General features: G+C 41.7%; 3 protein-coding genes, 4 long non-coding RNA genes, 11 other non-coding genes and 1 pseudogene across 18 annotated transcripts; 13 read left to right on the top strand and 6 right to left on the bottom strand.

Moving 5' to 3' along the window:
* Positions 1–750: 750 nt before the first annotated feature.
* trnag-ucc lies at positions 751–822 on the top strand. Its single transcript has one exon. It is a non-coding gene; the product is annotated as a tRNA-Gly (tRNA).
* Positions 823–916: 94 nt separating this feature from the next.
* trnas-aga lies at positions 917–998 on the top strand. Its single transcript has one exon. It is a non-coding gene; the product is annotated as a tRNA-Ser (tRNA).
* Positions 999–1,817: 819 nt separating this feature from the next.
* trnag-ucc lies at positions 1,818–1,889 on the top strand. Its single transcript has one exon. It is a non-coding gene; the product is annotated as a tRNA-Gly (tRNA).
* A 93-nt stretch (positions 1,890–1,982) lies between these two features.
* trnas-aga lies at positions 1,983–2,064 on the top strand. Its single transcript has one exon. It is a non-coding gene; the product is annotated as a tRNA-Ser (tRNA).
* Positions 2,065–2,911: 847 nt separating this feature from the next.
* Positions 2,912–2,993, top strand: trnas-uga. The gene has a single exon. It is a non-coding gene; the product is annotated as a tRNA-Ser (tRNA).
* Positions 2,994–3,972: 979 nt separating this feature from the next.
* Positions 3,973–4,054, top strand: trnas-aga. Its single transcript has one exon. It is a non-coding gene; the product is annotated as a tRNA-Ser (tRNA).
* A 1,497-nt stretch (positions 4,055–5,551) lies between these two features.
* Positions 5,552–5,633, top strand: trnas-aga. Its single transcript has one exon. It is a non-coding gene; the product is annotated as a tRNA-Ser (tRNA).
* A 670-nt stretch (positions 5,634–6,303) lies between these two features.
* Positions 6,304–6,375, top strand: trnag-ucc. The gene has a single exon. It is a non-coding gene; the product is annotated as a tRNA-Gly (tRNA).
* Positions 6,376–7,892: 1,517 nt separating this feature from the next.
* Positions 7,893–7,964, top strand: trnag-ucc. Its single transcript has one exon. It is a non-coding gene; the product is annotated as a tRNA-Gly (tRNA).
* A 2,204-nt stretch (positions 7,965–10,168) lies between these two features.
* trnas-aga lies at positions 10,169–10,250 on the top strand. Its single transcript has one exon. It is a non-coding gene; the product is annotated as a tRNA-Ser (tRNA).
* Positions 10,251–11,231: 981 nt separating this feature from the next.
* Positions 11,232–11,313, top strand: trnas-uga. Its single transcript has one exon. It is a non-coding gene; the product is annotated as a tRNA-Ser (tRNA).
* A 15,790-nt stretch (positions 11,314–27,103) lies between these two features.
* Positions 27,104–29,565, bottom strand: LOC118293191. The gene is made up of 5 exons (XM_035621615.1): positions 29,403–29,565; positions 28,371–29,149; positions 27,709–28,151; positions 27,377–27,555; positions 27,104–27,261 (listed from the first exon to the last, which is right to left on the bottom strand). Exons 1-5 carry the CDS (start codon positions 29,563–29,565, stop codon positions 27,104–27,106), a joined length of 1,722 nt encoding a protein of 573 aa, XP_035477508.1.
* A 7,981-nt stretch (positions 29,566–37,546) lies between these two features.
* Positions 37,547–38,730, bottom strand: LOC118290598 (ribonuclease inhibitor-like). The gene is made up of 3 exons (XM_035618380.1): positions 38,669–38,730; positions 37,905–38,021; positions 37,547–37,814 (listed from the first exon to the last, which is right to left on the bottom strand). Exons 1-3 carry the CDS (start codon positions 38,728–38,730, stop codon positions 37,583–37,585), a joined length of 411 nt encoding a protein of 136 aa, XP_035474273.1. The 3' UTR covers positions 37,547–37,582.
* Positions 38,731–43,662: 4,932 nt separating this feature from the next.
* Positions 43,663–79,071, bottom strand: ncapd3 (non-SMC condensin II complex, subunit D3). The gene is made up of 35 exons (XM_047328699.1): positions 78,918–79,071; positions 76,179–76,333; positions 73,071–73,233; positions 71,040–71,206; positions 70,674–70,838; positions 70,537–70,598; positions 70,361–70,448; positions 69,098–69,231; positions 68,394–68,466; positions 68,145–68,270; positions 65,793–66,045; positions 65,484–65,522; positions 62,201–62,293; positions 61,973–62,046; positions 61,680–61,814; positions 61,356–61,576; positions 59,958–60,149; positions 59,756–59,853; positions 59,541–59,650; positions 58,779–58,886; positions 58,491–58,605; positions 56,607–56,702; positions 56,217–56,455; positions 54,878–54,957; positions 54,274–54,411; positions 54,015–54,148; positions 53,677–53,885; positions 52,641–52,751; positions 51,590–51,757; positions 50,995–51,107; positions 50,599–50,657; positions 49,812–49,856; positions 46,802–46,864; positions 45,533–45,581; positions 43,663–44,079 (listed from the first exon to the last, which is right to left on the bottom strand). Exons 1-35 carry the CDS (start codon positions 78,967–78,969, stop codon positions 44,022–44,024), a joined length of 4,185 nt encoding a protein of 1,394 aa, XP_047184655.1. The 5' UTR covers positions 78,970–79,071; the 3' UTR covers positions 43,663–44,021.
* An 11,285-nt stretch (positions 79,072–90,356) lies between these two features.
* On the bottom strand, positions 90,357–90,827 carry LOC118283714. The gene is made up of 3 exons (XR_004784648.2): positions 90,725–90,827; positions 90,584–90,649; positions 90,357–90,450 (listed from the first exon to the last, which is right to left on the bottom strand). It is a non-coding gene; the product is annotated as an uncharacterized LOC118283714 (long non-coding RNA).
* Positions 90,828–92,632: 1,805 nt separating this feature from the next.
* Positions 92,633–94,173, top strand: LOC118290599 (annotated as a pseudogene).
* Positions 94,174–94,613: 440 nt separating this feature from the next.
* Positions 94,614–95,994, bottom strand: LOC124849597. Its single transcript, XR_007030109.1, has 3 exons — positions 95,523–95,994; positions 95,170–95,430; positions 94,614–94,733 (listed from the first exon to the last, which is right to left on the bottom strand). It is a non-coding gene; the product is annotated as an uncharacterized LOC124849597 (long non-coding RNA).
* An 18,981-nt stretch (positions 95,995–114,975) lies between these two features.
* LOC124849593 lies at positions 114,976–118,101 on the top strand. The gene is made up of 3 exons (XR_007030101.1): positions 114,976–115,823; positions 117,090–117,253; positions 117,571–118,101. It is a non-coding gene; the product is annotated as an uncharacterized LOC124849593 (long non-coding RNA).
* A 15,669-nt stretch (positions 118,102–133,770) lies between these two features.
* LOC118283715 lies at positions 133,771–135,985 on the bottom strand. The gene is made up of 3 exons (XR_004784649.1): positions 135,629–135,985; positions 134,287–134,504; positions 133,771–134,141 (listed from the first exon to the last, which is right to left on the bottom strand). It is a non-coding gene; the product is annotated as an uncharacterized LOC118283715 (long non-coding RNA).
* Between the last annotated feature and the right edge of the window lie 8,194 nt (positions 135,986–144,179).

Genomic DNA, 144,179 nt, shown 5'->3' with positions numbered 1-144,179 from the left:
CTTGCAACAAAAAGTTATTACCAGGGGGAAAAGTGAAATTCCAAGTCCTATGTATCAAGGACAAAGGTATTTGCTGTCTCCTGTCCTTTGTAGTATCAAGCGCTACGTAATGGACTAAAGATCCCTAAAGGTCTCCCCGCACAGGTTAAAATCCTGCCAACAATGGTAGGTTGGGTTTCATGTTTCAAGGACAAAGATATTTGCTCTGTCTCTTGTCCCTTGTCATATCAAGCTACGTAATGGACTTAAGTCCTGCACAGGTTAAAATCCTACCCAAAAAAGTTTGAGAATTTAGAACCAACCAGGCCCACGTTGGAGCCAACAAGACAATCCTGCAGTACAGCAAGATTTTGTGATGTTTTGAGAGTATAGAGACCGACCAACCCATCGTTAGAGCCAACAAGAGAAAACCAAAGTACAACCATGGCAACAGAAAGTAATACCAGGTGGAAAATTGTAATGATAAGTCCTGTGTTTCAAAGACAGATTCAGACAAAGCTATTTGCTCTATCGCCATGTCCTTTGTCACAACAAGCCCTGTGTGCTTGTACTCAAAGGTTATGTAGAGACATTTGTGAATTTGAACGCATTATTTTCAAGTGTTACAATACTTTGTGTTAAACTGCCTCTTCTACTCTGCTCTCCTCGTGGACCACCATCTTGTTTTCTTTGGGCACTCTTTTCATGGGATCCTCCTACATTATATCCCATAATCCACCTGCTGCATCAGCCATGTTTTTGAATTTAGTGGCGATGGTGGTATAGTGGTGAGCATAGCTGCCTTCCAAGCAGTTGACCCGGGTTCGATTCCCGGCCATCGCAGTTATAGTTTGGACCCACCTTTTGATTTTAATGCCACAAAAGCATATAGGGTTGACTTACCGTCATCCTAATTCTGATGAGTGTGTCTGATGTGGTTGTCGTGGCCGAGTGGTTAAGGCGATGGACTAGAAATCCATTGGGGTCTCCCCGCGCAGGTTCGAATCCTGCCGATAACGTCAGGCTGCTTTTCGTGTGACATGTGGTTTCAGACCTTACACATTCTCTAAGACAACATTGCAGTACAATCCTTGCAACAAAAAGTTATTACCAGGGAAAAGTGAAATTCCAAGTCCTATGTATCAAGGACAAAGGTATTTGCTGTCTCCTGTCCTTTGTAATATCAAGTGCTACGTAATGGACTAAAGATCCCTAAAGGTCTCCCTGCACAGGCTAAAATCCTGCCAACAATGGTAGGTTGGTTTTCATGTTTCAAGGACAAAGACATTTGCTCTGTCTCTTGTCCCTTGTCATATCAAGCTACGTAATGGACTTAAGTCCTGCACAGGTTAAAATCCTACCCAAAAAAATTTGAGAATTTAGAACCAACCAGGCCCACGTTGGAGCCAACAACACAATCCTGCAGTACAGCAAGATTTTGTGATGTTTTGAGAGTATAGAGACCGACCAACCCATCGTTAGAGCCAACAAGAGAAAACCAAAGTACAACCATGGCAACAGAAAGTAATACCAGGTGGAAAATTGTAATTATAAGTCCTGTGTTTCAAAGACAGATTCAGACAAAGCTATTTGCTCTATCGCCATGTCCTTTGTCACAACAAGCCCTGTGTGCTTGTACTCAAAGGTTATGTAGAGACATTTGTGAATTTGAACGCATTATTTTCAAGTGTTACAATACTTTGTGTTAAACTGCCTCTTCTACTCTGCTCTCCTCGTGGACCACCATCTTGTTTTCTTTGGGCACTCTTTTCATGGGATCCTCCTACATTATATCCCATAATCCACCTGATGCATCAGCCATGTTTTTGAATTTAGTGGCGTTGGTGGTATAGTGGTGAGCATAGCTGCCTTCCAAGCAGTTGACCCGGGTTCGATTCCCGGCCATCGCAGTTATAGTTTGGACCCACCTTATGATTTTAATGCCACAAAAGCATATAGGGTTGACTTACCGTCATCCTAATTCTGATGAGTTTGCTGATGTGGTTGTCGTGGCCGAGTGGTTAAGGCGATGGACTAGAAATCCATTGGGGTCTCCCCGCGCAGGTTCGAATCCTGCCGATAACGTTAGGCTGCTTTTCGTGTGACATGTGGTTTCAGAAGTTCCACACGGTCCAAGACAACATTACAATCCTTTCAACAAAAAGATATTGCCAGGGGGAAAAGTGAAATTCCAAGTCCTATGTATTGAGGAAAAAGGTATTTGCTGTCTCCTGTCCTTTGTAATAACAAGCGCTACGTAATGGACTAAAGATCCCTAAAGGTCTCCCCGCACAGGTTAAAATCCTACCCAAAAAAATTTGAGAATTTAGAACCAACCAGGCCCACGTTGGAGCCAACAAGACAATCCTGCTGTACAGCGATGTTTTGAGAGTATAGAGACCGACCAACCCATCGTTAGAGCCAACAAGAGAAAACCAAAGTACAACCATGGCAACAGAAAGTAATACCAGGTGGAAAATTGTAATTATAAGTCCTGTGTTTCAAAGACAGATTCAGACAAAGCTATTTGCTCTATCGCCATGTCCTTTGTCACAACAAGCCCTGTGTGCTTGTACTCAAAGGTTATGTAGAGACATTTATGAATTTGAACGCATTATTTTCATGTGTTACAATACTTTGTGTTAAACTGCCTCTTCTACTCTGCTCTCCTCGTGGACCACCATCTTGTTTTCTTTGGGCACTCTTTTCATGGGATCCTCCTACATTATATCCCATAATCCACCTGATGCATCAGCCATGTATTTGAATTTAGTGGCGATGGTGGTATAGTGGTGAGCATAGCTGCTTTCCAAGCAGTTGACCCGGGTTCAATTCGCAGGTATCGTTGAGACCCACCTTTTGATTTTAATGCCACAAAAGCATATAGGGTTGACTTACCGCCGTGCTAATTCTGATGAGCAGGTCTGATGTGGTTGTCGTGGCCGAGTGGTTAAGGCGATGGACTTGAAATCCATTGGGGTCTCCCCGCGCAGGTTCGAATCCTGCCGATAACGTCAGGCTGCTTTTCGTGTGACATGTGGTTTCAGACCTTACACATTCTCTAAGACAACATTGCAGTACAATCCTTGCAACAAAAAGTTATTACCAGGGGGAAAAGTGAAATTCCAAGTCCTATGTATCAAGGACAAAGGTATTTGCTGTCTCCTGTCCTTTGTAATAGCAAGCGCTACGTAATGGACTAAAGATCCCTAAAGGTCTCCCCGCACAGGTTAAAATCCTGCCAACAATGGTAGGTTGGTTTTCATGTTTCAAGGACAAAGATATTTGCTCTGTCTCTTGTCCCTTGTCATATCAAGCTATGTAATGGACTTAAGTCCTGCACAGGTTAAAATCCTACCCAAAAAAATTTGAGAATTTAAAACCAACCAGGCCCACGTTGGAGCCAACAAGACAATCCTGCAGTACAGCAAGGTTTTGTGATGTTTTGAGAGTATAGAGACCGACCAACCCATCGTTAGAGCCAACAAGAGAATACCGAAGTACAACCCTGGCAACAGAAAGTAATACCAGGGAGAAAATTGTAAAGATAAGTCCTGTGTTTCAAAGACAGATTTAGACAAAGGTATTTGCTCTATCGCCATGTCCTTTGTCACAACAAGCCCTGTGTGCTTGTACTCAACGGTTATGTAGAGACATTTATGAATTTGAACGCATTCTTTTCATGTGTTACAATACTTTGTGTTAAACTGCCTCTTCTACTCTGCTATCCTCGTGGACCACCATCTTGTTTCCTTTGGGCACTCTTTTCATGGGATTCTCCTTCATTATATTCCATAATCCACCTGCTCCATCAGCCATGTATTTTGAATTAAGTGGCGATGGTGGTATAGTGGTGAGCATAGCTGCTTTCCAAGCAGTTGACCCGGGTTCAATTCGCAGGTATCGTTGAGACCCACCTTTTGATTTTAATGCCACAAAAGCATATAGGGTTGACTTACCGTCGTGCTAATTCTGATGAGTGTGTCTGATGTGGTTGTCGTGGCCGAGTGGTTAAGGCGATGGACTAGAAATCCATTGGGGTCTCCCCGCTCAGTTTCGAATCCTGCCGATAACGTCAGGCTGCTTTTCGTGTGACATGTGGTTTCAGAAGTTCCACACGGTCCAAGACAACATTACAATCCTTGCAACAAAAAGTTATTACCAGGGGGAAAAGTGAAATTCCAAGTCCTATGTATCAAGGACAAAGGTATTTGCTGTCTCCTGTCCTTTGTAGTATCAAGCGCTACGTAATGGACTAAAGATCCCTAAAGGTCTCCCCGCACAGGTTAAAATCCTGCCAACAATGGTAGGTTGGGTTTCATGTTTCAAGGACAAAGATATTTGCTCTGTCTCTTGTCCCTTGTCATATCAAGCTACGTAATGGACTTAAGTCCTGCACAGGTTAAAATCCTACCCAAAAAAGTTTGAGAATTTAGAACCAACCAGGCCCACGTTGGAGCCAACAAGACAATCCTGCAGTACAGCAAGATTTTGTGATGTTTTGAGAGTATAGAGACCGACCAACCCATCGTTAGAGCCAACAAGAGAAAACCAAAGTACAACCATGGCAACAGAAAGTAATACCAGGTGGAAAATTGTAATGATAAGTCCTGTGTTTCAAAGACAGATTCAGACAAAGCTATTTGCTCTATCAGCATGTCCTTTGTCACAACAAGCCCTGTGTGCTTGTACTCAAAGGTTATGTAGAGACATTCATGAATATGAACGCATTATTAAACGTCACAACATTGAAGTACAATAGTTGCAACAAAAACTTATTACCAGCGGGAAAAGTGAATTTCCAAGTCCTATGTTTCGAGGACAAAGGTATTTGCTGTCTCCTGTCCTTTGTAATATCAAGCTCTACGTTACGAGCTACGTAATGGACTAGAGATCCCTAAAGGTCTCCCCAACAATGGTAGGTTGCTTTTCATGTTCTTGATTGTTTGAGAATTTAGAACCAACCAGGCCCACGTTGGAGCCAACAAGACAATTCTGTTGAGGTCACTAGGTTTTGTGATGTTTTGAGAGTATAGAGACCGACCAACCCATCGTTAGAGCCAACAAGAGAATACCGAAGTACAACCCTGGCAACAGAAAGTAATACCAGGGAGAAAATTGTAAAGATAAGTCCTGTGTTTCAAAGACAGATTTAGACAAAGGTATTTGCTCTATCGCCATGTCCTTTGTCACAACAAGCCCTGTGTTCTTGTACTCAACGGTTATGTAGAGACATTTATGAATTTGAACGCATTCTTTTCATGTGTTACAATACTTTGTGTTAAACTGCCTCTTCAACTCTGTTCTCCTCGTGGACCACCATCTTGTTTCCTTTGGGCACTCTTTTCATGGGATTCTCCTTCATTATATCCCATAATCCACCTACTCCATCAGCCATGTATTTTGAACTAAGTGGCGATGGTGGTATAATGGTGAGCATAGCTGCTTTCCAAGCAGTTGACCCGGGTTCAATTCGCAGGTATCGTTGGGACCCACCTTTTGATTTTAATGCCACAAAAGCATATAGGGTTGACTTACCGTCCTGCTAATTCTGATGAGTGTGTCTGATGTGGTTGTCGTGGCCGAGTGGTTAAGGCGATGGACTAGATATCCATTGGGGTCCCCCCGCACAGGTTCGAATCCTGCCGATAACGTATGGCTGCTTTTCGTGTGACATGTGGTTTCAGAACTTACACACGGTCCAAGACAACATTGCGGTACAATCCTTGCAACAAAAAGTTATTACCAGGGGAAAAGTGAAATTCCAAGTCCTATGTATCGAGGACAAAGGTATTTGCTGTCTCCTGTCCTTTGTAATATCAAGCTCTACGTTACGAGCTACGTAATGGACTAGAGATCCCTAAAGGTCTCCCCAACAATGGTAGGTTGCTTTTCATGTTCTTGATTGTTTGAGAATTTAGAACCAACCTGGCCCACGTTGGAGCCAACAAGACAATCCTGCATTACAACAAGGTTTTGTCATGTTTTGAGAGTATAGAGACCGACCAACCCATCGTTAGAGCCAACAAGAGAATACCGAAGTACAACCCTGGCAACAGAAAGTAATACCAGGGAGAAAATTGTAAAGATAAGTCCTGTGTTTCAAAGACAGATTTAGACAAAGGTATTTGCTCTATCGCCATGTCCTTTGTCACAACAAGCCCTGTGTGCTTGTACTCAAAGGTTATGTAGAGACATTTATGAATTTACTGCCTCTTCTACTGGACCACCATCTTGTTTTCTTTGGGCACTCTTTTCATGGGATCCTCCTACATTATATCCCATAATCCACCTGCTGCATCAGCCATGTATTTGAATTTAGTGGCGATGGTGGTATAGTGGTGAGCATAGCTGCCTTCCAAGCAGTTGACCCGGGTTCGCTTCCCGGCCATCGCAGTTATAGTTTGGACCCACCTTTTGATTATAATGCCAAAAAAGCACATAGTGCCGTGCTAAATCTGATGACGAAGTGGGTCTGACGTGGCCGTTGTGGCCGAGTGGTCAAGGCGATTGACTAGAAATCCATCCCCCAGCTGGTTTGAATCCTGTTGATAACATCAGGCTGCTTTTCACGTGACATTTGGTTTCAGAACTTACACATGGTCCAAGACTACATTGAAATACAATAGTTACAACAAAAAGTTATTACCAGGGGGAAAAGTGAAATTCCAGGTCCTTTGTATCGAGGACAAAGGTATTTGCTGTCTCCTGTCCTTTGTAATATCAAGCTCTATGTTACAAGCTACGTAATGGACTAAAGATCCCTAAAGGTCTCCCCGCACAGGTTAAAATCCTGCCAACAATGGTAGGTTGGTTTTCATGTTTCAAGGACAAAGATATTTGCTCTGTCTCTTGTCCCTTGTCATATCAAGCTCTACGTTACAAGCTACATAATGGACTAAAGTCCTGCACAGGTTAAAATCCTACCCAAAAAAAATTGAGAATTTAGAACTACCAGGTCCATGTTGGAGACAACAAGACAATCCTGCAGTACAACAAGGTTTTGTGATGTTTTGAGAGTATAGAGACCGACCAACCAATCGTTAGAGCCAACAAGAGAATACCGAAGTACAACCCTGGCAACAGAAAGTAATACCAGGTGGAAAATTGTAATTATAAGTCCTGTGTTTCAAAGACCGATTTAGACAAAGCTATTTGCTCTATTGCCATGTCCTTTGTCACAACATGCCCTGTGTGCTTGTACTCAAAGGTTATGTAGAGACATTTATGAATTTGAACGGATTATTAAACGTCACAACATTGAAGTACAATAGTTGCAACAAAAACTTATTACCAGCGGGAAAAGTGAATTTCCAAGTCCTATGTTTCGAGGACAAAGGTATTTGCTGTCTCCTGTCCTTTGTAATATCAAGCTCTACGTTACGAGCTACGTAATGGACTAGAGATCCCTAAAGGTCTCCTCAACAATGGTAGGTTGCTTTTCATGTTCTTGATTGTTTGAGAATTTAGAACCAACCAGGCCCACGTTGGAGCCAACAAGACAATTCTGTTGAGGTCACTAGGTTTTGTGATGTTTTGAGAGTATAGAGACCGACCAACCCATCGTTAGAGCCAACAAGAGAATACCAAAGTACAACCATGGCAACAGAAAGTAATACCAGGTGGAAAATTGTAATTATAAGTCCTGTGTTTCAAACACAGATTCAGACAAAGCTATTTGCTCTATCGCCATGTCCTTTGTCACAACAAGCCCTGTGTGCTTGTACTCAAAGGTTATGTAGAGACATTTATGAATTTGAACGCATTATTTTCATGTGTTACAATACTCTGTGTTAAACTGCCTCTTCTACTGGACCACAATCTTGTTTTCTTTGGGCACTCTTTTCATGGGATCCTCCTACATTATATCCCATAATCAACCTGCTGCATCAGCCATGTATTTGAATTTAGTGGCGATGGTGGTATAGTGGTGAGCATAGCTGCCTTCCAAGCAGTTGACCCGGGTTCGCTTCCCGGCCATCGCAGTTATAGTTTGGACCCATCTTTTGATTATAATGCCAAAAAAGCACATAGTGCCGTGCTAAATCTGATGACGAAGTGGGTCTGACGTGGCCGTTGTGGCCGAGTGGTCAAGGCGATTGACTAGAAATCCATCCCCCAGCTGGTTTGAATCCTGTTGATAACATCAGGCTGCTTTTCACGTGACATTTGGTTTCAGAACTTACACATGGTCCAAGACTACATTGAAATACAATAGTTACAACAAAAAGTTATTACCAGGGGGAAAAGTGAAATTCCAGGTCCTTTGTATCGAGGACAAAGGTATTTGCTGTCTCCTGTCCTTTGTAATATCAAGCTCTATGTTACAAGCTACGTAATGGACTAAAGATCCCTAAAGGTCTCCCCGCACAGGTTAAAATCCTGCCAACAATGGTAGGTTGGTTTTCATGTTTCAAGGACAAAGATATTTGCTCTGTCTCTTGTCCCTTGTCATATCAAGCTCTACGTTACAAGCTACATAATGGACTAAAGTCCTGCACAGGTTAAAATCCTACCCAAAAAAAATTGAGAATTTAGAACTACCAGGTCCATGTTGGAGACAACAAGACAATCCTGCAGTACAACAAGGTTTTGTGATGTTTTGAGAGTATAGAGACCGACCAACCAATCGTTAGAGCCAACAAGAGAATACCGAAGTACAACCCTGGCAACAGAAAGTAATACCAGGTGGAAAATTGTAATTATAAGTCCTGTGTTTCAAAGACCGATTTAGACAAAGCTATTTGCTCTATCGCCATGTCCTTTGTCACAACATGCCCTGTGTGCTTGTACTCAAAGGTTATGTAGAGACATTTATGAATTTGAACGGATTATTAAACGTCACAACATTGAAGTACAATAGTTGCAACAAAAACTTATTACCAGCGGGAAAAGTGAATTTCCAAGTCCTATGTTTCGAGGACAAAGGTATTTGCTGTCTCCTGTCCTTTGTAATATCAAGCTCTACGTTACGAGCTACGTAATGGACTAGAGATCCCTAAAGGTCTCCTCAACAATGGTAGGTTGCTTTTCATGTTCTTGATTGTTTGAGAATTTAGAACCAACCAGGCCCACGTTGGAGCCAACAAGACAATTCTGCTGAGGTCACTAGGTTTTGTGATGTTTTGAGAGTATAGAGACCGACCAACCCATCATTAGAGCCAACAAGAGAATACCAAAGTACAACCATGGCAACAGAAAGTAATACCAGGTGGAAAATTGTAATTATAAGTCCTGTGTTTCAAAGACCGATTTAGACAAAGCTATTTGCTCTATCGCCATGTCCTTTGTCACAACATGCCCTGTGTGCTTGTACTCAAAGGTTATGTAGAGACATTTATGAATTTGAACGGATTATTAAACGTCACAACATTGAAGTACAATAGTTGCAACAAAAACTTATTACCAGCGGGAAAAGTGAATTTCCAAGTCCTATGTTTCGAGGACAAAGGTATTTGCTGTCTCCTGTCCTTTGTAATATCAAGCTCTACGTTACGAGCTACGTAATGGACTAGAGATCCCTAAAGGTCTCCTCAACAATGGTAGGTTGCTTTTCATGTTCTTGATTGTTTGAGAATTTAGAACCAACCAGGCCCACGTTGGAGCCAACAAGACAATTCTGCTGAGGTCACTAGGTTTTGTGATGATTTGAGAGTATAGAGACCGACCAACCCATCATTAGAGCCAACAAGAGAATACCAAAGTACAACCATGGCAACAGAAAGTAATACCAGGTGGAAAATTGTAATTATAAGTCCTGTGTTTCAAAGACAGATTCAGACAAAGCTATTTGCTCTATCGCCATGTCCTTTGTCACAACAAGCCCTGTGTGCTTGTACTCAAAGGTTATGTAGAGACATTTGTGAATTTGAACGCATTATTTTCAAGTGTTACAATACTTAGTGTTAAACTACCTCTTCTACTCTGCTCTCCTCGTGGACCACCATCTTGTTTTCTTTGGGCACTCTTTTCATGGGATCCTCCTACATTATATCCCTCAATTCACCTGCTGCATCAGCCATGTATTTGGTGGCGATGGTGGTATAGTGGTGAGCATAGCTGCCTTCCAAGCAGTTGACCCGGGTTCGATTCGCAGGTATCGTTGGGACCCACCATTTGATTTTAATGCCACAAAAGCATATAGGGTTGACTTACCGTCGTGCTAATTCTGATGAGTGTTTCTGATGTGGTTGTTGTGGCCGAGTGGTTAAGGCGATGGACTAGATATCCATTGGGGTCCCCCCGCTCAGGTTCAAATCCTGCCGATAACGTCAGGCTGCTTTTTTCGTGTGACATTTGGTTTCAGACCTTACACATGCTCCAAGATAACATTGCAGTACAATCCTTGCAACAAAAAGTTATTACCAGGGGGAAAAGTGAAATTCCAAGTCATATGTATCGAGGACTGTCTCCTGTCCTTTGTAATATCAAGCTCTACGTAACAAGCGACGTAATGGACAAAAGATCCCTAAAGGTCTCCCCGCACAGGTTAAAATCCTGCCAACAATGGTAGGTTGGTTTTCATGTTTCAAGGACAAAGATATTTGCTCCGTCTCTTGTCCCTTGTCATATCAAGCTACGTAATGGACTTAAGTCCTGCACAGGTTAAAATCCTACCCGAAAAAATTTGAGAATTTAGAACCAACCTGGCCCACGTTGGAGCCAACAAGACAATCCTGCAGTACAGCAAGATTTTGTGATGTTTTGAGAGTATAGAGACCGACCAACCCATCGTTCGAGCCAACAAAAGAATACCAAAGTACAACCATGGCAACAGAAAGTAATATCAGGTGGAAAATTGTAATTATAAGTCCTGTGTTTCAAAGACAGATTCAGACAAAGCTATTTGCTCTATCGCCATGTCCTTTATCACAACAAGCCCTGTGTGCTTGTACTCAAAGGTTATGTAGAGACATTTATGAATTTGAACGCATTCTTTTCATGTGTTACAATACTTTGTGTTAAACTGTCTCTTCTACTCTGTTCTCCTCGTGGACCACCATCTTGTTTCCTTTGGGCACTCTTTTCATGGGATTCTCCTTCATTATATCCCATAATCCACCTGCTCCATCAGCCATGTATTTTGAATTAAGTGGCGATGGTGGTATAGTGGTGAGCATAGCTGCTTTCCAAGCAGTTGACCCAGGTTCAATTCGCAGGTATCGTTGGGACCCACCTTTTGATTTTAATGCCACAAAAGCATATAGGGTTGACTTACCGTAGTGCTAATTCTGATGAGTGTGTCTGATGTGGTTGTCGTGGCCGATTGGTTAAAGCGATGGACCTGAAATCCATTGGGGTCTCCCCGCGCAGGTTTGAATCCTGCCGATAACGTCAGGCTGCTTTTCGTGTGACATGTGGTTTCAGAGACACACGGTCCAAGACAACATTGCAGTACAAGTTCTGAAACTTGCAACAAAAATTTATTACCAGGGGGAAAAGTTAAATTCCAAGTCCTATGTATCGAGGACAAAGGTATTTGCTGTCTCCTGTCCTTTGTAATATCAAGCTCTACGTTACGAGCTACGTAATTGTCTAAAGATCCCTAAAGGTCTCCCCAACAATGGTAGGTTGCTTTTCATGTTCTTGATTGTTTGAGAATTTAGAACCAACCAGGACCACGTTGGAGCCAACAAGACAATTCTGCTGAGGTCACTAGGTTTTGTGATGTTTTGAGAGTATAGAGACCGACCAACCCATCATTAGAGCCAACAAGAGAATACCGAAGTACAACCCTGGCAACAGAAAGTAATACCAGGTGGAAAATTGTAATGATAAGTCCTGTGTTTCAAAGACAGATTCAGACAATGCTATTTGCTCTATCTCCATGTCCTTTGTCACAACAAGCCCTGTGTGCTTGTACTCAAAGGTTATGTAGAGACATTTGTGAATTTGAACGCATTATTTTCAAGTGTTACAATACTTTGTGTTAAACTGCCTCTTCTACTATGCTATCCTCGTGGACCACCATCTTGTTTTCTTTGGGTACTCTTTTCATGGCATCCTCCTTCATTATGTCCCATAATCCACCTGCTCCATCAGCCATGTATTTTTGAATTCAGTGGCGATGGTGGTATAGGACTAGAAATCCATTGGGGTCTCCCCGCGCAGGTTTCGAATCCAGCCGATAACGTCAGGTTGCTTTTCATGTGCCTTGTTTTTTGAGGATTTACACACGGGCCAACACAACAGTGCTGTACAGTCCTTGCCGCAAAAACGTATTACCAGGGGGAAAAGTCAATTGCTAAGTCTTATGTTTCATAGACAAAGGTGTTTGCTCTGTTTCTTGTCCTTTGTCATATCAAGCTCTACGTTACAAGTTACGAAATGGATGAGAGAACCATTGGGGTCTCCCCGTGCAGTTTAAAATCCTGCCAACAACAGTAGGTAACTTTCATGCACTTGATGGTTTGGTAATTTAGAGACCAACCAACGTCGCATTAAAATCCTTGCAAAAGAAAAGGTATTACCAAGTGGAAAGGTGAAATGATAAGCCCGCATCGAAGCCAAGACAATGGCACAGTATTACCCAAGAAGCCAAAAGGTACTACCGGGTGGAAGGATAAAGGATAAAATCATAAGTCTTTTGTTTCTAATGGTGCGTTCCCACTGGACGCAATGCGAGTTTTGACACAACTTTGTTCACAAGCAACATTTGTGCATCTTCCTTCCACTTTCTCCGACAAACCACAAAAGCAGACAAAGACATGCACGCAGGAAAACATGAAATGTTAAAGGAAAAAAAGGCAGACTGGAATGAATGGGAAAGCCACACGCGCACACACACGTAAACATTAACTGTTGAAGGAAAAAGAGGCAGAAGGGAGTGCTCCTGGGGAAGTTACACAAAGTGGTTGTGTTTATTGGGGCTACAGCTAGTGACTGACTTCCTCGTTCACTTTTTCCTGAGCCCCTTCCCCCAGTCACGATACAAATATCAACCCGGTTGGGCTGCACACACACAGAGACAGAAGTGATCCCCCATTCTTGATACATTGACAGGACGTCTGACGACAGTGACGGAGGGAGGATCTCAAGGCTCATTGAGCTATCGCGTTACCAATATGTCGCCTGAGTTCAAATATTTAAACTCAAGCGACGGACGCCCCACGAATTTGCCTGATTGTCAAAGCGCATATTACACCATTTGTGTGGCCCTACTCAGTTCTGCAAAATGTATGTTTATTTGCGTCTTTGCATTGACTTTGTATGTAATCTACCATACAAAGTCAATGCACCAGCGCGGTGTGAATGCAATTGAAGACAGTGTTACACACAGGTATTTGCTCCGTCGCCTTGTCCTTTGTCATATCAAGTTCTACGTTACAAGCTATGAAATGGACTATAGATCTGTTGCGGTCTCTCCACGCAGGTTAAAATCCTGCCAATAACAGTAGGTTGCTTTTGATGTGCCCAATGGTTTGAGAATTTAGAGACCATCCAACCCCGCGGTGGAGCCAACACAATGTCGCAGTAAAATCCTTGCAAGAAAAATATATTACCAGGTTGAAAGGTGAAATGATAAGCCTGCGTTGGAGCCAAGACAATATCACAGTGCAACCCTTGCAACAAACAGCTATTACCAAATGGAAATGTGAAATGAAAAGTGTTTTGAATTGCTTGTCGGGATGGAGTAGGGATCGGCATGTAGTAAATTCCAAGATTGAGGGATTGCATCAATTCCGTTAATGTCTTAAGCAGAAGTATTTATTATATTTCCTTGTTAAATAAGATTTGGTTTAGGTGATCACCTAATCAGTACCTCATAAAGTAGAATGAGGTGTGCTTGTGTTGGAATTCAACAGACACTGGAATGGAATGGCTGTCATACATGTAGGGATGCTGATTTCAGAAAATATTTGCAGTGGTCTCTTAATTTATTCTAGAGCTGTATATGGCTTCTTCATTCCAGTCCCCACAAACCTACAGTATGTAATGGATAATAAGAGAAAAAATGTGAAAAGGCAGAGATCATATGGAAAAGGGTCAATATAGAGGACTCTGTGGTAGATAAGTACTGGAATAGGGTAGACAGTATCTGTAGAAATAATTTTCATATTGGATGATTGAGTGCCAGTGCTGGAAGCAGTGTTGCCGATTTAATTTTGATCCAAAACCAAGGCCAGACACCAGCATTGATACCATCTACAATAATTTACATTATTAAAAGAAAATACTATTACCACTAAGGTAAATGCTTTGGGCAAGAACACAACCACAGCAAAGAAGCAGAGGAGCCAGAATGTGATTTAATGTGAAACTGATTTTATTAGTTTACTATTGACACTGATTTTTTGGTACAATGCTTAAAGCAAGACTTAGAACCCTATTGAAATGGAATAATTGATAGAGTGAATGCTGATTCAGGAAGACGGAAACCGTGGATGTCTTAAGCAGAAGTATTTATATAAGACCTCAATATTGAGGAGACTTCGGGTTCGCTACACAGATCAACAGGTTCACAGTATGGCGTGCCAAGATAGCAATATCGTTATCTCCCCGCGACTATGACACAGCGAGAGAGACTTCAGCTGCTCTCTAATTGTTTCGGCTTGCCATAGATAAGATGACCTTGCTTGGTGCCTGAGAGGACTCATCTTAAAATTTTTCATTACTCAGTTGAGGATAGATGAAAATTCCACGACAGTTCCTCCCTGTTATTTACATGTTCAACACACAAACATTAATAAAGATAAGGACCAGGACAGGTGTCATTCATGAAACACCAAGCACTTAAAAGAAAAGACAACAAAATTGCAAACAGAAGTCAAAATGCATTGAGCTCAGTTAATTTGGAACCCCCCTCAACGCACAAGCGTCCAGGCTCCATGACAGCACCCCCAAGGTGTGAATGTCCTTCCGACCATAGCCAGGCATCAAGGGGGCAATCAAATCAAACCTCTCTGCTAATCAGAGTAAAAGACTGTGACCGCCAATGATACTTCTGAAGTTTTCTATAAATATGATACATCATATACAGGGATACAATGAAACATCAACAGAATACAGATGGCATACATGGTTCAAAATGTTGTGCATGAGCACCGTGCGTATATGAGACCTGCATGTCATCGCAGAAGTCTGAGTGACTGCATGGTCTTCTGAGACAAAGACGCCAAACAAAGAAAGGAGCGCCAAGACACCTGGACCCCTGCATCTCCCACGTAGGGGCGTGATTTGGACACAGCCCAACTCGCATCCCTCATTGGTAGAGACCCGCACAGCACTGCGAGGGCTCCCGTGACGTCGCAAACTCTATAATAGAATGCGATGCCAACCACTCATAGCACTCGGGTACAAGACCCGCTTTGATCAGGTGGGTTCCTCTGTCCTACAAAGGAGGTAACCACTTCTAACTTAGACTTCGTCCGCCGGAACGAATACTCTGGAAACCAGAAGAAGTGATCGTGCACGCAGCTGAACCAGGCCCCAGGATTTACGACTTCACTGGACGAACCGGAATCCGCCTTCTTTTTCCTCTTAAGAGGAAGTCCTGGACTTCTTCATGTACACCTTGCTGTACCTGGTATAAGAGAAAGGAGGTCAACTTAGTGAAATGTTCATATTACCTTACATTGAACAGTACCTTTCATTTAATTTCCTGCCGTCATCCGGACCTTAGTCTGGGAGCAGGGAGAAAGTTTCTCTAGGGCCAAAGCTCTGCATTGCTCCGCGACCTGCCCTTTTGGACCTGCCCCCTCGGGACCTGCCCCCCTCGGAACCTCCCCCTCATGCCCGACAGCGTGATAAAAACAAACGGAGACTTCTTAATGGAACTTGAGGCGTTGCGGCATTTTTTATTGCACACAGTCTGCAACATGCACATGAGCTGCTACTACAAGCCTCTAGCCACGCACACCGGGCATTCTCACACCACACCGCCCCCCACACACACACGTAACGCTACATCCCGTTCAGAGCAGATATAGATAAACAATCAAAAGACATTTGCTCACAGCTACAGTGACGAAACCCGGCGAAGACACAGGCAGCTTTAGCTGTAGATACACACAAGCTAACGTAGCATTAGCTTACTCACCTAGTGTCCTCCAGCGAAGCTAACTTGGCCCTTGCTAAGACTCACACAAAAGCTTTCTTACAGTAACATTGGTTACACACTTCAAGAAAATTAAAAACTTTCACCCAAAACGGAGCATGTAATTACCTTTCCCCTCTTCTTCTTCCGAAGTTGACGCTAGAGGTGAAGAGACACACCGATGTTTAATCTGTTCACTCCTCCTCGTAGTATCCAACCTCTTTTAGTCCGTAGCCGTCTCTACTGCTCTGTCTCTACTGCTCTGTCCGTTGTTGTAGGCACTCTCTCTGCCGTTCTTCTTTTTAGTTACAGTAATGACAGACAAATGACTGGGCAAGATTAGTCAAGGCCTTTCCGGGTTTTGTGTGGCAGCAGTGAGAAGTGAAGTCAACATCGACAGAGGCATGTAATGCCCTTACAGAGGCCAAAGTTCAACAACAGAGAGTTGAGAGACACTGGATTGTTTTTAAGAACAAGAGACACTGGAATATGTGTCTAAAAGACTGTTTGAAGCTGAGCTGAGAAAGAAAAAGAGACACTGGCCGTATGTCTACAGTATCTGCCCTCCCCTGCAGAAGGCCTTTCGTGATCTAAGGCGACCCCTCACCTCAGCACCGACTTTGGGTCTCTCAGAATATCATCAGCTTCCACCTGCATGAGAAGCGTGTCACTTTATTGCCCTGTTGCATAATACTCGTATTGGTTTCTGCCTGTGGTCTTGTCATGACGAACTGTCTCAGAGATGTAACCACTGTTTCTACCATAATTGTTAAATTTCAGCCAATGTGCTTGGTCATGACAGTGTTGTTTATGTTGTTTATGCAGGGCTGCACATCAGACTGAGTAAAAATTCTGATCTGATTTTGTAAACTGATGGATTTGTGAATGAACAAACACCTGGATGCGCTGTAGTGAATGACTGGGAAGTTATGGAAGCAATTCAACGTCTACAGGCACGTCAACAAGCAGCAGAATTATATGCTCTCATTAAAGGGCCTGCATCCTGGCTATGAAGTTAAAGTTCCTTCCGTCATGTCTTGGCACATGTTCTCACACGGTCCGACACATGTAGGAAAAGGGGGAATGAATTAGGTAATTAGGTAAAAATGATTTACACCAGGCATCACAAAAATGTCACATACGGTATTGAATACATAAAGAAGAAAAGAAAAGAAAGTTCAGTGAAAGACCACTTAAACCCTCCATCAGATTAAAGCAGTAACTTATTACTATCAACAAGCAGTAATTTATTATTATTAGAAATAAAAATATCACATTCTTATTGCCATTTAAATAGTTATTTTTGATTGTTGTTGTTAATAATGTTTGTATTAATATACTTCTATAAGTATAAAAATAGATTTATGCATATGCCAAACTGTCAAGGCTATGAATGAAAGTGAGAATGAGAGAATGAACTTCTCATGAGTCCTAACAGAGAGTATTACCCGAAAAATTCACACTTCTCTGGACTGATGAGTAGATGAGTATATGAGTGTATGATATTGTATGTATATTGCATGTTAACAAAACTAGCAAACTAACAAACTAACATAATGCTAAAAAGTTCTCATTTACATCTCCTCCACGGACTCCTGGAAACATTGTGGGGGTCTCATGTTTCATCTTATATTTTTAACCAGATAAATGTGTGTTAATCAAATCACAACAATCTCTGGAGAATGTGTCCTTGTCTCCCTGTCCCTGTGTTCATCATCAAGCAAAAGAGAAAAGCTGCTTAGATTGGATCTTGAACCTGAGACTATAATAATAATAATAATAATAATAATAATAATAATGACACAGAATAAAAATCATTCACATCTGAGTTAAAATCAGACTAATGACTGTTGAGACAGATCTGTCCACAGGAGACACTTATACAGACACTGAGGCGTTAAAGGTCCAGAAGCCGAACCCAGGATACAGAGGTTGAGTGAATTGGGTTCTGAAGGTGAAGAGGTGGATCAGTGAGTCAGAGGAGACACTGTAGAAGGACAGAGTCCGAGCAGGACAGTCCACAAACACTCCTACTCTGTAGATGGAGGACAAGGCAAGGGGCGACGAGGGCGAGGAGCTGGATGTCTCTCTGTCTCTGTGCCTGAAAGAGTATCCACCTTCAAAGCAGTTCAGACTCCAGGACTGAGCGTTTCTTCCAAACAATCAGTTGCTGCCGCTCCCGGTCTTCCCGATCCCTCTGTACGTCACCGCCACGTCCACGTCTCCTCTCCACTCCGATTCCCAGTAGCAGTGACCAGTCAGGGCGTTTCTACACATTATCTGAGACCAGCCGTCAAATCTGTCCCGATGACAAGGATACGACTGATTCTCTCTCACACACGTCACCGTCGTGTCATGACAGTCTTTTGAGAGTTTTTTGTTCACTGTGTTTGTGTGAAGATTCATCCTCCACATCAGGAGGATACATCTGTTCCTCACAGAGAAGGCGACGCAGGTATTGGTGCAGGCTCTTGTCATCTCACGCCTGGACTACTGCAACTCCCTACTAGCTGGCCTGCTGACATGTGCCATCTGACCTCTGCAGCTCATCCAGAATGCAGCAGCCTGATTGGTCTTCAACGTTCCCCAGTTCTCCCACACTACACCGCTCCTCCGCACCTTGCCCTGGCTCTTGGTGGTGGCTACAATCCCATTAAAGCCACTGGTACTCTCCTACCGTGCTGCGAATGGCTCAGGTCCTTCCTACATCGAGAACATGGTCAAAGCTTTCACCCCAGCCTGTCCACTCCACTCTGCTACTGCCAAATGGCTTGGTCCACCCTCACTGCGAAGGGTGGGCAGCCAGCGCTGAACTAAATCCCGTTTGTTTACTGTCCTGATTCCAAATTGTTGGAACAAGCCCCATTGAAATCAGTACACTTTCTATCGCAGACTGAAAACTCTATCTTTCCGGACTGCACCTTAGTCCGTGGATCATTAAAACAGAAAAAAAAGTGAAAACTGACACAAGAGATGGACCTTAAAGCAGACGTCCAAGCAGAGATAATATAGTTTCAGAGGTTTAATAGAAGAACAAGAAATAAGGCTGGCAGAAGATAAAGTCAGACCAGAGAGAGCAGTCAGAGAAAGTGAACCATTCCAAAAGGGGAGCAGGCAGTGGGCAGGGAGAGAGAGACAAATCTGAGGATCAATAGGGAACAACCAAAGTGGGCCAAGGGGCTAAGCGGGAATGTCCAGGACATTCCAGGGGCAAGGCAGGGACAGAGCGAAGTCAGCTGGTCACAGGCAGCTCATTGCAGATCAGGGAGAGATGTTTGCCGGAACACGGAGGATCAGGAACAGATATTGGCTGGACCGCCAATGGTCGATCAAGATCATAAGTTGGCCTTACCATAGACGGACAATAAGGATCTACAGTTGGCCAGGACCGCAAATGGAAGATTACGATCAGGAGTTGGATGCATTGCTGATGGCGGAGCAGTATCAGTAGTTGGTCGGACCACAGACTGAGGATCAGGATCGATAGTTGCCCTGAACGCAGATGGAGGATCAGAAGGTGAAAGGAGACTTGTGGCTAGCTGCTGGGTAGTGGAAGCTAAGGGTCACTGCATTGATGGGCAGCTTGGAAGATCAATGTCTCTGTCAACCATGCTTCCTTCGGGGGGCCTAACACCATCCCAGGAATATCTGGGAACCTCAGCATGGCAAGCAACCTAAAATGGGACTGCTCAAATTCTTTCAGCTCTGGGTCAGAGAAACATATCAGCTAATGTGCAAACAGGCCTAAGAGCTGTTGGTCCTAGCTGCCAGGTAAAATGACTGGAAACAAGGAAAGGCTGAGGATGCTGAATGCAGTTCGGTCATTGTGCAGTTGGAACAGCAGGGCAGTGTTGGCAACTTAGCGACTTTGTCGCTATATTTAGCGAGTATTCAGACCCCTCGAGGGACTCTTTTTCAAAAAGCGACTTGTGACAAATCAAGCGACTTTTTCTGGAGTTATTGGAGACTTTTGGAGACTATGACATGAAAGCATGTATCGTTTTTACTCTTCTTAACGAGCAGCAGGTGCTGCCATGGGTCCTTCCCCCGTCGCGAAGCACTCACAGGCGGCGCAGCAGTCACTCCCAGCTGCAGTCAGAGCAGGAGATGACGTTCACCCCTCCACGTCCAGACTGCAAATGAACCGCTCATGCTCGAAGCCGCCGCTGGCTGATCCCGGCCGTGTTTACAGTCAGGGTGGGACTGTGACATTGAAAAGAAAAAAGAATCAACAGAAAAAAGTTTATTTGTAGTGCTAAACATATTCAGGGTGTTTTTTACTCCCTTTTTGTCTCTCCCACAACGTTATTCCTCCTCCTACAGCGGCTGTTACAATTACATGCACATGGTCAATTATGCAAATTAGGCGACGACTTCTAGCGACTTTTAGGACAGCCAATAGCTACTTTCCTCACTGAGGAGTTGGCAAAACAGCAGCAGCGTACTTGCTGTCAGCTGACGAATGGATCCATGAAGACAAGCTAAGATGCAGTCGAGAATGGAAAGCATTTCTTTACAATACTTGATATGATATATATATCTATATATATCTATATATATATAGATACACATCAAGCCACATCAAAATCACTGCCATTGAAATGTACTGAGTTTTATTGAGAGGTGTTTCCACTATTTCATTCATGTGGAATGGACAGCCAACACTCAAACACTGATCACATAAAAAGGCATATAAAGACTGCTGTCATTTTAGCTTTATCTAAGTGTACCTCATAAACTGACAGGTACAGAAATTTGGTATGTTAATAATGTAATAATATTGAAATAGATTAGCCTACATTCCACAAACATACCTGTTGTTTGTCTTTTTGCAACTCAAACAGGCCTCGTACAATTAGGCAAACAAACATTATCTGTGTCACATACATCAGTAGTCATTTATAACGAACAGTAATTTTACTCTTTGACTCACAACCTGAGCGATTACGCTACTTATCAAGCAATGAAAGACAGAAATACAGTATCTCAGGAAATTTTATTCTGGTAGATATCAACAATTCATATCAGACAATTCATATAGTTAAATATATTAAGTAGTTGAATGACTATGTATAAAATACTAAAAACACAACTAAGTAAAGAATAAAACAACGTAGAATAAACAACACTAAAATCCTCTAAAAACGTCACGTGTAAAGGTTTCCATCCTGCACAGAGCGATTCATTTCCTCAGACCAGAAGAGATGGAGGAGGTGGAGGAGGCCGGCTGCTCGCTTTGCTGGTCAGTGCTGCTATACTGTGTCTGTAATGTCAAGAGCACATTTCTAGATGTTTACATTGACAAACCAGGATCAGTCATGATGCGCTGGTCCTCCGCAGCTCAGCCAGTTACCAACAGGTGCTGCATCCACCAGCTGGTACTTTCTGTTGGGAAATGGAGGATATCTGTGACTGCATTGTTGTTCATAGGTTGGGGCTAATTCGGTTATCAGCAATAATTCCTAATTATCAAAGATAATCTTGAATTATTAATATCAATACAGCTTATTAATCAATGTTAATAGCAACGGGGCACCACCTGGAAACCGGGACCAATAACCAAATAGTCAATTTAGTCTCAAGAATTAAGGGTATTTATGGAGTGAACTGACGGTGTGAATCGAATCACTGATTCTGTCAACCAGCCTTTATCACAATGTTTATGCAAATAGCACAAAACAGCTTCTCTTTAAAGCAGCATTTATTACATTTATTTATGTACAATCAATACTACTTTATCATTAAACCTCTATCATATGCTAATATACGTATCCTTTTTCATCATATGATCAGACACAACAAGCAAGAGTGTGTGTGTGTGTGTGTGTGTGTGTGTGTGTGGGCGTGCGTCGGAGCTGGCCCTAGGCATAGGCTTTATAGGCAAATGCTAAGGGCGCCGTTATCCATGGGGGGCGCCGCAAACATAAAGTTCATGTTATGGCCCCGACTTGTCTGTCAGTGGGCGTGGTCTTCCTCAGTTCCTCGCTGGGCTGCACACCTGTTCCTGATCAAGCTCCTTATCTCTGCATTAAAGCTGTGACTCGACGTCAGGTTGTTTTGTCTCGACCGTGGTGAAACACTTGGACAGTTTCTTCTATGACTTTGCTTAGATCTTGCTGGGAGATTGTTCCGAAGCTGATTTTACCTTCTCTGATCGTTTTGCTCAGTTTCTGAGGCAGGCAGTGCCAGGTATGAGTCCTGGAACTTAGCCCTATTCTTAACAGTTCTCAAAACTTTCTTGAATTATTTATTTTGCATAATAAATACAACAATTTCTTCTTAGATGTTGTACAATGTTTAATTTCTTCCATTGCAAGTGGTGATTAGTTCTGGACAAATAATGAGATGGGGGCGCCGATCAAAAATCTCGCCTAGGGTGCCAACATTGCCGAGGCCGCCAACATTGCCAAGGCCGGCACTGCCGTGTGTGCACAGGCGCATGTGCCTGCACAGCAAGTGCACGTAATAAAGGGAGGAGTAACAAGATGGCAGACGTGGCTTGGGAAGTCACATGGCGCCAGAGAAAGGTGGGGCGTGAGTCAAGTGGCGGTTACCTTTAAACATGTGTCCCCCGGTTTAGGATGGACGACGGTCGACTTGGGTGAAAGCCTGGGGGTTCAGATCTTTCCTTCTGCAGGGATGAATAAACAGAGTGTTCTGTCGCAACGTCTCTGTCTCGGTACTGGCGCTGTGTGTGTTTTCAGTCACAGTAATCACGGTGGACGAAATCTAATTGAAGAAGTTGTTACTTCCTTTGTTGGGCAGAGAAATCACCTGATCAGGGTGAGTCATCTTGAACATCGAAGCGATGATTGACTGGCTTTGTGTTCTATTTATAGTGTCCGTGGCGTCACGGGACCCTTGGCAGTGCCGTGTTAGTTTCTACCAATGAGGGACGAGAGTTGGGCTGTGTCCAAATCACACCCCTAGGTGGGAGATGTGGGTCCCTGCGGGCATCCAAAAGTCTTCGCACTCGTTTCTTTGTTAGGCCTCTGCCATTCCAGAAGACCATGCTTTCAATCAGGCTTATGAGATGACATGCAGACCGCAGTTAATTTACCCTCTCTGCTTACGTACAAGAGCAGCCTCCGGTTGTCATCGTGACACCAAACCTCCAGCCTGTAGAAAGTCAGAATACCCTCTGTCTCAGTAACAGACACACAAGACAAAGCAGATTATTACTTTGGTGACTTTGAAATACATTTAATATGTGAATCTTAATTAACGTGCCAAGTTGAAGCCCGGTACAACAGGCACCATTCAGAAACCAGAAGCATCATTGAGCTCACCTTTGGTATCCTGAAAACCTACATCCTCTCGTGGGCCCAGGATATCCGGCCTCTGTTCACCCCGAAGTGATTGGTGCCTGCTGCATCTTCCGCAACACTAGTCTGGCAGCAGGTGATATCCTGGAGGAGGAGGAGGAGGAAGAGGGGGATGAAAGCCTGGACCCACAATGCAAAGGCTGATGAGAGGGACCTGGTCCAGAAATGGTGTCCGGTGTAGGTTTGCTGCCCAGAGGGACTGCCTGCATTCTGGGTGAACATGTCTATATGTAGAAAGTTACACTTTCCAGATGTCATCATGTTCTCGAGGAGTTTACAACATAGTTTAGATGACAAAGATACATAGATGCATTGATAGACCAGATGAACACAAATTTAAACATTTTAGATCACATGCAAGGCAAAGGTTTTATATTTTTATTTACTTTTATAATCTCTGATGCTGTATGACCTTTTATGTATCCATGTTCAACCAGCTGGAGCTATGTAGATAGATACAATTATTATTGTAACTTATATAATGTATGTAAATATGTTTTATATGTTCATTACTTTTAATGTTCTTTTTCTTGATCTAACTAATTTAAATTTAACTCCGTTGTAAATGAAATGTATTACACTGTAAAATACAAAACTTTGGGATTTATTTTGTTTTGTTGCAAATATACGAGAATGAATGAACCAGGTGATTCTTATAAGAATTAATAACCTGGTTAAATAAGAATATGAACAGTATTTACTTACAACTTACAAGTGTGTCAGACAGAGACAGGCAAAGCTCTGCTCTCTCCCTCTCCTCCTCTAACCTCCCCATCTCCACAGCTTCTCTAATTAAATAAACATCTAAAACTATGAATGTTAAATTCGCCCTCAGCCAAAGTTATTGGAACAAATAGTACCTTTAAGCTCTGAGACCAGCGATTGTGTCATGATGGTATCATGGCAGCCCTCCTCTCCCCCTTTTTGTGTCATTGTTTGTTTTCCCCTGTGTGTTATCCTGCATGTTTCTCCCCCGCTCGGTGTCTGTCTGTGTGTTGGTGGGCGTGGCTTCTCCCTGCAGGTGGCGACAGGTGGAGATCATCACCAATCATTCCCCCTCAGTATAAGAAGACCGGTCTGAGATCCACTCGTCGCCAGATCGTTCAGTCACCAAGAGCGGTATCGTTATTGTGATCCTGGCTCCAGTTACCTCTGTCATTTTCCCTGTGTCCTTAGCTTGTGTAGCTAACCCTTCCTTGACTTATAATTTTTTACTTCTAAATTCAGAAAAAACTGAGGTCATTATACTCGGCACTAAACACCTCAGAGAAACATTATCTGATCATATAGTTACTTTGGATGGCATTACCTTGGCCTCCATTTCTACTGTGAGAAACCTTGGAGTTACCTTTGACCAGGACATGTCCTTTGACTCACACATAAAACAAGTCTCTAGGACAGCCTTCTTTCACCTGCGCAATATCAAGAACATTAGAAACATCCTATCTCAAAAGGATGCTGAAAAACTAGTCCATGCATTTGTTACTTCTAGACTGGACTAGTGTAATTCATTGCTGCTAGGATGCCCCAATAAGTCTGTGAAAAGCCTCCAGCTAATCCAAAATGCCGCAGCACGAGTTCTGACAGGAACTAGAAAAAGAGATCATATTTCTCCAGTGTTAGAATCTCTGCATTGGCTTCCTGTAAAATTCAGAATAAAATTCAAAAGCCTGCTCCTAACCTACAAAGCCCTTAATAATCAAGATCAAGATCATATCTTACAGAGCTCCTAGTTTCATATTATCCGAATAGATCACTTCGCTCTGTAAATGCAGGATTACTTGTGGTTCTCAGAGTCTGTAAAAGTAGAATGGGAGGCAGAGCCTTCAGCCACCAGGCTCCTCTCCTCTGGAACCAGCTCCCAGTTTGTGTCAGGGATGCATACCCTGTCTACATTTAAAGTTAAACTTAAAACCTTCCTTTTTGATAAAGCTTATAGTTAGAACTGCTCAGGTGGTTATTAACCATTTCTTTATTATACTGTTATAGGCCTAGACTGCTGGGGGAACTTATATCATGAGCATCTTTCTCCCTCTCCCGTTCTCTCCTTCCCCCTCTTTCACTCTCTTTATATCTCTCTCCTTCTCCCACTTTTTTCAATCTCTCTCTCTCTCTCTCTCTGCCCCCATGTATCTACATTACATGTCACTAACTCGGTTTTCTCTCTCCCCTAGTAGATCTGACCCCAGAGCTGCAGGACCCAAACCTTATTATTATTATTACTATTATTATTATTAATAACATCATTGTATTTATAAGTATCAGTTTTCACTAATTATAAGTATCAATCTTGTAGAAATTAAAGCAACTGTTATACTACCCCCCCATCCCCCGATATGTTTACAGTACATGTCACTAACCCTGTTTGTGTTTTCTATCTCTCCTAGTGTATCTCTGACCCCAGAGCTGCAGGACCCAAACCCGTCATTATTATTGTTATTATTAATATTAATATTAATATCATCACTAATAATAACAACAACATAATTGTATTTTTTAATTATAAGTATCAGTCTGGTAGAGATTACAGCGGCGGTTGTACAACTGTCCTCTCTCTCTCTTCTCTCCTACTGTCTCTCCTCCCACCCTCTTTCTGCCCACCTCTCCTCTCTTCCCCATTTCTCTCCTCACCCCAACCGGTCGAGACAGATGACCGCCCACAACTGAGTCTGGTTCTGTCAGAGATTTCTTCCTGTTAAAAGGGAGTTTTTTCTCTCCATCGTTGCCAAGTGCTTTGCTCATTGTGGGATTTGTTGGGTTTTCCCTGTAATACTGTAATATTGACCTCACTATGTAAAGTGCCTTGAGACAATGTATGTTGTGATATGGCGCTATACAAATAAAATTGAATTGAATTGAATTGTGTTCATTTATTATAGTTTTCCCTCGTTGCTTGCCTCAACCAGAATGCCTGCCTGCCTACCTGCCTGCCTGCCTGCTTGCCTCCACAGTGTTGGATTTGTTTGTTCCCTCGGAGAACGCCATCGCCACGTGGAGGAACGCCACGTATCGTACTGGGACTGTGGGATTCACTCTGCACGCTCTGGGGAGCTCACCACCACCCACCTCTCACCACTGAGACCCCGGACGAGCCACCCCCGCCCCCTGTGCACCTTGCACTGTATATTAGATTACACATTAGATCACGTTATATTTTATCCTGTGTTGTGTCTTGCATTTGGGTCCAGTTCCACCGTGTATCGTTCGTGACAGATCGATCATTACATTTACCCAAAATGGAAAAATAGCTCATGTTTAACCGCGACAGAGCCAGAGGGATCTTCTCTAAGGATTTGCCGAGATGAGGCTGTTCTTGGCGGGCAGTATAAGCGCTGACCTCCCAGTCATCTGGATGGTCAGTGAGGCCGCTTAACAACTCAGAAACTGTTGGAGCAAATGTTTAAATAGGCTCTTACTTGATAAATCGACCACAGAAATGTAGTTAAAACAATTATATTCTCTCCTCAAAAATCTTTAGACCGCATTTCGGGACGCACAAACAGATTTATTTAAAAAGTTTTAACCTACATTTGAGACTTTTCTCCGTCGCTGCCACTGGTTGTCGCGATATGCATTCTGGGATACTTGGCTTTCCCAAGAACACAAGTCTACTCCGATGCATCCTCGGTAAAGGGGACGGGGCTAGAACAACATCCGTTCTTTGTATGTAAACAGTACTTTGGCCGCGACTGATGACGTTTCACAAGTACACGAGAACGCAAGTAAAGAGAAGAACAGAGATTGATTGTCTTGCGCTGTTACGTCATTGTAGAGCTCTGTGCAGTGCTGTCGCCTGCTCACTCACTCTGTAACCCGCTCTCTCATTCGCAATAATTCCATTCCCATACGTTCCCATTCCAGTAATACTGACCACGGCGGGAACCCTACCATAGACCATCCACAAAACACAGGGAGAGCGGACTTCAAGCATGCGATAACAAACATGTCAACAAGCATATATAACTTCTAATAGCTTTTAATTCATGCTTTATGGAACTCAGAACAGGTGAATTTTGGTGGTCCATACACCCTCCACCTGTGACAGCAGAAACTGTGTGGCGGACAGGTCTGTTTTCGAGATCCATTTGTGAAGGAACTGGGGAACTGCAATTAATCTGCTTTTCATATGAACATCCAGCAGACAGAAGCTTCACTCCTGAATCCTGCAGGTCATTGTCACTCAGGTCCAGGTCTCTAAGTCTGGACGACTCGGAGCTGAGGACTGAGGACAGAGCTTCACAGCTTTGCAATGAAGGTTACAGCCACGCAACCTGGAAAGGGAGAAGTGATGATCCGAAGTTAATAATTTTTTTCCATTTGTCCTCTTCAAATTCTGTCATATTAATATTCATATATTTATCCACCTACAGAGCTATGTTGGAGGCTTTGACCACCGGAAGAAGCCTCAGAAGAGCCTCCTCTGAAGCAGAGTATTTCTTCAGGTCAAACACGTCCAGATCTTTTCCTGATGACAGTAAGATGAAGACCAGAGCCGACCATTGAGCAGGAGACAGATTCTCTGTGGACAGACGTCCTGAACTCAGGAACTGTTGGATCTCCTCCACCAGAGAACGATCGTCCAGTTCATTCAGACAGTGGAACAAGTTGATGCTTTTCTCTGGAGACAGATTCTTACTGATCTTATTCTTGATGTACTTGACTGTTTTCTGATTGGTCTGTGAGCTACTTCTTGTGTGTGTTAACAGGCCTCGTAGGAGAGTCTGATTGGTCTGCAGGGAAAGACCCAGGGGGAAGCGGAGGAACAAGTCCAGGTGTCCATTTGGACTCTGTATGGCCTCGTCCACAGCATTCTGATGGAGATGCGTGAGGTTTTTTTTTAAAGAATTTTAACCACCATGTTGCGTCTGACATCAGATTGACTCCAGACTTGATGAAGGTGTGATGGACATGAAGAGCAGCCAGTCAGATCTGTGTGAACACTCCTGAGTACAGGTCTGATTCATAGAAGATCAGGTTTCCTCTCTGCAGCTGCTCAAAAGCCAGTTTTCCGAGATACTCGATCATCTTACTGCTCTCCAGTGTTGATCTGCCTCAGAACCCCCATGATACTTGACGTTCTTCAGTTTGGACTGAACCACCAGGAAGTGGATGTACATCTCACTCAAGGTCTTGGGCAGCTCTCCTCCCTCTCTGGTTTTCAACATGTTATGCAAAACTGTAGCAGTGATCCAGCAGAAGACTGGGATGTGGCACATGACGTGGAGGTTTTGTGAAGTCTGGATATGGGAGATGATCCTGCCGGCCTTCTCCTCATCATCTCTGAACCTCTTCCTGAAGATGAAAATGACCTGGAACTTTCCAAACTTGCAGATTCCTGCGTCTTTGGTTTCAGCAAAGAAGTGATGGATGAGTTCCACCAAGCTGAACTTTTTCTCTCTCAGCACATTCAGCTCTCTGAAAGTGTATGGAAACATGAACTTGACGTCCTGGTTGGCTTTGTCTTCAGCCCAGTCCAGAGTGAACTTCTGTGTTAAGACCGTTTTCCCGATGCCAGCCACTCCCTTCGTCATCACTCTTCTGATTGGTTGATCTCTTCCAGGTGAGGCTCTAAAGATGTCTTCACATTTGATTGGTGTTTCTAATGTTCCTGGTTTGCAGGAAGCTCTTTCAATCTGTCTGACTTCATTTTCCATGTTGAGCTGTTCCACTACTTCCATCATGATGTAAAGCTCAGTGTAGATCTCATGTAGAGGACTTGAACTTCCTGCTTTTGTAATTTTCTTGTGTAGAAATTTAAACCTCTCCTCTAGGTTGGATTGGAGTTCATGTTGGCAAACAGTAAGAATATCTGAATGAATAAAAATCACACAAAACAAGTGAGAGGATGCCACAGTGAATGAGTTATCAGGAAAAAAAAATCCAGATAATTATGCACATTTCTAACTTAAGTAAACCTGACCCAGAGATATTGTTTATACAATACTGCAATATATAAAAGCTATCCAGATTATTGCCTAAGCCCCGTCCAAGATGAGAATGTTGCAGTTTAGCATTTAAGGGAAATCTTTACCTGGGGTTATTTAACCACAGCCCATGTTCACCTGCTGCTGAGCTTTTCATGAAAGGCTTTTCCAGCAGGAACTTGGTGGTGAGTTCCTTTGTCACATCTGGTTCCAGTTTAAAGACTCTGAAATCATTCTGGATCTGAACCGTCAGCTGGGTCTTATAAAGTGACTCCACCAGGAATATAGCTTTTCTAGTCATATAGACCACTCAAAGCTCTTTACAGGAAACATTCACATTCACCCATTCACACACATTCATACAGCGCTGCTATTTACCGCACATTTTTTTGTCACATTCATACACTGTTGGAGGAGCCATCAGAGGCAAGTTAGGGTTAAGTGTCTACCCTGAAGGACACAAGGGTGGACATTTGTGGACTTTATCGAAGGACAATTATCTCGTTAACAAGAGAGATACAATCCCTTCCTCGTGATGAACACATTTTTTTTGAGAAATCTATAATGATCCTGTGAAGCAAGTTTGTAATTGAAATTAATGACAAAATTAGTTTGTGGCAGCCACCGCTCAACTAAATCCCATCTGTTTTCAGTCCTGGTTCCTAAATGGTGGAATGAGCTACCCATTGACATCAGTACAGCAGAATCCCTTCAATGATTCAATGCTTTGGCTATTTTATAAAGGTTCATGTACTTATAAGTCGCTTTGGACAAAGGCTTCTGCTAAATTAATGTCATGTAATGTAAGGTGTGTTGTAGCTTAAGTGTCAATGAAAGTGACAAAAACCTCTTCCAAACAATTCCTCTTGTTTTGAAGGTCAAAATTAAAAAAGGATGAAGTCTTCCTGTTTTTAAATGTGATTATAAAGGATAAGATGCAGATATACTGTAATGCTGAAGTGTTGATGTTGTGGGAGTTAGAATAGTTTTATTTTTAGGGGCATTATCATTCACTGAACATTCAATTTGATTTGTATTACTTCAAAACCCTTCTTTCTTATTTACAACATATTTCAGTGCAGGCATCAGGAATCTTCTCTGTCAGGATGACCTGTGAGGTTCCTCAGGGATCTGTCCTTGGACCTCTCTTGTTCATACAATCCATGTTTCCCCTCGGGCATGTTATTCACAAGCAAAGTGTGAATTTTCATTTGTATGCAGATGAAACCAAACTGTGTTTCTTTTTTAACCTCAATGACTCTGATCACATTCATTTTCTCAGTGACTGGTTCCTGGCATTAAATATTGGATGGTTAAAATGTTTCTGTAGTTGAATATTAGCCTGACAGTGGTAAACACTACTGGCCCAGAAACAGACAAAGCTAACACCTTCAAGCATCTGATCTCTCTGTCCCAATTTTTTTTAATATTAAATAATGATGTTAATTAATGTTAACATTACCTCGGGACACCACCCTGCAAAAGAAGGGAAGTGATAGCCAATTTAGTTTTATTTGATTTACAATATACTCCCTATCAATTTGGAATTCTGATTAATAATTTCATTGATAATTACAACCAAAGATCACCGGTAGTTAGCAGAGTTTGAAAGACTACCGGTCAGTGGTTGGCAATACTCAGTCTTCTGCAATATCAAATAGACCACACTGCATATTTATTTCTAATCTAACACATGTAAATATATACAGATCTGAGGGTGTGGGCATGTGTGTCTGTGTGACTGTTTGACTACAGAGTCTCGATGGCTGTCGAGGTCAACAGTCTGAGAAGTACTACAAACGGTGGTGAACAAAGAAATTATAAAATGACTGCATCAAAAATGTCGCTTGACCAAAAGTGTCAGTACAATGATAAGCAACCTCTGGAGCTCTTGTGTTTTGAGTTCCTCTTAACTCTTAGTTCTGGGATATAACGCTTCTGTTTTTGGAGTATTTATCCCTGCGCAGCTGGTGGACATGGCGGTCACGCTCAGTATCCCTAGGGCTGGTAGCATGCTGTAGCTGTATCTCAGTCTCTTTTTCCTACTTAGGCTGAAATGCATGGCAGTAACAACGAGATAAATGCTGGCTTAAATAAAAGGGAAAAGGAAGCACATGAATTAATAGACAATTCTGACAGCATTCACTTTCTAGAGTGAACCTACGTTTGTATTGGGCAAAAATGTTTATATTTAATATTGCAAATATATAAGTAAAAAACATTTGTATTTAATATTGAACATACATGAATAATTATGTGTCATTGTTACCGTGTCCAACTTCACACGGGGCACAATTTGTTTGCTTGACATTGGTCATAGTACCCACACAGTGACCGATGGCAAACAGTCGCCTTAAATACAGTTAGTCATAAGGGTTTTCAGACATGAACTTCTGACAATGTTCGCAGAATTGCGCTTGCCTCTCACATGTGACAAATGCAGCAGGAGATTATCCGAGTAATACTGCAGCCAAGACACAAGGGGGCGGGGCTTATGACCTATACTGCAGCCAGACACCAGGGGGCGATCATGATGATTTGGCCTCCTGTCGTCCATCTTTATTTACAGACACTGTTCCAAACATGTGAAATGTAAAAGTAAATGTGGTTCTGAAGGTGTGGAGGTGAATCAGTGAGTCAGCGGAGACACTGCAGAAGGACAAAGTCCCAGCAGGACAGTCCACATACACTCCTACTCTGCGTGACATGGAGGACAAGGATGAGGTGATGGATGTTTCTCTGTTATCTTGAAACACAGAGTAACCATCATCATCGAAGCATCATAGACTCCAGGACTGATCATTTGACATTCTTGCTCTCACAGAGACCTCAACGCAACACAAAAACAACAACAACCAACAACGCCTCGACCCCTGCGGCCCTCTCCTTAGCCTACTCCTTCACCCACACACCTCGACCAGCTGGCAGAGGGGGAGGCACTGGTTTGCTACTTTCTCCTGAATGGAAATTCTCTCTTTACCCGCTTCCGCACTTTATACCTTCGGCCTTTGAACTTCATGCTGTTTCTGTAACTCACCCAGTGAAATTAAACATCATTGTACTCTACCGCACACCAGGCCCTCTTGGGGATTTCTTGGAGGAATTGGACGTCCTCTTGTCTATCATCCCGGAAGATGGCCCCCCCACTTCCAGACAGAGAAGTTAACATCTCAGCTGTTAGTCTTTTTATCCTCCTTTGCTCTTTCACTCCTGCCTCCTGACTCTGCCACAGACACTCTTCTCTCTACCTTGTCCTCTTCCCTGGACTCCATCTGTCCTCTGACCTCTCAACCCATCCAGCTCTGTGGTTGTCTGACTCTGTGCAGTCTCACAGAACCTCCCTGCAAGCACCTGAAGATCATCTTGCCTATAAATCTCTTCTTTCCTCTTTCTCTGCTTCCTTATCTGCTGCTAAAAGCTCTTTCTTTGAATCTAAAATTCAGTCTTCCTTCTCCAACCCCAAGAAACTTTTTTCCATTTTCTCTACCCTCCTCGATTCAATTAAATTCAATTCAATTTTATTTGTATAGCGCCATATCACAACATACATTGTCTCAAGGCACTTTACATAGTGAGGTCAATATTACAGTATTACAGGGAAAACCCAACAAATCCCACAATGAGCAAAGCACTTGGCGACGGTGGAGAGAAAAAACTCCCTTTTAACAGGAAGAAATCTCTGACAGAACCAGACTCAGTTGTGGGCGGTCATCTGTCTCGACCGGTTGGGGTGAGGAGAGAGAGGAGGAAGAGAGGAGAGGTGGGCAGAAAGAGGGTGAGAGGAGAGACAGTAGGAGAGAAGAGAGAGAGAGGACAGTTGTACAACCGCCGCTGTAATCTCTACCAGACTGATACTTATAATTAAAAAATACAATTATATATTAATTATATATTGATATTAATATTAATATTAATAATAACAATAATAATGACGGGTTTGGGTCCTGCAGCTCTGGGGTCAGAGATACACTAGGAGAGATAGAAAACACAAACAGGGTTAGTGACATGTACTGTAAACATATCGGGGGATGGGGGGGTAGTATAACAGTTGCTTTAATTTCTACAAGACTGATACTTATAATTAGTGAAAACTGATACTTATAAATACAATGATGTTATTAATAATAATAATAGTATTAATAATAATAATAATAAGGTTTGGATCCTGCAACTCTGGGGTCAGATCTACTAGGGGAGAGAGAAAACAGAGTTAGTGACATGTAATGTAGATACATGGGGGCAGAGAGAGAGAGAGATTGAAAAAGGTGGGAGAAGGAGAGAGATATATAGGGAGAGAAAGAGGGAGAAGGAGAGAACGGGAGAGGGAGAAAGATGCTCATGATATAAGTTCCCCCAGCAGTCTAGGCCTATAACAGCATAATAAAGAAATGGTTTATTAAACACCTGAGCAGTTCTAACTATAAGCTTTATCAAAATCCCCCCGCTCCCCCACCTCCCTTTGTCTGAGCGACTTTGTAAACTACTTTGCAAAAAAGATAGATGACATTCACTCTTCATTTCCCGGCCCCCCTACTGACACTGCCTCTCCTCACCCTCCTCATCTCTGTCTCTAGTCGCTTTTTCACCACTCCCTCCACGTGAGGTTCTATCCTTGGTCTCTTCCCACCGCCCCACCACATGACCCCTTGACCCTATCCCCTCTCACCTTCTTCTGTCTATTGCTCCTGACCTCCTTCCCTAGATGCTACCACTCATCTAAATCCCGGCTGTTTTCTGTCCTGGTTCCTCAATGCTGGAACGAGCTCCCCATTGGCATCAGCACAGCAGAATTCCTTCAATCTTTAGTCGCAGACTGAAAACTCACCTGTTCAGACTACACCATACTCCCTGAAATTCTTATATATATATTTTTTTTTAAATTGCACTTAACTATATAGTATCAATAGTATCGCCTAATTTTTATTTAGAATGCTTCTCCCCTATAGATCTGGCTGAGCTGACTTCACTTGTCACTTCATCCAAGTCATCAACCTGTCTTTTAGATCCTATTCCATCAAGGCTATTTAAGGATATATTACCTTTAATTAATAATTCCATATTAGATCAGATCAATTTATCTATATTGACAGGCTATGTACCAAAGGCCTTTAAGGTGGCAGTAGTTAAACCTCTGCTCAAAAAACCAACTCTGGACCCAGATATCTTAGCTAACTATAGACCCATATCAAACCTCCCCTTTATCTCTAAAATCCTTGAAAAAACTGTTGCTAACCAGTTATGTGACTATTTACACAGGAATAGTCTGCTTGAAGACTTTCAGTCAGGTTTTAGAAAACATCATAGTACAGAAACAGCACTACTGAAGGTTACCAACGACCTTCTCATGGCCTCAGACAGTGGATATGTTTCTATTCTCGTCCTTTTAGATCTTAGTGCTGCATTTGATACCATCGATCACAAAATTCTGTTACAGAGACTAGAACACATTGGGATTAAAGGAACAGCACTAGAATGGTTTAAGTCCTACTTATCTGATAGATTTCAGTTTGTTAACGTTAATAACAAATCTTCCATGCATACAAAAGTGAGACATGGAGTACCACAAGGTTCTGTACTGGGACCGATACTTTTCACTCTTTATATACTTCCTTTAGGCAATATTATAAGAAAACGCCGCATCAATTTCCATTGCTACGCTGATGATACCCAGCTGTATTTATCTATAAAGCCAGATGAAACTAATCAGGTCGACAAACTTCTGGATTGTCTTAAAGACATAAAGGCCTGGATGACTTATAATTTTTTACTTCTAAACTCAGAAAAAACTGAGGTCATTATACTCGGCCCTAAACACCTCAGAGAAACATTATCTGATCATATAGTTACTTCGGATGGCATTACCTTGGCCTCCAGCTCTACTGTGAGAAACCTTGGAGTTACCTTTGACCAGGACATGTCCTTTGACTCACACATAAAACAAGTCTCTAGGACAGCCTTCTTTCACCTGCGCAATATCAAGAACATTAGAAACATCCTCTCTCAAAAGGATGCTGAAAAACTAGTCCATGCTTTTGTTACTTCTAGACTGGACTACTGTAATTCATTACTGCTAGGATGCCCCAATAAGTCTGTGAAAAGCCTCCAGCTAATCCAAAATGCCGCAGCTCGAGTTCTGACAGGAACTAGAAAAAGAGATCATATTTCTCCAGTGTTAGAATCTCTGCATTGGCTTCCTGTAAAATTTAGAATAGAATTCAAAATACTGCTCCTAACCTACAAAGCCCTTAATAATCAAGCTCCATCATATCTTACAGAGCTCCTAGTTTCATATTATCCCAATAGATCACTTCGCTCTGTAAATGCAGGATTACTTGTGGTTCCCAGAGTCTGTAAAAGTAGAATGGGAGGCAGAGCCTTCAGCCACCAGGCTCCTCTCCTCTGGAACCAGCTCCCAGTTTGTGTCAGGGATGCAGATACCCTGTCTACATTTAAAGTTAAACTTAAAACCTTCCTTTTTGATAAAGCTTATAGTTAGAACTGCTCAGGTGTTTAATAAACCATTTCTTTATTATGCTGTTATAAGCCTAGACTGCTGGGGGAACTTATATCATGAGCATCTTTCTCCCTCTCCCGTTCTCTCCTTCTCCCTCTCTCTCTCTCTTTATATCTCTCTCCTTCTCCCACCTTTTCAATCTCTCTCTCTCTCTCTCGCTCTCTCTCTCTCTGCCCCCATGTATCTACATTACATGTCACTAACTCTGTTTTCTCTCTCCCCTAGTAGATCTGACCCCAGATCTGCAGGATCCAAACCCGTCATTATTATTATTACTATCATTATTATTAATAACATCATTGTATTTATAAGTATCAGTTTTCACTAATTATAAGTATCAGTCTGGTAGAAATTAAAGCAACTGTTATACTACCCCCCCCATCCCCCGATATGTTTACAGTACTAACCCTGTTTGTGTTTTCTATCTCTCCTAGTGTATCTCTGACCCCAGAGCTGCAGGACCCAAACCCGTCATTATTATTATTATTGCTATTATTAATATTAATATTAATATCATCACTAATAATGACAACAACATAATTGTATTTTTTAATTATAAGTATCAGTCTGGTAGAGATTACAGCGGCGGTTGTACAACTGTCCTCTCTCTCTCTTCTCTCCTACTGTCTCTCCTCCCACCCTCTTTCTGCCCACCTCTCCTCTCTTCCTCCTCTCTCTCCTCACCCCAACCGGTCGAGACAGATGACCGCCCACAACTGAGTCTGGTTCTGTCAGAGATTTCTTCCTGTTAAAAGGGAGTTTTTTCTCTCCACCGTCGCCAAGTGCTTTGCTCATTGTGGGATTTGTTGGGTTTTCCCTGTAATATTGTAATATTGACCTCACTATGTAAAGTGCCTTGAGACAATGTATGTTGTGATATGGCGCTATACAAATAAAATTGAATTGAATTGAACTACAAATAGCACTTGAAGCATTTTTGCCTATTTGATGAATGTTTATGTACTTATTAATTCTTGCATTTTGAGTAATAGCTTCATGGTTGAACGCACTTATTATGAGTCGCTTTGGACAAAAGCGTCTGCTAAATGAATGTAATGTAATATTTGCACCAAACAAACACTCATCATTGTCTCCTTTCCTCCTGATTCCTCTGTAACAACGGCCAGTCACAACATTTCTACACATCAGCTGAGAAAAGACACTTGAATTTCCTGAGACCGGCTTTCAACCACTGCTCTCCAGCATGATCCATCCTGGAGGAAGACACAGTCAGAATGATTTTCTATCAACATGAGTCTTGACTGAGGAGGAGGAGGAGGAGACAAGTCCTGACTGAGGAGGAGGAGGAGGAGGTGGAAGAGGAGGAAGAGGAGACAAGTCCTGACTGAGGAGGAGGAGAAAGAGGAGGAAGAGGAGGAGACGAGTCTTAACTGAGGAGGAGGAGGAGGAGGAGGAGACGAGTCCTGACTGAGGAGGAGGAGGCGGAGGCTAATGATGATGAGAAGATGAAGAATAAAAGATCTGCAGAAGAAGGTGAAACAGAAAAAAGATGGAATAGAAGCACCTGACTGCTGGGGTTGTATGATGATACGTTAATTTTCATAAAGACAATTCAGTCAGGAACACTCTCGTCATAGATTTAACCATTTATTGCAACAAATGGAAATACAGTTAGACTTGGCGCTGATGGCTCCATTCTCAATAATGCTCCCTGTATTTAGCCAGCAGGGTACCAGGCCAAGACAGGGAGCGCAATGCAGAAATCCCCCCATGGGTATACAAAAGTGGGCCAGAGCAACACATTGATTGCCATTTTTTAATAATATTAGAGACATGTTAGGACTTAAATAGAAAGGTGGAGGCTGGGGTGGAGGAGGCAAGCTTGGCCAGCGGCAGCAGTGTGTGACAGCATTGGTGTGCACACTGGATCCTCCAGTGCAGCAGACACCAGCTGCTCTCCTGAGGCTCCTGGATGATTGTAGCTCAGGTCCAGCTCTCTCAGATGGGAGGGGTTGGAGCTCAGAGCTGAGGCCAGAGAAGCACAGCCTTCCTCAGTGACAAGACAACCTGACAGACTGAAATCAACAAAACCACAACACTGGAGGAGGAGGAGTCTTCACTTAGGAAGTAAAAAGGCATTTCAAGGAAAACTGCTGATTTCTGACCAGAGAGTTTCCAGTTGACATTGTGGACTCTTCAGTCCAGCAGACAGCAGCTTCACTCCTGAATCCTGCAGGTGGTTGTTACTCAGGTCCAGGTCTTTCAGACTGGATGAATGGGAGCTGAGGACAGAGCTTCACAACTTCTCTTAGGTTACAGACATTTAAACTGTGGAAGAGATAGAAATATTAAATGTTTATTTCAAGGATAGAACTGTGGTTGATATAACCAGCATTGATCCACTTTATATCAATGGCATACCCCTCTGTAAATCGCCACCTTATCTTGGTGGAGGGGTTTATGTGTCCTCCTGATCCTGGTAGATATGTTGTCGAGGGTGCTCGCCCCTGGTAGGGTCTCCCAAGGCTAATTGGTGCCATGGGAGGGGCCAGACTAAGAGCAGTGAAAAAACTCCCTGATGAGACGGCCATGTACAAAAACTGTAACCTCCCCTTGAAAAGGGAAACCAGGGCCCTAATCTCCTCAAGCCAAACCTGGGAGGGGAGCTTGTCTGTGACTGTCTGGACTTGACCCATGCACATTGTTATTCACATTGTGAGATACCTTGCCCAGGTTGAGGTGAGTTCAGGCCAACAATTAAAATAAGGAGAGCACAAGTCAAGTTTCAAGGTTAAAAAAATACAAAGAATGTGGTCTGTCCTAGAAAAAATGGGTTTTGGTAAAAGGTTTTATATATCAAGGTACTGTATTCTTACCCCTCGGCTCTTGTGCTCACTGGGAGACTACCTTCCACGCTGTTTCCTGTTACCAGATCTTCTGGCCAGGGCTGCCCTTTGAGTCCTGCACTCTTTGCGCTTTCCCTTGAACCATTAGCTCAAATGATTCGTCAATCTCCTAACCTACAGCCTATCTTTGTTCATGACACTCAACACCATGTGGCATTATATGCTGAGGATGTTTCTAGTTTTCATGGAAAACCCAACGCTTTCTTTCCCTAGTCTGCCACTTTAAGTATCTTGGGATAGACATTTTTCCATCTATAAATCACATTGTGACACACAATTACTCAGAGGCTTGTAACAGAATTAAGCAGACCTAGACAGGTGGATTTGCCTGCCCAACTCCCTTCGTGCGCGTATCTCAATAGTGAAAATGAACATTCTGCCCAGAATTAAATTTTGTTAGCTGGGTGATGCCCCTCTCTCCTCCTGTCAACTTTTGGTCAAAAATCCCCTCTAACATCTCACGGTTCATTTGGAATACGAGACAACCCCGTTTAAAATGATCCACTGCACAGAGAATAAGGGAAGATGGGGGTCTTGCAGCGCCAAATTTGAAACTCTATTTTTGGTCATTTACTCTTCTAATCTTGAAGAAAATATTGTATGACCATAGAACTTACAGGATGTCCTATTTGCCAATATTTCAGACAACCAATGTCAGTTACGCATCGGGCCAGTTGTTTCCCATTTCATCCAGACTTGGCGCACAGCTGAACAGGGATGTAGAATTTCCTGTAAGTGCATTCACTTTCACCTATATTTAACAACAAAGGTCTGTTGATTGGAGGGAGATCTATCTAATCATCTCATTGGAGTGGCAGTAACAATCGCCATTAAAAAAGACATTTATGATGACAGGGGTTTGCACTCCTTTCAGGATTTTGGTGGTGCATTAAGTCTACTTGGTTCCTCGTTTTCTCTTTTATTGGCAACTCAGATCAGCACACGGTGTCCCATGGCAACAACCTTTGCCTGTTCACTCACTGGACAGAGTGTGGAGATGTGACTGCCCAGATCTGGACCCGGATTTTGATTATATCGGTATGGTTAAACATAAAGGAGGCTTCTCTTAATCCCTACCACCAATAGATTTACTTTAATAATGCCCATAGACCATACATAACTCCGGGCAAACTCCACCGAATGAAGGCAATAAATGAACCCTCATGGAGTTTATGCACTATGAGAGCTCCTGGCACTTTCCTTCACATGATGTGGGATTGTCCACCAGTGTCATGATTCTGGACCAATGTGGCATCATGTCCGACTTAATATCAGTAACAATACCAGTGACTGTATCTGTCCTGTTTTTAAATGATTTGTCGAGCTAAATATGACCAAGCTCAAAGTACACATAGCACTGGCAGGTCTGACATTGGCCAAAAAGATGGTTGCATCAGACACTGGGTCCTCTCTTTTTGGATGTAATTTATCTCGAACTATCAAGTGCTCGGATTAATAGGGCTGTGGAGACCAGTTTAACAACTGGCCCTCCGCAGCGAGTTCTCTGAAAGATCTTTTAAAGACATTCTCTAAATAAACTCAAAAAATCTCCCCGTTTCCCCTCAGTGTGTGTGTGAGTGTGTTTGTGTTTATGTAGGTGTATTTGTATCTATATGTTTTCTTGTGTTTATATACATGCTAGGGATTGTAGGGATACATGCAATGTTTGCATTGTCTGGGTGCGTGTAACCATTAACAAACTCCCTACCTGCCCCCGTCCTTACTTTAATTTATAGTTCTTGTTTTTTTCTTTTCTATACACATCTCTGTATTTGCAATACTTTACTTTCCCGAGTATTTTTAGTTTTTTTTCTGTTCATTATTATCTAAATAAATCTGTCACACATTTGCCTGTTAATGTGTATTTTGGAAAATATTTTTTTTTATCAATTTTAATTTTTTTTATTACAGGAGGGGGCTGGTGAGGCTTCAGACAGTCCACTTTTCACCGCATGGGACTAAGAACCAGACCGCCGGTGTCCCTCATCAGCCTCCTGGTCCAAACAGCAATCCCTTTGATTGTCCACGCTTCACTGCCAAGCATCACTGTGTAACATTCTTGAAAATTCGCTTGCACTTTCCATGCATTTCTTTTACTCACCACCCAGCGTTTGTCCCCTCCATCCAGTTTAGCAGCTCTAAACTGCAAAGACTCTTCAGCTCCCGCTGAAGAGTCTTTGCTCTCTCTCCTTTCTCTCTCCTGTCAGATTGTCTCTGCTTAACAACAGATCAGTGATGCAGTCTCAATCAGGGGGAGGAGCCACACCTATTGACTTCCCCCAGCTATAATCTAACCGAGTGCCGCTCACCTGTTGCTGCTCTCCCAGAGTGGGAGCAGGTCATTGGGTAGTATTTGCCTGCAGTGACCTTCCCCAGTGGCCAGCATTGTGGGAAGGGCCTCTGCCCATGGTGATGAGGGTGTTTCTCTTCCACCAGAGGCACTGGTGTGCCACAACCAAGCCCCAGGTGTTTCGTTCAGCCTTGGAAGCAAATATATCATGCTGCCCACTTGTGGTACTGCAGCGAAAAATCCATGTGGTATGAGCAGGGTGTGCGCGGTCATGTTGTGTCTCAGGAACAAGGGTTCTTGCTCAGTAACAGTGAACGTGGTACAATGTACAAAAACTAGAGGGAAAACTAGATAAATTACACAAATACAAGTCTTCTTTTTCACACATCCACATATTTGCAGGCATTAATTATTGGTCATTTGTTCGCTTTTGTCCTCGATCTTAATCGTAATTTATCGACATGTTAAGCTTGTGATGACTGGATTCACTGACGTGAAACTGCAACAAACTACATGTTCTTCATGTTCTAATTTTGTCACTTTGTGTGTTAGTTTGTGTGATGTCAGCAGTGTCTCATCCTTTGGCACTGATGACTGAAGTTCACCATCATCCATTCACAACACATTCCTTTATTTACCTTTTGTCGTTCATCTTATTCATCTAAATGTAGGGTAATATGCATTATTATATTAATAATTAAAAGTTTTTTTAAATCCTTTCTGTATGGGGCATGTATTGGACAGTATTTCATGAAAATACATGGTTCTTCAGTGTTGTGGAACTGTTCTAAACGTGTAACTGTTTAACAGTCACCATGCAGCCTTCAATTCATTTACATATGAAAGTCTGATGATGTTGTGATATCAAATTAAATATAAACACATCCAACATACCAATTATTTATCACCATAAAAAACTTGAATTTAACTTACAAAACACAAATAAATCTCATCTCATGAAAGATTTGATTTAATTTTAATCCATCATGACGCCATTATAATCCACTCAGATTATATTTGCTGTTCTTCAGTGCACGTACAGCAAACATACATGTGACATGCTCATCAGCTCATCTATATTTGCCAAACCACATGTGGCTCTTCACCTTTTTTTTTTTTTCAATATGAAATACAGTTTGGTCTTTGACAGTGATGTAAGTGAAATTAAAGATATTTTTTTAAATATAAGTAAAATCAAAAAGCTTAGGTGAATCAAAGTGGTGAGGCTCTGAAAAGACTCAAGTACTGACTTCAGCAGACAGCTATGGAGAACCATGAAACATATTAGGAGTAACACTAAACGACATGTCATACAAATATACTGTTCAATATAAACAGGTTAAGAACTTATTTGTAAAGCCCCAGGAATTACTCTATCCACCATGATGTAGTTATATATCACACACAGCATCAGTGTCTCAATAAAAATGACAAGACACAATTAAATCATTTTTCCTGGTTATGGATTGTTGTGGATAATTTTCCTTGGAAACAAATAGATTAAAATTGAATCAACGATTTTAGCGATTTGTTTCCAGCGCAGAATCTATGAGCCCAGATCCAGGAAGTAACGCGGAAGTCAGGAAACTTTTTCTGTGTATGTGCTGGGTGAGCAACTCCCGTAGAAATGAACGGCGTTGCCATCTTGTCTGGCCGACATCCAGTATCTAGTTATTATTAGTAAATTTATGGCCACAACATGTTCAGTGTGAAAACTACTAGCGTTTTAGAGGATGACTCCAACAGTCTTTTCTTCCTCAGTGTTCAGAGGCAGCAGCAGGTAAACAAGCAAATGACACATTAATCTTCTGTGAATCACAGAATATTGTTTCACAAGTTGTGGAGATAAGTAAGGAAGTTGTAAGCGAAGAAAGCAAGCGACAGAGGCGACTTCCACATGACGACGTTTTAATTATAAAACTCATCACTGCTACTACGTTTACACCTGTCGTCCACACTACTCCAGAGTTTTCAAGTGACCGAAACTGAGAAGTTTGGAAACTCTGCTGGTCCCAGAGTTTCCAGGCATTTTTTAAGGCTTTATTCGACAGGACAGTATATAGCATGAAAGGGAGAGAGTGGGGGGAAACATGTAGCAAAGGCAGCTGCTGCAGGACTGAAGCCTCCGTACATTGGGCGCCATTTTTTATATACATGTTTGACGTGTTTATTTATTATTGTATATGGAAGTATTCACGTGCAATATACTGTATATATTCATTTGTATATGTAAATAATATTTGTATTCTATTGCATTATATGTACATATATGCAGTTTGTCATACATTTACATTTGATTCCCAGCTCCTCCATGCCACATGTTAAAGTGTCCTTAGGAGAGACAGAGTACCCTGAATTGCCCCTGATGGCTGTGGATGGGATGTAAGTGTGAAAGACAAGCAATAGATACGCCATTTGAATGGGTGAATGTGTAAGCGCTTTGAGATGTTGGTAAGACCAGAAAAGCACTATATAAATGCTGTTTTTAAATTAACATTAAATGAGAAAATTATTTGTTCAAATCCATCAACAGAAATACAGCATAGACTTGTCTAACAACTGTAGACAAGTCTATTGCCTAAAATACAAACCAATGGGGTTTTTTTGTTTGCGCGCTGTATATACCACTTGAGAAATAAAATGTGTAGTTTGTAACCTATAGTAGTAGAAAGTATAGTAAGTACTCCTACTTAAGGGACCAGAAACAACCGATTCTGGTCAGAGAAATATGAAGCCAAGGACACATTTATTACCAAAAACATTAACAAGGCTGAGCAATTCCCCACATATGCATTTTTCCCCAAAACTTGCATTCCCACCTCCATCTGACCTAGATAGTTTTAATTGTAATTTTTTTGTTATGTTTTAGCGAAGGTATGACCCAAAATGTCCAATTTTAAGATATGACTCAAAATGGGTTCGGGTTAAACTTGGGAGCAATCCTCCCAACAAACAATTCACAAGAAAAACATGACAGAATGTCAATCAACATGTAGATAACAATAACGATACAACAACTACCAAGAGTAGTAGTTGTAGTACAGGCATATAACATAAACAAAACTTTAAAGTTGGTCAACTTTAAATTATCTTTTCTTCTGGCGGAGGGGAGATTGAACATTCCACTGCCTCAGTTGAAGAGCTCTGAAACATAGAACAGAGCTAAATTTTAAAACCACAACTCCCCAGAAACCATGTGCTAAACACACCACAATTTACTAATGCAAAGTAATGTACAGGCTTCATCATTTAAATCTATACTCTATGCCAGTAAAATGCACAGGTTTAATAATTTTAACGAAAACAACAACATATGGCTTGTTATTGGTCTCGGGCTTTTCACTCACATTTTTGTTTTGGCTGACTTTTTTTAAGTCTAGAGGGGTTGTATCCATATAAATCAGTCATTTGTTTAAATCGGGACCGGTCCGATCCGAGAGCTAAAATTTTGGGTGTTGCTCACAAAAAGTGAAGACGACAATACAGTAGGCCATGAATTTAATCCAATATAGAGAACATGTTATGGGCTTTTTACTGGCCACAGTTGGTGAACTGGTGGTGGCAGGTCAGGAGAAAAGGGAAAGGATCCCACAGGATAGAAGTGTCCACCTGTTATCACTTATGCGACAACTATTGCTTTTGTGAATCATCTGAAGATCCCCCACACAATTGACTGTAAATTTGCAGTGACTGATTTTTTAAATGTATCCTTTATTTAACCAGGAAGGTCCCGTTGAGATCCAATATCTCTTCTGCCAGGGTCAAGATAAAAAAACATACTAAAACACAGCAAACCGACAAAAGACCAGAACATACACACGTCAATGGCAAAAATGGGTTATGGAAAAAGAAAAAATGGTAAACGCAACGAGCTTGTAAAAGAAAGCATTTTTTTAAAAACGAAAAATAGAAACCTAAGTTCGGTCTAAGCTTTTTCACAAGGCTCTGAAGGTCAAGTTGTCATCAAACCAGATGCCAAGGTATTGGTATGAGGTAACCCTCTAGTTTGGTAGCATCGAGGGTTAAAATTGTACAGTCAGTGCATAATGAACAGAAACTTGTAAAATTCTGAATTTAATGACAATTTTTACTTGACATGTAAAAATTGTAACATGTTAAAAGCAGACTGTAAAGAACTCAGTGCCACTTTTAGAGATAATGCCACGAACCATACACAAATGTTCAGTTCTATTTTTGGTCTGTTTTTCGTTAAGAATCTTTGTCTAAGTCAAAATTTGCATACAGTTAATGGCACAGAGTATATATTATATATCAAACTACGGTTCTTTGTTGAAGGTTATTATAGATACATGAACACATAGTTATGGACAATATATTCAATTTCTGTGATTAAGTTCTTCTAAATATTACACACTGTAGCTTTAAAATTAGTCCAAATAAAAAAAAAAGTACACAGTGTGTAAATGCTAAATAAATGTACAGGTTGACTGGACAAAAAGCACAAAGGTTGACTGGAAATAAAAAAAAAACAACATTGACATTTAATTAAATGACATTATTGCAACTGTGCACTCATTGAAACTACATGGGAAAGTGTGAGTGAAACATGGACCAAAGACAGAATGAGCTCACTTACTGCTGGTCATTTGTGTGCACATTAAGAACACTGGTTTCTCCAACCAAACCTGTGAGGACACAATGAAAACAGATTAATCCAAAGCAATACTTGTCAACCTCACTTTGATCTAATTGAGGTTGATTTCTAACTAGGACAGAGATTCTTCAACTGCTGCCCAAACAGCTACATTAATTAAATTAAATTATTATAATTAGGGCCCAAGCAATGAATGTTGAAAGGATCCTGTTGTTGGTGTTATTTTCTGTCTTTAGATACATTTTTGAGACCTAAACATGTTCGAAACCTCACATGATTTTGCAGACATGTCCAGTCTGGAACAAGATTATATACATGATGGGTCTCATGCATGGGTGAGGTGAAATTGTTCAATTGTGCCCCCAAAAATCAATCAATGATTCAACATTGCCCTAGATATATGAAATTATGGAGACACGTCTATTCATGTGACATAAAAAAAAGGGTCTTGCAAGTTTCTCAGTTTTTTCGTTGAACATCATGTCTGCGTCGTATCATTTCTGTTTTGCAATGAACCTGAAAGTACTTTATAATTCAATTCAATTCAATTCAATTTTATTTGTATAGCGCCATATCACAACATACATTGTCTCAAGGCACTTTACATAGTGAGGTCAATATTACAATATTACAGGGAAAACCCAACAAATCCCACAATGAGCAAAGCACTTGGCGACGGTGGAGAGAAAAAACTCCCTTTTAACAGGAAGAAATCTCTGATAATGGGCCTTCACATGGTCAATTCTGTACCAAACTTCACTATTTTGAGTTTCGAACTGAACACATCTACATGACAATATTCAGTCTCAGTCAAAGTCATTTTCCCCATCTACCTTTATAGGGCAGCCACTTTTTTCCGCAATGCGGTCACTTACCATAGGTTTTCTTGTAAAAAAGGGAGATTGTGTACACACCCTTGACCCTCAATGCCTGCTAAATAAGTAAAATTATGATATTCCAGCACGGCCCCACACATAACTATTTAAGCAATAGCTCACGACAGGCCGTGGTATACGGTCATTATACCACCTAACCTACCGCAGATGTCATACAGCAATTTGCAAAAATTTCAAAAATTCTGATTTCACTTTGTCAAGGTCAAAGTGTGTGTGATTGCTCAGGGAAAAAAATGCATTGTGACAGGGTTGCTACACACCTTTGCGCATTATGGTTAACATACTATATAATCATTGTTACTCTAATTTGCAGGTTTCAATTTTTGCACATTTCTCTGTGATCAAAATAGCTTGCCTGTTCCTCGGTCACTGAAGATTGCGCTGAGTCCTTCATCAAAAGTTAAGTTGACACCGTCACCTGAATCAAATGGAAGAGGACAGATGGACAGGTGGAGTTGAGGTTGGGTGTCAGGAAGAGGTGAATAAAACTTCTCATTTATAAAGTATTAGCACTCAAATGAGTATATCTGCACCTTGGCAATGAGACAGAGATTAAACATCACAAGATTTTGTATATTTGTAGTTTTCAGTGCCAAAAAAACATCTCAATAGAGCTCTACAAGTCTTGTAAGAACAGGACATTTTGTGTCTCTTGATTTGATTGGCTGACACCTTTCTGACTGACACATGGCCAAATATGGCAAAACTCACCTGTAAATGCAAATGGAGACGGCCAGTGCTGAAATGAGTCAAAGAAATTTTGACTAAAATGGCCAGATATTTCTGAAAAAAGGCTTACTTTTATCACTGGTCTATAATTTTACTATGCCTGGGAAGGCTGTGAATAATATATATCGGCTTCCTGTTATCTAACAATTCTGCAGCAATTTGTTGAACTGTTCCTAATTCTGTAACAGAATGACTGCTCTGTGTTATGTAATCAAAAATAGAAAGAAAGGTTGAACAATTGGTGAGCTATGATGCATTTCTTTGGATTGAGTGTTTGGATATTTTTACAGTATAAGTATTGTACCACAGCCTTCTTTATAATCAAAAAAGACAATATAGGACCTTTAAACTGACATGAAATACTGTACACAACTCTCTCTCAGACTTTTTCCCAGAGCCGGGTTGCGGTCAATAACATCCACCGTCGCATAATGACGTGGTTTAGATAAAATGGACTCGGATACTTTGATTATTTTTTCCTAAGTCCTATTAATCGTCCTTAACACCTTTCCTTGACCTCAATGGAAAATGTCATGAGGCCAAGGAAAGGTGTTAAGGAGGGTTCATAGGACTTAGGAAAAAATAATCAAAGTATCCGACTCCATTTTCACTAAACTACGTCATTATGCAATGGCGGATGCTATTGACGTGCATCTGCCGTGGTGAAACTACAGATTTCCTAAGATGGACTGCAAAAAACGCAGCAGCTCCATCAGGAGGTTTCAGTGTGTTTTACCACCGTGTGACATCAGATGTTATGATTAATATGTAACAGTAACTTACATGATGACGTCTCTTCTGGGACATATTCATACTATTCTTCTTCTACTTCAGATTTAATCGTTTACATTTGTGCATGGCGTGTCGCGTTAAATATTGCTGCCGCAATGGCATCTATTTCTACTTTACTATCGCTTAGGAAAGTCCAGTGTACCCTATGCTAAAGGAAATAGGAAAGGAAGCATTGAAACATTTTCCTGTGCATTTAGAGAATCTGAACAGCTCTTATCATGGCTGCCGATGATATACTTCCAGGTCACTTCAAGAATTAGGAAACTTCCTAAGCAAATTTGACAATTCTGCCGTACCCGGATTCTCTGAGCACTGCGGTCGGCTTTTCCTAATTCCGAGTTCACACTGAATGATTTTAAGCCCGATTTTCAGCTCGCTGACAAATCCTGGTGTTGCAGGAAATCGGAGGAAAATCAGCGTGAAATCGGGCTCATAAATCAGCACTAGATCACTATGTGTGAACTAGCAACGATGCAATCAAAGAGCTGTGATGTGACTGGCAGTGAGTGTGTCAACCTGGAAACCCAGGGGAGGAACTGTAGCACAACACAACAACACTTCATCCATATTCTCTGCCTATGCTGTGTTTCTGAAAGAAATCATGGTGCAGCCTATATGCGGGGCTTTTTTCCGTCATGTTGTGCGTTTTCACTGCAACAAATGATGAGCGTAACCCCGAGCTGCTTTAATGCGGAACAACATAAACTTAGTTATTTCTCTCAGTTTGCTCAAACTTCGTCCTGTTCCTGACCTTTCGAAATAAGAGTTTCCTGCAATATATTGAACAGTTTCTTTTTGACGTCCATCGTGAAAGTGACAACAATTCCTGTTTTGCTTGTGTATCGCATATTTTCCTGTCACTTCTCGCATGTGTTTTCGTGAAAAAACGTGCTTTGGAGACAATTGACACTTTAACCCCGTCAGACGAGTCTCATAGTGTGAACATCACCACTGAAAGCCTGAGGTTACAAGACAGCACGTCTTGTAGTATGAACGGTACAGAGATCTTACGACTTTGAAAATCGTGTAGTGTGTCCGAGGCATAAGTCCTATGAGTCCTCCTTTGCACCTTTCCTTGACCTCATTTCCACTGAGGTCAAGGAATTGTAGATAGGAAAAGACGATGGGAATGACAATCCGAATCTCAGTGATGCTCTGTCCAACCACATGCTGACTCCTGCTTTGGAATTAACATGCTGAGTAGGTCATGTCATGCAAAATTTTGAACTTTCAATTCAACATTTACAAAAATAGTTAAAAGGTTTGGTTTTACTTGGTTGTAGTTCCTTGAAGACGTGTCACCTTCTTCGAAGAGGCGTCTTTAGTTCTAACTAAGTTGTGGTGAATCCAGGTATTTAACCTCTGTGGAGTGTGGGCGGAGCTTGTTAATGCTCCAAACTGTTTGAACAACTGTCCTTGAAACTGTTATAACAAGGTCGTTAGAGTCAATTTGTCCACAGGTGTTGTGGTCACGAGAGGTTAAGTTGTTTTTAAGTCTCCGGGTAGAGATGAAAAGGATGGAGAGATGACAGGAAGAAGCATGTAATGGGAAAGTTAAAAGATGGTGTCCCAGGCCTCCTCTGTTGAGAGATGGTTTCTCTATTTTAACATAGATGGCTCCCTTCACTCCTCTTTCAAACGATTATGCTTCGATGAAGGTGAAACATCTTCAAGAAACTACAACCAAGTCCAGTTGCTCCTGATTTAACACCCTTGTGGAGAACTATGACCTGGATGAATGACAGTTTCCACAGACATAACACTGGGAGCATCTAAAATGATAATGCACACTTACCGGTGCGAGAACATTATTTGGATGCAAATATGTGAATATCAGCCTGTACCTTTTGGTGTGCTGATGGCTCTGTCATTTACAGCTCCTTTAATCACTGGAAGCAAAGACACACAAAACAATTCAGATAAAATAGAAAATTGTAATACTAGTAAATAAAATTTCGGTCATCAGATCAAATATTGAAAGTAACCATTTAGGATAAAAGGAGATTAGTATGATATCAAATATTTTTACACCCCCAGGGAGGTATAATGTAATCGGTAGCGTTTATATATTTATGGACGTGCACTATCCCAAAGGTCAGCGGTTTGATCCCAGTTTCCCTTAGTCTGCATGCCGATGTGTCCTTGGGCAAGATACTTGACCCTAAATTTCCTCTGACGGCTCTCCCGGCAGTGTATGAATGTGTCATAGAAAGCACAATTAATAGCAGTGCTGTATGAATGGATCTATGTGACTTCAGTGTTTACCCTGCTGGGCATGCCAATGCTGCCAGAGAGACTCTGGACTCTATTTAACACAAATCCAGCACATGTTCTTATGCAAATTACTGGTAACTGATACACTAGCACTGATATTATGTAGATTCTTTATATTTATATTTCTTAAACATATATTTTTTGTATTTTGTAAGGTTGCATTGTGTTTGGTTGCATTCTGTTGCTGTAACACCGGAATTTCCCAGTTTTGAGAAGTACTTGTACTGATGAGCAGGCTGACATACTGAGAAGCTGTCACACTCAGAGAAGCCGGACATTAAACACTGTTCATTGCTCCAAATCAATGTCATGCTGCCTTAAATGGTTGACCAGGTTTTAATTTCCAGCGTGTCATACCTGTTCCTTCCAGAGCAATTGACTGGACATGCTCCTCCTGTCTGGATCTGCGTGAACGCCTGATAAGCAACGACACACGACACACGACACACACACACACACACACACACACACACACACAGTATTTCTTTTTGACCGATACATCAGCCATCTGTCAGAAAAAAAATTCAAAATGTACATACCCACTCAAAAATGCCTAAAAACAATATCTAAAAAGGACTAAATATAGCTGTATACTTTGGTCTAAAATGTTGTTTTTGACAAAATGTTAATGGTTTAGTTTCCAATATGAACTGATTATTGCACACGAGGACACTTGATGTCTTAAATCAAAAGAAAATTGAAGTGTGGCTTGCAAGTGTCTGGTGCTCATCTGCTGCTGTGATAGAAACCTACCGGTCAGTGTGTGACAGTCTGACAAACGGCTGGTTTGGACGAGGTGGCTGTGGGGTGGCAAAGCAAACTGGGAGAAGGGGCCACGACCTGGTCGGAGAGGCCCGGACAGAACCCTGTAGAAAGACAACAGTCACCATAACACCTCGACTGACTATGGGGGAACTCAGACACGGACTCAAAAATGATCAATTTAAAAATTAGAATTTCAGGACAATCAATTCCCAAATGATTCGATAATTCTGAAACATTATGATAGAAGATAGAAAAAGAATATGTGAAATACCATAGAATAATTGTAGACTAGTTAACATCACAATGTTCTATACTTGATCTCAAACAATTGACTATAATTCAAGTGACGTCAAATGTCTTATATTGTTCAACAGTCTAATAGTCCAGAGCAGAAACAAGCACAAAAATACTCAACAATTTATAAACATTTAACAAAATTTCAATATTTTTACCTTTTGAGGTACAGAATATATTTAGTTTGTTTGTATTTTCAAAAACTCTGTAAAAATGTTTGCATAAATAAAACTGTACATAATTGCAATGTGAAATGAATGACACCCTACTGTATGTAGAGGATGCTGACCTGTGCAGTGGGAGTTTTAGTATCTCCTATCAGGGTGCACGTCTCCATCCGATCCTCCATTTCCCTCTCCTTCTCAGCTACCTTCAAAGCAAACTCCACCTCAGCCGCCAGCTGCTCATCACCAGAGAAAAACTCTTTCACCTCATTTCGGTAGTCCTGCATTGTAACCTGACAGGAAAACAAAATCATGTTATGCATGGAATAGCGTCACACATAGGTTGAGTGTCTTTACCTCAAAGTTATGTATAAGTTAAAGTTATGTGTCATAACCTTAATTTATTTTTCATAATATTCTGTTCGATGTCTCACTATGGGATTAGGTAGCTCCAGTATTGCCAGACAAGCTTATCTAGCGTCCACCAACCACAGGAGAGAAGCTCTGTTCCACTTTCTAACTCAACGTATGGGGGTGAGACGTCAAACATGAATAAGACCCAGGATGCAGCCAAACCATGAGTCAAGTGTGCACACAGACCCGCGGGGCAACAGCCGTTTCTGTGCATCACATGAACACCCTCAGGCTGACACAGGGAAGAACGCACAACTCGTAACAAACACCCTCGATTATCTAATAATGGGTGGAGTTTATACCGTGAGGCGAAGAGAAACGGCTTTTTTAAATGACCAAGGCTGCCGCTGATGAACCAGCATTGACTAAAAGTACCTGATATTTTAAAATTTCTCCCACAAAAACGGCAACAGTCGTTCACAGACATAGTGGAATCATCACCACATCAATTATCTCTCTGCACTAGTCTGTTCACATTTTTGCATCACTCAACAGACGGCAAATGATTTGCTGGTGTTACTGGTTTTAAGTCTATCCAATTTAAAATTATGAATAATAATAATCATTACCATTGTTGTTGGTGGTGTTATTATAATGGTTGATGTTATTAATAATAAAATTAGACCAGCATGTCTCTGACTAAAACAAGACTAAAATTTTGGTAAAAAGACAAAACTTAAAATTCTGATGCATACCAATTTCCCCTTGACTATTTCAAATGAATATGTGTATATCCTCCCCATTTCTATGCTGTGGTCTTACCTGCAGGTAGGCCATGAGCTCTCTGAGGACAGGAGAGCGTTTCTGCTCCAGCAGACTCTTGAGGCTAATGATGAGAGGAACTGTGTTCTCTATGAAGGCCTTCTTCTGGACCTGTGGATCAAAGCAGGAAGCTGAAAGGAGCCCACCTTAGAACTGAATACAACTTTATATTGATATTTAACAGTTGCTGCTTCCGAATAGGGAAACCTACATCATAAGATTATTATTGTACCTGTGGTCAAATACCGACTCCACACAGTACTTTTTGGAACAACCTTGCATCAAGACAATCAGATCAGAATACAATCATTTTAACTCTAGATTGATTCCTCCCTTTCTAAAGCGTTTCTCTGTGTGGCAAAGCTGTGGCAAACCAATTATGTGATTAATTTCACAGGAATGGTTTCAACATTTCCTGTCAGAACATTTGAAACCATTATTTACAAGATTCTATTGTACAGAATGGAACACGTTATTGGGATTAAAAGGAACCAGTTGGTGAAATGATTTGTACTGTGCTTTGGGTGGTCGATAAGACTAGAGAAGCGCTTCTGATAATTCAAATAGCGTTTAATTGCACTGCATCGCAAGATGGGTGAATCTTAGAGCTGCATCTAACTAATATTTTCATTATCGATTCATCTGTTCATTATTTTTTTCGAAATAATTGATTAGTTGTTTGGTCCCTAAAATATCATCAAATGGTGAAAACTGCATTAGTGTTTTCCAAACCGCAAAATTATGTTTTGTCCACATGCAAAATATATTTAGTTTACAGTAATAGAGCAGTCACCAAGGCCAAGCTAGCTCCTGAATGGTCTGTTAATCTCTAAACTGTAGACTGGCTGCATTTCAAAATTCAACATATCAATATCTTTTTTTTACACAGAAAAGATGATGTATGACAGATTTGTTTAAAAACACTAATGATGGAGTCAAGCAGAGAAAGAACAAATTAACTAACACTTGATGCTGATTAAAGGGACATTTTTAGATTTTTATATGTTTAACTGATAACATTGCTAGAACTGCTTACCTGGGACACCACTTTATTCTGAGCGGCCTGCAGGACAGCCTTAGCCACTGTGGCCATGTTCTCGTCCTCTGCTTCCTCCCCTGCCGTGACACCTGCTGGAGCAGATATGGCCTGCAGCTTCATCTCCTTAAGGCTCAAAATGTTGAAGGTCTCAGACAAAATTTCAGCTCCATCTGCATCCAGGGGCAGCTCTTCGTCTACAAAGCATGCTGGGATAGGAAAAGGTAAGGTAAGCCATGAAAATATTTTCTTTCATACCAATACTAATTTGCGCTTCCCGTCCAGAATTCAAAGGAAGAAGATACAGAGTTAATTTTATTTTAAAAGAAGGGGCTCACCTAAGACAGTCTGGTTGATCTTGTTGCTGATGTTGAAGCGTTGAGCGTCTGTGAAGTGCTCCAACAGGAATCTGTAGATCTGAAAACGCTTCCCACGATTCTGAACCCCTTTCAGGGAGAACCGGACCTTTTCACTGCATTGAAATAATTTGATAAATAGACCAAAAATTTATATTGTTTCATCATGCAGTCTCCAAAAATATCAAGAAGTAATGTAAACATGAACTGGGTGACTGATGATGTGCCCAAAGCTTGTTACCTCTCACTTTGAGGGAACTTATTGTAAGACTTGTGTTTGCAGTAGGAGTTGAAGTGGAAAATGCATTCGATGAAGTGCTGGCTGAACATTTCTGGGTTCTTCTTCAGCAGCAGGTGGAGCAGACAGTACTGACACATACTGGGACAAGAAACAGGAGGTACTTAAGTTTGTTATATATTTCTTTCATAGCAACGAGGCTTTATGAGTTTGTTCAAATGCAATATGCAGTGCATGTACGACCACAGCATGCACATAGCATGTAATACACTATTACTGATAGTGGAAAAAGATTTCACCATAATGTATAATCTTCCTCTGGTACATTACAATAGTGATACAAAGAGCTAGATATATAATGTAACCTTGTACTTATAAATGCCACCTACACCCAAAAATAAAATACACATAATTTGAGAGATATCTTAAATAAGTGCCATTGTGGTATTATAGCCCTTTGTTGTGTTACAATACATCATGCAGCCCATGGCACCATTGGATACACAGCTCGCTATCTTGTGCTCAACAAAGTTTTGTGTGGTGTTAATTAGATTCTAAATCTAATTACTCAGACATCATATTTCCGGCTATACAGGCTGTGAAGTACCTGGCAATGGCAGGGACTGGGTCGACCAGAACCACCATGAAGCGAAAGAAGAGGGATCCCTTCCATTTCACAAATTCCTCCTGGAAAAAAGACAGAGCATTACAAGAGGTAAACATAACAAAGAAACCATGCTTAAAGATTCCCAGAGAACAGCTTAGTAGCACAAAGAAGGCATGTAAGTGTAGAATCCACCAAATCAAACAAGATGTCCCATTCCTTTTGACATCCAGGTGCATCTGCTCCTTGGTGGATTGCTATTTGAACAGCAGATTTGATGTTAAGACAGAATGCTTGTCTGTAAAGGAAACTCTTATTTTCATACTATTTTCCATCCATCCATCTATCCATCGTCTACCGCTTTAGCCATTTGATATTTGATATTTGATATGGCTGGAGCCAATCCCAGCTAACATTGGGAAAGAGGCGGGGTACACCCTGGACAGGTCGCCAGCCTATCACAGGGCCACATACAGAGACAGACAACCATTCACTCTCACATTCACATCTACGGTCAATTTAGAGTTTCCAATTAACCTAACCCCATTCTGCATGTCTTTGGACTGCAGAACAGTTGTCGCGTCTGCCAGAAATTTAGGAGAACTATTGTATAATATTGCAGTGAACAAAGGTGTACCCTTCCAGCACCAGCAGAAAACATACCAGTGCAACATCACTGGTAATGGCACGTATTTTTTCAACAATTCAGTGACCTCCTTGCATTTATCTATCATTATGCCATGCCGAGTTGTTTTTTAGAAGCCATTTTCATATTGAACCACTTCCTCTTTATTCCAGCCAGTGACAGTGTGACCAACAGTATTAACAGCTCTGCTGTTTTGTCCTCTGACAGCTATTTACACAAATCTTGGTCTTGCATTGTCAATGAAGAGGCGGCTGTCATTGAAGATTTGAAGTTTTTTTATTGGCTTTCCATCTCCACCAGTTTCTTCTAATCAAACCCATCTCCATTTTCTTTTAAATTTTCTTCCAGCTACAACCCAGAGGACATACATTGTGCACATGCTTAAATGTTGATAATACATGGATAAAAAAAAACTAAACTAAAATTATGGGAGATTGCCCACATATGTGGTGTAAGATGCTTAAAATATACGATGCTGTGGGCAAGAAGCCAAATGGATCACAGCTGTGGCACATATTGGAGCAGTTCCAGATAAATAATAACACCAAATCTAATCGTTTCTAAATGTGAGTCCTTAGGCCCGTTAGATGCCACCGTTGCACATTACCCTTTAATTTACAAAATGCACTTTTTCAAAAAGCTTATAGTGCTTTTACATCAATTTAAGTAGAGTAGAATGTTTAGAACAATTCCCACCTGGAGCAGGTTGGTAAGCATAATGAGAGTCTGCTCCCTGATGACAGCTTCATTGTCTCTCAGACAGGCGGAGATGTTGGGAATGTAGTGATCCACTAAGGTAGTGTATCGAACGCACAGATCACACATAATCACCACCACATTGTTGCGCACAGCAACCTCTGTGCCAACCTCCAGCTCCCTGGCAAACACTGGCAGGTACCTCTGGACCAGTTCTTCATGCTGTAGACACAGTTTACCTGAACCGCACAGACACCACAAAGGCAGAAACATTACATGTATGATAGACAGCAACAATGCATGGAGATCAAGGCCATCAATTAACACCAAGAACAATGTTTCTCAGACATTACTTAGAGAAACAGAAACTGAGAGCGAAGGACACTTTACCTAAAGTGATGACTCCATGGGCTCTGACTCTAGTAGGCAGAGAGTTTGCTTTAAATTGGGACAGAGGCTGCGAGGCTGGCAGTTCAATCTGGCAGTCTGTCAATATGCAACATAAAGAACAAGTCAGCCATGTCATCCATAGAATACATTAGCCTTTTCCTTAGTTATGTACAGTTTGTATCCCTTAGTGTGGGGTTTATTTTATTTTATTTTCTAAACTGATTACTCCTAGATGGTTAGGATATTTTCATGAAAGACATTGCAAAAAAGTTCTGAAAGGTCTCAAGGAGAATACTATTGAGTTTTAATGTATGCATGATTCATAATGTTACATTTTGATATCTAAATGATCTGTATGGCTCCTAACTATTAGACGAGGAAACTAGAAATTAGAAATTAAATCAGCTCTAAAACAACCAGGATATAATCTTGTCCAGGTCCTTAGCCTGCACTATGAAGTAGGATTTGTGGTTATCGAGGTAAATTCAGGTTTAATCTGAGTTGTCAGTCCTATAAAACTGGTTCACATCTAACCAGGTTAAGTGACCATGGTAACTTAGACTAAAACGCTAACCTACCCTGGAGAAAGTTAGGTCCGTGACCTGTGTTTATTTTTTGAGAAATAGATATTTATAGATGAGTGGAATTATCCTTTCTGGTTTTAAAACAGAGCTTCTAATAAAGAGAGGGAGAGTTTATCACACAAAATAAATAAATAGGCTAATGGATATTATAGCTTCATTTGAATCCAACAAAGATTATTTGATATAAAAACTACTAAACTCACTTTATAAGAGAAATGATCCACAAACTGAACAATTCAGTTAATCCAGTTGGGTTTTTGAGATCTGATTTCAATGTGTCCTCAATGCGTCCTGGGAGTGTTTTCACTTGTACTTAGAGCTGTCCACTTGTTATCGGATGGTAGACAGGCAGACTTAACAGACTTAGACCCCGTTTTCACCTGGCAGTAACATCCGTCCTAAGTGATCCGATCACAAGTGGACAGCTCTAAGTACAGGTGAAAACACTCAAAGGACGAATTGAGATCGGATCTCAAAAAACACATTCGGAGCTGGTTTAGTCACGTGTCCACATTCTAATAGCAGTGAGAATGGGTATGTGACTTTTGGCCACACTAGGGACCACCTAGTCAACCCTGCCCTCTGCTTGAGCGGAAAGTACCATAATTCGTAAAATACCATTTAACTTATTTATTTACTGCCTCTCTCGTGCATGCGTGATAATAAATGCTGCAGTGTCTCAAGGCAAAGGAGAAGTTCCTGTCAGTTATGTACCACTGCTGAGGAAGTGAAAGGAGTGCAAACATTTTTTTTTCCGAGCGTGTGTGATGTGAACATGGCATCTCTCCCTTTTTTTTGGTGCAGGCTCGTTTGATTTAATTCAAATTCCCTGATATGTATAATTGACCATATTTTAAAACAATGCCACAGCTACATATGCAGACGCGCAGAGCGATCAGAATGGAGATGCTGCGATGCAGTGAACCAGGGGCCTGTACTACAAAGCAAGTTCAGCATATACCCAGGATATCTTTTTTTCTAATATTGGTCTTCCCAATAACCTGTACTACAAAGCTGGTTATAGACTGTTTGTTAATATTGCATTCATGTGGAAGCGTCAGAGACATTAATTACAAGCAACATTTTCAGAGCTATGAATAAAGGTTCTTAATATGATGTGAGAAGAAAAGCTAATACCGTAGCAAATATTTGTGAACCAGCTTCATACAAATGAAAACCCAGTGTTGAACCTGAATATCCTGATATCTGCAAATCCTGCTTCATGCGTATGGTGTGTTTTGAGATAAAGTTAATATTAACTGTCTAGGTGCCAATCAAATTTCACTTCCATTCTCTATACCTGCCAGTTTGTCAGAATTTGTTGTAAGGACAGATTCCACCAGCAGCACTGTCCTTTTGCCAACCTTGGCAGGACAGAGGAGTGACACCACACCTAGCGTGTGAAGGTGCTTTACCTAGAAAAGAGAACTCTTTAAATTATATGAGAAGCAGAGCTAAAATGTAATGTCCTTGGATGGTGTAACATTTTGGGACTGATTTTGACAAACAAGAAATGCAATGACAGCAACAAATTAAAACTGAAACCTGATCTTAACCTGCAAGGAACATCCAAAGGGTTAGTTCTCACCATCAGCTCCTCGTTGAGGTTCTGAGCTCCATTTTCATTCAGGATAATGGCGGCTAAATAAAACTCACAGATCGACACCAGCTCACCGCCATGCTGATTCAGAAATGCCTGAAGAAAAAAAAGAATTCACATAACATGTCAGAAACTGGGAATAAGTCTTGTATTGATTAAATCACGTGAAAACATGTCCCATCTAGGTAACAATACAGAGTAGGATTGTCACAAGACCAAAGTTCTAGACATCGATACCACACAATTTCACAATTGGTGAAATTGTGGGCCCTAATTGGCCCTGATTTGAGATCCTAACACTCATACAAGCCTGGTCTAACATCTCAGAAATCTTGGTCGGCCATCTTCAAGCTCTCGCATAGTTAAAGGATGGTGTAGAAGAAAATTATTTCAGCTTTTACAAAAATGTAATATGGCACTTAACCTCACTGAATGGATTTAGTTTTGCCTGATTCTACCAAAGTGATTAGGAAAGGAGATTTTTTTTTTCAACCGCAGCCCTGCTCTACTGCTCCTCTTATAATTTTCTCACAGAGGAGTGCTATTTAGAGAGCCACTGTGTGAATGTGTGTGTGCGAATGCCACCTGACTAGTGTAAAGCGCTTTTAGTGGTCATTAAGACTACTTTTTTGTATGTGTGTGTGTGTGTGTGTGTGTGTGTGTGTGTGTGTGTGTGTGTGTGTGTGTGTGGGGGGGGGGGGGTTACATATAAACATTAGTGTATGTCAGTGAGAAGGAAAGATCTCCAACCTGAGTCAGTTTGATGTCTTCAGTGCAGCCAAGTTGATAAAGAGTCTCCACAGCAGCACTGATCACCTCTAGAGACAAGTTAAACGTCTTCAACAAATACATCAGATCATCTGGAGAGAGAGAGAGAGAGAGAGAGAGAGAGAGAAAGTTGAAATTCCAACATTTCTTGACTCTTTTGGTGATTTGTATCATTATGTCAAACAACAATCACTTACTAACTATCCTGTCTTTTGTATCTTCATTCAAATATGCAGCGATGTTTCCAATCACACTCAGGATGTGACAGCAGGTTGTCACATTTGCGCCCTTTGAACTAGGAGCAAGAACCAATACATAATAAATCTATGCAACTCTCAATTCTCGCCTGACAATTAAAAATGAGCTCAAAGTTAATGTAAATACTTGTGTCCCTCACACCTGACAATGCTGTCCCAGGTGTCCAGGATCTTGCCGTAGGGTAGCCTGGGAGACGAAGCGGCCACCTTGGATAGGAGCAGCCAGGCCCCGTCAGCATGATCGGCCTCAGTGTGTGAGATGAGGTTGGTGGTGAACGTTGGTGTGAACTTGTCCTGTTTTGACCAGGTGGTGAAAGCCCTGCTGAAATATTGGCTAGAGATCCGGCAGAAAAATAAATTAATAATCTAAGGTGGAGAAAAACATGATCCAAAATATTTCAAGTCAGTAAAAAATGTTTGGAAAGCACTGGTACAAGTAAGTTAGTTTTTTGGGTGAATATGCAGGGCTCCAGACTAACTTTTCATAAAGGTGCACCAGCATATAATTTTCACTGTGCCTTTTTGCACTGCAAAAATACACCTCTTAAACATTTTCTTGACTGTTCCCATTTACAGTGGTAATTTCCGGACACATTATGTAAATGACTGTAAACAGGAATTCTTCTTTGGGGTGGACGATCTTGCCAAAAGATCATGTGATAATTTTTTGGGATAGAATCACGATCAACGATATTAATCACTTTTTTTCTCACCATCTAGGATCCAAAAACAAAGTGAGCCTAACAAAAAATGAGAGGGAAAAAAAGTGAGCCTCTAAGACATAAAAATAAAATGTATTTAAAAAAAAATAACAGATCCGGTCTTGGACTTGGACCAGCAGAAGTAGAGTATACTTTCACTTTTACTTTCACTAAATGTTTTGACAGATCACTTAATGCCTTTACTTGCAAAACATTTTTTGCACTTCGACTGGCGCCATCGGAGAAGGTCTGAGCGTCTCTTGTCTGTGCTGCTGACAGACACAGAGCTTTTAAAGTTTTGATTCTGAACATCGATGCTTCGACAGCAAAAGCAGAATTCTCAGCCATGCTTTGGTCGCACTCTTTGCTATAAATGCAAAGCATAATATCGGTGTTTTATCAGGTCTGATCCATGGATATTGGACAAGGCATTCCTACAAAATAGGAATGAGTATCCTTAAGACTTCAATGGTAATATTACTCTTATCGATCGGGAACTTTTATCGGTTATTTTTAGTAGAAAAAAATTAACAAAATGATAATAGAATGAACAAATGTTTTATTTTTGTACTGTACTCAGTACATTGTTGAACAGCACTATTTAAAAAAATAACTAATATAAATTATAAAACGGGTAGCTCAAATCAAGCAATCTGATTGGTTCAAAGCCGTGGTATATTATTTATAATGTACCCATCCCTAATGTAAGGCGCACCAGTTCAGACAAGGGAAATTTTGGGTCGCACTCTGGAGCCCTGATATGCAGCATTCATTTCAGCAGTATGCCATGATTTTATTTTGTATGAAACACAAACTGGACTGAATTCATTTGGTCCAACCTGAGATTCTGGCAGTCGTGACAGAGCAGGCACAGCAGGTCCCAGGCCAGCCTCTGACTGGTATCCAGGTGGCAGCTGGCAGAGTATAGCTTGACTTGACTGAGCAGAATCTGGTCCAAAGCCTCCAGGGCCTTGTCCTGCACCGAGTTCTCAGAGTCTACCACAGCTGGCACAACGCCCTGCAGCCACGCTTTCTGCACCGCACTGCACTCTGGTCTGGCCTGGTGGTCAGAGCAACATTAAACTTTAAAACAGACTTTGACAAACAGACTTTTCTGTATACTGCTGTCTATTTTAAAGTCTCTCAGAGCAGCTGAAACTCACAATGAGTAGCTCTCCCACACTCTGAAGTGCCTTCTTCTTCACAGACACAGCCGGGTCTCTACAGCGCTCTGACAGCATAGCCAAGTTCTCCAAGCTCATGGGGATCACATCATGTTTCAAGAGACCCACCAGGGCCTACGGAGGGACCATAGAGCAAAGAAGTTAAACGTCATCTGTGCATCTCTTGTAGTACCACAAGTATACTGCACAGAAAGTCACTAAAGAGTGAAAACACATATAGTGGTGACTGATTTGAAACATGAAGCTATCTGGTAAAGCTAAGCTCCACGTACCTGCAGTGCTGATTTCCTCACATTAGTCTTAGAGTCTTTTACACGCCGCAGGAGAAGAGCCACATTCTCTTTTGCTGCATTGAAAAAAATATAATAACTCACATCTCTTTGAATCAAGTGAAGACTTCGAGTGCAAAGACACGAAAAACACAAAAGAACCAACCCATAAACATTGTTTACACACCCAAGGTGCAAAATTAATCACACACTGAGGTTTGTTTGGCTCACCGTCACAGCTGGAGCCATCAGTGCTGCTGATTTCCACAGTCCTGAATGGCAGAGTGCTGTAGGTTTTCTGAGTCTGCTGGGAAGTTACACTTCCTGAAACACAGTCACATCTATTAAACACCAACACTTGCTATCTAGCTCTGCTTCATTTAAATGCCATGGACTGTATTCGTAGCACACCTTCAAGTACAAAGAGCAGTGAAACCTTAATCAGATTTTAAGACTTTAATTAGTTAAAAAAAAAATGTACCAGCTAGTGCTATACAGTATATCCATGATTTTTTGCAGATGAAACTGATGCTGCCACCAAAATAAATGTTATTTGGTTTAAGGAAGAATAATTAAAGTAAACATCTCTTATGAGAAACAGTTACTTATACTTGAAATAATCCATATCTCACCAAGAACAATTGCAACCACAAATTCTTCTCAATGAAAACTATTGAAGAATAATACTGGTTTTATTACAACTTGGGGTTAATTTCTTTTCATTCATTCATTCATCGTCTACCGCTTTATCCATTTAAGGGTCGCGGGGGGTCGCTGGAGCCAATCCCAGCTAACATTGGGCGAGAGGCGGGGTACACCCTGGACAGGTCGCCAGCCTATCGCAGGGCCACATACAGACACGGACAATCATTCACTCTCACATTCACACCTACGGTCAATTTAGAGTCTCCAATGAACCTGACCCCATTCTGCATGTCTTTGGTGTGTGGGAAGAAGCCGGAGAACCCGGAGAGAACCCACGCATACACGGGGAGAACATGCAAACTCCACACAGAAAGGCCCTGGTTGAACCGGGATTCGAACCCAGAACCTTCTTACTGTGAGGCGAAGGTGCTAACCACTACACCACCGTGCAGCCTTAATTTCTTTTAGTTTTGACAATATTTTCTCTGGATTGGAAACTGTGTTCGACCAACAGTCCGCAACAAGATGTAAATTCTGTTCCCTGATGGAGAGGAACGAGCTACAACCAAGTGGCAACCAACCATGACATCAACCATTGGTTTGTGAACTGCCATTTTGAAGCCTCCAGTTTAACATTTTGGCATCATCTTGGCTTTTTGAAACCAGAAGTAAGCATATTTGGAGGAGCAGGATGGGTCTGACTGAGAGCAAGTTCACTACACATCCACCTGTGACCTGCACCCATTGGCCGCACTAACTGTCAATCACACGGTGCCCCAATGAGAAAGAAAACGTTGTCCTCTGATAACCTTTTTTCCAGCCATTAGGAAGGATGATGGGCACCTTCTGTCCAATTTCAAGGAGATAAATGAGGCTTTGACAGACATTTATGTGAGACTATTCGCCTCTGAGTCAATGTTGGATAGAAAAGTCATTACTTTGTATCTGTCAACTCTCAATCTTCCATGGTTGTCACAGCAAGGCTCCAGACATTTCTTCTTTACATTGTTGGACTGGTGCATTATGGTGCACCCACAATTTTTCATTGCGCCTTTTGGCACTTCAATAATACACCTCTTGAACCTTCTCCTGACAGTTCCTATATCCATTGGTAATGTCTGAACACAAAATGTAAATAACTGTAAACAGGAATAAAGGTGCTTTTTCATGAGGATGATTTGGGACCTTCAACATGTAGGTCCCAAATCATCCTCATGAAAATGAGGTAAATGGTAGCTCTTCTTTGGCAATATTATAAACAGTTTTAAATTTCATTTTCATTTATTATCATCAGCAGAAGTAGAGTGTGTTTTCACTTTCACTAATAGCCCCTACGATAGCTCCACCAAGTGTTGACACTAGCTCCTGCCTACTACTCTAACAAATGCCATTTATTAGGCATATATATGGCCTCCAATTCTAACGTACTGTCCCTTAAACTAGTATAGTGGACGCCATTGTTAGTGTACCAGTGGCCAAGAAATGAAGTGTACTGTGTGTCTAAGTTTCTTGTATATCACTGCTAAATTTTCATTTTATTTCATTATTTTAACAGTAATATTTAAAAAATAATATTTTTGTTAATATTCTTATTTTTATGTCATTTTTTTTCCTTTACGTGTGTTTGTGGTTATGGATGTAGTTATAATTTATATGTCATGCTTATGCTCCATGTCAACCCGTTATTGTCATCTTTGTTTAAAATGTCTGCCATGTTTTGACTTTTGAAAACTATAAAATTATGATTCATTTAAAAATTGCATCAGTTATGTTATGGTCTTTTGAAATTGAAAGGATAGAAGTTATAACGGTCCACCAGAGAGGGTGACATCCGAAACAACAGCTTCAGAGGAAAACCTATTTGATTTCTTTTATTTGTTGCATTTGAATGAGGAAAAGATCACAAAATTTTAAATCTACTTTTATAATACATACCTGCCGATGGGACTACATGTATGTTGTTATAACAATTTATTAGGGTGCAGGCATGCACCAGGGGTCCGCATGCACCAGAGGTGCAAGGACCCTACTGTTTCCATAAGGATTAATATTAGGGCCCCGAGCACCGAGGTGCGCGGTCCCCGGTGCAGGCATGCACTAGGGGTCCGCATGCACCAGAGGTGCAAGGACCCTATTGTTTCCGTAAGGATTATCAGGGCCCGAGCACCGAGGTGCAAGGACCCTATTGTTTTCGTAAGGATTATCAGGGCCCGAGCACCGAGGTGCAAGGACCCTATTGTTTCTGTAAGGATTATTATTAGGCCCCGAGCATGAGGTGCGCGGACCCTGGGGCATGCATGCACCAGGGGCCGCATGCACCGAGGTGCAAGGCCCTATTGTTTCCGTAAGGATTATAAGGGCCCGCGCACCTCGCCCCTGGCGCATGCATGCACCAGGGCCGCATGCACCGAGGTGCAAGGCCCTATTGTTTCCTTAAGTATCATTACTATTATTAGGGCCCGAGCACGAGGTGCGCGAACCCTGGGGCGTACAACTTTATGATGAGGAAGAAGCCTTGGCGATTATGGTTTTTGATTTAAGATCTATCTAAAGAGGATCCACTTTAATAACAACCTCCTATGGCCAGTTAAGGACCACCCTCTTCTGTGATGACCTTAATGTGTCTTGGACCTACTGCGCTTCTGATCTTAACAGCCTAGGTTTCTTGAGCTCAGACTTCTCTTTATTGATCTCACCCTGTTGGCAGACCACAATGTTTGGATTGAGTTCAAAGTGATTATTGCACACAGGGATGTGGGCAAAAACTGCAGTTGTAATAAACCAGAATTATCCTTTAAAAGCAAGGTGACAAGAAATAAAAGGGTTCATCTGATCCATCAGAAATGAATGTAGAAACAAAAAAGGGTACCTTCTGTGATTTCACCTTCCAACACCGTCTGGGTTCCAGCTAAACAGAGTAGTGGACGGGTTACTTTAGCGGAAACTTGTCCACAAAGACAGTCTATCATGTAAACACAACTCATAAATTATCATCTAACTTTTCAATTATGTTATCCCCCTTGTGGTTTAATGTTTCAGCTCTACAAAGTGGATTGTCTGAAACAGATTGAGATCTAAAATCAGCCCACATCACTTGAACTGCAGAGGGGGGGAAAAGGCTAAACTTTGGTGTTTGGTGTGTGTGTGTGTGTGTGTGTGTGTGTGTGTGTTTTCTCACTTGCAGAGAAGAGGTTGTGGACAGCCCGGGTGACATTGAGTGAAGGCAGCTCCAGACACTGGGCCAGACAGGAAAGGGCGTGACCTTGAACAGTGGGCGATTCGTCCATCTGCCGAGCGAACAGCAGGCTCTGGATCAGAAATTTGGATGGCAGGAAGCAGGCAAGGTGGGGGTCCTGACACTCCTCTGGCCTCCTCTCCACCTGCTCCAGCAGTACCATTACCACATCCACAGAGAAGAGTCGGCACACCATCTACAGAAACCAGCAAAACAGACCTTCATCAATTAGATTGCGTTGATAGGGGAGAATGAAGCCTGATATTTAGACTTTACCTACTACTTGCTAACATTTATTGGAGAATATTGACACAGCTCTTCAATAAGCAACACTTTCCCATCAAATATACTTTGCACTATTGGCACAGTCATCAGCAGCAATTTGGGGCAGAGTTTTTGATGCATCCATCCATTTTCTTCCGCTCAACCGAGATCGAAATGAGAACCCTCTCCCAAACCATGCTTTCCAGCTCTTCCTGGGGTTCCCAAGGCTCTCCCAGGCAAGATGAGAAATACAGTTCTCCTTTATTGTCATTGTATAATTCCTCATAAAAAGAGATTAGGAGCGCTGCTCCTGTTGGTGTTTTCTGAGCTGTGTTATTGATTCTCTGAACAGCTCTCCTGTCTGCTGCTGATAAGCCAGCTAACCACACCGAGATGCAGTAAGTCAGTATGCTCTCGATGGTGGAGCGATGAAAGGCCACCATCAGCTGTCCTTACAGTTTGTTCTTCCTGAGCACCCTCAAGAAGTGTAGACTAGGAAGTTGAAAGTGTAAACCCTATCCACACAGTCCCCATTGATGTAGAGTGGGGCCAGTTCTGGATCTCCTCCCGGTTAGACGTGCCCAGTAAACCTCCAAAAGAAGGCTCCAGGTCTTGACAAGATAAACAAACCACCTCAACTGAACCTGGATCAGTGTTATTTTGGCAGATTTTTTAGATTAAGTCTTAGTCTTTAGACGAAAATGCTTATTAGTTTTAGTCACATTTTAGTCATGTTTATCCTTCATAGTTTTAGTCGACGACAACTGAAAATGTTTTAGTCGACGAAAAATCATGACATTTTATTCAACTTTTAGTCAAAATGTTTTCTCTGTTTAACATAAATTAAATTATGCTAATACAAGTACTGGAAATTTAAATCAAGGTCACATGTTGTATCAAGTGTTGAAATTTGTAAAAATAACATTTCACTCGGAACACTTTTAATTACGTAATATTTGGATTCATTACCTTTGTTTTCTTCTTAAAAGAAATTCAGCAAATCTTTTCTTACATAGTTTATATAGAAGATCAGTAGAGAGGCTACTCTCCACTGCTGGAGACATCTTTTTACGAATCCTGCCAATAAGTCAAGCAATCTGTCGGTCTGTCTGAGTGTGTATAAGTCTGTCTGTCTGACTGTCTGTCTGTCTGTGATATCTCGAGAAGGGTTCATCTTATCAGTCTCACACTTGTCATGTGTGTTGTTAAGGGACCAAGAAAGCGCAGTGCTGGACACGAGTTACGTTCAGGGTTGATACATTCTGAATAAACAGCTGATCGGTGCTGTGGAACAGCGACAGTAAAGACTTTGTCAACCGCGATAATGGTGTGTTCACAACAACAGCGACAACAACTGAGTCTCCGGTTCAGGTGGTGTATACTGAGTCAAGATACACCGAAACAGTTTGTTATTCTCGCGTCTGCACGCCAGAGCTGGTACAACGTGAGCGGAGGGGTGCGAGGCTTCAGTCTGAGAGCTGCTCTGCTAACGGAGCAAAACACACAGTGGTTTCGCCACTGTCAATGTCTCATCTCAATCATGGAGAAAAGGTCTTTGTTTACACTTTTTTCGTCATAGTTCTGTTAACGAAATGAACACCGACATAGATTGCCTTACGGCTCAGCTCCCTCTACGATACAACACCTGCATCACTGCTGACACCACCCCAATCCACCTGTCCATCTCCTGTTTTATTTTACCTTCCAGGACCCTAGAGATAACTTTCCAGAGGACTCTTAGGAGTGCGATTCCCCTATAATTTGAGAACACCCTCCTCCATGGTGAGTATTTTATATTTAGGAATGTATTTTGCGTGCAAACAATTTCCATATTAACTCCGTTCACCAGTTATAGTCTAATATTATATAGACTCGCACAGACCCAAATCAATACTACACTCAACCTTCAGGTACTGAAACCTGTGCATCCAATTCATGACAGCAATATAAAATTGAAAAAAACAGACCAATATGTAGCATTTGACATATATTTTTGAAATAATTAAAGATGTGACCACCAGGACGCCTTACCTTTGTGTGTCTGGAGAAGTTAAACAGCCACTTGATGAAGCAGGCATAGTCTGTGCTCGTCATCTCAGATATCAGCATACCCACAGCCTGGGCTCCATGGCTTCGAAACTCACTCTTCTCCACCATCTGAACATCCACAGCAGAAACAAGCTATGGTTATGCCGCAGCTAATAACAATCGAACAGCAAACTATTCTTGGAATATAATCATCACATTTGTTCTGTGTCAAGTGTCTGCTAGGGGATTCACCTGGAAGCAGATATGCTGCAGGAGGATGTGCAGGAGAGGTAAAGCCAGCTCCTTTAGCACTTCCACAAGATGACTGTAAACACATAAATCATTTGTGAAATAACACAGCTTTGTGACATGTCTTCAGTTCAACAGTCAGGCATACCCCAAATAATCAAGGACCAAGACATTGTGATGTGAAGCATTAGCTCTTTATAGACCATCTACCAACGGAAATAAAGGAGCCATTTGGCGATTGGATTGCTCAATGTCACCATTTTGCTCATGACAGCTGCAATGTATAATGCAACTGATAAAATACAGACATAGGTAACATGAAGAAATCAAGTACCGGTGTCTTTAAAAACAAAACAAATAATATATTATTTTAGACTAGATTTTTTTTCAGCATGTCTCAGATTTTTATGTGACACACTGATGTGGATAAAATATACACATTTGTTTATCATCACATCCTCCTTTTTTTTCCTCATAGTGACAGGTGCCACATCTTTTTAAATTGATCATCATAGTTAAATATTGAGCCACAATAAAACCCGTAGCTATAAATCTGTTGATGTGGATACAAAAGTGAAAAAGGATTTTGACTTCATGCCATAATACATCACTTGGTTCAAATATCTACACAATTACTGTAGACCATATTCAAAAGTAATTCTATGGGTAAAGTTAACATATGATCAACTGATGATATAGCTGTTTACCAGACAAAATGTATGGCCTGGTCGCGGGTGGAGAGGATGGCCTGGTTGAGTGTGAGGAGGGAGGGCTTCCCTCTGGTTCCTTTATTCATCATCAGGATCACATAGAGGAGACAGTGGAAAACCCTCCGCAGGGACTGGACAACAGACACAGAAGTTTAGATTAGAAACATTCCTCTGTTATGGCATTAAGGACACACTGTTGATTTCTCTCATGCCTCATGTTTAACCAGAAAAAAAAAGAGAATTTCAATTTTGAGTTGAAAGAGGTTAATACATTTTATGGAGATATAATGGCTTTATCCGTATTTACTTCTAAAGCTTATGTGGCATCAATATCTTGGAGCCTATATTTTTCTACTTAACCTGTCTCTGTATTGAGAAGAGTTCAACCAAAAAAATTATCCATGAGATGAGACCTGATCTCTCTCCATTTTTTGAAAGGCTATGAAAGTGAAAGTGAAAAGTGTTCATCGTCTTGGTTTATTTTGCATCCCCCTTCTACCCCAGTTACAGTTCCTTCAGGTTGGGAAGTACCGTCCTAATGGGACGGTACTTCTTATAGGGGTGTAACAGTTCACAAGAGTCACGGTTTTGTTCAATACGACACAGCGGCGTCACGGTTCGGTATGTTTACGATACGGCAAATACTAATGTTGCAGATAGCCAGACAGTGCGGTCTGTGGATTACCGATAGTAGGCTGGACATTATTGGTGGACAGAGATGTGCTCGGGATTTTTTTGAATGTGATTTGCACAAAGCCTTTTTTCTTTTCCACCAATTTAAAAGCTTTAAGCATTGGAAACACACATATCAACAGATATCTCTGGCCTCTTTTCTTAAATACCCCCCCCCCCCCCCCCCCCCAAAAAAACTGTTATTTACCCACAGCCAAAAGAAATCAGCAAGATGTAAGAATTTATGTCAACTACAATATAAGCAAAGTGTTTTCTAAAGACACCTCTAGAACTGTCACCCCAGACTCAGTGCAATAACTGTCGTGCTTCATTGCCCTTTCTCCACCTATATTTTTACAGTATTTATTACATATTTTAAAGCTTTATGGGTATAAATGTGTATGTGGTCATGGGAATGGTCGTGATGTGCTTGGGCTTGTGTGTGTGTGTTTGGTACTGGTGTATCTGCACATATTTTATATCCTATTTATTTCCTTTTTTATGCTGCAAAGTGTATCGCTCAAACAAAGTTTCGTTGCATAACATGCAATTACGTAAATATACATCTATCTCTCTATTGTATTTTACTTCTCTCTGGTTTCCATGTTTTGGTAGGCAGAGCAGCTGCAGACCGTAGAAAGCCATCTCAGGAACACTCCTTAGCTTGGTGATATCTCTGTGCAGAAATAACACAATAACCATCTCCTCTTTCATGTCCTGAATACTTTCTTTAACATGACGGAGCAAGACGTCAGAAAACTCACTGGACAGCAGCGAAGGTTAGCTCTCCGATGACCGGCTCAAAGTAAAGCAGCTTACAGAAGACCTGTAGCGAAAAGAAGAAACTGCTTACCTGCTCAATGCAGTGGAAAGTGGGCATCATGGCTGACTCTGTGGTTACCTGTGTGAAGTTGCTGGCATTTTGTGGCCTGTCTTTGAGTGGAAATGTGTGCAGGAGTCTGAGGAGGCTCTGAACCAGCAGAATAACAGCATCTCTGATCTTCATCAAGTCTGGACCAGAGAAATGAACCTCCTCTTCCTCCTCCTCTTCCTCATCCACTTCCAACTGCAGATAACAACAAGCATCATCATTTCCAAAATCCTACAATCATTTTTATAATACATAATTTTTCTTTAATCATATACTGTATTATCATTGTATATCGAAAAGTTATGTGTTTTCAGATATTTAATCTGTACAAAAAGGGGACGCTAAAATGTAAAGTTAGTATATGAAAGACTGATGATTTTTTTCAGAGGACCATACATCTGCAATGTCTTTCCGCTGTGGTCTGGAGCGTTTGCCCTCTGCCTGAGAACTCTTCAGGCCATCCTTCTTGCGCTTTTTACCAGATTCCTGAGGCCAGCAGTGAGACCACAGGTCAGAACACACATCCAATAAAACCTCATGGAAAACCTTGTGGGCGATGCTCCCTGGAAGCAATGAACACAGATAGAAAGTCACAAAAACAGCACACAAACACACAGAAGGCTCAACTGTACAGAGTGATCAACAATGAACTGTTAAAGGATACACTTCTTTGTGTCTTCTTTTTTAAAGGTAACTAAGCTCCCAGTGTACATGGGTATTTAGTTGTGTTGTTGATTGATTCAGGTCCAGTGCACAGTGTGCTAAATCATGCTTTGTGTAGTAAATATGCATAGCGACCGCTCTCCACTGGATGAAACCTGGCAATTGAAATTTGCTATTGGCTCATCTGGAGGCAGATTGACCTCTATTAGCTACTGAGCCGTTTATGTAACAGTGGGTGCCTATACTGTTTTCTAATGCACAGGAATGAGGGCACACACACATATTTATGCGAATGATGTAATAGACATTCCTGCGAAACATTACACAAAAAAATACAGCAGGGAACTAACAAAGGCTGGTTTATAGAAACGAAATAGTTGCAACAGTTTATCGATTTATTGGTTTCTGATCGATTACTACATTAATCTGCAACTATTTTGATAATCGTTTAATGGGTTCAAGTTCAAAATTTTCTGACTAAATATGAATATTTTCTGGTTTCTTTGCTCCTCTATGACAGTCAACTTTTTTTTATCTTTGGTGTTTCGACAAAACAAAACATCATCTTGGTGTTTTGAGTAAACACAATCAACATTGTTTACCATTTTATGGACCAAGCAACTAATCGATTAATCGAGCAAATAATCAACAGATTAATCGATTATGAAAATTATGTTAGTTGCATCCCTAAAACGAACATTACATTTCTTTTTAAGCAGCTTCAGTGTGTTTATTAGGGCACAAGGATACACACTGCATTTCAACTTCAACAGCTAAGACAACAGTTAAAAGCATATAATATAATATAAACTCTGGTTTACTGCAACTTTTACCTGTTTGGTAGTTGCCCATCATTTCAGTTGATCATAACAAGGATCAGAATTATGTTATTATAGGGGAAATGGATTTGAGCAGGTAAATTATCTCACATTAGCCGTCCATTATAAGCCTCCTTCAGTTACAGACACGCTTATTCCAGTGGATTGGTTTCAAAATATTCTGATTATTGGACTTTGCAGTGATATCTCCTGGCTCCCAGGTATCAGCTTTTAACTTTGTGAGTGCTTAAGTTCATAACCAAGTGAAATGATCGCCAGACTTATAAAAATATACATTTTAACGAACCAGAATGATCTGTTAGCTGTTAGATACAACCTGCTTCTCTGAATACATCACACTTACATTCCTTAAAAATCTATATTTTAATTTTTCATCAACACATACTGTATATGATACAATTAGTGCTGATTCACACACAAACAGATGCGCAAATTAAATGAGTTGTATTGTAGTTACTGTTTCAATTTCAAAGACAAAAAATGTACGATGTAAACAGATAATTACGATTTCGATACCAGCATCCGACATGCCTCCGATACTGCCGAAAATGCCGGATCGGGGATCGGCGAGTACGCAAATCTTTGTACCTAATACTATTCAATACCACGTCTAAAAAGTAGAGCCCGAGCGATAAATCTGTCACATTTCTGCTCCTTGTGCACAACTTTGGTTCCGCAGACAAGTGCAAACTCGCCCTTCCCCCGTGCTTAACACCACCAGACATGCCCGTCAAGTTGAATTTTGAGACTTTGAAGCAGGGACAGTGGCTGAGGCACACTGGGATGCACCGTGTTGGACTGATTGAGTATACCCATGTTGCCAATGCCATAATATATATATATATTTTTTTATAAATAAAATAAAATAAACGTTTTCACGATATTCTCCTTTTGAGCTACACCAGTATATTCCTGATTTTCTCACCTGGGATTCCAAGCAGCAGCAGGTAGAGTGAAGAAGCGTGCAGCCCGCCCACTCTTTGCTGGACATTTGCCCCTTTGGCTTTTCCGGTCAGCACCAAGAAGGACAGCACGGCCACCAGAGACTTGACCGACACCCTGTTCTCCACCAGAATTGCCCAGATATTCTGCAAATGCAACATGGGATACACTCAGTGCTTTCGGTTGGTACCAGAGGGGAAAAAAAACATATCAAGGAGCTTAAAAAATCTTAAAATACGAGTTTTTAAAATATATCTATATATTTTTCAAACACGATATAGGAAAAGACAAAATCGTGTATATAGAGATTTATTTTGCGTTAAAATAATGTTATAAGTTTCTTTCATGGAGCCGCCAGTTCGCCTATTTTTCCTCTGCCTGTCAGTCCCTCACACACCGTCGCCTTGCCCTGCTTCTCTTCCTCTCTGAGCGAAACCAATACACGCATCTCCCCTACCCACAACACCAAGATGGAGACAGACACAAACGAGAGAAGAGGAGTTGGTTTGTAAAATAAAAAACCTCATTTAGAGGTGGTTTGGTTTTAAAGTTTCAGATGGGCAGCAGAAAAATGCATTCTGTAGAGATGCCACAAAACAGGTTGCAACAAAAAGTTCGACCACGACTAATCTCTACCACCATCTACAGCAGCGCCATAAAGTGCAGTACGAGGAGTGTGTGAAACAGAATTTGAAGCCATCGCAGCCTTCAAAGAATCAAACCACGTTGCAAGCTTCATTCAGCCTTGCTGTGCCTTATGATAGCAAAAGCGATAAGTGGGGCAATATTACCAAGGCAGTGGCCTACCACATTTCTCAAGACATGGTGCCCGTTGCAACAGTGGAGCAGGACGGCTTTATACAGCTGCTAAAAACTGCTGACCCAAGTTATCAGTTGCCTAGTCGCAATTACTTTGCAAGAGAAGAACTGCCAAAAATGTATGCTGAAGTCCGAGCGAGCCTCGCAGACCGGCTCGCTAGTGTAACTCACTTGGCGCTGACCTGTCAGCCGTATATGAGTGTGACAATATATTTCATTTCAACCAAACGGGACTGTTTGCTATAACAACCGACAACAGGAGTAATGCTGTCAAAGCAGTCCAACTCAACAAGTGGCTTTTGGTCACCGACTTCATCTTGCCATTGGTCTGTGTAATGTTGAATAAATTGATTCCGGGGAAGAATAAATAAACGCCAGGATAGTCTATTTGAAATGTTTAGGCTAAATAGGGAATAATAGGGACTTCACTGACGCTCTTTCAGGAGAGGAGTACGTGACCCTCTAATACGTCAGACCTGCCCTTCACCTGTGTAACACTACTCTCCTGGCACCTGAAGAGGGCGATAGTGAGCTGTGCAAATCCAACTTTCTAGCTACCTGCAATCAATTTGTGTAGAGTGATGCAGGTCATCTCAAATGGTGGAAAGAACATGAAGTCGCCTTTGTAGCACTACCACAGCACTCCGTCTTGTGTCTTGTCGTGTCAAAATAAAAGCCCTCGCAGAGTCGTTTAATCAAGACTTCATGACATTTCATAAAATTCAGTAAATAAATAATTAATAATAGCCGGGGCCGTCGATACAAAATGAACGTTGAGGAAACCCTGCATTTCCATTGCAGATGATACTCAGTTTTATTTATTTATAAAGCCAGATGAAACAGATCAGGTAGACAAAAGGGCATAAAGGCCTGGATGACCTGTAAACTTTAACTTACTAAACAGGCCTAAACACCTCAGAGAAACACTATCTGAGCATATTTATTATTATTATTATTATTATTATTATAATATATAACTTTGGCCTCCAGATCTACAGCGAGCAACCTTGGAGTTATTTTTGTCCTGGACATGTGCCTTGACTCGCACATAAAACAAGTCTCTGGGACAGCCTTCTTTCACAATATCAAGAACATAAGGAACATCCTATCTCAAAAGGATGCTGAAAAACTAATCCCAACAAGTCTGTGAAAAGTCTCCAGTTAATCCAAAATGCTGCAGCATGAGTTCTGACAGGAACTAGAAAAAGAGATCATATTTCTCCAGTGTTAGCATTTCTGTAGTGGCTTCCTATAAAATTCAGAATTGAATTCAAATTCCTGCTCCACACCTACAAAGCCCTTAATAATCAGGCTCCATCATATTTTACAGAGGTCATAGTTCCATATTATCCCAATAGATCAGAGTGTGTAAGGGTAGAATGGGAGGCCGAGCCTTCAGCCACGAGGCTCCTCTCCTCTGGAACCAGGGAGGCAGACTCCCTCTCTACATTTAAAGTTAAACTTAAAAACCTTCCTCTTTGATAAGGATTATAGTAAGAGCTGCTCAGGTGTTTACTGAACCATCTCTTAGTTATGCTGCTATATACCATCTGTGTTTTGATTTGGCACTATACAAATAATATTGAACTGAATTGAACATGCGACGGAGCATTTCCACTTTGCAAGAGAACAAAACAGTATCTGAAAGGTTCTCGTGAGCATGCATTGCTCCACCTGCACAACTGTGGTTCGGTGAGCACTGGGCTGAGACGAACAAGAAATCACAACCAGACAGTTGCCCCCTTATTGGAGACTGGGGACAGGAGGCAGGACGGTGACTGACGCACACAGGGATGCACCGTGTTTGACTGCTCATGTGATCGTATTCTAACATGACAAACACATCACCCGCAGCTGATTTCTGCTGTATTAAGCAGTATTTCAGTTGAGTTGGTTTATTTTTTTTAAGTAAATTTGTAAAGAGTTTTGCACTTATTTAGATTTCTATATTCAAGTTAAGAAAAAAACTTTTAACAGTTAAAATATTACATTTCAAGTTCCAATTTGCCAATAAATAGTTATAAACTTATAGTTGCCTGTCAGTTTTGTACTCTTTTACTGGCACCATTTAGCGTCGGTATTGGAAAACACAATATATAACAACAATATCCAGCCCTACTAAGGACAAGCTGTAAAGTCAGTCTTAAAATTTACAGAATGGTTTGGAAAATGAGCAACTGTATGTAAAACATGCTTATCTTCCAGATAACAGTAAAAAAAATGCTTAACTGCCAGTATCACCCTGTAAATAATCCAGACAGATCAGTTTTACCTGTGATGTTCCGCCTCCATCAGCAGCATGTGTAAGTAAACACTGGTACAGGTTTCGGAATGCCTTTTCTCCACTACCTGCGAGTTTTTCTGCTATGGTGTCATCCAGTGGTTTTCTTTTCGTGAACTCCAAGTCCCAAACTGCATCCACCCAGGCTGAAATCACAACAGTTATCAGATTACCTGCAGTGATTGAACACCACAACAGACATGATTTCAGAACTTGGAGGACTCGGTTGGTAAATGTTTATTGGCAAAAAGTCCAATTCATCATTGCTCCATGTAAGAATTAGAGCCAGACTGATTTATCAGCAGATATGGGCCTATCACAGAAATATCAGCATTGGCGTATGTTTATCGATATGAAAACGTATTTTACAGAACATATAATGCAAAAAGCTTGTGGTGATTTAGAAATGGTCATCACGTAGTTTGTCCAGACTCAGTCTTGTTTAAAACATTGTCAGCACTGTCTGCAGCATGCAGCAGAGTACACGTCAGTGAGCAGACGATGGTGCTAACTAGTTTGTGAAATACATACCGTAAAGTTAATAAACAATGACCCCATAATTTTCCCTTTTCAATATAACTCTAATGTACGTAGCCACTAAGGGGACATGAGTATTAGTCTGGAACCTCTCAGTTCATTTTCGATTTCCAAGAGGCATTACCAACGGATGCCTGTTGGACAGACCTACAACCAGTGAGAGCAACGAATCATGTGACGTCTGTTGAGCATCGCGGAAATGTCAACACACTAGCGCAGAGAGGAGATGATGTGACGATGATTCCACAATGTCTGTGAACTAGTGTTGTTGTTTTCGTAGGAGAAATTCTCTCTGCGTCACGGAACAAACCCCGCCCATTATCACATAATCGGTTGTGATTGGACCGGCAAGTTTTCTGCCAGAGGAAATCAGTTCCCAATGGAGGAGATCCAGACTGAGTGTGGCAGATCAAATTAAATGAGCTCCCAGAAGAACAGAACAGCGTAGCATTACAATATCAACACACGGGAGGAAGTAACAAGTGTAGACTATATAGAAAAATGGACGTAGCCACCGGGTAAATTTTTCCAAAACAGCATGATGTTCATTTTGTAAATTGTGGTCTCATTTAACGTAAAATAGACAAATAAAGTCATGTATAAACTGGAGTTTGGATTAAATTAGTACAGTCGAATCTGTGCATGGTTGCAGTTGTAGGTGGGCGCTCAGTTGATGAGCTCAACTACACCTGTAACCATGCACCGATTGGAAAGACCAGCTGTCAATCAAGCTGTATCCACCCTACAAGGCTTTATCGTCTATTTCACTCCAAATGAGATGACATTTTACAAAATGAACATCATGCTGTATTGAAGAACACTTGAAACTAGTAATTAAGACCATAAACTGCTCAGGAAAATGTTTCCTGATGTTATAAATTAAGTGAGAAGTAGAGTCATTTTCTCATAGACTTCTGTAGAAACGGACTTCTTTTTGCACCCAGCTGGTTATTCCAGAGAATACAGGCTTCAGGCACTTCCGCATGGGCTTCATTTTCTGGACCCGGTGCCTACATCCATTCAATGGTTGCCAGTTGCTCCGCAGCCATAGCTAGCACTTCCTCAGCAGACACAGACAATAGCAAAATACCAACAACAATGTGAACAGGAATTCTGGTCAGGACACATTTGTCACAGTTCTGCCACCAGCGTCAGAGTCCTGTGTTCTGGTTGATACACTATGCATCTCCTCTTTTTTGCCTTGTCCCTTATCTGCTCCTCAAAACACCACTAACTCCTCAGTATGCTAAACTTAGTCAGTGTGTAAACGTCCTCTCATCTGAGCTCCTCAAAACCATATTCTCTGTGACATTTCCTAATTATTGGTGTCAATTGACCGATTGATTGATTTTTTTTTCATCTCCTTTGACCCTGATGAGGAAATACACCACAGTACATTGTGACAAGAAAGGCATTTATTATATTTTTGCACAGATAAGAAAGGTATATCGTGAGTTAATATGAATGTGGATACGTGGAATAGTTATAATCAAAACATAAACTTCTTGTGTATCAAGTGCATCATATCTAGGTCACTGTGGTTAAGTAAGTAGGTCTATAATACTAGTGTACATATGTTGGGTTTTTATCCGATTGCTGTCAAATATGAATATGAAATAAGAATTTCCAGTCAGTGTGCATACGCGCAGGTTGTCCTTAAGAGAGCCTCATAACTGCCTTTATGATAAAGTTAAGGGGGGGGGGGGGGGGGGGTCGTTGCACCAAACTCCCTCTATGAACTTGTCAATTTAACGTTAGTAGTTAAATCATTAAGTCGTGGTAGGTTCCAACGTGGCGCGAACGACTGAGCAGAACTACACACCTACACGCTTTACTTCGGCAAACAAATAACTGACACAGTTTACTTTGTCGAACTTTCATTTCACTAACTGATCCGCTTTTAGGAAAACACCGTAACCACCCAGCCTGTCACACCGCAGTGTGTTCGCCTCTGGCTGCCAACGTCAGGTCCACGGTCTGACGCTTCGTCTTCACTGAGCTTCCAAACCAGAAGGTACTGGCTACCTTGAAAAATGGGTTACTGCGATTCAGATTGCTCTTCTTCCCGTTCACCAGAGCGGAACACATAACCCGGGAATTAGCAACGTCGGAACCCAAAGGCCGCCACAAATATCTTGTAATTGAATGAAATAGAAAAGGGCTGCGTACAAAACACGCAAAATTCAATGTTACCTTCTGGTATTTCACGTAAGTTCAGAAAATCCAGTGCAGAGTTTAAGTCCATCTTGTTTACGCAGGGTCAGCCCGCCAGAATTGAAACGGCAGACGTTCACCGTTTGTAGTGATCTTCTTCTTGTTCTGTTGACATGTGCGGCAGATTGGATGCAGCTAAGGCGGGTTACTGCCATCTACTGGTCATGTATGATTCAAATCATTGATCAAGCCTTAGTAGAGCCAGGAATGTCTTGTAGTTCCTTGTTTCTCCATTAGGGGGCATTACGCGTACGTGGAAAACACAGATGGGGAAGAGCGGCAATCAGTCCCAAGTGTGTTGCATACGGGAGTAGCATACGAGCGTTGTTTGTTTGTTTCTATATATATATATATGTGTTGTTCAAGATGTATATGGATCTACGCAAACTTTATTTTGAATGGACCAATAATGGAAAATCAACACGTCTGAATGTGATGAATATGAATGAACTTTACAACTACACGAGGACACGCCATCTAGGCAAGCGCCCGTAGAGCAGCACTTGCAGGTACAGTTGATTAAATCTCAAGACACTACAAACACAGAATAATGACAAAATCAATTACAGCTTTTGTTATTTCACAATTATCCAAAATGTGTATTGATTTCTAAAAAAGTCCTGTCTGACAGCTTTATCCCTCTCTGCGTGTTAACTTACACATTCCATCGAGGCATGATTTACAGTTCCTGCCTCTCCATAGATGCATTTTCTATTTGGGTGTTTAACAACAATTGCTATAGCCCAAGATTAAATGCAGTGACCCAGTCTCTGCCTAGTTATTAAACCTCCACCCTCTTGCCCATTCTTGTATTTGATATGTATTTCGGTGTTGGCTGAATTACCCCCCCCCCCCCCAAAAAAAAACCCCTGACCCTGCCCTTTATTTCCCATTGGAAATTCCAACCTGCCTTTTATTTCCCTTCTCTCACTGTTTTTGCCATAATTTTGTTAGTCCTTTATGTATTAGGCTCTTACAGTCAACACTGTCATACAATTCTTTGAAAACTTTCCAAATTCCTTCTGGTTGACTGCTATTTTTCCTGCCAGCTTTGTCATTCCCCTGTACACCCACATGTTCTAGGAATAAGATTTTTAAAAAAAGGTATAAAAGGTGTTTCCCAACATGGATAAAACCTAACTTAGAGTTTTGCCTGGCCCCACTTTTCCAAGCCTTTGTGTCATTAGTGCTGTAGTAGAGTCTGAGAATTGAATTATGTTTCCTGGTTTGACTTGGTGTATTGCCACTGCTGTATTGACAATTCTATTGGCATATTGACATTGCTATGGAGCCCCCCTGGTGACGTACTTGGGAAAAATATTAATGCGTGGCCACAATTTAGTAATCTGTGGGAACGAGATAATTAAGTCGTGGCTGCGCATTAATGACTTGTGGGAATGCGATAATTATTGTAAGTCATCTCCTATGGAGAGACTGTTCATTGTTGCTTAAGCTGCTTGCAAACATGGACAGATGTGAATTAAATTCTTTAAACTCTGGCCCCTAGAGCCTTATTATTGGCGTAATATTGGACCATCATTATACCAGTGTGTCCTACAATGATTATTGTAAGTTATACACCGTGTTGGTCTTTTATTCTGCCCGTCGTCCGGACCGTAGACAGGGAGTAAGGAGGTAGTTTTGCAAGGGCCGAAGCTGTCTGCTTCACGGTATTTATTATTGAACATCAACTGTTACCTTCAGCTAGCATGCACACCCGACTTCTAGCTCTCTCTCTGTCTCTTGAGTCACTCTCTCGTCCCATGCACGTGCACACTACCCCTACTCCACGCACTGTTCCATTCACAACAGGAGTTACGCCCCTAATACAACAACCGCTGGCGTGTTCAAATCAGCAGAAAACAGCTTTTTAATATAGTTTGCATGGAGACAGCTGCAGCCCTAGTTAAAGTGCTTTATACTCTTGAATATAAAAGTATAATTGCCTTTATTCTTCAAAACTTCATAAACAGCATCACTCAAAACAGAGAACCATCCCGCCGCATCTGGAACTTGAATTAACTGGTGTGGCCATGATTTAATTATCACAGTTCTGACTCAAATGCCATATAAGCCCTCACACTGATGCTCAAATCTCAATGCAACATGTCATGCACCCAAATATATATATATATGTATATATAAATATCTCTTCCAGTAAATTATATATATATTTTTGAAAATATGACAAAATTCTGCTAAGGGCCCTCCTACCTGGCGCACGAGCCACACAGTTACACCTGACAACCCAGTTCTCCACTAATCCTCCTTCCTTTACAACAGTTTGCTCCATCTGTCAGTCTAAGAATGAATAGATCTATACAGAACAGAATGAGGTATAAACAAACAATATTTATTGACGATCAAGCATCTCCTCTACTGACATATTAAAGCAAAACAACTGTTAATGATAGATAATATTTATTATTAATGTTATCATCTCCATCAGGCCCATTCAAATTGGTTCCCCCAGATTTCCTAAAATACATTTTGATTGTAAAATACTATTTATACTTTGGCTTGATGATGATGTCTGAATACTTGATGGTTATTATTTACTGAGATGTGCATCCATATTGCCCTGCAGTGTGTCCTGCTCATCAACACTTTTAATTCAGTGTTTGAAAACAGCGAAAGTGGGCCATGGAGACACTGGTGCAGGCAAAGAAGAAAAAATGACAGCACTCTAACCCCTGCCCCTTACCACCCATATTCATCTTCTGCAGCAGATTGCACTATTAAAGTTGTGCTGTTGCACATTTCATGAGAGAAGTTGTCAGTCTCATTTCTTATATAGCATAATGTGACCATGTATAGAAAGATCCTTTACTTTACTTCACCAAGGTGCAAGACCCTTTTGTTTCCATAAGGATTATTAGGGCCCAAGCAAGAGGTGCGCAGACCCCGGTGCATGCATGCACCAGGGGCCGCTGCACCGAAGTGCATGGCCCTATTGTTTCCGTAAGGATTATAATTATTATAATTATTATTTTTCAGACGCGTTCGCTCATTCTGCAGGCTGTTCCCATATTTGAAAAGTCATGAAAATTGGCATACACGTCAGAAATTGCTCCCAGAGGCCTGGCGCTGGGTGTGTCCATGGGGCTCAATAGTGCCCCCTTATGTAATTTTGTGCGTTAGGGTGCATATTGTGATGGCTATGAATCGAAGGTGCTTGGTCTGATCTGTACGAAACTTCTCAGGTATGATAAAAGTCCTGCCCTCAACGCATCTCCATGGATATATTGACCATAGGTCATAGCGCCACCTACTGGGAACATATCATGAAAAATGGAACTTTTATATCCCCTGCCTCGCAGATTCACCCGATCTACCTCAAACTTGCTCAGAACAGTTATACACACTGGGAGATGTCACATAAAAAATAACTCAACCATATTTGGACATATCTTTACCAGATATCTCAGGAATGATAACTGTCCCGCCCTTAACAGATTCCAATGTCAATATTGGACACAGGTCATAGGGCCGTCTACTGGCAACAGAAAGTTTGAAATTCTACTTTTACATCCTCTGACTTGTAGGTTCACCGGATCCACCTCATATTTGGTCAGCGTAGTTGTGACACATGGCTGATGTTATACTGTGAAAATTTTGACCATGTGTCAAACGCTGTTGCCATGGTGACGCACTGTTCGTCATCAAATACGAAAAACATATTTGAGGCACTTATGATGCTTTGTGTCTCACGAAACTTGGCAGACATGTTGATATGTCCGATATGTCTCCGCGTCTGACCAGCTGTCCCGAAACTTGGCAGACGCGTCGAGAGCGGTGACCCGTGCGTCCCCGACGGCAAGAGTGCTCGGGCCCGCTCATTGCTGCTTGCAGCTTTAATTCTGCTTGATTTTTCTCTCAAAATGCATCAGATTGAAACTTTTAAATATGAAATATTCAAAATTTTCTTACGGGGGACCATGCCCCCGGACCCCCCTAGAGGGGGCGTATCCTTCTCACCTTTTTCACCCCTGACCCATTTTCATGCCTGGTGATATTTTAAGGATATATCAAGTTGAAATATTTTTTCATTTTGGTAATTGAATTTTCTGTTAAGTTACAAACAATGTCATGTGATTTATTTTATTTCAGTTAGCCTGAACTGTAAAACAATGCAAAAAAGCTGCAGTTGTACAACAACGTTTTGCGCAAAATTATTTTAAAAATAATTATTAAATATTTTTCAAACTGCAAAGCAGGACGGCTGTTTACAGGAGTCTGTCACATTTTTAATCTCTCTTGTTAGTGCCTAAGGAATTTTCCAATGTCAAACTCACTAACATAATCATTATATTACTACTCCTATAGACTAACACAACATTCAGCCCTGAGCTCATAAGATTTGACATAGAGGCTGTCAAATGTCCATTCTGTCACAGGGGGGTAACCTGACCTTATTGCTCATTTGCAGGGCCACCAGAGGTCCGATTTAAAATATGGTGGTAAGTCCATCTATATTATCACTTATCAATTTTTCTTTTTAAATAATTTAAATGGTCCCTGTTTTCACATATTATAAATTAATGTGTTATTTTTTTGGTTTGGGTTTTATCCATCTATTTTTCATCTCACATTCACCCTGTAAAAGTTTATTTTTTGCCAGAATGGGTGAAGATGCAAAGGCAGAAATCATGATTATTTTAAAGGAATGAGTTTTCAGAGTGTAGGCACAAAGCAGGGTTATGACAACACTAGCCGTTTTTTATTATGAATAAAGAGAATCTGTAAATATATGGAATATACTATATAAGGAAATAAATGCATTTTGAGTAACTGCACTCTTTCTTTCGCATGACATGTCTTTCCTGAGACGGCGGTGGTGTGTTGTCCTGCTGGAGAACTTTGGGCTGAAGGGGTATGATGCTGTTCTACAAAAATAATACTTATTTAAGTAAGTATTATCAAAAGGAATTTTGTGTAACACCTGACCAAAAATGTAATGCTCCAGTGTTTTAATTGCAGGTATGGGAGGAAGTTCGCCCATTTTACTGAAGAAGGCAAAGCAACCCTCCGAGACAATGTCCCACCTGTCTTCTGGTGAAAAGGGTAAAACAAAACATTTATTCCACAGTTTGTGAAACCTTACAGATGTATCAAAAGCCAAGTATTCTTCGTACAGATAGGTATACTACGGTAAGGAAATCGTGTCGCTCAGTCTGTTTATGAATCTCAACTGAACTAACTGGTCAACATCAACACGATGCTAACGACGTCAAAGGCACGTTGATTAAAGCGGCAAGCTATTTCCCTTAAAGTGACAGTAACCCGCTTAACTATTAGAGATAAAATACTAAACAAGATATAAACTGCACTCATTCTAACCTAAGCATGAACATGAACATGTCGCAGTGTAACTTGGCTCCCACTCACGTAAAAGGAGACATTCAAGCTGCAATGTGTTCAGTGCTACGTACTTCATGTATCTTTATGGCATGTGCAGTATATTTAGTATAGCACTGTCATTCTGAATCCAACCTGGATCCATTTTTGAAGTGGTTAACCTTTGCATATTAAACATGATCGCGCAATAATGATGTGTGGTCTACAGATACCATTGGACACTGAGGAGGATAATGCTTATAGCAAGAGTCCTTAAAGCTTTCCTTCTAAAGAGCTGGTTAGTATAAAGTTTATTGCATGTGGACAAACACAATGTCCACCATTCAGAGCTGTACACTCAGTTGTGTTGTGTGTATCCATTTAGGACAGTGATGTTACCATGGTCGAGATGCCATCAGCCTGAGTGAAAACACATCTGTCAAGACTCTTGTGGTAAGTAAGGAAGTGCTAATGTTTAAGGGAAGAAAATGACACACTTGTAGTATTTAACCGCAGTAATTTATTGATACGTGTTTAAGCATTTTATAATTTAATTTTAGGAAAGGGCCAAACAATCTCAGCACCAACGGCGAGAGCTCAGTGGCTTTTTAATAGACTTCATCACTGAGAACAGTGCCTACTGCAACATCTTGAAGTGAGTTGACAATGTTGAGTATCCTCCCTAATAAACTACATATTTGCAGAAAATCATCACAGGAAAAGTCATATCTCCTCTGGAAAAGAAAGAGTTCATGGACAAAGTGTTGTGCTTCTTGTCTGAAGTCTTTGAAAAAATACAGACACGGAGGATGTTTGCAGATCGTGTAGTGTCTTTTTGTCCATATATGGAATAAGAAGGGAATATGGGCTTACTTCTCTTCCTTTGGAATGTTATGCAAGGGGTCTTTCAAGGACCCTTACCACTCCTTTACTTGGCCTTGAAAGTTACACGTCTCACATAGCATAACTTGATTCGAACCAGGTGTTCCTTATCAAGCCAACGATGGGCCTATAAATGTAACCCCCAAGAAGAGTCGGGAGGGTTGTCCTTTTGGCCGGACACTCTCCAAGCTCTGCAGGGCTTGAATCGATACTGGTCTTTTTGTAATAAACCTTTATATACAATCAAGACGGTGTCGGCGGACTTCTCTTCAATACATCTTCACATCATCGGTACTTAGTATACAACAATCGGTTGGCATTCAACATGGATGTTCTTCTGTCAGAGGTGAGATATCACTGACACTGACACAGATTTGTAGACTACATATTTTATATTATTGCATATGTCTCCCTTCAACACATGGTCACAAAGCAGTACAATCTTATGTCATTTACCCATATCAAGTCTTGCTTAGTTGTCACCTGAAACATGGCACAAACTTCATAGATGTCTAAATTATACTATAACTGTTAAACGTGACTTAATGACACAAGCAACAATCCACGCTCTGGCAGCGGTGAAGTCTGTCTGACTCGACAAAGTGAAGGATCTGTATAAATGTGGACCTGAGTATGACTGGAGGTAAGCTGGAAACATTAGGAGAGTGTTCATACAATTTACATTCAAGTGGACAACCCCTGATGCTTGTGAATTTTTTTATTTACTTTAACTCAAAGGAGCTTTGGATTCAGAGGAGTTTTTAAACCGCCTTTGAGAGCCCTGAGTGGAGAGGCACAGAATCCAATTTGCTTGCATACCTTATTCTCAGTTCCCTCTTTCTCAGGCAACCTGCCTCTCTGCAGCAAAACACTTACTCTAAAATAACTATCCCCTACCTAATTAGGAAATTAAAGAAAATAATTAATTTATCATTCTCTGTAACTAATAATAATAAATTGACTGTCATTAAACTATTCATCTGATAGATCATGCTGTGGATCCTGTCCTTTAAGTGATTGCTGAGAGTCATCCTTGGGGAATTCATAATAACAGACGATGACCCGAAGCATATTGCAAAAGCAAACATAGTTTTTTAAGGCAATTGAGCATAAATTTCGCTTGTCCAAAAACAAACGGGAACTGAAGAAAGCTGCAGTAAAGGCCTAGCAGAGCACCACCAGAGACCTGATCTAATGAAATGTTCTAATATTTTAAGGTACTGGAATTTTGATTTCCTTAAAGGTTGGGTAGATGATTTAGAAAATCGCCACAAAATCCGACTTGCTTCCAACAGACCTCCGTCCCAAGCCCCTCCCCCCTCAACACATGAACGCGCACCGCTGCCTCAGTCTGAGTTTGACTGCATCGGAGGAGGAAGACATGAGCGGAGCACAACATGCTAACTGACGGCTCGTGGCTCATTCACAAGTAAGAAAACACCGGACATTATCATAATATAAATGTAAACAATGAACATGGCTATTGTCGGTGGGCACATTTGTCAAGCTAACATGTTAGTTAAATTTAGTTTAGTTTTAGTTTCAACCGTCACATTTAGATTTAACATTGATGTTAAATTTTTTACAAGGAAAGTAAATATCTAATATAATATACAAGTTCACAAACATTGCTGTAAATCTGGTCAAAATTCACCTCACTTTTTTATACGTTGTTTGTTGCTAAATGTGGCGAAACATGTTTGTCATTTTTTAAATCTTCTCTTGAAGGATGCTTCATCCTCTCACAATACTGACGGACTGCCTTTGACATGAGGGGGAGGTGGTGCCTTGCTTAATTTGCGGGGCGACTCTGGTCTCATCATTTGGTGCCCCTCCATTGGCTGGTGCCCCAGGGCACTCGCCCAATTCTATATATGGATAATCCGGGCTTGGCGGCCACAACTTAATTATTTGGTTCCCAAGAGTTATTAATGCAAAGAGTAGATCACTGACCCAGAATACAGAGACTGAACACAAGACTCGGGAGAGAGAGTCAATACTTCGAGCAGGCAGGTTGACCTCGCGGCTGAGGCTGGGGTTCAGACTGAGATGACTCCAGAGATGAATCTTGATAGAACAGGCAGTGGAGCAGACATGAGTGAAGAGTGATCCTTGTTTTGAGGTGGAATGATGCAGCAGGTCTGAGGCAGCTTGAAGGAGGTCTGGACAAAGACACTAGGAATAACTAGACTTGAAACTAACAAATAATCTACTGGCCAAGTTTCCACACTGGTTGACAAAAACGATCTGGCGAAGATGGGGAGTTCAGCCTGGCCTTCAGTACTGGTGAGGTGACTAGATGATGGGAAGCAGCTGCACTTGATGAGTGGCAGAGTCCCCAGTAATTAGAGTGGCCACGCCCCTTGACCTATATACACAGAAGGGAAAATAGACACAAGGAACTGGGAGATACTGCTGCTTCATAACAATTAATGCATGGCCCCAACTTAATTATTAAGTGCCCACAAGATGGCTAAAAAGTCTTTGGGTTCTGGCAAAAGCCATGGTGGAGCAACCCACAAGAAAATCTATCTACGACCTATGCTCTTTCACCCATGGAATTTATTATACTTTCCCTACAATTCCCTGCTTCCCTGAAACTCCTTGTGCTCCCCAAAAAACACTAAGCAGCTATTTAGGACTGAGAAGAGCTCTGTAGCTTAGAGTAGACCATGGGTCAGCAACCTTTTTGACATGCAGTGCCAGTTTGACATTTTCTCCATAAGCAACAATAAATAAAATATTGAGCTGAATTATGACAGTGACCAAACATTTCCAAAAGACCTGGAATTTTGTAATTTTCATATAGTCCACAATCATGCATCAGCATTTTAAAGATCTTTATTTTTGTTATAATTGCAACATGGGCTTACACATTATTATTACATATACCCTATCTTAAAACATTCCTTTCAGAAACTCAATCAAAAACATATTTTCCCTGTGAGAAAGTGTCAAAAACAGAGACTAAAATGCATAAAATAAAATAAAAATTGATTCTTATGATAATGCTGGAAAGATCCACATCAATTTTTTAAGACATGGACAGCTTTACAAAAAACATGTGAAGGCCATGCATACAGACCACTTGCAACAATATTTTAAAGATTTTCTTCTGTATTAAAGCTGCTGTTGGCAGGATTTGCGAAGTTAGTTTGAAAACACAGCGGTAGAGAAACGCCAAGCAACGACAAAACTCCCTGGCTCCTTTACCAGAAACTGCATATATGACAAAGACCACGAGCAAAAATGAGCTAAAAGAAGGAAACAGCTCGAGCAGATGTAAACATCGGAGCGGCTCCACAGAAGCAACGACACCGTCAGGGCTCACAAACGATGCGTTCTGCTTGACCGGTAATTATCTCTGTTTCATTTATCTTTTATTTTCCATATTATTGTCGCACTGTGACCGTGTGTTACTGTGCTGTTGAAATCAGGCTGCTAGTTGCTACTAGGGCTGGGACGACTCGAATAATTTGCATCGATGAGTCGCCCCAAACAACTAGATTAACTCTTGTCCCATAAAAAAACACGACCGGCTCTGGGTCGGCTTGGAAAGGTTTGGGAGCGAAGGTGGCTCGCGGCTCCGGCAGTAGCCTTACAGCGCCCTCTCGCCCGCTTCCCGGGGCCGTGGACTTGGTACTCACTGCGCCTTCCCTCTGCTGGCACTGTCCTCAGTGGGGTCTGCGGCGATGTCGGCAACCCACCGGACCCGTCTTGAAAAACGGACCAAGCAGTCTAACGCACACGCGAGGCAGAGGGCTCGCTACTCGAAACCCCGTGACGCAATGAAAGTGAGGGCCAGTGTTATGGCTCAACTGGTTTCCGATTTAACTGGTTCCCGTACCTAGCAGCTGCAGATGTTTTCCGCTTCAGTCAGCAGATTCGTCACTCATTCACAAACATATGACTGCCAATTTCCATGTCGCATCGGGTCGCATCTCATTTTGTCAAGTTCCCGATTTTATCAAGATTGTTTTCTCGACTGCGGCCACATTTACCACCCCATTACAGCCGCACACGACCGTACACTGACAGAAATATGTAACTCCGACTATATACTGTCAAAACACACATCGTTACTTGCTCACGCTGAGCCACAGGAAGAGGAAAAGAAAAGCAGGACTGAAGGCATGGACTTTACTGTCTCTCTACTTGCTTTTGTGCAACTATATTGGATGGTAAAATACAGACGCACCACCTCAAAATTTCCCATTACGTGCTCGTCAATACCGCGTTATTTAAGAGCTTTACACCATACTAAATTACCAAGACTACAATCATAACTTATCAGTTGTCAAGCATTTATTGCAAAAAATGGCTTTAAGGAGAAATAAAATTCCCAAAGGATTCAATCCCCTTACAGAGGAACACTATACTGAGTCCACAATGTGTAAACAATAATCAATAAATATTTCAATTAAATGTTTTTGAACTATTTTGACAATTTTTTTTTTATCTCAAGGCACTTCACATAGTAAGTTGGAGACCTCACTATATTACAGAGAAACCCAAAAGTTCCCACAATGAGCAAGCACTTGGCGACTGTGGAGAGAAAACAGGAAGAAATCTCTGGCAGAACCGGACTCAGTTATGGGCAGTCATCTGCCGCGATTGGTTGGGGTGGGAGGAGAGAGGAGAGGCAGGCAGAAAGAGGGGGAGAGGACCCCAGAGGAGAGATTCCTGGATGGCTAGTGTGATGACTGGACGTGAGCACTCAATGGTAGGTCAGCGGAAGCACAGGGTTAGCAGCTCGGAGTGGAGAGCTTCAGGCTGATAACCCCGCTCCATCTGCAGTGCACACAATGGTGAGCCCCCATCACTGAAAGAAGATGCTATATCTGAAATTGAAAGTGACCAGTCTTCAAGCTATTTCCCTCCTCATCTGAATGATAGCAGCCTCATCTGTATGGAAATCTAGCTTGCCACCAGTTATTATAAGCTCTGCAAACTACACAAAACACAGTACAATCAGTTACTTCCAATAGCTGTATTCAACAAAGGGTCAGTTGCCCTCATACCTTGCAGACAAATGGCCCACAGGATGTTGAGTCTTGCTGACAGGAATGGCTTATTTGATCACAAGTCCAACGTGAGATGTGGAGGCATTTGTGTCTCATGAACGCTCTGTGGAATAGCAGAATACTGTTGTTATTTGTAACCAAGAACCTTTAATGATATTACTACTGATTTATGAAACTTGCCTCGTCATATCCTTGCATTTTGTTATGTGGGCAGGAGTTTCACCAAAGGGGTCGATGTAAATTGAACGCTTCTCGTTTGGATAAATGACCTTCACAATATATGTGAAGTAATGTAGAGAGGATTGATTATCAGAGTAAATCATGATGCTAGGGTAACCCACACAAAGAGTCGGGACACCCCTACCTACATGTGATTATATGGTAGTGTACGTAAATTCTCACCACAAGTGTCCAGTGCCGATTGTCACAGACTGGGCCTATTAGGACATCATAGGCCATTGGGTCAAGCTGAAAACATACACACATAATGCATGAATACCTTTATGTATTCTTATCATGTATGCAAGGAATTTTTAGAGTCACCTTGTTTAATCCCCTGAATGATCCTTTCCACATTGCAGTCATTTGAAAGGAGTCAACAAGATAGTTATTTTTCCAGACTCCTCTTGACTCCTCACAATGGTGGCATGGATGAATGCATTCAAAACCTTAAGTGACAGTTGTGTGGAGTTATATATGTGAAAATATCTTAGCATGTAAATGAAAAGACTTATTGTATGCATTTACCTCACTCTCGACCTCCCTTCCGGGGGCCAGAATTTGCAGGTCTGCGGCAAATATTTTGTATGGCCCTACTTTGCTCCACAGCACACCTTGCCTTCCACCGGACCAGATGTCAGCTATTACTGAGAATTAGAATACATAGTTGTTCACAGAAGCTTAGTTTGTAATTTAATGCAGCATAAATCTGCAAATGTCCCCCCCAAATCCTACTGAGGCATATGAAATACTCCTGTGTGAATGCGTATGTCTTACAGTATCTTGTCACTAAAATTAAATTGTATTGACAGCTATACTTACATTCCTCCGGGGTGACTGGAATTGAGGGATTACAGCCAATTGTGTTGCACGACTTGAAAGTTGAGGATAAGGGGTCTGATTGGGGACTCAGTGAGAAAGTGGGGGATTGGGGAACCCCGGGACACATCGAGGGACTTGGCTGCTGTGCCAGAGGAGGAGTGGAAGTGGTGGCAATCCGTTTTGCTGGAATGCACGGTTGTGGTTCCACGTATTTCTTCAAATGATAAATGTTGATCTTTTCCATAGTGTTTCCTCTTGGTGTTTTCAGGTCAGCACTTTTTCCATCAATATTGATAATTATGAATGGTCCCAATAAATCAGCTTCTAATTTCCCACTCTCTCTTTGTTCCTGCCGAATATTTTCCGCAACACTTTGTCCCCAACCACAAACCTGTCATCCTCCCCCTTCCACAACTTCCTCTTCCGCACCCTCTGTTATCCCTGTGCAATATTGACCTCCACTTTCGCATGCACTTCTTTGAGGTTTGTCATTCGGCTGCATACTTCCTCATTTTTAATTAGGGTGTTGATGTTTTCATCACTTATCTGTAACGTTGGTGTAGGTAATTAACATGAGTATATTACAGCAGAGAAATAGATATGGTTGCCAGAGCAGCCCCTACTGCAGTAAACTGCAATCATACCTGCCACTTGTCTGGAATTTTAGAGGGATAACGGGCCTCCCTTCCATACATCAGGAAATATGGAGAATATTTAGTGGTTATTTGTTTTTGTTTTTTTCAAACACTGTAGGTATGATATAATTTTCCCAGTCGCTTGGATGGTCCTGCACCACTTTTTTCAAAGCCCTGAAAGTGAATACAAATTAGAATCACATATATACAATAACACACACACACACACACACACACACATATATACACAAAACAAACAAACACAGACTATATATACTGTATATATATATATATATATATATATATATATATATATATATATATATATATATATATATATATATACATTAATATAAAACAAACTGTAGAAAAGTGTATTTTCACCCTTGAATGGTTCCATTAAGCTTTTCCACCAAGCCATTGGTTTGCGGGTGATACGGTGCGCAGAGCTTCTGGCAATACCAAGCTTGGAACACAAGTCCTGGTTGATCTAGAACATATATGTCAAGCTCAAGGCCCGCGGGCCACATCCGGCCCGTCGTGCAATTATATCCGGCCCGCAAGATAATTTTATATAGATCTATTATTATGACCCGGCGACATGAAGCGCTGACAATACACAAACTACAGATCCCATAATGCAGTGCTTCAGTAACCAAGTAACGGACACTCGGATACCCGGGAACTTTCCCGCGTCAATCAAGTCAGCTTCTTTTGCGCTACAACCGGCTGCTACAACCCCGTTGAAAAGTTATTGCGAAGCTAGCCCCTCACAATGGCGAAGAGAAAAGTTGATTCTGAAAACAGAGCATTTCAAAACCGATGGGAGGCTGAGTACATGTTTACTGACATTGCTGGTAAACCTGTGTCTCATTTGTGGCTTTAATTAAGGAATTTAATATACGGCGGCACTACGAGACAAAACATCAGGAGCTGCAAAACCTGAATGCAGAGAAGATACAGAGAGTAAAAGAGTTAAAGAAGAATCTGAGATTTCAGCAGACGTTTTTCACCAGAGCGAAATCCCAAAGTGAAGCTGCTGTGAAAGCAAGTTTTATCGTGGCACAGGAGATAGCCAAATCAGCCCGTCCATTTACCGAGGGAGAGTTTCTGAAGAGCTGCATGATGAAGGTGTGCGATGTCTTGTGTCCAGAAAATAAGCAGATGTTTGCAAATGTAAGCCTGAGTAGAAATATGGTTGCTGATCGGATTTGTGAGATGGCCACTGATTTAAAAACACAGTTGAGTGAGAGAAGCAAAGACTTTACTGCATTTTCTCTTGCTGTTGATGAAAGTACCGACATGACGGAAACTGCACAGCTGGCCATTTTCATCCGTGGAGTGGACTCCAGTTTGTGTGTTACAGAGGAAATATTGGACATTAAATCGATGCATGGAACAACGACAGGAAAAGACATTTTTGAAAACGTATGTCAAAGCATAACTGACATGAAACTGCCCTGGGACAAACTAATTGGACTTACAACAGACGGAGCACCGGCGATGTGCAGTGAAAAAGTTGGACTGGTGGGAAGGATGCGAGCAAAGATGCAGGAGGAGAACTGTACTGGTGAGCTAACAGCGTATCACTGCATCATACACCAGGAAATGCTGTGTGGTAAAGTCCTAAAAATGGAGCATGTAATGAACACTGTAACGCAAACCGTAAACTTTATCCGAGCTAAAGGTTTAAATCACCAGCAATTTCAGTCTTTTATGCGGGAAATAGATTCAGAGTTTGCCGACATTCCTTATCATACAGAGGTGCGCTGGCTGAGTCGGGGAAAAGTTCTCAATAGAGTTTTTGAGCTCAGCAAGGAAATCTGTCAGTTCATGGACAGTAAAGGAAAAGACACCACAGTTTTGCGGGATGAAAAGTGGAAATGTGAGCTGGCGTTTCTGGCTGACGTAACAGCTCATCTCAACGTCTTGAACCTTCATCTCCAGGGACGTGACCGCATAATCACTGACATGTACGATGCGGTGAAGGCATTTAAAGTGAAGCTGCTCTTATGGGAGACACAAATGCGCCAGTCCAACTTGCCTCACTTCCCCTGTTGCCAAGTAATGTTTAACCAAGTCGGTGCAACGGTGTTCCCAAATATGCACTTTGCTGACAAACTGAGCGCACAACGCACTGAGTTCGCACGGCGCTTTGGTGACTTTGAAGCGCGAAAAGAGAATTTCGAGCTGCTTCGCAACCCGTTTGCCGTCGACGTGGAAACTGCTCCTGTACAGATTCAGATGGAGCTGATTGAGCTGCAGTGTAATGGGGCACAAAGATGCCAAACATCCTGCTCTGACAAAATGGCATAAGAACAAAGAAACGTTTTCATTTATTTTAACGTTTACTTAAAAGCACTATTATTTTAATTTTTTTCAGGGGTTTTTTGCAGCATGTTCATATTTCGAACTTGTATAATTATTGACAGGATATATTTTTATGGAGAGCAAAATACATTTTATTTTATTTAAAGTGCAAGTTTATTTATTCTGAAATAATATTCCTGTCTGTTTTATTCATATTCATGTTCAAACGTGTAGTTTAAGGGTGTTCAATAAATGTTTATCCTGTTCGGCCCGCGACCTGAGGTGTGCTTTGAGTTTTGGCCCCCTGTGCAATTGAGTTTGACACCCCTGATCTAGAATATGCATTGGATAAGACAATGAACACACATTGTTCTGTAACACCAAATTGATTTCCCAGAGTTGTTTCCAAAAATACAATAATCATCATGTCTCAGAATTCAGCTTACTTTATTGACGAATTCTTTACCGCAGTCAGTAAGGATTCGTTTAGGTGAACCATACTTATAGAAAAAATCCATTATGCACTCTGTCACTTCCTCAGCCTTTTTACTCTTCAGGGGATAGACCTCGTGTCACGGCTGAACAGGAAGCAGGACCCAAATGCAAAGGTGATGAAAAGATATTTAATAATAAAAGAAAACCAACTAAAGGTCTCCACAAAATGCAGCAAACAAAGGCAATCCAAACACTGGAGCCAGGGGGAAAAATGCAGAAACAGACGAGGGCAAATAGCAGGAACAGACAGGAACAGACCGGGCCAGACAACATGAAAAAACAGACGATCCAACAACAGACAAAGGGAAGCACAGAGACTAAATACACACAAGGAGGGCAGGGCAATTAGAACACAGGTGAGACACATTAGGAACAGGTGCAGACAATCACAGGGGCAGGACACAGGAAAAAACAAGACACCAGAAACAAGACACAGGACAGGAAGTGAAACAACACAATGAACTAATTCAAAATAAAACAGGAAATGAGAACACAAGATCATGACACCTCGAGCCATTTAGTGAAGTAGTCCACCATGACACAAATGTATATGTTTCCATTGTTGGAGCACTTTAACTTCCCAACAAGGTCCATCCCAACAAGTTCAAATGGCTTTGAAACCTTAAATGCAAACCAAAGTATAATATCAGCTAAGAATTCCATGTTAAATGTGTAATATTTAATAACATGATTCACCTCTATCGGTTTATACTGAGTTTTCTCCTTTATTGTGGCCCTCTTTTTTTGACAGTCATCACATTGGGAAATCTAATTAAGTCAAACAATTGAGAACAGTCAAGTATGATATATTTATATATTTCCACAAAATCCACATAAATATTTAGAAATAATTTACTTACCCATTTTGTGATGTCTGCTTTCATTCCTGGCCAGTAATAGCGTTTAATAATTGCATGCATTGTCTTTTCCACTCCACAGTGTGCCCCGATCGCACTGGCGTGAAACTCCACAAATAAATTGTTTGCTTCTTCTGGAGTACGAATGACTTTTGCAAGGTGATGCTGCTGTTCATCGAGATTTCTGTGGCACAGATAATATAATTCCCCTTCTAGGGATTACATTGCAATGAACATTTGAAATGATATTTGAAAATTCATTAACATTATTAATGCAGTCCTGTTGCCTTACTTATTAACTGGTAACCCTCAGCCTTTCTTTTAAGAACATAGCATTGATTTTTGTTGAATTTTGGAGCATAGATGTTGTTCATCTTTAAATCTACAATCTCCTTCACTTTGACAGGGTCCATAGTAGCTTCCTTTACTTGTATTTAAATTCTTTGTGAAATAATCAAGGCGCAAAGGACCTGAAGCCTGCTCCATTCCCCTTTTATAGTCATGTGCCAGATGTTGTGAATTTGCCTCCTTGATGGCTTGATTCATTAGAAAACATGACAGTAGGCATGTTTGGATATTTTCTAAAATAAGCCGAGTCACCAGTTATTTTAGTAAGCCCAAACTTACTATCCAATATAGTTGCACAAAAGCAAGTAGCGAGACAGTGAAGTCCATGCCTTCAGTCCTGCTTTTCTTTTCCTCTTCCTGTGGCTCAGCGTGAGCAAGTAACGATGTGTGTTTTGACGGTATATAGTCGGAGTTAGATCGTTACAGTTTACAAGTATTTATTTCTGTCAGTGTACGGTCGTTTGCGGCTGTAATGGGGTGGTAAGTGTGGCCACAGTGTCGAGAAAACAATCTTGATAAAATCGGGAACTTCCTGAGTGAAGCCGAGAGGTAATCATTTGATTCAGGTGAATCCAAATCAAACTGTTCCCCGGAGGATGAAATCATCTATCAATATGTGATGGACAACAAGTAGTAGTACGAGCTGGCGTGGCTCACGGAGAGTGTCACGGACTTTACGTTTAGGGGTTTTTGCTGTGGTGAGATCGAATCCAACTCCATGCGATCTTTTTAGTTTTTTATTTTCTTCACTGTATTTTTTCATCGTTGCCTGTTAATTAGTGCTTCCCTATACGATAATTTTCGCCGATGGACAAATGATATGCGACCCAATGCGACATGGAAATTGGCAGTCATATGTTTGTGAATGAGTGACGAATCTGCTGACTGAAGCGGAAAACATCTGCAGCTGCTAGGTACGGGAACCAGTTAAATCGGAAACCAGTTGGGCCATAACACCGGCCCCACGGGGCTCCGAGCGCACCACCGGCACACATACTTGTGTTGCTTTTCTCCACAAATGCTGACTTTGCTGGGGGGACAGCTGAGGAAAGAATATTCAACACACCTACTGTATTTTATTCAAGTGCAAAATAAAACTTGAGAATATTGCATCATTGTGTACTTTGATCTAATTGTTATGCTTTTCTTAGAGATACTGCATAGGTAGTACTGAGCCAGTGAATCTGATTACCCCAAATTAATATGATAGTAATGCCTAGAATTGATTCAAAAAGTATATTGATAAATAAATTAAGTAATCTTCCCATTGTTGTATATTTATGCAATGAGAAACCAATCACCTTCAAAATACACTTTGTTGCAAAGCAAATAATAAGGTTGCATAAATATTAAAACGTAACGTTGAAATAAATAAATGAAATGAAAAAAATATATATTGCACAGTATTTACATACAGTCTGAAGCTAAACCATCTTGGGATGAAACTAGTGCAAGGGACCAACTGGCTCATCACATGAAGATCAGCTGTGTCTTCGGGTGTCGGGCTAACACGCCGACCTCTGCCCCGTCTCCCACGGTCGCTGCCCGGTGCTCCTCGTAGGCGACTCCCTCTTCTCCTCGCTCCACTGCTCGTCGAAGCAGCCGTGTTCACTTCCTCATTGGAGTCCAGTGTAGCAGTCTCAAAGCTCTAATAATGTTATAAAATATAGATAAAAGCGTCAGTCATCTTGCAAAGCAACAAATGATGTATGTGAAGATAAAGCTGTTCATTTACAGGCCTACCATGTAACACTGCAGTAGCTAACGTGCTAGCTAACGCTAGGTACGTAAACAAGCTAATATAAACTGATTTACAGTCGCCCACGTTCAAAAACACTGACGCTGTTGTTTTCACAAAAAGTCACAGGTAATAACGTGAGGCAACGGTAACTAAAAAACGTGTTAGCTTCAGGTTTGCGTCTTACCGGTGGAAACGTTATGTTACGTAACTTGCCAGGCTTCGGTTGCCATGGTAGCATGCACAGCAGGCTGGGAGGAGCTGTGGAGGAGAAACCGAAGTGCAGCGGAGAGACAGGGGGAGGGAGCAGAGAGGGAGGGGGAGGGAGAAGGAGAAGGAGTCGTTGGATTTTGAATTCTGTCCCCACTTCTCTCAATCTTGCCGACTACAGCTTTAATCACAACATAGGTTTACAAGTTACTAATGTATCCCATTTCAGAACACTGCTTTCAATAACTCATTTAAACATATTTGCACTGGGAGGAAATGTCAAAAACAGAATAAAGTGAGAAAAAAAATGAGCATAAGAACGTTATCATACCCATGACACATGCAAATCAACATTGTTTGTAATGACAAGGGTTAACAGCTATACTAAAATCATGTGTAGGACTAGGCTACAACAAATAAACAGATGCCTACCAGTCAGTGTGATCCCTGACCCTGCTTGGCTTGGCTGAGCTCCAATATCTGGGGGTTTTAGTATGGATTTTAAGCTGCACACATGCCTCAGAGTGCTCTGTCATGAAACGACGGCGGGAAGGGCTGAGCACGTATTTCCTGTGTGAGAATATCTGCTCACAGAGGTATGTCAACCCCAAGACTGACAGCAGAGCCAGCGCAACGTTCCGAAGACAGTTCAACTTCTCTGGTGCAGATGCCCAGCAGGCAAGGATGCAGGCTCCGTGATCTTTGACTGCTGTGGTTTCCAGTTGTTTCCGTATCTGTGCAAACTTATTCACCCACAGTGTTGAGCTCTTCAGCGCAATCAGCTGCATTTCCATATCCTGTGTATCCAACCAGTCTGTCAGGGATGAATTCAGTTCATGTCCATCAAAGCTTTCGGGCTTGATCAGGAAAGAGAACATGGGTCCGAACCTCTTAAAGTCCCCAAATCTCTTGTGCATGTATGCGCATATTTCAACAGTGCTGATGTTGCGCTGGGAGGACAGCTCCCTTAAGTGTCGGAAGTAGCGGAAAGTGGAGGTAGCAATATCACTTGAAAATACTGCTAACTTGCCGACAAAAGCCGTCCATGTGTCGAACATGTCCAAAACAATTAGCCCTGCACCTTGCAGTCGGAGATTGAACTTGTTGAGGTGTCCCATAATGTCCGTCAGAAACATGAGATTCACCACCCACTGCTCGTCCTCCAGCTGTGGATGGTCTTGGCCTTTTTTCGGACAGAAAGTCCTTAACAGCATCAAAGCAGCCGACAAATCGCTCCAAAACTTTCCCGCAGCTTAGCCACCCCACAGCTGAGTGGAGAGGGAGATCGCTGTATGCGCAGTCCATCTCCTCGAGCAGGGACTGGAACTGTCGGTGCATCAGCGCAGATCGCTTCACTAAAAGTTTATCACCTTTGCCACAGTAGCCATCACTTCATTGAGATCTGAGTTGGACATCTTTGAACGCAGGTTTTCTTGGTGTATAATGCAGTGAAGTTTCATGATGGGGTGGCCGACTTTTTCTTCAATCAACCTGACAGCTCCCCGTTGTCTCCCGACCATGGCGGGAGCGCCGTCTGTTGTTATTGCGAATAATTTGCTCATGTCGATCCCACGCTTGTTTAAATGTTCCATAAACACATTGGCTATGTCCTCTCCCTTTGTCGTGCCAGGCATTGGCTTTAGGCTGCTGAGCTCCTCTCGTACTGTACAGTTGAATCTCAATATCTTGCCATGACTGCCAAACGTTCAATTCAGAAAAAACTGAGGTCATTATACTCGGCCCTAAACACCTCAGAGAAACATTATCTGATCATATAGTTACTTTGGATGGCATTACCTTGGCCTCCAGCTCTACTGTGAGAAACCTTGGAGTTACCTTTAACCAGGACATGTCCTTTGACTCACACATAAAACAAGTCTCTAGGACAGCCTTCTTTCACCTACGCAATATCAAGAACATTAGAAACATCCTCTCTCGAAAGGATGCTGAAAAACTAGTCCATGCTTTTGTTACTTCTAGACTGGACTACTGTAATTCATTACTGCTAGGATGCCCCAATAAGTCTGTGAAAAGCCTCCAGCTAATCCAAAATGCCGCAGCTTGAGTTCTGACAGGAACTAGAAAAAGAGATCATATTTCTCCAGTGTTAGAATCTCTGCATTGGCTTCCTGTAAAATTCAGAATAGAATTCAAAATACTGCTCCTAACCTACAAAGCCCTTAATAATCAAGCTCCATCATATCTTACAGAGCTCCTAGTTTCATATTATCCCAATAGATCACTTCGCTCTGTAAATGCAGGATTACTTGTGGTTCCCAGAGTCTGTAAAAGTAGAATGGGAGGCAGAGCCTTCAGCCACCAGGCTCCTCTCCTCTGGAACCAGCTCCCAGTTTGTGTCAGGGATGCAGATACCCTGTCTACATTTAAAGTTAAACTTAAAACCTTCCTTTTTGATAAAGCTTATAGTTAGAACTGCTCAGGTGTTTAATAAACCATTTCTTTATTATGCTGTTATAGGCCTAGACTGCTGGGGGAACTTATATCATGAGCATCTTTCTCCCTCTCCCGTTCTCTCCTTCTCCCTCTTTCTCTCCCTTTATATCTCTCTCCTTCTCCCACCTTTTTCAATCTCTCTCTCTCTCTCTCTCTGCCCCCATGTATCTACATTACATGTCACTAACTCTGTTTTCTCTCTCCCCTAGTAGATCTGACCCCAGAGCTGCAGGATCCAAACCCGTCATTATTATTATTACTATCATTATTATTAATAACATCATTGTATTTATAAGTATCAGTTTTCACTAATTATAAGTATCAGTCTGGTAGAAATTAAAGCAACTGTTATACTACCCCCCCATCCCCCGATATGTTTACAGTACATGTCACTAACCCTGTTTGTGTTTTCTATCTCTCCTAGTGAATCTCTGACCCCAGAGCTGCAGGACCCAAACCCGTCATTATTATTGCTATTATTAATATTAATATTAATATCATCACTAATAATAACAACAACATAATTGTATTTTTTAATCATAAGTATCAGTCTGGTAGAGATTACAGCGGCGGTTGTACAACTGTCCTCTCTCTCTCTTCTCTCCTACTGTCTCGCCTCCCACCCTCTTTCTGCCCACCTCTCCTCTCTTCCTCCTCTCTCTCCTCACCCCAACTGGTCGAGACAGATGACTGCCCACAACTGAGTCTGGTTCTGTCAGAGATTTCTTCCTGTTAAAAGGGAGTTTTTTCTCTCCACCGTCGCCAAGTGCTTTGCTCATTGTGGGATTTGTTGGGTTTTCCCTGTAATATTTCGCTGGACACTTCTAGCTGACATGGGAATGTCCTTTGTTCTTGACTTGATAGTTTCTTTGTTTGGCAAGCCTTCAAACAGGGAATCGGAGCAACAGAGAAAAGCTTCCATAATATATTCGCCATCCGTGAAAGGCTTCCCAAGTTTGGCGATGCAATGAGCAATGCGATAGCTAGCTTCAATGGCATGGTTTTTAGCAGTGACAAATACTTCGGGAGCATTTGTTTGCTTCCCGTACTTGGACACTGCACGCTTAATCGTTTCTGCCTTATCTGCATCATCTTTGAATGTTTTCCCCGTGCTTGCTCTCAAAATGACGCTTCACACTGGATGTTCAGCAAACAACATTTTCGAAATATAAAGTGCACACAGCGCGGTCCTTTTGAAAAATGTCCATGAGAGCTAGAATGCCCTTACCTTGACTTTCTTAGCTGGCGGTGCCATCAGCTTAGTCAAGTAGGCCTACTGCTGCCGCTGAAATGTTGGCACTGAGGAGAAATTCAGGCAGAAATATCGGCAGTACAGCGGCCACGCGCAGCGTACAGCGGCCACCGTGGGAAATGAGCACGGGAGGGCACACTTAATTCAAATGTGCCAAGAGAGTACTGGCTTCAGTCCCAATTACTTTGGTAATGAGTGAGTTTTTGGTAACAAGGTACATGGTCCTTTGGCAGTACTTCGGGGTGATTGGATGGCAGAAGAACCCCCTCCAAACTTGATTGACTATGTAAATGGTTTCAGACATAGACTTTATATGGCTGGTCAATTGGCAAAACAAAATCTGTCTCAGACTAGGATGAAGGGTTAGCATGACCCTCACTCTGAGACGTCAGTTTAGTGAGGTTGACCAAGTACTTGCTTTATTGCCATTTGTGGGGGCCCCATTTCAAGCTAAGTTTGTTGGGCCTTATACAGTTGTACGTCAGTTGTCTGAGCAAAATGATCTTATTGCTATTCCAGACTACAGAAAGAAAAATCTACTTTGGACCATACTATGTTCATGCATCTTATCAGGATAAATCTGATTTTCTAGATCCCTCTTTCTCAAAAGTATGTCCATTTTGTCCACTCTGCTGCAGTCAGCATTTGGTGAGGGGGAAGATGTGGCGGCACCTGATGATTCCTTACTACGAGGTGGGTTGAAAAACTCTGAATCACTTCAGAATTTAGTTGTGTTGTTAGCGCACTTGTCGTTTGAAAAGCAAACTGAGCTGGCAGGTCTTATAAAAAGCTATCCAAACATATTCTTCATATTCTTCAAAAACTAAATTTATTTGGTCACCTTTTGTCAACAAGCTTTTGCTGCTGTTACAGCTTTCCTGTGCTCTGCTCCAGTTCTGTTAGCCCATGCTTCAAGTGGATGCAAGTCATATTTGAGCAGAAGAAATGTAAAATAATTATATCATGCTGCAAATTGTATAGTACTGCAATGAACAGGGGTGAACTGATCCAGCACCTGCTAAAATATGTGCAACATCGCCGAATATGCTACGTATTTTTTCATTCATAGCAGTGACGGAGACCTCACTTTGACCTCCCTGCTGTCATTGATCATCTTGCTGTGGCGAGTGGTATTTTCTAATAAGCCATTTCTTATTGATTCATTTTCTTTTATTTCAGTGACAGTGCGTCTCACAGGTGACTCAGTATTAACATTATGCTGAGTTCACACCAGACGTGATGCGAATTTTTACGTTGCTTTGCTCGCACAAGTTTGGTCGGAAGCAAACATTTGAGATTTTTTTTGTCATTCGAGCTATTGTTTACCCGTTTTTAATTCCACTTTCTCCGACAAACCTCAACTGAACGATCACATGCAGACAAATACTCACACACACACACACACACACACACACACACACACACAGGTACACATGAACTGTTGAATGAAAAAAAGGCAGAAAGGAATGAATGGGAAAGCCACGCGCAGGGCCGGCTCTAGCCATTTTGGTGCCCTAGGCCAAATTATGACTGGGTGCCCCCCCCCCAAAAAAGAAAAAAGAAATCCCACACGATTGCAAAGAGCCACATGTAACTTCCAATAAGTCACCTTTTGTAGACTCCTCTGTAGGGTTCAGTGTTTCCTATAGGATTTTGAGAGACCATGGTGGTGAACGTCAGACCCAGTCGGGGGGCTGCTTAAAGAGATTATTTCCTGAGGATATTGTAATGTATTAGATGATTTTTCCTCAAATTCGTAGACCATAATTCTGTCTGTATTATAATTTTCATTATCATACGTATGTTTTGTGATCCTCAAAGAAATGAAGATAATTTTCAGACATACAATTTATATATAAGAGCAGCAGAATGTAATGTCATGTAAATGTACTCTCCACTGCTGAATACATTTTACTAATTTTGCAAGATTTTTAAATGTGCCTGTCACACACTTGTTGTTTAGGGACCAAGAAAGTGCAGTGTTGAATTTGGATATGGTTATGACTATGATACATTTTTAATAAACAGCTGATCAGTGCTCTGGAGCAGCTGCAGTTAGGACTCTTCAACGAGAGACGTTGTCAATCATATAAAAGGCGTGTTGTTCTCCGGTTCAGTGTTCTCCCGAGTCGAGCTTCACTGAACTCTGAATAAACAAGTGAACAGCTGAACTCTGAGGACTGAATCCTGCAAGGGGCGCGCTTCCCCCCCCGCAAATCCCACAATGATTCCTCTCCCGTCCCCCCCCCACACTGATCTGTGCAGCCTAACTGGGGATATCCTCGTGCACGTCCTCGTGCCGCTCCCCCTGTGAGGGTTTGGTGTCTGTTTTGCCCTGCCTCTTTTTTCCCCCGCCCCCTTTGTGTTCTTTTCCCTCTGCAGGCCCAGTCTGACGAGGCACACCTACAATCCATCTCATCATCCCCTCCATGAAGAGCTCCCCTGCCAGATGATTCCCTCCCCTTTAGGCTGTGTGCCTCGCTCCCTCATCTGTCGTGTCTTTTTGCTCTATGCCCAAGCTGGGTTGTTTTTGTGTTTGGTTCCCGACTGCCACTGGAGTCCACCTGCCCGACCAGATGGCAGTTTATTGTTTCCTGGTGGAGCAGTGTTTTTGTTTGAAAATAAACCTTTTTGCACATATGCTCTCGAATCCTGTCTCTGCTCTTGGGTCCAACTAACTGCAGACCTAACAGAATCATCTGGCCATAAATGGACCCCGCAGGGACCTCGGAGCTCCGACAGGCATTAACCTTTCAAGTATGGGGCAACAACAGGGAAGCCCTACAGAAGATAATGGACTCGCTTCACCACCTAGCTACTGTTATGACTCAACTCAAGGACCGGGTGGACCAGGTGTCCATGGACCACCTCACTACTGCAGCTCCTACGGTTCCCGCTCAAGGTCCTGCTCTAGCTTCTGCTCCGGCTCTTCCACCCAACCATCCCCGTGAGCCCTTAATCCCCACACCTGCCAGGTACTCAGGAGTATTAGGGTCATGTAGCCAGTTTCTTCACCAGTGTTAATTAGTATTTGACCAGCAGCCCTTAACTTACACTACAGAAAGGTCTAAGGTTGCTTTTGTTATGAGTTTGCTGTCAGATGAAGCATCTGCTTGGGCTTTGGCCATGTCTAACAGCAACTCACCCGTGCACTTTGTTTCCGTTGTTTACCGCTGAGATTTGGACGATCTTTGACCACCCCTTACAGGGCAAGGAGGCCAGTAACTGGCTCCTTTCATTGCGCCAGGGATCCACCGCAGTCTCCCAGTATGCTATTGAGTTTCGTATCCTTGCAGCTGAGAGTGGGTGGGATGAGAGGGCATTACAAGGGGTGTTACAACGGGTTTGAGTGAGGAGCTCAAGGATGAATTAGCTGCTAGGGATGAGACATCATCTCTAGATGAATTAATCTCTTTGGCGACTCGGTTAGATAATCGCCTCCGTGGGAGACGCAGGGAGAGAGCAGCCAGACTTAGCTCCCCCTCTCGCCCCTCGACTGCTCGACCACCGGCACCTTCTCCTCCACCTCCGGTGCCACCCGTTTCCGGTATCTCTCCGCTGGTGGCCTCACCGCTTCTCGGCGCCAAGGAACCCATGCAGCTGGGTAGGACGTAGCTCACCCCAACTGAAAGACAACGACGACTGAACCGTGCTTCTACTGTGGCCATGCGGGCCACTTCCGCGTACAGTGTCCCGCTCAACGAAAAGAGCAGGCTCTCCAGCCAAAGGAGGGGCACTGGTGAGCCATACGTCAGTCCCTTCCTTCCCCCGCGTCGCCTCCAGCTGAAAGGTACTGTGTCTTTGTTGCAAGTTTCTTGTCCCCTTGAAGTACTGGTGGATCCTGGTGCTGATGACAATTTTATTGACTCTGGCCTTGTCGCCCAGTTTAACTTTTCCTCGGAACCCTTACCTAGGGCTAAGGATGTGGTCGCCCTCGACGGAAAACTACTAGGACGAGTTACTCACCGCACCGCACCCGTCCCTGCTTCTCTCTGGTAACCACCACAAATCCATTTCTCTGTTCATCATTTCCTCAGCCACCACCCCTCTAGTGTTAGGTCTCCCTTGGTTAAAATTGCACAATCCCCACATTGACTGGTCCACCTCTACCATCACTAACTGGAGCCTTTTGTCACTCCCATTGCCTTCACTCCGCTATACCAACCAAAGTCCCCTCCACACGAGCTCCACCAAGACCAGTGGATCTCACTTCTGTCCCCTCACAATATCACAACCTCCAGGAGGTTTTTAATAAGGACCGCGCCCAATCCTTACCACCTCACAGACCTTATGACTGCAGCATAGATTTGATCCCTGGCACCCCCCTACTGTCCAGCAAACTGTACAACCTCTCCAGGCCTGAAAGGGAGGCCATGGAGGTTTATATTACAGACTCCCTTGCTGCCGGACTTATTCGTCCCTCCTCCTCTCCTGTGGGAGCAGGGTTTTTCTTTGTCAATAAAAAGGACAAGACTCTTCGCCCCTGTATAGACTAAAGGGGTTTAAATGACATCACTATATGTAACAAGTATGCCCTACCTCTCATTGACTCCACCTTCAGTTCCCTGCACCAAGCCACAGTATTCTCCAAGTTGGACCTTCGCAACGCATACCATTTGGTGCGTATTAGGGAGGGGGATGAGTGGAAGACAGCTTTTAACACTCCACTGGGACACTTTGAATACTGCGTGATGCCTTTTGGGTTAACTAATGCTCATGCTGTTTTTCAGACCCTTGTAAATGATGTCCTGCGTGACATGCTAAATAAGTTTGTTTTTGTGTACCTTGATCACATTCTTATTTTTCCCGTTCATTTGATGAACATGTCCAGCATGTCAGACTGGTACTGCAGAGGTTACTGGAGAACAGACTGTATGTGAAGGCTGAAAAATGTTAATTCCATGTGTCAACGGTGTATTTTGTTGGTTTTGTGGTGGAGAAGGGGCAAATCAGGACCGACTCTACCAAGATTCAGGCAGTGGCCGACTGGCCCACTTCTACTAGTAGGAAACAGCTACAGAGATTTTTGGGGTTTGCCAACTTTTACCAACGCTTTGGACACTGGGTTGGGAGCTGTCCTTTCCCAGCGTTCCACCACGGACTAGAAACTGCACCCTTGCGCCAAGGATTTATGATGTGGGGAACCGCGAGCTCCTGGCGGTTGTGCTGGCTCTCCAGGAGTGGAGGCATTGGCTGGAGGGTTCCACATTTCCTTCCATGTCTGGACAGACCATAAGAACCTCTCCTATCTCCGTTCTGCCCGTAGGTTAAACTCTTTCCAAGCTCGGTGGGCTTTGTTCCTGGGCCGTTTCAATTTCAGCGTTACCTACCGACCAGGTTCCAGGAATGTCAAGCCTAATGGGCTGTCATGCCAGTTTGCCCCTCTGGAGGGGGAGCCATGTGAGGAGACCATTCTGCCTTCATTGTGTGTGGTTGGAGCTCCCAGATGGGAGATCGAAAGGGTGGTACAGGAGGCCCAGGAGGAGCATCCGACTCCTGAAGGCTTTCCACCTGACCGGCTGTTTGTGCCTCCGTCTGCCAGGTCTCCAGTGCTCCAGTGGGGACACACCTCCAAGATTGCTTGCCTCACGGTTTCTCTGCCTGCTCCGTCTGTGCTCGCAGCAAGGCTTCTGCCGGTTTCCTTCGCCCCCTTCCCGTTCCTCACCAGCCATGGTCTCATACCACCGTGGATTTCGTCACGGGCCTGCCTCTATCGGAAGGTAACTCCACCATTCTGACTATTGTTGATCGGTTCTCCAAGGCTGTGCTTTTTATTCCTCTGCCCAAGCTTCCCTCAGCCTTGGAGACCACCAGAGTACTCATTCAGCATGTATTCATGCTGCATGGCATCCCTCAGGACATTGGTTCGGGCCGAGGTCCCCAGTTTGCATCACAGGTTTGGAGAGCCTTTTGCCAGGCTTTGGGGGCATCGGCCAGCCTCTCCTCAGGGTATCATCCCCAAACCGACGGAGCGGGCAAATCAGTACTTGGAAATGGCTCTTTGTTGTGTCACCGCTCGCCACCCGGACTCCTGGTCCACCTACCTTCCCTGGGTTGAGTACGCCCACAACTCCCAGGGATGTCTCCTTTCATGGCTTCTAATGGCTTCCGGCCCCCTCTTTTCCCTACGCAGGAGGCAGACTCAGCTGTACCCTCAGTGCAGGGGCATCTCCGGCATGCCCACCGGGCATGGCGAGAAGCCCGGGCAGCCCTCACGTGCACCGCGGTTCGGAAAAAGAGGTTACCGGACCAACACCGCACACCAGCTCCTGACTACCAGCATGGGCAGAAGGTTTGGTTGTCCTCTCTTGACCTCCCGCTACAAACTGAGTCCCGGAAACTGGCACCCAGGTACATTGGACCTTATGAAATTGACTGGGTAATAATCCCCTGTGTGGTCAGACTGAGGCTTCCACCTGCCTTAAGGGTTCACACATCGTTTCGCGTCTCTCTCCTCAAGCCAGTTTCCACCAGCCCTCTGAGCCCTCCGGCCAAACCCCCTCCAGCCCCCCAAATCATGGACTACCACCCTGCCTTCACTGTCCGGCGTCTACTGGACGTGCGGAGGCGGGGACGGGGTTTTCAGTACCTGGTGATATGGGCCGGACGAGCGGTCCTGGATCTCACGCTCACTCATCCTGAACCCTAGTCTTTTAAGAGATTTTTATTCTCAGTACCCTGAAAAGCCTGGTAGGCCGCCAGGTGGCGTCCCTTAAAGGAGGGGTACTGTGAGGGTTTGGTGTTTGTTTTGCCCTGCCTCTTTTTTCCCCCGCCTCCTTTGTGTTCTTTTCCCTCTGCAGGGCCAGTCTGACGAGGCACACCTACAATCAATGTCATCATCCCCTCCATAAAGACTCCGGTGTTCACCCTACTCCCCTGCCAGATGATTCCGTCCCGTTCATGCCGTGTGCCTCGCTGCCTCGTCTGCCGTGTCTTTTTGCTCTATGTCCAAGCTGGGTTGTTTTTGTGTTAGGTTCTCGACTGCCAATGGAGTCCACCTGCCTGACCGGACGGCAGTTTATTGTTTCCTGGTGGAGCAGTGTTTTTGTTTGAAAATAAACCTTTTTGCACATACGCTCTCGAGTCCTGTCTCTGCTCTTGGGTCCAACTAACTGCAGACCTAACACCCCCGTTGTACTCCGGTCAACGGGGGAGTGTGGCGCACACTGGTCTCGCTCTCGCATGCTGTTGCGCATTTATGAAAAGAATCCTTGCGGCGCCCCCTGACATTCTGCGCCCTAGGCGACGGCTGATATCGCCTATCCCAAGAACCGTCCCTGGCCACGCGCACAAAAACGTAAGCATGGACAAAGTGGTTGTGCTAACTAGGGCTAAAGCTAGTGTCCAACTTCCTCGTTCACTTTCTGCCTATCCCTCTCTTTCTTAACTCGGTCATTAGGCATGTGCCGGGATGAGATGTTGGCGCTATGATCACCTTGGACAAAAATACAGCGGTTTCATGGTATCGCGCACCTCTAAAATGTGCAATTGTAAAAATCTCTGGGTAAAAAAAAAAAAAGCAAATTTTTTGCTATTGACCAAAAATTACTTTTTACATATTGAACATAATTGAATTATTTTCTTGAAGAAAAAACACTTCTAGATGAAATTAAAATAAATGCAGTCGCTTAAGCATTGTTGATGGTGATCGTTTGACTGCTCTGTACCGCTCGTGTTGGAGACAGTTGTTCCTCTGCACATTACGCGACCTGAGGATTCCACCTCACTTTTTAGTTCCTTAGTGAGGATCTCTGTGAACACTGGTGGATGTGAGCGTGGCTCTGGCTCTCAGCTGGAGGAGAGAGACAGGATGCGGAGCAGAGCCGGCTCAGAGCAGTAGTGCTAGCTGAATCATTATACCGTCTGGACGGTTTGACGGTAAATTTTAGTGGTTTCGGAACCGTGACTTTTTGATACCGCGGTTTACCTCGAAAAACCGGCCCATGCCTACTGGTGATGATACAAATAGCAACCAAGTCGTTGTGCACACACACAGCAACATAAATGATTCTCCATTCCTGATACAATGACAGGACATATGACGACAGTGACGGAGGGAGGATATCAACGCTAATTGGCTCTCGCGTCCACACGTCAAGCGAATATCTTGAGTCTTCTCGCTGCATCGAAACCTTATATGGTATTTTTGGGGCGTTGGATAATGCTTATTTGCGATCCGCGGGCATACTCGCTCTAATACGCACAGGTGACATTCATCTTGTTTACGCTCGTAATTTACAGATTTTTCTGAAGATAGAAGCGTTTGATTAATCTGACGTGGCCTGTTCGTACGAACTCACCATACGCACAGATGTAGCAGAACTTTAAGATAAAAAATACGAAGATGTTCTTGCATGAGGCCCATTCTTTCTACTTGCCCCCATTTGTGTAAAATCTAATATGTTGGCTTTACTCAAAAAAATTATGAAAACTTGTTGCCTCACAAAAATAAAGTAAAGAAAAATTTAAACTTGAGATGGTTACTAATAAAAACGTGTTTATTCTCAGTATACAACACTTAGATTAACTTGTTTATTCTGAGTGTGCAACACTTGTTTAGGGTCCTTGGTGTGGGAGACCGATTCACAAACCACTAGGCCATGTCTCTTAATGTGTGACGAGTGAGCACACAGTGAGCCATTTGTTTTGTTTTCGATTTACAGAACCAGGGCTGAGCCAAAAACCTGGATATTTTAAGCGGACAGTGAGGAAATATTTGCTAATTTTACAAAACATGTTTTGCTTTATAATCGCTTACTGCCCCGTTAAGCTGTGTAATGTAATGAAAGTTACACTGAAAAAGTGGCTTAAATTTTTTTTTAAACACTCGCCAAAGCAAGACAATCGATAACTGCGAAAACCAGTCAGTATCTGGTGTGACCATCATTTGCCTCACGCAGTGCAACACATTTCCTTCGCATAGAGTTGATCAGGTTGTTGCTTGTGGTCCACTCCTCTTCAATGGCTGTGTGAAGTTGCTGGATATCGGCAGGACCTGGAACACGCTGTCGTATACGCCGATCCAGAGCCTCCCAAACATGCTCAATGGGTGACATGTCCGGTGAGTATGCTGGCCATGCAACAACTGGGATGTTTTCAGCTGCCAGGAATTGTGTAGAGATCTTTTCAACATGGAGCGGTGCATTATCATGCTGCAACATGAGGTGATGGTCGTGGATGAATGGCACAACAATGGGCCTCTGGATCTTGTCACAGTATCTCTGTGCATTCAAAATGCCATCAATAAAATGCACCTGTGTTCGTTGTCCATAACATACACCTGCCCATACCATAACCCCACCGCCACCATGGGCCACTCGATCCACAACGTTGACATCAGCAAACCGCTCACCCACATGACACCATACACGCTGTCTGCCATCTGCCCTGTACAGTGAAAACCGGGATTCATCAGTGAAGAGAACACCTCTCCAAAGTGCCAGATGCCATCGACTGTGAGCATTTGCCCACTCAAGTCGGTTACGACGACGAACTGCAGTCACATTGAGACCCCGATGAGAACGACGAGCATGCAGATGAGCTTCCCTGAGACAGTTTCTGACAGTTTTTGCAGAAATTCTTTGGTTATGCAAACCGATTGTTGCAGCAGCTGTCCGGGTGGTTGGTCTCAGACGATCTTGGAGGTGAAGATGCTGGATATGGAGGTCCCGGGCTTCGTGTGGTTACACGTGGTCTGCGGTTGTGAGGCCGGTTGGATGTACTGCCAAATTCTCTAAAACGCCTTTGGAGACGGTTTATGGTAGAGAAATGAACATTCAATTCACGGGCAACAGCTCTGGTGGACATTCCTGCAGTCAGCATGCCAATTTGCACGCTCCCTCAAAACTTGCAACATCTGTGAGTTTGTGCTGTGATAAAACTGCACATTTTAGAGTGGCCTTTTATTGTGGCCAACCTAAGGCACACCTGTGCAATAATCATGCTGTCTAATCTGAGTGAGGTGGATGGATTATCTCATGCTCACTAACACAGATTTAGACAGATTTGTGAACAATATCTGAGAGAAATAAGCCTTTTGTGTACATAGAAAAAGTCTTAGATCTTTGAGTTCAGCTCATGAAAAATGGGGGCAAAAACAAAAGTGTTGCGTTTATAATTTTGTTCCGTGTATGTGTAAAATTGCTTCGAAGTGATGAAATAGTGATCCATAAGTGGAATAACGTGGTTAGATTTAACAGCAGACTAATTTTACGTGACTCCAACGACAAGTCTCAACCATTCGTAAAGTTCTCCTAAATCACTCGTTCGCACGATTTAAGAACAAATTTGTGCATGTAAACGGTTCATGCATGAGGCCCATTGTGTGGTAGAAAGGGAATGGAGGAATGGAGGTTTAAGGGGATCTGGTTTATTGCCCACTTTATGGATGATGAAGGAGATATATTGGATGACAAGTTGATGAAAATGATACCTACCTCTTTAAAATCGCTGGTCAAACAGGATATTTTGTTTTCTAATATCTTCCCTGGACTGAGGCAGCTTAGCATTGAAGGTTTTGACCGGTGCAATAGGAAACCTACAAACACGGTTATTAAAAAATATTCTTTTGAAAGAGAATTTTCCGAATCCTAGTAGAAGGAAATACAGTCTTAGGGATTTTAATGATGATGACATTCAGAGCCTGCCCTTGGCATAGGCTGTATAGGTGAATGCTAAGGGCGCCGTCATCCATGGGGGGCGACGCGAAAAACAGCTGCCTTGCTGCTCAACGTCGCCACCCTCCATCCTCACCCTCTATTGCTTGAAAGACTAGTTAACACTTTATTTGAATGGGTGTTCATAAAGACTGACATAACACTGTCATAACCATGACATGACAGCTGTCATAAATATCAATGAATGCTTATGACAGTTGTCGTTAAGTGTCATTCAGTAAATTATGTCACTTTTGATGCAAAGTTGACATTGTTTGAGATGTCCTTGTTATGACAACTTGAAATTAACCAAGACAACAAGTCATAAACATGTCATAGCAGACATAACTGGCAAACCTAAAAAATACATTTAGCTTGATATCTTAACGCGACATTAAACCATCATAATAGGATGGTTTTGACACGCGCTGTCACAAGACCATTACAATTGTGTCATAAATGTTGTCCTTTTCATTAAAATGTCGTTAAGTGTAACTACACTGCCAAATGAGTTTATAACTGTCACATTTGATAAGGATTTTAACTTTTCATTAAGATGTCATTAAGTGTCATTACATTGTCAAATCAGTTTATAACAGTGTCGGACTGTTTTTTTAAAATTCAAGTAAAGTGGAACAATTTGAAATTTTCATTAAGATGTTATTACATAGTCAAATCAGTTTATAACAGTGTCGTGACTTTTTTTAAAAATTCAAGTAAAGTGGAACAATTAGAAATTTTCATTAAGATGTCATTAAGTGTCATTACATAGTCAAATCAGTTTATAACAGTGTCGTGACTGTTTTCTTTCAATTCAAGTAAAGTGGAACAATTAGATTCTTCAATTAAGACGTCATTATGTGTAATTACATAGTCAAACCAGTTCATAACAGTGTCATGACTGTTTTCTTTGAATTCAAGTAAAGTGGAATGATTTCAATGTTTCATTAAAATGTCATTAAGTGTAATTACACTGTCAGATGATATAAACACCTTAACAAAAGCAACAGACAAGTCAAGAGATAGTGTTTCCTTTGTGTATTTAAACACAAAACATTTATCCACAAAATGCCAGCAGACATTGTAGAGAGTCAGATTTTATTTTTACTTTACTTGGTTTTTCACATCATGGAAAAGTCTACTCAACACACCATTGTAATGGCGTACACCTAACCAGTGGTGCCACTCTATCATCTTGAGATGAAGCTTGAGTGATTCAGGAGTACGATTCCCTCTGTGACGCCATACTTCCAGCTTGTAGCTTTGCCATGCACGCTCAATATGCTGAGTATGAGCACCAGTCTCTCGGTCAAGTTGTTTTTATGGCAGACAGAATAATGATCATACCCATACTGGGCAAGTTGCCCCTTGTAGGCACGCCATTTATCACTGAGGATGGATGTTCTGGGTCTGACATGGCGTCTAATATGACCTATAAGTGTCTTCCTTCTGCGACCCCTGACGAGTCTCAGAATGGGTCTTCTGGACTTCCTGTCGACTTCCAACATCCCAAAGACCCACTGCCGTTCACGGCGCCAAGTGTTGCCACATCGACCACGATGGTAATAAAAGTAAATAAGAAAACACAAATCCTTCATAAGGTTTGGGCTGTATTGCATTTTAACATGTGTTCTTCCCACATGCACTGCCGGATAAAGTATAAAATATTACTCATCATAAAATCTTGATATAAATATAGTACAGATGCATACAAATATATAGCCCACCTTTCGTTTGTGGGCAAATTTGCTATCATCAATAACAAAAAATCGATGACGACCACTAATCCTCATCCATCTTTTCCTCAGTCGCTAGACAGCAGCAATGCACACCTTCAAATGTGAAAATAAAATATCAGCATCTTGAGCTATAACTATGCCTTAGTATGGAATTTGATAAATATGTATGCACACGTTTAGGAATAAAGTTGCATTGCATGTGTCACTGAGTGGACCAAATAATTCTGCAGCGATGTAGAATCCAATTGCCTAGAGTGGTGACTTATGTATCTGTTTTATACCTAATTATAGTTAGAGATTAGTCTGTGACAACCTTTCGGAATACTTTTGCCATTCTTGTCAAAGTCCTGGAGCTTGCAGCTGCTGATCATGGCAAGTTGCATCAACTGCAAACCCTGGGCAAATCTGAAGAAAGAAAAAAGTTAAGAAACATAATTGATGAATTGGGCTGAGATGAAAGTAAGATTTAATTATTTTAAGACATAAATAGCTTGAATAAAATTAGAGGTGCTGGTGGAACAGAATTCTCAATAGAAGGATCCTACATGAATTACACATAAATAAATCACTGCTAAATATGTTATTTAAATATGTAACGAAAAAAAAGATACATTAATTTGATACATTAATACTGTACCTGTGCATGAACTCAAGCCATTTTGTCAGAGGGATGTGAGACTTGGTGAATATTGAGCCATTACGTACAGACTGTGGGGAACTTTTATGATGCTTACAGACCCTGAGGAAAAAGAAGTAAAAAAGTAAAAGATGCTGACATTTAGACAAGGTTGTCCATGCGTTTATCTCTTCAAGACTAGCCTACTGCAATCCTCTGTACTCTGGGATCAGTAAGGGAAACATCCGTAGACTTCAACTTATCCAAAAGGTACTAAGAGATGTGACCACAACACTCCAATCCTTGCCACTCTTCACTGGCTACCGGTGAGTTGTAAATGGATATATATATATATATATATATATATAAGCCTACTGTGTTCGTGTGTGTGTGTATAGTATACTACTACAACTGCATGGATTTGATGTGATTATTATTGCTGGTTCAGGTTAAACCTTTGGTAAAACATAAATCAAAGATTGAAAGACACATTTAACTTTATTTTATTATCTAGTCTGACAGTCAGACACAACTGAAAAATAGCAAATATGAATCTAAAAATGAATAATTGATTTAAAAACTGCCCAATTGCAGCCACAGTGGTTGTTTTTGGTGTGTACAGTGAAACATAGTTTCATTTTTCAGCTCGTACACACGTTTGTTTTCACTCTGGTCCAAACACAGCTTAACTGGCAGAGCTAAAGCTTCATGTTTCCATGACGACTGATCGGAAAAAGACGCGCTTGATGTCATGTTTATGTGACTCCCGATTGTAAAAATGAGTCTCTAAAGTAATGCTAAACTTTAACAACAGAGGTACACAGGTTATTTGTTGCGCTGCTCATTTCGTTTAGTAAACGGAGCACTCCAGTTCGACTGTAGCTGCGCTAACCGAGCTAACGGAGCTAACGACGTATCAGTCAAGTATCAGTATCAGAAAGTATCAGTCTCCTTCTCGTCGCTCAATGCTCCACTAACTAGACAAAACAGCGCTGCACGTGTGTCTACAGGGGATTGCATCTTTATAAATTGTCTTTTTTAAGATTTGTAGAAAATTTTAGTATTTAATTCATCATGAATGATCTCTCAAACATTGAGCTTTTGTCAATAAAAAAAAAATGGTGCTCCAAAAGCTCTCATTATCATGGAAAACTGTTTACAAGTGTTGTTGTGCGCGCGTAACGTAACATTTACGTTACGTGACTATCCAATAGGTAGATCCCTCGGCGACAGAGACGGACAGGTCAGGAAATCCCAGGAATCAGGAGTCTCCTCAAGGTTTACTATTTGAGGTAAGAAAATACGAAATACCGGTATGTAATTTTTTACATTACATTATAACTGTGACGTCAGTCCTTTTGTTTACAGTCTATGGTCTTTAGCGTTTTAGGTAAAGTTAGCGTTCTGCAGCTAATGCTAGTTAGCTTAAATTGGCTGCTATCTCCATAGCCTTTAAGTACTTACAAGCAAAGTCCTTACGTCTCTGTTACAAGGCAGCCAACAGGCTATTACGTTAGTAGCATAGAGGTTAGTAGTACGAATTTTATATTGTATATCGAAAAAGAATTCAACTCGTGTCTCCCACACACACACCGTCTCCCCGCCCCTCCCCACCTGCTCACTCACACAGTCCTGCAAGATGGAGACAGACGCAGAGGAGAGAGAAGAGTTGGTGCGTGAAACCAAAAACAATGGCACGATCATTTGGAGGTGGTTTGGATTTAAAGGAAATGATACGAAGCGGAAAAATGTATTCTGTAGAGAATGCGGCTCACCTGTTGCGACAAAATGTCCCAGCACCTCAAACCTCGTTCACCACTTACAGCAGCGCCACAAAGTGCAATAGTAGTACAATACACTTATACATTTTCACTAAATGTTTCGAAAGTTGCACAACATTTGTTGCAACCAGACTTGGAGCTGTTCACTGTCTGCCACAGACTTGGCCACGCCCACTGCACTGGACATGCTCCGACAGACAGAGACGCACGGATCTGTTCTCTCCTCAGTACGCGGCTCCTCTCTCCATTCGAATTAAAGTACAAACTTGTCAGATCGCCCTCCCTTAACTGCAGGTCACTTTTTGCTTTAAAAAAAGAAAAGCGCAACACCGCAGACCAATGAACAGCTGCAGCGGCAAGGCTCCGCCTCCCTCTGTTAGGAGTAGAGCGGTGAACGCACCTCTCATATTGCTCTGAGGAGTGTCGAATATTTTAAGTATATGGCGCAACAAATTAGATTATGACGGACCGCCACAGTCTAGTGCACCGGGGCGGAGACTGGAGTCACCAGTTGTTGTTGTTTTTTGCTGAGGCGGCGAAGATTGAAACGTTACCAGCGGAAACACTGTTATTTCTTTACGGGAAAAATTTATCGATATATATCGATTTTCGCAATGCAGCTAAAACATATCGCGATATGACTTTTGGTCCATATCGCACAGCCCTAGTTAGTAGTATTTACTCCAGTTTTCTTGTTTTTAATTTTTCATTTTAAACAACTAATGTAACCTTAGCTGGTATGACATGGTGCTGTGTTCTTTGCTTACACAACTGTAGCTAGATGGATACCCGTTACAGCAAACGTGGTGGGAAGGCTGTGGAAAATAATGAAGCTAAGCCTATGCTACAAGCTGTGGAGGAGGACTTGGCACAATAATTTGAAGAGGTCCCTATTCAGCCAAAGAAAAGAAAGCCAAAGAAATATTCCCAGAAGAAACCAAGTAAGTCTAGTTTAATTATGTTGTTTTTTTTACTTCTTTCATCAGCAGGGCTAGAAATGTACTTACTTACTTTATACTAATATATATATATAGTAGTTGGCTGATTGAGGCACATATTTCCATTTTTGCCTATCCTTTCAAAAAACAATATGCACAAAAGTACTGGGAATTGTGTTGGTGTACTGCAGTGCAATGAATTTATGTATGCTAATGAATTAGACAAACATATAAGGACACAGATCAATATAATGCACTCCAGTACACCACCACCATTCACTGACCTCAATAATCCACTTAGAGTACTTCCTCTGTTGCAGTGTCTCCAACAGGGCCATTGGAGTTGGCCAAACTGAAGGAACAAACCAAGATGGATCGACAGAAGATTGAACACCTTGAGGAGCGCATTAATTACCTGGAGGAGGCCAACAGGGACCTGAAAGCTGACAAGGACTCCCTACTTTCCCAAATTAAGGAAGCCCCCAGCATGCCCTCATCTACTGGGAAAGGTACAAATGCACTACAATTAACATTTATGCAGTACCAGATGTTCAAGGAACTTGTGGAGGAGAAATTGAAATAGGCTGGGTTTTCAGGCACAGAGTGTAAGGATATATTATTATATACAATTGTTTTTTTGTTACACACCTGAGATGTCTATTTTCCCAAGCCCTTCCAAAATGTTTCCTATATGACCTGATAAATCTCTTATGATGGCATTGCTACACAGAAAATGATATAAACTTTTGCCCAAGCTAGTAATGTTAGCCACTGAGATAGAGAAGAGCCATCATTGTATGCTACAGCTAATGCTCTACTAACATGTTAACAGACACACACTCAAACTGATGATTCACTCACTGTTGCTGCTGCTAAAAAAAATAATCCTTCGGATCTTCAAAAAGTGTGGATCCATGAAGAAAGCCTTCGCGAAAATGAATGTGGATCGAAACACGATTCCACGCACAGCAATCATTGCTGAGCCCGCAATTACCTTTCAGGACACTTTCCAAGGTCTGCTGACAGGTGATGAAGAGCACATAAAAATTTCTGAGCTTGCAGAGGATTGCCGCGAGGCTACAGATCAGGAGATGGCCGAAACCATCACAGCATACAAAAAAAATGGAAAGCTCCACCCAATCATGTATAAATATACTTAAGAATGATCGTTGAACACTTGTTTAAATTTTGAGTTTAAATTGTTTAAAGTTGGTGTTAAACTTTGTTAAAAAAGTTAATGTTTATACATACACAATATATATAGGAAGTTTGTTTTTTCTGCTTCATCTTAAAATGATAGAGTGCCATTACAATGTAATGTACGTCATTACAATGGTGTGTTGAGCAGCATAAAATCTGACAATGTCTGCTGCCTTTTTGTTGATAAATGTTTTGTGTTTAAATACACGAAGGAAACACTATCTCTTGACTTGTCTGTTGCTTTTGTTAAGGTACAGTATTTATATCATCTGACAGTGTAATTTCGCTTAATGACATTTTAAAGAAACATTAAAATCATTCCACCTCACTTGAATTCAAAGAAAACAGTCATTACACTGTTATAAACTGGTTTGACTATGTAATTATACATAATGACATCTTAATTGAGGAATCTAACTGTTCCAATTTACTTGAATTCTAAGAAAACAGTCACGACACTGTTATAAACTGATTTGACTATGTAATGACACTTAATGACATCTTAATGAAAAGTTAAAATCATTATCAAATGAGACAGTTATAAACTCCTTTGGCAGTGTAGTTACACTTGACGACATCTTAATGAAAAGGACAACATTTATGACACAATTGTAATGGTCTTGTGACAGCGAGTGTCAAAACCATCCTTTTATGACGGTTTAATGTCGCGTTAAGATATCAAGCTAAATGTTTTTTTTAGGTTTGCCAGTTATGTCTGCTATGACATGTTTATGACAGGTTTTGTTGTCTTGGTTCATGTCAAGTTGTCATAACAAGGACATCTCAAACAATGTCAACTTTGCATCGAAGGTGACATAACTTGCCGAATGACACTTAACGACAACTGTCATAAGCATTCATTGATATTTATGACAGGTGTCATGTCATGGTTATGACAGTGTTATGTCAGTCTTTATGAACACCCATACAAATAAAGTGTTTTATGACAGTGTTATGTCAGTCTTTAAGAACACCCTGCAAAATGAGTCAAAAAAGGATGAAATTATTCTCAACAGTTCTCAAAAGTTTCTTGAATTATTTGTTAATTAATATTTGGCATTATTGTATATTATAATATATTGCACATCTTATATGTTGTACAATCTTTAATTTCTTGCATTGCAAGTGGTGATTAGTGTTGGACAAATATTGGGGTGGTGGGTTATGTACTGTTAACACCTTGGGGGTGGGGGGCTCTGATCAAAAATCGCGCCTAGGGCACCAACATTGCCAGGGCCGGCACTGATCACATTAAGAATATACGGTCACGTTATATCTCGATGCTGTTACCTCCTAAGGTAAAAGAAGTCAACTTTAACTTTTTGAATGATATCCATTCACAAATTCCAAAGATAATCCGAAATAATTAATCGCATGTTTTGAGACGGAATTATCTGGCACAGAAGTGGAGCCATGAACAGGCATTTTGTGAAGACGGTGATTGTGGTGATTGACGCCCGGTGTGTCATATGAGCTCATCAGGGCAGCAGAGAGAGAGACAGCCACGCCTCCTGCTGCAAACACTCACACCAGAGCCCTTGAGAGACAGAGTAGCAACATCTCAGTTCACTCCAATGGACCATTTTTTTTCCCAGCAATGGCTGAAAATCGAGCCTCTCAATAGTTCCCGGAAGTGAGCAGTAGCGCATTTCGGGCTTGACTGTATATGAGTGCATTATGTAAGATCAACTGACCCTGTATTAATCAGGGATTTGAGAAGGGTATCTTGCCTCTCTCCCTCACATTAAAAAGTAAGGTGACAACTTTGTTGTTATTTGGCGCTTTGTCCTTAAGCCAAACATGAAAGTGTCCAAATGCTTGTCCCATTCTTCAGGTTTATTTTTGGACCAATTTGGACAGTGCTCTAGGAAAAAAAGAGTAAGTTATAAAACTTTTGTTCTTTTAAAGATATGAAGATAAATGAACTTAAGTTAAAAAAACTATTAAAAGTATAGCCACACACCGACTCACCTGACAGGGAAAGAAAGTAACATAAGTGTAAATTTTAAAGAAGAATGGCAATATTTCCAACCAAGAAAAAACTTGCTGATTGAATTAAAGTAACTTTAAGTAAAAATTTGCCAGGGGTATGAATAATTTCAGGCTTGACTGTACATATATGTAAATGTATGTGCGTAAATGTTGGCATAATGTAACCGTATAACAATCTATTTTAACGTTTTTATTTAACATCAATATGATGTTAAAGGATGGATAGCAGCGTTGAGGACAACTTGCCTGTTGAAGAGATAACTGAGGACACTCTGAAGTTCAACGAAGCTCTTCAGAGTGCTATCTCAAATAACAACAGAGCACAGTCAAAAGAAACAAAAAAACAAAAGGCGAAGCTACCTCTAATTTTCATGTGGGCGTGAAAGTGTGGAGGTTGAACGTTAGGAGCCATAAGAGGAAAGGAGGCTGGTTAGATCTAAACTACCTTGAGCCCTATACCATGGTTGCTATCGAAGGAAAAAGTGACAACTCCTAAAATCAACAGGTATCACTTGATGGCATATACAGAGGAACACCCAGGAGTTCCACCTAAGTTTTCAGTGGATTGTTCCACCACTGCCACTATTGGACTGCCCTCTGCTTCTGACTCCGGTCCATTCACCACCACTACCTCCTCCTCTGGGCCGTCTACCACTGTCATCTCCGCCTGTCGGCCATCCGCCACCTCCTCCTCTTGATAACATGGCTCCAACATTCTGACCCAAAAATAATTTAAACAATAACATTCAATGGAGCCAGAATTCAGGTGCACAAGTGTAGTCACGTGGAATATACCAAACATACAAAATCAACTGTTAATTCAGCACATTATAACACATTCCATATATCAATATACATTTGTCATTTCATTTCCCCCCCAAAATACATGCTGCATAATTCTCCACAATGATGTAAAACGAAATATGTCTTTTATGAAGAAAAGCGCCATAATACATTGAAACGGCGAACAAAGGTTGTCACACTACAGCTGCAGCTAACAATTATTTTCTTATCAATTAATCTTTCGATATTTTTTAGATTACTCTTTTGGTTAATTTATCAATAAATAATAACCATAACTTCCATTAACCTTTCAGCCTTTTATCACTGTTGCTCTTCTCATCTGAATCTGAGCCAAGCAAAGTGTCCAGCAGAGACACTGGCCTCCTATCTGAAAACTGTGTTTTGGCACTTGCTAAGTCATTATGTTGCTGTTTCCTCTCTCTCCCAGTGTTGCCAACTTAGCGACTTTTTCACTATATTTAGCGAGTATTCAGACCCCTCTAGTGACTCTTTTTCAAAAAAGCGACTAGCAGCAAATCTAGCGACTTTTTCTGGTGTTATTGGAGACTTTTGGAGACTGAAAGCATGTATCGTTCTTACTCTTCTCAATGAGCAGCGGATGCTGCCATGGGCCCTTCCCAGGGCACTCACAGGAGGCGCAGCAGTCACTCCCAGCTGCAGTCAGAGCTGCAGTCAGAACAGGAGATGACGTTCACCCCTTTGCGTCCAGACAGCAAATTAATCGCTCATCCGCAATGCCGCCGCTGGCTGATCCCGCCCTGGTTTATAGTCAGGATGGGATGTAAATGTAAAATTTTCTTTGTCTAAAATAAATTACTGCATTTATTGTGTGATTAAAAAAAACAAAGATTGACAGAAGAAGGTTCATTTGTAGTTCTAAACATATTTAGTTTTTTTTTTACTCTCCTACGATGTTATTCGTCTCTCCTAACGCGTCCATTGCAATGACATGCACAAGGCCAATTATGCAAATTAGGTGATGCCGTCATTTAGCAACTTTTAGGACAACCAATAGCTACTTTCCTTACTAAGGAGTTGGCAACACTGCTCTCTTCCTTCTTTTTTTTTGCAATGCAAGAGCTTGAACCTTGACTTGCACTTTTAGGCTCTCTTCTGCTGGCCAGAACTATAGTTTGCGAAATCTCAGGTCGAGGGCACCTGTAACAATGTAAACATTTTGTGCCTCATCTTTGAATGTGGTCTCCAGGTCCCATCTTGAAGCTGATGTGCTCCTGTGCTTTAGCTCCCTGAAAAGCCTTGACAGGTATGGTGTCAAATGATGTGCTCTGTGTGGACCTTTGGAGGCCATTCACCAGCGCATGTAGAGCAGAAACAGTCACATAAGACTCTCCACTCTGGAAGACAGTGGCACTCTCAAAGGGCTTGTTCCAATTCCTCAAATAGGCTCCACTGATCGCTTTTCAGATCCAGGAAGCCCTTCCCTCGCTGTGTAACTTCCCGGTCTGAGAGGGTTGCGGTCCTGGGCCACCTCTGTTCCAGCAGCCGGCTGATCATATACAAAGTACTGTTCCATCTTACTGATACATCTTGAATTGACTTATGATCAGGAGTACCCATTTGTTGCTGCTTTGCTCTAAGCTTGGTGCTAGCCAGTTCACTTTTTTTTTATGTTCTACCAGACATCTTGCAGCCCCGAGTGCCTTGCTGATCTGGGCGTCCTTCAGAGCATGGTTAACAACCAACTGTGTATGGCCAGCGCACCTGAGAGAAGTAACCCCATGCTTCTCTTCCAACATCCTGAGTCCAGAGACAACATTACATGCATTGTCATGCACAATAACTATTATTTTAGTCATTGCTAGCCAAATTTCTCAGCTGCCTTCTCCACCCAAGCAGCAATATTTCCAGCTGTATGACGCTCTTCCGATGGCATTATGGTCAGGTTATATGAAGTGAGCTCCCAGTCTTCATTACAGTTTTTCTCAATCGCTTTGGCATAATCGTCAAATGACTATTAAACTTTGTCAAACTATATGACTATTTATATGAACATTAGGATCAGATGTTCACATGACTATATTCATTTATAGTTGCTTTGGCACAAAATGCACTGAGTTAGCCTTACATATCAAAATAGTTTGCATTCATTGCTATTGAATCATATTGTTCTCAAATGCAATTATACACATGTTCATTTTGTAAATCCCTACATGCTAAATAGAGCAACCAACAATCACACATATTAGATACATAATAGTTATGTGGTACATTTGTTATAGTTTGGGACAACGTAAGTTCCCATCGTTCAAATACAGTGAGGGAAAGGTTTGTTGCCATCCCACGTTTTGTGATGGAGTTTCTCCCACAATCTCCCCATTTCTAAATCCCGTTCAGGGGTGCTTTTCTGCACAGAGATGGAAGGTATATGTCCTTACTGCAATTTTTTGCAATGGATGCTGGTTGTGAGGATATCACAACAGATTGTTGTAGGGGGTGGCTGCGCCATGCCAAAATTGTTTTCCCTCGTTGCATTGCAAGTGAAGATATCAGGTGTGATGTGGATTAAATGTTGTGGCCAGACAGAGAGGAGATTGGATGACCCATGAGGTTGATAAATTTGCAGCATATTGTACAGTAGTTCCTGATAATGTTACTTTTTTTTCTGTACAAGCTTTCTTTATGTATTTGCGTTTGGCTTGTGTATACATACAATGAGAAATAAATGTGTGTGCCATGGCTGACATCAATACTATTCAGCTTCCTAAATATACATTGTTAGCAATTGGACAATATTACAGTGGGTAACTATCACACTTTCAGAGTACACTGTCATTGACAAGATGTCTATGCATTATGACTGTCTTGGTCTGACCAATGATAAAGTAACCTTTTGTTTTGATGACAAAGATTTTTTCATTGATGGCTTTATTTACTTTTTCAACATGAGTTTATTGTTTTGATTGAGTGACCACCTTTTGCAGGTCACAGAGTGGTGTGCTGAATGTACACTTGGTGTGAGGATTGTATTTAGAGTTTTGACAATTGTAAGTCTGTTTCAGTAAATGTACCAAATCAATCGAGAAAAACTGTAATAAAGTGGGAGGTGACGCCCAAGTATGTCTCAGTGGCGATACTTGTCCATGCATCTGCGGTGAGTGTGATTCTTGTTTTGACCTCTTTAAGTGATGCTTTCACTCTCTCAAGATTATCCTCATATTTCCTCTCCATTAGCTTAGTGAAGAATCCTGGAGGTAAGTGTGTACCCTGGGTGAAATTCGTTAATCATCTCACAGAAGCCCTGACCTTCCACGATAGAAAGGGGTCTCATATCCTTGACAATCATCTTGAGGATGCTATCAGAGAGTCTACCGGCCATTTGGGGAGTGCATACAGTGACATCCTTTTCATGGAAAAATTCTTGCACAGAGTGTGTGAGAGAGAGAGAGAGAAAGAGAGAGAGATGGTCCTGTCCCTGCACATCACAGGCTCAGACACAGACACAGACACACAGACAGCAAAAATTCATCATAATCGAATTCGTTAATTGCTAATACCATTAGCAGCCCAGATAACGTCGGAGCTTACTGATACTACGGTACTTCATAATTTAGCCCCGAGGCCCGTTTAATTCCGGGTTTCAGTGCCAATCCCTAGTTTTAAACATAACGGATAATCATCCAACAACGACTCCCAGGCCCAAAACTCGATGTAATAAATACTTACGCTGGTGCCTTGTCGTTTTGAGGTCGGAGAGCCCTGGGATGCTTTCTTTTCAGATGCTCGTGCATAGCACTTGTGCTGCTTTGATAGGCCATTTCTGTTTTGCAAAGCGTGCAGAGCACCATTATATTCGGCCTCAGTTTGATTAAATTCCTACACTTAGGAAGATCTGGTCAGAGCCTTTTCAGATGAAATGGCATTTTCTGCACACCCGGCAGTCAGAGTCGGCATTATTGGCGACTCCTGCCAATAATGGCGCCAGTGCGACGCGTCGACACATTCTACGCAAAAAAAATGTATTTACGCGTCGTTGCAGCCCTACTCTTGATGTTTATTCCATTTTAATATCAAACATTAAAATGTTGACAGCATTTTTACAGCAAGTAAATAATCTACGCTTTACAGTAATGTTTATTCTTTTTCTGTTTTATTAAGGAAAATATCGTAGAATTTTTCAGCACTACGAAAATAATATATTCAATTGACCTTTTAACTGTAATCTCATTAGATATTTAACTTTGGAATATGAATTATTGACCCCTATGTACAAACACAGGTGTATATCATTTGGGTGCTGATATTCATGATTCATATGGCATAATATTGCAGGAAGTTTGCGCTTTAATAATGTGTCTTAAAGGATGTTTTCTTGTGCACTACACTTCTTGTTGCCACGGGACAGCTCCCTCTGCTGAGAAGAAGGAGCTGAATGCCTCTCTCACCCTGATGGACTCTCTTGTTGAGAGTCCATCAGGACTGTTGTTGGCAGCAATTCTTACCAGACCTGGCAGAGTCTCCACCTCACCAACTGTGATGCTCCTTGTTGCAGTCATCTGGGTTAACCTCCGCAGGAGTTGTGGACAACACAGGCAGCCTTCCAACACTTCTCTGCAACCTCTGGATGGACCTCAATGACACCTCTGTACAACCGCCACTGGTATGAAAGGATCCTAAATGCATCCTCCACCACCAGCCGAGTTTGGGACAAATTTGGGACAATTAAAGATCGGTCGCTCTCTCATCAGGGTTCGCCCAGGAAATGGCCTCATGAGGTTCTTCCAAAGTGGAAAGGCCTCATCAGCAACAAAAACAACTTGCGGAGTTGTCCAGAATCCCACCATCACTGGTTCTGCCATAGCCCCCGACATCAATCACCCGGAAATAATATTTGGCATCTACAACTGCCAAGAGAAGTTAAAATTTTCCCTTGTAGTTCAAGAACTGGGATCCTGAGTTTGCAGGGGCTTTGAGGACGACATGCTTCCCATCCAGAGCTCCACAGCAGAGAGGAAAATTCCACCTCTCCTCAAATTTCTCTGCAATTGCCCTCCACTCCTCTCTGGTGTACTCTGGCATGAGGCAGTCCCAGATAGCAGCAGCAACATCGGGGACAATCGTCCTTTCACACCGGTCACGTCCAGTCTGAAAGCACCATTAGTGCTATACGTTCCTGATGAAACCTAAGCACGACACCTCTTAGTCTATTAGCTAAATATGGACCTTGGAGAAGTTCTACATTAAGGGATTTACCTCTGTAAGATGAGGAACAGTCAAACACAACTTTTTCTTTTGCTTGTGGTAGACCCTATGATGAGGTATATACCACACATGGCCATCGTTCCTGTGAAGCTGCTCTTGTGGCACTTTTTCTGCGTACCCTTTACTTAGTACATTATCCATAAAGGTTTTGTACTCTGCAGCATAAGCAGAATCATTTTTAAATCTTTTGGCAAGGTTTAATGTATGTTGTGCTGCCACACGGTATTTGTTAGGAAAGTCTATATCTTTGTCCTGCAAAGGTAAAGGTAAGTAGTAGTGCTAATTTTTCAGTACAATTTATTTTGTTGCCAGGTCCATGAATCTCCCGTGCTCACATGACTCTCTTCTCTTCATATATCTTTTCAGGTAAGTCCTGGTTGTATTGCCTGATTAGCAGAACCTTCAGATTCACCAGTGAAATGGATTAACTGTTACTGACATTGTTCCAGATTGTTACATTGCAGAACAAGAGTTGAGCGGGCCATTGACCACCCATCCTCGTAGTGTCTTGACTGCATACAGTCCATTCCCTTGGCTGTTAATTATTTGCAAGGGTACCATTACCTTAGGAACATTCAGTCCTATCAAGATTTCAATGTCAGCATCAATATCTTTCAATTGGATTCCACTGAGATGAGGTCACCTTTGCAGGTCAAATTGGGTAAGCAAGTTTTCCTTTGAAACAGGGATCTTGGCTTGAGTGTATACTTCAGGCAAATCAAAAATCCACTTCCATCTATATTTCCAACCTCTAGTCCTGTTAGCTCATAACATTTGAAAGGTTTTTCCTGTCCCATAGTTCTCAGAAGAACTTCAGTTCTGCTTCCTTTGGCGTTTAGTTGATTCATGAGTTTCTCAGTGCAAAATGTTGCTGATCTGCCCCGATCAAGAAAGGAATAGGTTAAAAAAGACTTAGTACCTTTTGCAACTTTAACTTGGATTGGAACAATTGCTAACGCACATTCCTTACCAGCCCGTTACTTGATCCGCCGATACCAGTGCACTATTGATGGATGTTCCCTTTGTTTCTTATAATTTTTTTTAATAATTTATAGGAAAAACATATCAATGCAAAAAACATGTGTAAGTTGGATGTGATAAAAGTAATAAAATGAATGAAATAAAGATTAAAGCGGACATGTACAAACCTGCACTCTTAGAAGAGATGTGTTAAAAGATGACACAAAAACGTGTTGTTTTCACATTTAACACATTGTGTGTGGATTTCTACATTAAAGTGTGAAAAATGTCAAAGAATTTGTAAAAAGCTTAACACAGCTAATGTGTTGGACAATGAATCTGAATTCCGCCCAGCAACAGCGTCATCCTTTTTCACGGCCATCCATATTCGCGCCACAGTCGATAGTCGATAAAGGAAGGAGAAAGTTGCCACAATTGACAAAGGAGAAGGATGGATACTGCTTCGTTGCTGCTGTCAAACTCCACGGTAAGCACTATTTTATCTTAACTTAATAAAAATATGTTAACGTTGTTAAAGCATGTGGAAATTGGTGTTCATCTGACAAATATGAGAATTTTTGAGTTAGGCCATGTCAGGGTTTAAATTAACGTTAGAGCCATTAGATCTAACGTTAGCTAACATCACACTAGTTAGCCGCCGCTATCCTACATTAATTTAAAATCAAAATATCCGTGCTGTAACTCTAATAATCTGTAGCCAGAGAATGTAACGTTAACATTAGGTCAGTTGCTGGAAGATAACTGACTGGCTGTTGTTCCATAACATTAACGTTATTACCTGATATTCCTGGACGTTACCTGAGAGCCGCACCGCAGTCATACTTGGCTTTCATTTCGGTTATTCATTTTCATTCATCGTCTACCTCTTTATCCATTTAAGGGTCGCGGGGGGGCTGGAGCCAATCCCAGCTGACATTGGGCGAGAGGCGGGGTTCACCCTGGACAGGTCGCCAGTCTATCACAGGGCCACATACAGAGACGGACAACCATTCACTCTCACATTCACACCTTCGGTCAATTTAGAGTCTCCAATGAACCTAACCCCATTCTGCATGTCTTTGGACTGTGGGAGGAAGCCGGAGAACCCGGAGAGAACCCACGCATACACAGGGAGAACATGCAAACTCCACACAGAAAGGCCCTGGTTGGTTTGAACCCAGAACCTCTTCTTGCTGTGAGGCGAAGGTGCTAACCACTACGCCACCAAGCAGTCCTCATTTCGGCTAATGAAAAATAAAAAAATTTGTGCCGTTAATGCAGGTTACTTTTTGACCCTGGGAATCACCTGTCGTCACATGACTTCGAATACCGACGGTAGCTGAATGATGGAGAGAAGGCTTTTGAATGGGAAGTTCCATTTCAAAAAGTTGCTAGACGGCTCGGTTGTCAAAACCAAGGCTGTGTATACTTATTGTCACGCTGAGCTTAGTTATCAACGGAGTACTTCCAGCCTAAAATATCACATGCAAGCCAAGCCCACAGCTAGCAGCAGCAGCATTAGCAGCAACAGCAGCAACAGCAGTAGCAGCAGCAGCGTTCGCTCCGGTAATATACAGCAGAAAACACTCGACAATGTTCAACAAAAATCAATGCACGCGTCAACCTCCAGCAAACTAACCATAGCGTTAGCTAAATGGATTGCAACAGCATGCAGGCCGATTCACATAGCGGAGGATGAAGGTCTGCGCAACATAATTCGGATTGCGTCCAATGACCCAACTTATGAGTTACCCTCAAGAGCCACAGTCGTCTCTAGGATACACGAGCTGTATGAAACTGAGAGGGAAAATCTTGTGAAGGAATTGGAGCTCATACAGACGGTCACACTATCTGATGATTATTGGACATCAGTAGATAATCAGAGCTACCCTGGGGCTACAGCCCATTATATTGATGAACAGTGGAAACTGCATTCACATGCTTTAACAGCATGAAAACAGAGGAGAGGCATCATGCTGCAGTGTGCACAGAACAGTTTATGGATGTGGCAAAGCAGTGGAACCTCAGGAATAAGGTAAGCACACTAAGCACAGATAGTGCAAGGAATATAGTTGCAGCGATGAGACAGCTGCCATTCGAAAATTTGCCATGCACCGCGCATAGCCTTCAACGTTCTGTCACAGTGTCTTTGCAGAATAGGGCATTTGACAGTGCACTGTCCAAATGCCGAAAGGTGGTGGAGCACTTTAAACAAAGTCCACCAAATACTGCAGAACTCCAGAAACAGCAAGTCGCACATGGGCTGAAGACTGAGTCACTCATGCAAGATGAACCAACCAGATGGAACTCCACTCTGGAGAAGGTGAAGCGTGTTCAGAGGAAAAAAGAACCACTGAGAGAGGCCCTAGCCCTGCATAAAACCAACGTCATCATGCCAACAAATGCTGAGCTGGAAGAGCTGCAGAAGCTGCAGACACTGCTGGAGCCCTGCAGGTAACTCTTTTCCTTTCTGGCTGCATGGTGAAGCTTAAAACGTTCCGTGTCAAATCTGATATACACAGTGCTTAATGTAGCGTAACGTGAGCCAATGCTTTCAACTGAGTTAAAGGGCAGTTATTTTAGACTCACGTCCATCTTACAGGTGTTTGGTATTGCTTTTTGTTTATTAGTGAATATAAAAGTGAATAAGTCCCTCACAGTTTAATTTTGAATTGTCTTTTGCAAATACTTCACTGAACTCCTTGGAGGAGAAAAGTTCGTATGCTGTTCTGTGGTGCTGCCTGCCTTATGCCATCTGTCTCCGGTGATGGAGATTTCAGAAGATAACATCCTCAAGTTCAAACAGACCTTCACTTTGGACATGGAAAAATGCGAGGACAAAACAAACAGTACATGGCTGAAAATCTCCACAGCACTTGACCCACGGTTTAAGGACTTAAAGTGTGTCTGCACAGATCTGAGAGAGCTGAGTTGTGGGCATTGCTTGCTGGCATTGTGAAGGAGGAGATGCTCCCACAGCAACCAGTGCAAACAGCAACATCTGAACCTCCATAGTAGAAAGCAGCTCTCTTAGTTGCTTCTGATCCTGAATCTGATAATGAGGAGGACTGTATTGAAAAATCTATAGAGCGCTATGGTGCCAAGCCTGTCATCAGCATGAAGGATTGTCCCTTGGAGTGGTGGTCCAAACATGCTGGGGCACACAACAAGTTAGCCTGCCTTGCTCGCAAGTACTTGGCAACACCTGCCACATCAGTACCATGTGAGAGGTTGTTTTCTCTCTCTGGGCATATTATGCAAAAGAAACTACTGCCCTGTCTTCTGGAAATGTGAACAGACTTCTGTGTCTGAGCAGCTGGCTCGGGTCAACAAAATAGAAACTGTATTGTTCAAAATGAAGGCAAATCTGTTGTTGCTTAAGTATCTGATGTACGTTCTATTGAGAGGTTTATTGATTGGTTTTTGTAAGGGCTTCTGACAGTCATTACTCTCTGTTTTGTTGAGTGATATGATGGAGCAGGATATTGTAGTATGAGACTACATGTTTTGAATGTATTTTATATTCTAGAACAAGTCTAAATTTGTGGATGTTTATCATAAAGCAGTCACGTTTGTGAGTGAATAAAACTCCCTCACAATTGAATTTTTTTTTTCTTATGTTCCATCTGAACTTGTTATATGAACACTGTAGTATGTAACTACGTGTTAATTTTGAGATTACATTTCCTAAATATATAACAATGTGTTGTATGTTCAATATTGTACAGCCTATGTGTGAGTGAATAAAACTCCCTCACAATTTCCTCTTGTTAACCTCCAGTAACCAACTTTTTAAGTGCACCATTTTAATGTTATTTCACTAAAAAATATTTTATTGGGGTAAAATTTGAACAGATTAAAAAACTTGAATAAATTTGCGATTAATCTTGATTAAATATTTTAATCGCTTGACAGGCCTATTATTTCACCATCATTTTTTGTTTCCTCCTTTGTATAATTCAGATTGGATGGGACATTTGCCCACGGTGGTACCACATGAGCTGTGCACAAGCAAAAAGAAAACATTTATTTGCCTCGCATGCCAGTGAAATTGTAATCATCCCACACACTGGTATATTGTATATAGTTGTATTATAGTTGTCATCATTATGTTGTTCTGACTGTAAAATATCCTATTTTGCACATATGAATACCATGTCTGTAAGATAAATGATGGAAGAAAACAGAAATTCCAAATATGTAGTTGTAAGGAGATATACTGTGGATATTTCCACTGAAATAAGGAAGAGGACACATACATTTTTATTATCTATATGGTTATTAAGTAAATTGGTTTGATGCCTGGAATTTTTTCATTATAATTCTATCACTATTTAAGGCAGTTTGAGGCAGAACAACTTTCAGTTGTATATGTCACAGTTTTTGACCCAAAATGCAGGTTAAGGGGTGGGGGTTAATAAAAGGTAACAAAACAGACCTGGGGCCTGTTCCAGGAAGCAGGTTTAAAAAACTTTAAACTTAAACCTGAACTCTGACTTGATCTACTCTTAGATGGGAAACTCTGAGATTTCCGTTCCAGAACAGCTATTCTGAGTTAGTTAGATCAACTCTGTTTATTTTCACACAGTTACGCATGTGTCCGCTGAATATAAAATCATCATCAATGGAGCTCCGATACTACCCTGGCCAACCGGAGACAAGACGAGAGCGTAATTTTTCACGTCATTGGATCTTGACATTTTACTTCGTGCTTATGGAGAAAAGGAGCAAATTTTTAGGAGGCGGAGCAACACAGCTGCAGCTGCTAAGCAGAGACAGTTTGTGTAGGAGGCAATTGCTGCCTGAGTCAACGCGTAAGACTGAAATAAATAGTCAATAGATTTAAAGTTAAAGACATTTCATTTTCACCTCGACGGTATAAAACAGTAATGATAAGCAATGCCGTCTAATGCGCAGGCAACCGGGGTTAAATTCCCGTTGCTCACGACTGAAAGCAGTGCAAGGTAAGGTAAGGTGCAATCCCACAAGCACAAAAAGAACGTGGCAGCAGCTGAATATGAAGTACAAGAATATAGTGCATACAGGTAAGGCATATAGTTGTAATCATTTCACATATTAAACAATGTAAATATCAGTGGCTATTTCAACTTGTAATACCTGTAACTCCCAACAGCATGCTAACTGTGAACACATATTTGTTCTTCATTATCCTGTGTAGTAGATTAACATTTGACTTCTTTTCAGCTAAGAGAATTAGGGCAGAGGCTCGCAAAACGGGAGGAGGGCCGCCACAACCACCTCTGACAGAGGCAGAGCAGCTGGCTTTGAGCCAGAACACTGGAAGACCAGTGGCTGAGGGCATCCCTGGAGGGAGCTCATCCATCCCTGGAGGGAGCTCATCCGAGCCTGTCTCCCCCCAGGACAATAGTGGCTACATTAAAGGGCCCATATTATGCTCATATTCAGGTTCATACTTTCAAAAAGGGTCACCACTTGAAAAGGTTTACATCCCACAATGTTCGGAAAAGACTTCAGTGTTCTCATACTGTCCGTTCCTCCAGCGGCTCTTTACACCCTGTGCCTGTCATGCTCGGATTTACTCTCGACCCCCCGCAAAAAAAAGCTTAGCCGCACCTGATTGGTCAGTTGTCCCAGTCTGCTGTTATTGGTCAACCGCAGTCAGGGCGTGTACGAAATGTCACGCCTCTTCCCCAGACACGTACGTTCCGAACACCGACGTTGCTTAGCTAAGCAACAATGGCGAATTTTCAACCGTACCAGTTTAATCCCGAGTCTGACACCGACAGAGAGGAAGGACAAGCCGGTAGTCCTGATGCTTTTCAACCGAGACTGGAGCCTGGCTCGACGCACAACTCTTTTTATTGAATCAGAATAACGTTGCCTATGTTGGGAAATAAAAAGTTATCCTACTAAAAAATATAGCTTGTTATCTAGTTTGTTTTGATAAGTGACTAAATCAATTCAACTAAAAGTTGTGCAGATTTATTTTTTATTCAGCAACGAATTTGTATTTACCCGTTTTACAGTGAAACACACATTACTTCTTGGATCAATATTTGTGTAATGCAGGGCTGCTGCCTCAATTATTATTGGCTCTATTAGATCTTGTAAAAAGGTATCTATTCTCAGAGGAATGAATCAGGTCCCTATTCCTCTCAGCTGCAGGCCTTGAGCCTAAATTGCCTCAACTTATACACCCTGCAGAACATCTACAACATCTACAGAATGGACTACGGACCTCTGTGGTGCAGAACAGAAGAACAGTTAGTTTCTAATTAATAGATGTTATGGGTACAACTGCATGAAATAAAGTAAAAATCAGTTTTCAATATATAACAAGATCCACAGAACAAATGAAGAAATTTTCTTCAAAATATCTTTATTTTCTGTAAATGTAAGGAAACAACAAATATACACATATTCCAAAATCTAGCAGGAGGGGCAATTTACAACTGCAATATTGCCTCATTGTTTTTCTCGCAGTTGATGCTGTGGGACGCCACAACAGGGTCGTCATCGAGTCATCCGCCAGGAGTTTCCTGATCCAGCTGACCAGTATGTTGGCTTCCGACTGCCCCTTGACTTAAGCCTGACATGTGGCGAGCAACCACTTCCTCCTTTTCACGGCCTGTCATATTGGGATGATATATCCTTGGGGTTGGGGATTTTTTCATCTACTCCACAAATGGTGCTGGGTCCTCAAACACCATCCTCATCAAGTCACCCACATAATCTGTAAAACATTTCATTCAATTGTTCATTTTCTAGTGTTTTCCTGAATCCAACTTTGTTTTTTACTTAAAACGTTCAGAATTATTTATTATTCATTTGAATTTATTATCATGTTTGCAATAATAAAATAGTGTTTTACAACTTACTGAATGTGGGTTCTGTTTTAACAGGCTTTGTGGTAGCTTCACCCTTCTTTGTCTCTGGGGAAGAGGGGGTCTTCATGCCCATGGATGTATTGAATGTTGTTAAATAGTGAAATCCACTTGGCCACCTTCTAAGCCCCTGAGGTTGAAGAGGTTGCACTCCAATATACATGGTTCTTTAAACCGTGCAACATGGGTGTTGCCGATTGGTTTGATGTACTCTGAAACATAAGGGGAAATAAAACAATAAAAAATTAATTTTGCATCTAATGACAAAAATCACTATATATTCTAAGCTGCATCTCCCCCATCATAGGCTTTATGGTAACTGAAGACATTTAGTTGGTAACTTTTGCAGCTCCAGCAATATAAAAAACTAGATAAAGATAAGGACATTTTTTTAAATATCAAAAAATGTAATTCATATATAATATATACAGCAACATGTGCTGTGTAAACTACATAACAAATGCATGTAACCAGACGAAGAGAACACAGGGAACAAAAAAAACACAGTATATTATTTTTACTTGAAGCATGAGCCCTGGTTGTCTAGCTCGGGACCAAATAAACTGAGGGATAAGAGTAAATAAATTCATATAATAATGTACACACCCCCTTTTATAACAAAGACCGGGCGGAACCGGTGTCTCTCGCTCAACTCATTCTAATTCTACAATAGGTCAAAGTGTATCCGAGGCAGTTCATCCAAAATCGGATGTTTGGAAGCAACCGACCGTCAAAACAGCCACATCACACGGGCCTCACGTTACACAGAGCAGCAGCATCATCACGGAGCAAAGCTATTAGCAAAGTTAGCAGAGGCCCAACTGTGGTATATTGGATCGAGCGCTCGGTGCTCGACAGTGTTGGACTGTTACTACTGATGTGTTCTGTGATCGACTGTGTATTACTATAGGTGGCGTGACTTGAATGCCAGTAAAAGATCAGCTCGAACTGCATCCTTGCCTCCATGTATGTATATGATTATTCGATTGAGTAAGTAACCCACGAGTAATAGTAATACAATAGTCTACATTACATAAAGTCACAACATGGTGTCTGAAGACAGAGTTACGGAGTAAGTCTAGGACGGTATAAAAAACAAGTTAACTGAAGATTAACAGGGAGCTGACAAGTGCTAGCGTGCGAACATGGAGCAGTTCAAGCCACCGTCACCGCTGACACTCATCGGAAATATCGCTGAAAACTGGCGCAGATGGGAGCAATGTTTTCAGCTGTATATGGTCGCTTCAGGTGCGGTGGATAAAGACAACGAGGTTAAAATAGCCATTCTGCTTCACACTGTCGGTGAGGAGGGGCTGGAAGTGTATAATACACTTACCATTATCCATGAAGGAGACGAAGCAACGATGGAGGAAGTTCTGGTAGCATTTAGGGACTACTGTAGCCCACAGAAAGAACGCCGTTTTCGAACGCCATCAGTTTTGGTCGCACACGGTCATCAGGAATATCGGTGGACAGATTCATCACAGAGCTACGTCGAAAGAACAAAGACTGTGAGTTTGGCAGAAATGAAGATGACATGATTAGGGATAAATTAGTGTTTAACATAAATGATACTCATCTGAAAGAGAGACTGTTAGGTGATAATGCGCTCACTTTGCCTAGAGACATAGAAACATGTAGATCAGCTGAGCTCGTCAAGACACAAATACATGCAATGCAAGCGTCACCTGTTGTCCATGACACCTCAGTAGATGCATTAAGAAAAGCAGGAGGGCAAGCACGCACGGGCAGTTGGAACAAGAGCAAGCCAAGCAATAAGAAGCAGGTAACAAGTGTCTGCCATAAATGTGCAAACAAGCACGAGCCCCGTCAATGCCCAGCTTATGGCGCTTTGTGTCACAAATGTGGAAAAAACAACCATTTCTCAAAGGTGTGTAGGGGTGGCACAGAGAAAAGCAGCAACTATAAAACAAAGACTATAAATAATATAGAAAGTGAAGTGGACTCTCTATACATTGGCATGATTGGAAATGAGAACAAGAAAGCAGCACACCAGGCAAAAGGCACTGTATGGCACGAAACAGCCACAATCAGAGGCATAGCAATTCATTTCAAGCTGGACACAGGCGCCGATGCAAATGTGCTTCCCATGTACATGTACGGGCAGCTACCAGGTCCCATTCGGCTGCGGCCTACAGAGACTGTGCTAATAGCTTTTGAAGGAGCATGCCGACCAGCAGAAGGTGTTGAATATTTAGAATGCAGGATGACCAAACGCAAAGCTGTGCTGGACTTTCACATGAGTAGCCAAGCAGACAAGCCAATTCTGGGTGGAGAGGCATTTGAGGAGCTGCAGCTGGTGAAAAGGATAGAGGCACTCACAGCAGCATTTCCGCAAAAAGGAAAACGTCCAGCCACCAAAGAGGAGCTGCTACAGAGGTATGCAGAGGTCTTCACAGGATTGGGCGAGTTTCCCGGAGTTCATCACATACACATTGACCCCAGCGTCACGCCCGTGATTCACGCATGCAGAAACGTACCCCCTCTTCTCCATCCTAGATGAGAAGGATGGATACTGGCAGATCAAGCTAGACGAGCCATCGTCTAAGCTATGCGCCTTCAACACGCCGTGGGGCCGGTTCCGCTTCCTCAGACTCCCATTCGGGATTAAGTCTCCCAGTGAAGTGTTCCAACAGAAGAACTGTGAGACCTTCGGCGACATTCCAGGTGTGTACGTCATAGCAGACGACATGATTATAGCAACGTCATCAGAACGGGAGCATGACGAAGACTGCAAACGTGAAGTTTAACAAAGACAAGAACCAGTTCAAAGTGGACACAGTAAAGTATATGCCACATATCATCACGGCAGCAGGACAGAGGGCTGACGACACAAAGATCAAGGCGATTGTCGACATACCAACCCCAGAAGACAAAAAAGGCTCCAACGTCTGCTGGGAATGACAAAATTCCTAGCGCAGTACATACCAAATGAAGCCTCGCTCACGGCACCCCTCAGACAGCTGCTGATGAAGTTCGTGTATGCAACACAATTCATTTAGATTTCTGTCATGAACATGATTCAATGAGGGAGACCCCAGTTGTTTATGGACAATGACGAATATACTAGTTTCTCTTGCGTTAATTGAAACTGACTGAATTGAAAATTTAAATCAATCTAATCTAGTTTGGTCACCATCGGAAATGGAATATATCCAAAGAGCGCCAGGAAATGACACTGTGCACTCCGGAGCTGACGGTAGGCAGTGTAATGCACCGATAGAGAGGATACCACCACCCGCCTTAAAACAAGAAGAGGGCGTGGCAACGCTGCTAACTACGGTGAGCAGATGGAGAGCAGCTGCCAGCCGTCTTCTTGTGAGTGATGACCACGCAAACACACTGAAAAACAACGCGGTGAACAAACAGACTTCTGTGAGAACCCGAGGCGTTGCTGCATGTATTATTGTACACAGGCAGCTACTTGCACTGTACATCAACTGCTACTAGCCATGTACACCGGATTTCTTGCTCTACGCATGCACGCACATACTCCACTCCTGCCCAATTCACAAAAGGAGTTATGCAACATGTCTTATTTCAGACGAGTGAAAAGAAAATGTCCATGTGCATTTAGATGTTAAGACATTAGTCCATTCTGTCGATTTGCTCCTTTAGATTTCCATAACAATAGCTCTATTAAAGCTGTTTTCTCCAGATGAGTCTAAAAATATGGTGAAATGTGATTTTATAGAGTGATAGAATAGGGATCCAAAATCCCCATTTGTTGAAACCTTTGACTCTAACATGTCAACAAAATGAAACTAGGAAATTGAACCAGGATTAATCCAGTGTTCAGTTTTCTTTTCTGAAAAATATGAAAATTAGAGCTTAATAATTAGATAATGCATAATTTGCATATTTAGATATACAATTTCTTAAAACTTGTGATACAAAAGATATGTCTTCATGTAATAAATCAGCTCACTGATTCTAAATATTTTTCTTTTATATTCCAGCATCCCATTTGTTCAGCATACACACTCTTTTTAATGGTAAGTGCTGCAATATTCTTTTTAATATTGTTTCGTCATTTTTTGGGGGGGAGGGGGACTTGATGGCATGATGGAGACATGATTTTCCATTAAATTAGTATTATAAGAAGGATTTTCTTTTTAAAATGTATCCACTCATACAAAGGTAATTCATCTCAATCATCATTTATGACCCACCAGAAGTGTGTGGTTGTGTATGCATCCACAGAGTCCCTCCCCTCTGTCTGTATTTTCTTGTTTTCTTCTTGTTTTTCTTATTTACTTATTAGTTCACCTCACTGATTCTAAATATTTTCTTTTATAGGTTCAGCATCCTATTTGCACAGCATACACACTCAAAGGCTTTATAATGGTAAGTACTGTCATTTTTATTTCATTTTGTGTTGTGGTTTAAGTCTTAAATTACTTTTTGAGGTACAGGTTTCAAATAGAAAGTATCTGAATTATGATTGAAAATATAGTCAAGTCAAGTCAAGTCAATTTATTTCTATAGCGCATTTACAGACGGCTGAGCCGCACCAAAGTGCTTCACAAGAAAGTGCATAAGTGCAATAAACAAAGAATAATACAATAGGTAAAGTAAAGCAAAAAGAAAATTTAAAAGGTAACCAGGGAACACTATGCACTGGCACTTAAAAAGGAGACACTAATCGAAGGCTAGTGAAAAGAGGTGGGTCTTTAAATGGGACTTAAAAATATTCAGAGACTGGGCTGCACGGATGTGCAGGGGGAGGCAGTTCCAGAGTCTGGGGGCCGCTACTGCAAAGGCTCTGCCCCCCCTGGTTTTTAACCTGGACCTGGGCACTTCGCTGACCAACTGTTGTTGGTCAGCTATAGAATTGCTTTGCTGCAACAAACATTACTATTCTAAAGAAACCTTATAACAGCATCAGAAAAAATCAAGTTGTTTTATTATTGTTGGTCTTTTATTTAAAGACCAATCATTAATTTGAAAGTGATAGATGTCTTTCTATTTTGAATTTTGGTAGTGCTGTAGACTACACAGATTTTGTGTATAGCTGAATTGTAGCTTTAATGATGTGACTAATGATGGTCTTGATGTATGTTACAGGATTAGGTGCAGGGTGATGTGGAGTTGTAAGGGGTGCAAAGAAACAGTGTCAAGTAGGTCCAAGCTTTTGCATCACTACAAATTAAAGCATCCACATTTTGGACGTAGTTCTCGCTTTCCATGTACATGTCATGATCTCGTGTTTTGGTATTTCCTGTTTTATTTTGAATTAGTTTTGGTACTTCCTGTTTCCCTGGCTCGTGTCTGTTTACTTTGTTTTTCCTGTGTCCTGCCCCTGTGATTGTCTGCACCTGTTCCTAATGTGTCTCACCTGTGTTCAATTAGCCCCGCCCACCACGTGTATTTAGTCTCTGTGCTTCCCATTGTCTGTTTTTTCCCCCCAGTCTGTCCTGAGTCGTCGGTTCCTGTTGTCTTCCCCGGTCTGTTTCTGCTGTTTACCCCGAGTCTGTACCTATGATTGTCTCCCGGTCTGTCTTTGTGATTTTTGATCCAGTGTGATCACTGATTTTTCCCCTGGCTCCAGTGTTTCAGTTTTTCTTTTTTTACTACTTAGTGTGGACACCCTTGTTTGGATTTTGAGTTTTCCGTTTTATTATTAAATATCCTTTTTTGCCACATCCTGCATTTGGGTCCTGCTTCCTGCTCACCTACCTGACACATACTTGCACTGTCCATGCACATTTAAGACCTGGAATGCCCTTATTGTCCACCAAAGTAAAATCCACTCCACAGAGGTCACTTGCAAGGAGGAAGCAATATTCAGTTGCCAACTTTGTGCTTGTAGTGATTTGGCATCAGGGAGGGATTATTTTGCTCATATAAATGCGCATCTCAAAAGAAATGAGACTGTCCCTTGTATGTTTATAGGCTGAGTTTAAAACAAACATTTATTGTACATTTAAATCAGGCAAAAACCAAAAACACTGCCACCATACATTGATTGATTTTAAACCTGAAGTAGTTATAACTAAGATATCATCTTTGACTGAATTGGAGGAAAATAGTCAGGAGTGTGCAGAGCAGTCAGATACAGCTATTCCTTCAAATAGTCAATCTCATACTGAGGATTTGCAGAAAGTCATGTGTTCTTAGGAGAACTCCATAATTTGATTTGTTCTGCACCTGTTCCATTATCTTGTGATATCGTGAGTGACATCTTTCATCAGAGAAACCTTCCTGTTGATGAACTTATAATAAGAGTAACTGTTGATGCAGTTTTTTTCCGGTAATCTGGTGCAGAGGTCCATACAAAAAGGTGGCCCTTTAAGTACTGCGTATCTGCGTAAGCAGTATTACAAGGAGAACTTCAGTGTTGTAGAGCCAGTTTCAATATATCCTTGATGCTAAAAACAAACACAGTTTTCAATATGTCCCAATATTGAAGTCCTTAGAGCAGTTGTTAAGTAGAAGGGATATTGTTGATAAGGTTGTTGAAGGCCATCAAAGACAAGAGGGTACATATCAGTCCTCGAGATGGTTTCCTATTTAAGGAAAATAGTTTCCTCAATGGAGAAAAGCTAAGGATCACCCTAAATTTTTATGTGGATGACTTTGAAGTCTTTAACCCACTTTGCACTTCGCGAAAGAAACACAAGCTGTGTGCTGTTTATTGGGTATTTGCTAACTTGCCTCTGGGATCTCATTCCTCGTTATCGTCTAGCTTCTTGTCAGTTTTATGCAAAACCGATGATGTTAAAACGTATAGTTATGATAAATCTTTGAACCTCTTCTACAAGATTTGAAAACTCAGGAGGAACTGGGTGTTTATGTTCCACTGTTAGGTGAGTCAGTTAAAGGTACAGTGGTCAGTGTTGTGGCTGATAACCTGGGAGCACACAGTGTTGCAGGATTTATGCAGAGTTTTACTGTGGAATACTTCTGCAGATTTTGCACTGGAACACAAAGTAATGTTCAGCTACATTCTGTTGCATCTGGTGCTTTTTGTTTGAGAACCAAGGAGCTTCATCAGGCCCATGTCAAACAAGCCCAAGATACAGGTGCAAATTGTTATGGAGTGAAAAATGAATGTGTCTTCACAAAAAATCTGTCTCATTTTCATGTCATCTTTGGCTGTCCACCTGATCTTGCCTATGATATTCTTGAGGGTATAATCCCAGTAGAGCTAGCTCATTGGTTAACAGTGCTTATATCCAGAAAGCTTTTCACATTAGTTGACCTGAACAATGCCATTGAGAAGTTTCCCTACGAATGGGCTGACAGGACAAACAAACCTCATGTAGTGTCACAAAGTTTCTCCAGCACAAAAACAGTGGGGGGGAAATACTCATGAAAACTGGTGCTTGCTCTGGTTCTTGCCTTTTTTGGTTGGATCACGTGTACCTGAAAATGAGCGTGCGTGGCTTATTCTCATGGATCTGAAGGACATCACAGAACTTGTTGTTGCCCCTGTGCATAGTGATGATTCGCTGGCGTATTTGGAAAGTAAACTCATCGAGCACCGGCAGAGATACCAAGAGTTGTTCCCTGACATCAGGCTGCTACCAAAACACCATTTTTTGGAGCACTACCCCGAGATGATTAGGCTGTTTGGTCCACTTGTCGGGCAGAGGACAATGCGCTTTGAGGCTAAGCATAGGTTTTTTAAGCAAGTTATCTGACACACAAGCTGCTTCAAGAATGTGCCCCTCTCATTAGCCTCAAAGCATCAGATGATGATTGCTTACCATCTGAGCTCTCCATGTCTAAACAAATCTGATCTAGAGGTTTCAGCTGTATCCACTCTACCGGTAGACTTACTCAAGGAGGAGATAGCTCAAGTCATTAGGCAAAAGAATTCTGACACAACAGAGGTTCACCTGGCACAGTGTGTCACAGTCAAGGGTGTAACCTATAGAAAGGGAATGATACTCGCCCACAGGGCAGCAGGTGGACTACCTGAATTCAGTGAAATTGACCAAATCTGCATTTTAAATCAGAGTGTGTTCTACATTGTCAAAGAGCTCTGTGGTTGGTACAGAGAGCATTATAGAGCCTTTGAACTCAGCCCAGTACCCACAAAAACATTCACTCTCGTGGCACTCGGTCAACTTCTTGATACATATCCACTAGTTGACTACAAGCTTGGATCAGCCCGCATGGTGACTTTGAAAAGGCATATTGAAATAAAAAGTGAGCTAACAAGTCAGGGAAGCTTGCTTTTGTCTGCTTTATTAAATATGGTTACAGGATGGTCCAGTACCACCACACATATAATTTGATACTAAATTTGACATATAAACTCTATGACTGTCTAACATCTCATCATTTTTGTGTTTCTGCAAACTAAACGGCTTTTAGGATGGGGACTCCTCTAATCCTTAAGATCATTTTGACTGATGGCAGCTGTCAGAGGTTGACTCTCTCCCATGGGCTCCCTGCATCTGTTGCTGACCTGATGGTTGAAGTGAAGAAACAGTGTGGACTTCAAGGGGATTTTAGACTTCAATTCATGGATTCCTTGTTTAGAAATGATTTCCTTAACCTTACCTCAATTTCTGAAGTAGAGGACAAAGGGACTCTTAAAGTCATTGATTTGTCGAGGCCGTCCACTACGCAGCATGATATGACTACTGTTCTCAGTCCAGTCTTCCAACCCCAAGCATTCAGTACTCCTTCTGTGAGTGACTCCTCATTCCTTAGGATGGAACTGTGGATACAGATGTACTGTCATCAAGTGACTCTACAAGCTCAGGGTCCTCTTGGCCTGCTGTTTTTCATGTGCCTAAGTTCTCCTACAATGCAGAATTAAACTTCAGCAGGGAAATGTAGCTTATATTACAAATGGCACTCTCCTTACTCCAGATCCCAAGTTGAAGTCAGCCATTCTTGATGGTTTAGTGAAGGAAATTGTGCTGTATGAAGTCTATGCTAGTGACAACGAGATGGAGCAGGTAGCCCAGAGTCTTATTAAGACACATCCATGTTTGACTGAGAAGGGGTCATGCACTGGATGCGGTGGATGAAGACCAGTTTAAAATATAAACTAGCTAACTACTGCACACAGCTGAGAAAACTGGGCTGCCCAGAGGTGACAGTGAACTTTTTAAAAAACAAACCTGCAGGAAGATGCAGTGCAGCCTTTTGTGTCAAAAAGGCAAAGAGAGCAGAGGTGAATTTTTGCCCAACTTACCCATCAACAGAAACTGAGGAGAGTCTGGAAGCCATGCAGAAAGCTCTTCTCTTGGATGTGAAAAAGAGAAACAACCGGGAGATTGTGAAATTCAAGACGGAAAAGACTTTCGCACTCAGAAGACATGAAGTCGTTCGTGATGTCCCAATGGAAGAGGATTTTATGGCAAGATGGCCCGCTCTATACGAAGTCAGTGAGGTAAGTCTTCTCTCATACTGAGTTTTTCATCTGGTTTTGCTGTTGATAGGACAGTCTTGGGTTACACTGGCAAACTGCAAATATGCCTGGTTGTATATTATTATTATCACCCTCCTAGACTTTCCTTGTTGTATGTGTTATGGCTGCTTCCTCCCTGATGTTTGAACCGGATTCCGTTGTGCTTATTATGTGTTTTCAGATCAACGCTGAATTCAAGAAAATCACCACTGTTCCACTTCAGTCCAAGTTTCTGTCTCAGCTTGACCTTTTCTCCTAATGAGGATGTTCAAAAAGAGGGGAGGACGGCTAGGGGAAAGGCTCAAAACCATTACTGCACAAATGGCTGATGTAAGTAATACAGGCGGCACAAAGACATGAAAAAACCTAAACCTTGAGAATTTTTTTTTTAGGAAATTTTAAGATTTTTACAATTGTGGAAAGGTTATGGCAAATTGTTGAACATTTCAGTTGCCACTTTACTCCCTAGAAGGGCATGCACTTGGTATGGAAA

Source organism: Scophthalmus maximus, chromosome 18 (genome assembly GCF_022379125.1).
Source record: "Scophthalmus maximus strain ysfricsl-2021 chromosome 18, ASM2237912v1, whole genome shotgun sequence".
Lineage (NCBI taxonomy): Eukaryota > Metazoa > Chordata > Actinopteri > Pleuronectiformes > Scophthalmidae > Scophthalmus > Scophthalmus maximus.
Note: the sequence above shows the minus strand (reverse complement) of the source record. Positions and strands in the feature narration are given on the sequence as shown.

Excerpts from the sequence above, each read along its gene's own strand:
- LOC118293191 (XM_035621615.1), bottom strand. The coding sequence starts at position 29,565 with ATGACTAGAAAAGCTATATTCCTGGTGGAGTCACTTTATAAGACCCAG. Across the intron at positions 28,152-28,370 it reads CAGATCAACACTGGAGAGCA|AATGCTGTGGACGAGGCCAT; the intron begins GTAAGATGATCG and ends CATCTCCATCAG. Across the intron at positions 27,262-27,376 it reads CACAGTTTCTGCTGTCACAG|TCCGCTCTCCCTGTGTTTTG; the intron begins GTGGAGGGTGTA and ends GCATGCTTGAAG.
- LOC118290598 (XM_035618380.1), bottom strand. The coding sequence starts at position 38,730 with ATGGTTCAAGGGAAAGCGCAAAGAGTGCAGGACTCAAAGGGCAGCCCT. Across the intron at positions 38,022-38,668 it reads AGCCCTGGCCAGAAGATCTG|CTCCCATTCATCCAGTCTGA; the intron begins GTAACAGGAAAC and ends CTCTGTCCTCAG. Across the intron at positions 37,815-37,904 it reads TGTCAACTGGAAACTCTCTG|TCTGTCAGGTTGTCTTGTCA; the intron begins GTCAGAAATCAG and ends TGTTGATTTCAG.
- ncapd3 (XM_047328699.1), bottom strand. The coding sequence starts at position 78,969 with ATGGACTTAAACTCTGCACTGGATTTTCTGAACTTACGTGAAATACCA. Across the intron at positions 61,577-61,679 it reads GTGTGGGAGAGCTACTCATT|GCCAGACCAGAGTGCAGTGC; the intron begins GTGAGTTTCAGC and ends TCTGACCACCAG. Across the intron at positions 54,958-56,216 it reads TGCTTACCAACCTGCTCCAG|GAGGAATTTGTGAAATGGAA; the intron begins GTGGGAATTGTT and ends TCTTTTTTCCAG.